Source organism: Oryza sativa, chromosome 8 (genome assembly GCF_034140825.1).
Source record: "Oryza sativa Japonica Group chromosome 8, ASM3414082v1".
Lineage (NCBI taxonomy): Eukaryota > Viridiplantae > Streptophyta > Magnoliopsida > Poales > Poaceae > Oryza > Oryza sativa.
Window position 1 is genome coordinate 25,301,880 of NC_089042.1, and position 140,691 is coordinate 25,442,570.

General features: G+C 44.5%; 12 protein-coding genes and 2 long non-coding RNA genes across 25 annotated transcripts in view; 6 read left to right on the forward strand and 8 right to left on the reverse strand.

Annotated features, from left to right (window-relative positions):
- LOC4345988 (cytochrome P450 76M5-like) overlaps positions 1-820 on the forward strand; it is a 1,910-nt gene extending 1,090 nt beyond the window's left edge. The window contains exon 1 of the mRNA XM_015792583.3: positions 1-820. This exon is cut by the window's left edge and continues 1,090 nt beyond it. Within this exon, the coding sequence (XP_015648069.1) occupies positions 1-664 (664 nt within the window). The 3' untranslated portion in view covers positions 665-820.
- A 39-nt stretch (positions 821-859) lies between these two features.
- Positions 860-3,807, reverse strand: LOC4345989 (IRK-interacting protein). Its single transcript, XM_015792582.3, has 2 exons — positions 3,403-3,807; positions 860-2,611 (listed from the first exon to the last, which is right to left on the reverse strand). Exons 1-2 carry the CDS (start codon positions 3,700-3,702, stop codon positions 1,100-1,102), a joined length of 1,812 nt encoding a protein of 603 aa, XP_015648068.1. The 5' UTR covers positions 3,703-3,807; the 3' UTR covers positions 860-1,099.
- A 12,959-nt stretch (positions 3,808-16,766) lies between these two features.
- On the reverse strand, positions 16,767-24,478 carry LOC136351605 (uncharacterized). Its single transcript, XM_066303792.1, has 7 exons — positions 24,395-24,478; positions 22,994-24,259; positions 22,400-22,732; positions 20,638-22,311; positions 20,182-20,338; positions 18,107-18,192; positions 16,767-17,582 (listed from the first exon to the last, which is right to left on the reverse strand). The coding sequence occupies exons 1-7, from the start codon at positions 24,476-24,478 to the stop codon at positions 16,767-16,769; spliced, it is 4,416 nt and encodes a 1,471-aa protein (XP_066159889.1).
- Positions 24,479-33,861: 9,383 nt separating this feature from the next.
- On the reverse strand, positions 33,862-36,126 carry LOC136351489 (uncharacterized). The gene is made up of 3 exons (XR_010734688.1): positions 36,007-36,126; positions 35,381-35,446; positions 33,862-34,109 (listed from the first exon to the last, which is right to left on the reverse strand). It is a non-coding gene; the product is annotated as an uncharacterized lncRNA (long non-coding RNA).
- Positions 36,127-41,225: 5,099 nt separating this feature from the next.
- Positions 41,226-46,694, reverse strand: LOC9269734 (lysine-specific demethylase JMJ30). 3 transcript variants are annotated; one of them, XM_015793226.3, is made up of 6 exons: positions 46,124-46,694; positions 44,150-44,359; positions 43,018-43,149; positions 42,787-42,930; positions 41,763-41,855; positions 41,226-41,507 (listed from the first exon to the last, which is right to left on the reverse strand). In XM_015793226.3, exons 1-6 carry the CDS (start codon positions 46,613-46,615, stop codon positions 41,487-41,489), a joined length of 1,092 nt encoding a protein of 363 aa, XP_015648712.1. In that variant the 5' UTR covers positions 46,616-46,694; the 3' UTR covers positions 41,226-41,486. The 3 variants fall into 3 exon arrangements, with proteins under 3 accessions (XP_015648712.1, XP_015648710.1, XP_015648711.1); XM_015793224.3 differs by having other exon boundaries at positions 41,226-41,511; XM_015793225.3 differs by lacking the exon at positions 41,763-41,855 and having other exon boundaries at positions 41,226-41,511.
- Positions 46,695-50,719: 4,025 nt separating this feature from the next.
- On the forward strand, positions 50,720-54,010 carry LOC4345991 (pre-rRNA-processing protein TSR2). Its single transcript, XM_015793050.3, has 4 exons — positions 50,720-51,021; positions 51,518-51,609; positions 52,631-52,744; positions 53,580-54,010. Exons 1-4 carry the CDS (start codon positions 50,823-50,825, stop codon positions 53,769-53,771), a joined length of 597 nt encoding a protein of 198 aa, XP_015648536.1. The 5' UTR covers positions 50,720-50,822; the 3' UTR covers positions 53,772-54,010.
- A 1,452-nt stretch (positions 54,011-55,462) lies between these two features.
- Positions 55,463-58,697, forward strand: LOC4345992 (ETHYLENE INSENSITIVE 3-like 3 protein). Of its 6 annotated transcripts, none has more exons than XR_010742884.1 (5): positions 55,468-55,541; positions 55,702-55,752; positions 56,003-57,969; positions 58,053-58,107; positions 58,336-58,697. XR_010742884.1 is itself a non-coding variant. In XM_066312882.1 (4 exons), the coding sequence occupies exon 3, from the start codon at positions 56,105-56,107 to the stop codon at positions 57,962-57,964; it is 1,860 nt and encodes a 619-aa protein (XP_066168979.1). In that variant the 5' UTR covers positions 55,468-55,541; positions 55,702-55,752; positions 56,003-56,104; the 3' UTR covers positions 57,965-57,969; positions 58,336-58,697. The 6 variants fall into 6 exon arrangements, 3 of the variants coding, with proteins under 3 accessions (NP_001390581.1, XP_066168979.1, XP_066168981.1); XR_001548028.3 differs by lacking the exon at positions 55,702-55,752 and having other exon boundaries at positions 56,003-57,647; positions 57,765-57,969; NR_175396.1 differs by lacking the exon at positions 55,702-55,752 and having other exon boundaries at positions 55,463-55,541.
- A 1,632-nt stretch (positions 58,698-60,329) lies between these two features.
- LOC4345993 (lipoxygenase 7, chloroplastic-like) lies at positions 60,330-68,351 on the reverse strand. The gene is made up of 6 exons (NM_001403650.1): positions 67,835-68,351; positions 66,845-67,140; positions 62,960-63,200; positions 62,396-62,728; positions 62,214-62,299; positions 60,330-62,105 (listed from the first exon to the last, which is right to left on the reverse strand). The coding sequence occupies exons 1-6, from the start codon at positions 68,208-68,210 to the stop codon at positions 60,663-60,665; spliced, it is 2,775 nt and encodes a 924-aa protein (NP_001390579.1). The 5' UTR covers positions 68,211-68,351; the 3' UTR covers positions 60,330-60,662.
- A 16,833-nt stretch (positions 68,352-85,184) lies between these two features.
- LOC4345994 (probable lipoxygenase 8, chloroplastic) lies at positions 85,185-94,325 on the forward strand. The gene is made up of 6 exons (NM_001403653.1): positions 85,185-85,891; positions 90,048-90,340; positions 91,524-91,764; positions 92,044-92,376; positions 92,461-92,546; positions 92,654-94,325. The coding sequence occupies exons 1-6, from the start codon at positions 85,462-85,464 to the stop codon at positions 94,094-94,096; spliced, it is 2,826 nt and encodes a 941-aa protein (NP_001390582.1). The 5' UTR covers positions 85,185-85,461; the 3' UTR covers positions 94,097-94,325.
- A 267-nt stretch (positions 94,326-94,592) lies between these two features.
- On the reverse strand, positions 94,593-98,949 carry LOC4345995 (beta-glucosidase 27-like). The gene is made up of 13 exons (NM_001403654.1): positions 98,638-98,949; positions 98,397-98,463; positions 98,237-98,295; positions 98,062-98,137; positions 97,654-97,731; positions 97,437-97,524; positions 96,670-96,925; positions 96,469-96,584; positions 95,926-96,146; positions 95,794-95,825; positions 95,567-95,669; positions 95,305-95,413; positions 94,593-95,202 (listed from the first exon to the last, which is right to left on the reverse strand). Exons 1-13 carry the CDS (start codon positions 98,764-98,766, stop codon positions 95,037-95,039), a joined length of 1,500 nt encoding a protein of 499 aa, NP_001390583.1. The 5' UTR covers positions 98,767-98,949; the 3' UTR covers positions 94,593-95,036.
- Positions 98,950-104,406: 5,457 nt separating this feature from the next.
- On the reverse strand, positions 104,407-112,644 carry LOC4345996 (beta-glucosidase 28-like). 3 transcript variants are annotated; one of them, NM_001403663.1, is made up of 12 exons: positions 112,359-112,644; positions 111,047-111,231; positions 110,862-110,922; positions 110,628-110,686; positions 110,471-110,546; positions 110,267-110,344; positions 110,053-110,140; positions 109,104-109,699; positions 107,767-107,798; positions 107,542-107,644; positions 107,094-107,202; positions 104,407-104,861 (listed from the first exon to the last, which is right to left on the reverse strand). In NM_001403663.1, the coding sequence occupies exons 1-12, from the start codon at positions 112,402-112,404 to the stop codon at positions 104,696-104,698; spliced, it is 1,599 nt and encodes a 532-aa protein (NP_001390592.1). In that variant the 5' UTR covers positions 112,405-112,644; the 3' UTR covers positions 104,407-104,695. The 3 variants fall into 3 exon arrangements, 2 of the variants coding, with proteins under 2 accessions (NP_001390592.1, NP_001390593.1); NM_001403664.1 differs by having other exon boundaries at positions 111,047-112,070; NR_175398.1 differs by lacking the exon at positions 107,767-107,798.
- Positions 112,645-114,299: 1,655 nt separating this feature from the next.
- LOC4345997 (G patch domain-containing protein 11) lies at positions 114,300-117,907 on the forward strand. Of its 2 annotated transcripts, none has more exons than XR_001548431.3 (4): positions 114,300-115,013; positions 116,829-116,894; positions 117,102-117,216; positions 117,381-117,864. XR_001548431.3 is itself a non-coding variant. In NM_001422621.1 (4 exons), the coding sequence occupies exons 1-3, from the start codon at positions 114,396-114,398 to the stop codon at positions 117,159-117,161; spliced, it is 744 nt and encodes a 247-aa protein (NP_001409550.1). In that variant the 5' UTR covers positions 114,337-114,395; the 3' UTR covers positions 117,162-117,205; positions 117,381-117,907. The 2 variants fall into 2 exon arrangements, 1 of the variants encoding a protein (NP_001409550.1); NM_001422621.1 differs by having other exon boundaries at positions 114,337-115,013; positions 117,102-117,205; positions 117,381-117,907.
- An 844-nt stretch (positions 117,908-118,751) lies between these two features.
- Positions 118,752-123,017, reverse strand: LOC4345998 (squamosa promoter-binding-like protein 14). Of its 2 annotated transcripts, none has more exons than NM_001422622.1 (3): positions 122,404-122,975; positions 119,840-119,973; positions 118,752-119,737 (listed from the first exon to the last, which is right to left on the reverse strand). In NM_001422622.1, the coding sequence occupies exons 1-3, from the start codon at positions 122,850-122,852 to the stop codon at positions 119,067-119,069; spliced, it is 1,254 nt and encodes a 417-aa protein (NP_001409551.1). In that variant the 5' UTR covers positions 122,853-122,975; the 3' UTR covers positions 118,752-119,066. The 2 variants fall into 2 exon arrangements, with proteins under 2 accessions (NP_001409551.1, XP_015650813.1); XM_015795327.3 differs by having other exon boundaries at positions 118,791-119,740; positions 122,404-123,017.
- LOC136351438 (uncharacterized) lies at positions 119,931-125,803 on the forward strand. The gene is made up of 2 exons (XR_010734541.1): positions 119,931-120,146; positions 125,107-125,803. It is a non-coding gene; the product is annotated as an uncharacterized lncRNA (long non-coding RNA).
- The last annotated feature ends 14,888 nt before the right edge of the window (positions 125,804-140,691 follow it).

Sequence of the window (140,691 nt, forward strand, 5' to 3'; positions counted from 1 at the left end):
CGACGACGTGACAACCATAATGTTCGACGTGTTCGGCGCCGGGACAGACACGATCGCCATCACGGTGCAGTGGGCGATGGCGGAGCTGCTCCGCAACCCGAGCATAATGGCCAAGGCGCGCACAGAGATGGAGGACGTCCTCGCCGGCAAGAAAACCATCGAGGAGAACGACACGGAGAAGTTGCCGTACCTCCGGGCCGTGATAAAGGAGGCAATGCGGCTTCACCCGGTGGCACCGATACTACTGCCGCACCAGGCGGCGGAGGACGGCGTGGAGATCGGCGGCTACGCCGTGCCGAAGGGGTCGACGGTGATCTTCAACGTGTGGGCGATCATGCGTGACCCGACGGCGTGGGAGAGGCCGGACGAGTTCATGCCAGAGAGATTCCTGCAAAGAGCAGAGGTAGATTTCCGAGGAAAAGACTTCGAGTTCATGCCGTTCGGGGCCGGAAGGAGGCTGTGCCCGGGGTTGCCGATGGCAGAGCGCGTCGTGCCATTCATACTGGCGTCGCTGCTGCACGCGTTCGAGTGGAGGCTCCCCGACGGCATGTCGGCTGAGGAGTTGGATGTCAGTGAGAAGTTCACCACAGCCAATGTTCTTACTGTCCCACTGAAGGCCGTCCCCATACTTGCCTCTAGTGCTAGTGAACTACAAGCAAGCTAGCAGGATAGCCTACCTCATGGCGCATTTGCGGGGCTACATTTAAAGTTTAAATATCGAATAATACTATCAAATAAAGCACAGCTTCGGTGCATATTTATCTTTTGTTTCTTTGTAATCCTACTTGTTTTTATATTAATGAAATCAGTGTTTAATATATATCATAAGTAAGATAAAAAAAGAAAAAGAAGGAATCTGTTGAGGGGTTTTTTCTTCTTCTCTCTTTTTTTTTGCATAAATCTGTCGTGCAGAACTGCAGATGGCTTGCTTACTCAGCAGATGGTACTACAGATCTATTGGCACTAGCCACTAGGCACACACGTGAACCAATATCCTGACATTCTTGTATACTTTGCAACTTAACAGACAAATGCTACTACTAAGCTAACATCAATTGGTCAAGGAAACTAAAAGATAAATCAGCATTTTGTCAAAGATCTAGCTGTACCTGCCGAGTACCCTGCATTTGAGCACCCGATCTTGGACATAAAACCCGGGAGTCACCATGATCTTTACTTGGCAAGGGTTCTGTGACCTTTGCTTGTCAAGATGGATGTCTTCCATGTACATCTGATCGAATGCCCGGTTCTCCTCGACGCGCAATATCACCAGAGGTGGGCTGAATGAGAATGCCAGCAGGTGGAGCAACCAGATGCACTTGGAAGCCACAAAGAAGCACTGCAGCAGCTGCTCTGCCCATGGCCATGACCAGTTCAGCATGGAGACAATGCAGCTCATTTTCTGATCGCAGAAGCGGCTGAAGTCCTCACAGTGGTACTTGGTGCCCTTCTTCAAGACTTCATTCCAGCTCAAGTTGCGAAGCGCAACAAATGAAGCAAAGTTCTCCTGACGATCTTCTTTTGGGTCGAGATACTTGGGTGGCCCGTTCTTCTGGAATGTGCAGTTCTCAAAATCTTGATACATTGCTTGGTTCATCAGAGCTTCGAGATGATACAGTACTACCTTCGGGTGCTTGTCGGTTAGCGTGACTTGATAAGGTTGTAGGAGTAAGTTTAGCTTATCAGATAGTCCGTTGTCAGCATCTTCAACTTGTTGGATTAATACCTTGCAGAACTGTTTGATGGAAAGGCGAGCTTCTGATACTATCTGCAAGAAACCCTCCACCATTACTTCATGACTGACGGGCATAGAATTGTCTCTACTAACAGCAAGTGATCTAGCTGATCTTTTCGAGTGAGATATCATGTTCTTGGTGCTGGTCGCTTGCTTCAAAGCCTTCTTCAGTTCCGAGCAGTACCCTTCCAAGCTCACTAGCTTGGTGGTCAGTTCTCCTAACGACGATTTCATCTCTGCAGCTTCTTGAAGAGCAGCATCCCTATTTTCATTGGCCTCAGCAAGCTCCTTTTTCAGAGATTCTAGAGAAAACACCCCCCATTCCTTAAGAAGCTGTGACATGTTCTCGCATTCGACGGTGTTTGGCGACATGTCCGACTTCACTTTCCTCTTTGACTTGGGTAAGAGCCACGAGAGAATATGTGGCCCCTTCTGCCTTGGCCTTGAGCAGATGGATGGGTGGTAATTTGACTGCGGCGGCACTCTACTGCTGAGGTTCTTGAGAGCATCGACATCGGCTTCAGGGTGCCTACTGATTGTTGCAGGCTTGCAGGTGTTGCAAGTAGTCACAGCTTTGAATTCTGCCAAATCTGTCCTCTTGCTAGCCGATTTGATGAAACTGTCGGTGGAGAGAGCAGGCTGAAGGAAGGATGGATGGTTTCTGCATCCCATTCTGTTCCGTCGATGCTCGTTCGATGAAGAAAAGTGGAGCTCACTGTTTGATGAAGAGAATGTGTTGTGATTGTCGAAATCTGAGAAAGCCACCTCATCTTCCTGACCTTCATGATCCAAGCCGATTCCGCTCCAGTTCTCAGATAGGCTCCTGTTGTCTTGGCGAATATAATTCATTCCACTAAGTGCCTCTTCATCATAAGTCTGAAGGAATCCACCAAATAAGAAACAATTTTTAGTTGTCAGATGATGAATCAGGAAGCAAACAAAACATTCAGAATATTAACATGACCCATGAAAAAGGTCAGATTCCAAGAAGAGGCAGCAGAGTCCATGATTCATGCCAAGTTAGTGCAAACATAGAGTAACAGCTTAATAAATACAGTACTACGTACTACTGAGGAATCAGCTCGTTTCACAAAAATCAGCTTGGTAGAAAGTACGCGCACGGTGCACCAACACGGCAACAAAGTTTAAGCATTGATTTACACACCAAGGTTCATCATTCATCAATAAAACCTAAAGATAAGCTCTAGTATAGGGAGCAAGTTTTAATCTCAAATGGTGCTTGAGAAGAGCAGTACCAGTAATTAGCAACCAAACCTACAATTATCTTTTCTTCTTAAAAAAAAAGAAAAAGAAAGCAACCAAACCTACACAATATAGCAACCAAACCTACAATTATTTCTTCTTTTTTAAAAAAAAAAGAGAAAGAAAGCAACCAAGCCTACACAATATAATCCTCACATAAAGATGAACGAGAAAGCAACAGTCTACACAATATAATCCTCACAGAAAGATGAACAAGCAGATCCCGATTCCCGCAACTTAGCATAGCATAGTTGCAAAAAAGTTAAGAAAAATGGGATGGCAAGCAGACTAGCAGAACAGGCAAAATCAACCACCAAAGTGACCACTTCTCACGCTCCTCGATTGGAGAAGAAGAAACGAAAGCTGAAGATATATATATATAGAGAGAGAGAGAGATTGCTCACCGGAGTGAAGACGGGGTAGTCCTCGGCGACGGCGGCGGCGGCGGCCTTGGAGAGCGCGGGCGACGCGCCAGGCGGGAGGCGGATGAGCGACGCGGCGGGGCTGCGGCTGTACGCGCTCCCGGCATTGGCCGCCGCGGCGCCCTGGCCCTGGAGGAGCGCGGCGTGGAGCGCGCGCAGCTCGGTGGCCTTGGCGATGGCCGCCTGGATTTCGTGCCGCGTGGCGGGGGCCGGGACCGCCGCGGTGGCGTGGGGCGGGTGGTGGGTGGACGAGGACGACGAGGTGGTCGCCTCGGCCGCCATGGACACCGGCGAGGGCGGCGGCGGCGACGGCGGCGCGGGGAGCGGGGTCAAGTGGTGGTGTGGGTTGAAGTGCTACAGGTCATAGCAGAGCGGAGGAAGAGAGAGGGAGGGGAGAGGAGGGGGGTCGCTGCAGTTTGTTGCTTGTCGGTCCCGTGGGATGTCTGGAAATGAAGCGAGGGAAGAAAGGAACAAGGCAACATTGTTTTTGGTAGGCCTTCAACCCTACTTCCTGGCTCCCAAAATATAAATATTTTTATTATAGTGTGATGTTAAATATTTTTAATTTTAACTACTAATAGCGAAAAAAATGAAAAAATCAATAATGTAAAATTGATGTTCATTAAAACAAATTGTCATAATATGAAAAAAAATATTTAAAATATACTACATTTATAAATATTTCTAGTCAAAGTAGCATCTCAAAGACTGTGTTGAAGTCTAAAAATACTTATATTTTGAGATGAAGGGAGTAATATTTCTCCTTCTCTTTTTTTTTATTTCTTGTAAGGTGGTCCTGATCTTTTTTGAGCTTATGGATTATTAATATCATGGACCTTAGTATGGCTTATAAACATTATTAGTTTGTGAAAATTTCCTCCCTAGCATTTTTGATATTTTTTTTCTAACATGTGAAGTGAATCTAGCTCAATTGGTTAGGTTCGTTGTGGTGGAACCAATCCACCTAGATAATTGACACGGGTGCTCACAAGCTGACCTAATCTTCCGGAGATTCTTATAGAGATAGAGTGTGTTTGTGTACACACGTTGTGAGCGTTTGTGTTTATACTATTTTTTTAAAAAAAACTTTTTAAAAACAAATTTTCTAACCTTCTAATATTTGTGCTCTCGGGTAACTTTTGTAAATTCAGTTTCATCCATTATGTTTAAAGAAATGGGCAAAGGTTAGTTTTGGAGTCATTTTGTTCATATTTTCTACTAAAAAATAAAAGTATTTTTTAACTTGCAAACTCAGCAATAATTTATGAGTTAAAAGCATGATAAATAATTCCTAATATAGTTTGGCATCTTCCTAAAATATTTTAAAATGAAATTTGATGATATCATCAAGTCGTCCACAACAACGACAGAGGATATTGGCTAACACTTTCTTACTTAAAAAATGTCTTGCACGATAAGGTTTTTGTCATGGATGTGGATCCTTCCTATATTGCGTATAGGATAGCATAGCAGTTGCTAATATGTGGATCTATGTACATATATCAGTGGCTGCTGTACACCTGCATTATAGAATCCCTGTAATTTGCACACCATTTTGGCGGGATAAGCTGATGTTGCCTCAGGCGCCATGCCAATTCAAGCGTTGCTCAAGTCATCGTAAGAGGAAATAAAACCTGAAGGGTTTTTGTCATGTATTTTCTCCGTTGTGAGCATATGAGGAGGTACCGAAGTAGTAATCATAATGGCACTCGTAGGAGTGGTAATGCAGGACCAGCATGGATTTGAAGATGTATTGAAACGGAGTGGTGGAGGACATCATCAGAATTCAGAACGATGAAGAGAGAACTTTGGCTTTACAGATGAGAGATGCTGGTATCTACCTAAAAGTAGGAAAAAGAATGTTGAAGAGAGAGCTTGTACTACAACACTAAAAAACACGAATATTAGGGAATGACCTAATATCAAATAATTAGAGGAGATGCGGCTTTGAATTCAAGTCATCTAGTCCATCATCTTGTGTAGCTAGCCGGAAGACACTGATCGTTTCTCTACTACAACACTACAACTGTGCAGTAATAACCCTACTCTTTTCTTCTGCTTACTGGTAGTATAGTTTAGCATGTGGGACATTTGATAAATTTGACAGTTTCCCCTTCAAATCTATCAGTGGTACAGGGTGCAGAATGCATTATACTGTGCCGTGTACTGTACCCTATAGTCCCTGTACTAGTGTACTGTGGACTGTGGCCGGTTGCTTCTGCTGCAATGAACCATAGGTAATTTAATCAAGCTGTTCATTCAAAAGAATTAATCATTCTGCTGAGGTTTTTCTTTTGCCTGCCTATATATTTGCAGTTGCAACTGTCATTAGGTTACAACTCAATTACTTGGGCAACTAGCTGGGCCAATCCAGTGAAGCAGGACAGGGAGGAAGCAGGCAGGAGCACGGACAGATGGCTCCCACTCCCACATAAGCAGTGGACGGATTGATGGCACTGTCCAGTGTTGCCTCTCTTGAGACTTTCTTTCTTGTGCGCGTGTTCATCCTCAATAATCATTCACTGTCACCTTCTGTTTGTTTGGTGGTCTCGTACACATGCTTGTGCTGTATTAACCTACAGTATCTGATGTGCATCACTGCTAAAATTCAGTATTTTCAGAGGACTGTATTAATGTACAGTATGTGATGATCTAGGCAGCACTGGGCACAGTATTTTCAGAGGAGACGGGTTCAGTTCCGGCACCACTTTGCTTATCATGGTTGGGACTTATAAGCAGGGTTTCAAATCTGGATGATAGCCACTTGGTATTGGTAATGGGACAGATCGACGCGGTTTGATAGGTAAAACTGCTCAATAAACAGATTAGATTAAGAAAACGTTTAAGATAAAATCTATAAAAGTTTAGTTGGCCGAATTTTATTTTTATTCAAAAGAAACTGTTTTATTATCATGATTATCAACGAAATATTGGGTGCCTCTTTTCAAGTGGTAGACTCTGTTTTTTTAGATTACACGACAGATACACATGCGTGCACACCACTACACACGCTACATCACACTTACACCCTACAAATACATTTCCTAACACATGCTTTAAGAGATAAATGAATAATCGGACCACTACACCCTAATTTGGATGTATGCAGTTCAAGTTGCTTAGAAAAATGATGTACTATCAAATTATGGATCATGAGCCAAATAATACATACCTACTGAAAAATTACATCAGATTAGAACACGCCCTAACAAACAATTATTATCCAACAAGGAAACACAAAGTTTTTTGTGGCATGTCTAAGCAATCATCGATGTTTAGCTATTGTACACACTCTGGTCCAGTGACGCACAACGGCACAAGCCGGTTGCTGTCTCTCAGCCTCCTGTACTGTACACTCGTGGTTGCACTGGCAACTGTATGGTCACAAGGTTTTTGTACGAAACTGATCACGCTTACTTGTTTAATGGGGCAGTGTTTGTCTTAGAGCTGCGTGAGGCACTGAGGCTGGCTGGTTTGGATTAAGGAACATCAACGCTGGCCAAGATGATGAATTGATGATCATCAAGTGGCAAGCAGGAGCAATCGCCAGAGTCCAAATCAAGTACTGTATATTTTTTTCTTGTGTTTTTTGGTCATGGCAGAAGCTAAGCACCAAAAGAACAGCTAGTACAAGGCAGCATGATGAAGAGATCAGGCTGTGGTGCATATTACGCTTGATGATGATCCTGTTTGCTTAAGAGCAGGTACAATAAAAGGCTATAAGCCAGCTATAAATATATTTTAAAGAGATAAATGAAGAGAGAGAAAAGCAGTGGGCTACAGATTTGTAACCAGCTGTAGCACGGACTTTAAGACATACTGTGTGTATGACAGATAGGACCAGGTATTAATAGTATAGTAAGCAACTATTGTATGAATTAGTTATTACATTGGTTATAGATGATTTGGAGCTAGTAGTTGGCTATACTATTGAACTGGCTCTAATACAAAATGTACCCCCAATGATAGCACCCACTAGATTAGCCTAGGGGGATGTGCCACAACAGTGCTCAGGGCATAACTTTTTTTGGTTTTGTGATTTTAACCTCTAAGAAAAACACATAGAAAAGAGAGTAAAAACTGATGGTGTTTCGTTTCTTCTGATACGGAACGAAAGCAAATGTAGTATTATAAAATGATCAGTGGTAGTATATAAATTCGGTGGCGCCATTACGCGAAGCAGCTCCAATGGGAGCCCATCACATAGACGATCACATTTCACGGGCGCATGTGACCCTGTTTTTTGTTTGTTGCTTTCTTCTCTCGATAAAGAGCTGCATATCAATTCTGACCAGAAATCACCGTCGCGTGGCTGCGTGCTCAGAAATCAGGAAAGCGACTATCGCCTTTCTGACCAGTCCCCCACAGGCCACACAGCCTCTGCGTATGTAATTCTGCATGTGTGTGTGCATCATTCATTCACGGCTTCCATCCATCCCCAACACCACCCGAACCCCTTCGAAAAGAAGAAAGCTACTCGCACGCCAGCACGCGGTCGGCTTCCCCTCCCGGTCTCCCGCCCCGCCCGCGGCGAGGCCGGCAGCGTGACAACCGCGTGGAACGACGAGAGGGAGGCGAGGCGGCGGGCAGTCTCAACTCTCACGGCATAGACGAGACGGGCCCGTGTGGTACTGTGGTGTGGTGTGGTGTGCTGGTAGGGGCTCCGCGGCGTAAAGGCGCGTGCGTGGGTGCGGCCTCTTTTTCGTAGGCCCCGTTCCGCCCCGCCCCGCCCCGCACGCACCCACCGGTTCACCCAAGCGAGCGAAGCAGAGAGGCAGAGGCAGTCAGGCAGAGGGAAAGGCAAGGGCGCAAGGCAGGTGATGGATGAGGCGAGCACGAGCAGATCTGCAGATGGATGCAGCATCGCCAAGGGAAGGTAGAGAGGATGGGTCCGAGGGGGAGATGCCAAAGGGGCGCCTGTGCCGATGCCCCGCCTTCCGTTCCGCACCGCAGCCTTTGTCGTCTCGTCTCCCCATCCCACAGGCGTTTCCCTGGCGGGAGTGGGCAGGCAGGAGCAGCCTCTGCTATACTGGTGTCCTCTGCTCGTGCCATGAAAAATTTCTGGGTGGCCAGTTCACACCTGACCTGATACGTGTTTTGGTCAACATTTCGCTCAACGCTTTAGACCCCCCTCCTCCCCCCCCCCCCTCTTTTTTGCAACTAGTACGGTTTGCTTTGTAATCTAATTATGACATATATTAACTTATTATAAAGGAATAAAAAATGAAGTCTCCACGTTCACTCTCACGGGATAGAAATTCTCATATTAATTGGAGAAAAAGAAAAATATAGTCCATATAGAAATACAATTTAGAAATAATTGAAATTCGGAATTAAAAAAAAGGAATATTGGAAGAGGAGACTAGAGTAGAGTCCATATAGAAATACAATTTATAAATAACTAAAATTCGGAATTAAAAAATAAATAATATTAGAAAAAGAGTATATAATCCATATAGAAATACAATTAAGAAATAATAGAAAATTGAAACTAATAAGGAATATTAAAAGTAGAATATAGAGTCCATATAGAAATATAATTAAGAAATAATAGAAATTCGGAATTAAAATAAGGAATATAAGAAGTAGAGTATAGAGTTCATATAGGAATTTAAAACTAACTAAAATTCGGAATAAACATTACAAAATAAAATTAAAAGTAGAGTTTAGAGTCCGTATAAAAATACAATTTATAAATAACTAAAATTCGAAATAAAAAAAAATAGGAAGAAGAGTAGTCAATATAGGAATACAATTTAGAAGTATCTAAAATTCAAAGTTAAAATTAAAGAATATTGAAAGAAGAGTTTAGAGTCCACATGGAATTACAATTAGAAATAATAAAAATTCAGAATTAAAAAAATAATATTGGAAGAAGAGCTTAGAGTATATATAGAAATACAATTTACATATAACAAAAATTCGGAATTAAAAAAAGAAACATTGAAAGACGAGTCTAGAGTCCATATAGGAATATAATTTACAATAACTAAAATTTGATATTAAAAACAATTAATAACTAATACATATATAAAATACAATATGAATATCACATATTAGTAGTTTCGTAAAGTTAAGTACAAAATCTAAAATTATATAATGAGAGAACATATCTTTACATATTATAAAAGTTTAAGATGTTTTTGCCAGGGATTTTTGTACGTCGTCCGAGTAATGCGATGCGCAGAGTCCGATTCCCTGTTCGATTCTCTCCCCGTGCGGTTTTTTGCGATTTTTCTTAAAAAAAACTAAAAGAATCGGACTCTAATCCAACCAAATAAAGTCAGAAGAGAGATCCACGAGAACTCAAATACACCATGAAAAATCCATGAGCAGATCAACCGATTGCTCCCAACCCCTTTGCCCAAAATCAAAGAATCACTAAATTGCAATCCCAAATAAAAATCAAGAATCCCCACAAAATCAACATCCCAAATTAAAAAAAAACCCTAACCCTAACCCTAGCCGCCTCCCGCAGCCGCCCTCCTCTTGGTCACCGCCGCCGACGTCGTCGTGCCATTGTCCGCATCACCGCCTTCCACCGCGACCAGCTCCCGAGCCCACCGCCGCTCCCGGCGCGTCGCCACACCGGGGAAGGGGCCAACACCACCAACGCCGTCAGATCCGCCGCAGGAGGGAGGTGAGAGGGGTTGGACGGAGCCGCCGCCACCGGATCCGTCCTCGGCCGCCACCACCGCGGCCGGATCCACCCGCGGTCGCCATCGCCGTCGCCGGACCCATCTCGCGAGAGGCGAGAGAGAGAGGCGAGGGGAAGGACGGTCGAGAGGAAGAGAGGGATGGAAGCGGCACCGCCGGTGGGTGGAGGGAGAGCGATGCCACCGGGGAGGGGGAGGAGGAGCGGCGGAGGAGGAGAGGCGGTACACAGAGAGAGGGGGGAGGCGGCTCGCGGTGGGGAAGGAAAGGGTGTTGAGGGTTAGGGTTAGCGGTTTTGATGTTTTCATAATCAATCCGAGCCGTCGATGAAAATGAACGGCTAAGGTTGATCCCGTGTCGGGCCGGCCTCCCTTCCCGGGCTGCAACACTGCTGGGCCGCGCGCGCGAATGCCCTAGCAGGCCGGCGGGTCTAAACTCTAAAGAGGCATTTTCTTTCTTTTTTTTAACTTTCATTATTTCTCTAGAAATATATTTTCTTAAAGGCCCATATCATGGAAAACTCAACCTAATAATATAATATTTTATATTTGGTATAATTTTAGTTTACCCGTTGCAACGCACGGGCATTTTTTCTAGTATGCTTTGCAATTGCCCCAAAATAGGGGCATTTGCAAATTTGCCACCAGTTTTTTCAATATTACAAGGATGCCACTTGAATGACAGTTATAGTAACATTTTTACAATTTTCTAGTGGCAGTTTTGCAATAACGATTTAAACCAGTGGCAAATTTGCAATTGCCCCAAAATATAATGATGCTAGCCGCGCAATCTGCGTGGACCACCACACTAGTTGTATTATATGCTAACCGGCGATAACAGGGTAGAACGAAATGCCTGTAGACATGTATATATAGCTCTAATGAGTAGTATTGATTAGGTCAAAATCAATCCATCATCACCCTAATCTGAAGGAACTTCGAAGCGCATCTCACTCGAGTCCACGAAAGGTTTGTCTACAATTCTGCAACCTTCGTTAAAAAAGGAAAAACACTGCAACTTGGATACGAGGCGACACTAAATACGAGAAATAGGCCCATTTTTTTGGGCCAAGTGGCCTTTTAGGGGTAACTTACCGGCTGTAAAGAACGCAAAAGAGGCCCAAAAGCTGCTATTCTAATTCTGTACGTAGTCCGTAAGCATGGAGGTGTATTATCATTTATCAAGATGTATATAGATGTTAAAAAAAATGTATATAGATGACCTGCTCCATGTTCCATCCGAAAGATAGTTTGTAAAGAAAACCATTTTGACTCGATAACATTGCTTTATGATTTCTCAACGTGCCATTATTTGAGAATCTCTTAAGGAGCATTTGCTCATACTCCTCTATTTCATATTATAAGACATTTTCTCCAAGTTAAACTTCTTTAAGTTTATAGAAAAAATAGCAACATTTACAACAGCACACCAAGTTAGTTTTATTACATTCAATATTGAATATATCTTGGCAGTACATTTATTTTGTTTTGAAACTACTACTGCATTTCTATTAATATGATTAAACTTACAAATGTTTAACTTAGAAAAAAATTAAAACTCTTATATTATAAAATAGAGGGAGTATTCTCAAAATGCTTAGTAAAACGACCGGAAGAGAACCTATGAGCTCTAGGAGCTGCCTCTCTATCCTGAGAAAAAGTTACTACTCCCTCCGTATCCTAATACAAGGGATTTTTGTCGACGGGTGATACTCGCAGACCGGATATAGAGGGTATTAGGGTACGTTGGTACAAGGATCTACGTAAGACGACATCAAGCAGACAAAAGACGAAGATTATACTGGTTCAGGCCCCTTGATAGGTAATAGCCCTAATCCAGTTGATGTGGGATTATATGATGGAAAATACAGGTTACAAAGGGAACAATGGAACTCGATGGATCCGGCGAGATCGCGGTCGAGTTGGTTCAACTAGATCCCCAGCGATTTGGCTCCTGCAGGCTCCGACTTCGTAGGCTGTGAGGGTTGTGTTGGCTCTGAGATTTGATGCCTTAGGTCCTCACCGGGGGGTCCCTTTTATATCGCAGGTCAAGCGGTTTTCAAGTAGAACTCGGAGATATCAGACCTTACACAATACATTGACGACCCAGTCTTGTCCGAGTAGAACTCTTTCCATCTCGTAAATTCCGTGAAGGATTTCCTTAATGTGTGCAGAGAATATCCGTATGCGCGTGGGTATGCCATACTGATATGCGACGTATATCGAAGGGTAAAGGGTATACCTAACCCGTAACCCTGACAGTAGCCCCTGACTTCTGCTTAAATGAACTCGTGTAACCATTCGCGACTTCTTGTGTCAAGACTGTTGTCGTTCTCGGTGTGAGGACCGTAGAGATGGGACGTAGTCGAGAACATCATGTGAAGCCCAACGGTCACGAGTGAATTTAAACTGAAGTCCAAAAAACCGCCGCGCGTAACGGACCCAGAAATCTCCGGCGGGCATCTCTCCCCTTTCCTTGGAATTCGCACCGTCGGTAGTGCGTCCATTTAAAGGAATTTTGAGGATCCATTTTGAAGTCCGCCCATTGTGAAGAAAATATCCCGCCTGCAAGTGTTCTTCGTCTTCTCCGCTCTCACAAGAAACCCTAGCTCGTCGACCTGAGCCCTTTATCCGGCGATCTCCGATCGACGATGGATCTTGGCAAATCCTCCTCCACCAGCGCGTCGCTGAAGAAGCTCCAGGAAGACGGCGCCCTTCCCGGCCGTGGAACCATGGAAAGGAAGCAGGAGGTACTGATCCCCAGCCCGTCTTAGGTCGCATGGTTGCGATGGAAGACTACATTCTCTGCGGTTTTCTTCCTCCGCCTTCCGAATTTCTTCTCTTGGTTTTGAACTTTTACGGTCTTTCTCTGCTCCACCTGAACCCCAATTCTATCGCCTTCCTTAGTATCTTTTCTCATCTTTGTGAGGCCTACATTGGGGTAGAGCCCTTTCTCGATCTCTTTCGCTTCTACTACGAGCTGCGTTGAATGGAATCCAACAGGGTTCCGACTTTGGGATGGCCTGAAGTCACGTTATATCCCCTTCCAGTGCCCTTCCTCTCGCAGCAAATGGCGGATGAGGTGGTTCTACCTCCAGATCGAAGATTCGGACCCTGTCTTCGTTGTTCCTGAGGAACAACCGGACAAGATTTCGTCTTGGACCGCAATGCCCCCCTTGACCCCTTCTCTTCAGTCGTTTATCGACATTGTCGACGATCTCCGAGTACGAGGCTTGTCGGGGTATGAAGTCGCTGCAGACTTTGTTGGTAGACGGATCCAGCCGCTCCAGGCTCGAGTCCATCCAGCCTTTGACTATTCCGGACCGGAGGACGCGACCCGGGTTTCTCCTCAGGGTATCTTTCTTGCATTTATCCTGACAGGCTCGTGTTCACGTTCCTCCTGATTTATCGAAATTTGGTTCTCGATTCACAGGTCTGAACAGCGAAACCGTGGGACGTCGTGTCGGCCAGGTGATGATCAGTGGCCCGACAACGGCGAGTAACATCCCCGTTCCCCTTTGTGAGAAGGGGGCGGCCGAACGTGACGCTGGCATCAATGTAAGTATACTCAATATGTATTCTGAGTTTCCCTTCCGAGATCGCGTTGTGACCTGATTAAGCGTAGGCTCTTCCTCTGACTGACATCATCGGGCCGCTCGCGGACCATCAGGTGGCGGCGTCACTGAAGGAGAAGGTCGCCAAGGAGGCGTCCGATGCTGCTGCTGCTGCCGCCACCACAAGTGGTGGCAATGTTCCGACAAAGGGGAGAAAATTCTCCTCTGTAAGCGGACATCATCGCAAGGCATCTACCCCCTCGGTAAGCTATCCTGTTGTCTGATCGTGCAGCCAGAAGAATTTCGCCTTACTTCGCATCAACCGTTTTTCAGGCCTCGGACGCGTCTCCCCCGCCTCCACGACGAGAACGACTTGTGACGGTTGGTGAGAAGTAAGTGGATGAACTTGAGTTCCCGTGACTTTGTTTGAGCGTTGTATGAACCATGGCTGTTCTCACAGGGCGGCGCGGTCGAAGGCGGTGCAAGATGAGTCCGGAGGGACTTCCGGCGCGTCTCCCGCTGTGGCCTCGACGGATGTCGTGCTTGCGCCCGGGAGCCGCGAGGCGACACCAAGCGGCCCAGCCAACGATCCCGCGGCTGGTCGCGGTCCACCGGCTACCGTCCTCACTTGGGAGGAGCTCCAGGTCGAAATGGGGCGCCTCCTCGAGGCTGGTGCTCGTAGCATTGGTCGCGAGATTGCGGAGGCGAGGTCGGCGGCGGCGTCAGCGAACGAGCGTGCTGACCGGCTGGTACACGAGTTGGCGGAGGCTCATTAAGACCTCAAGAAGATGAGGGAGTTGGTAGACGGCAACGAGCGACAACAACAGGGGCTCGAGCACCGCATGTCGGAGCTCGGGAACAATCTGTCGGAAATCCATGGCTCATTGCGGGTCACCTATACTGGTCTACACCAGCTCGCCGGGGAGTGCGGCATCAAGTCTACAATCCTGGCAAATCCCAATGAGTTCTCGCTGACGTCTTCTCTTGCGGAGCTGGCAGCGGCGATGGAGGAGATCCCCTCCAAGCATGCGGCCAAGATCGGGGAGGAGACGTCTAACGGGATCAACACCGGGGCGTGCCATGTCCTTGCGTATGTGAAGTTGGCGCATCCTGAACTCGATCTGCGCGAGATCTTGGATCAGGGGTGAAAGTGTCAATTAGGCCTAGAGGGGAGGTGAATAGGCTAATTCAAAAATCAATTAAAAGCGGAAGAAGTAATTTTCGCATATTTCCGAAATTTTCAGATATATCCGAAAATTTTCGGAGTCAGCACAAAAAGCAAAGTAAATCCTAGATCTAGTTGCCTACAACAAGAATATACTAGCACAAACAGCAACTAGACCTATAGCGGCTTGAACAAGCAAAGCTAGTGGAGAGGGAGGAAGTAAAGTCACCAAAGATGAAGCTCACGAGGTTGTTCCCGAAGTTCGAATCCTTGAGGGGATTCTACTCTCCGTTGAGGAGCTCACTAAGAGCCGGATCTTAGCTAACCCTTTCCTCAAGAGGTTGCACTAAGCACTCCTCCTTCCACTAAGGATATCTCTTCCCTTTCGGAGGTGAGATCCGACCTTCACAAACTTCTCCCGGCCAACCACAAGTAGATCGGTAGCTCGGGAGCGACACCTAGCCGCATAGGAGTCCTCAACCTCCAAGAGTAACAAATGAAGCAAAGAACTCCCGGAGATGATGCAAGTGCTCACAAATCTTCACGAAGTCAACAACAAGCACTCACACAAACTCGAATCCACAACTCTCACACACACACCAAATCCAAATCGAACACCGGTGAGAGGGGAAACAAGAAAGCAAGGCTCAAAAGTGCTAGAAAGAGAGAGCAAGCCAAGGGCACAAATGATTGGAATGGAACCAGCAGCCCTCACAAGTGAGGGGAGGGGGCTATTTATAGCCACAGCCCAGATTCTGCCCGTTATGCACAATAATTGAGATTTTCGGATATTCCGAAAGATTTTCGGACATGTCCGAAAATTCCAGCTCAGCACCAACAGTTTGGACAACAAAGGATTTTTCGGACATCGTTCTGGATGTTCTCGGAAAAGTCCGAAAATAACTTTCGGAAAAGTCCGAAAATAACTTTCGGACAAGTCCGAAAATATACAGAAGCGAAATTGACTCTACTGATGATTTTCGGAAAATCCGAAAATCAGTTTCGGACAAGTCCGAAAATATACAGAACCACTTTTGCCTTCACAATCATTTTCGGAAAGTCCGAAAATCACTTTCGGACATATCCGAAAATTTCCAGAAGCGAAAATATGGTTCTGTGTGTTTTCGGAAAGTCCGAAAATGAGTTTCGGAAAACTCCGAAAAAATTCAGAACACACCAAACTGAGGAGAAACACTTTTTTTTTAAAAATAGATTTTGAGCACTTTGATCACTCCTCGTATGTCAATGCATCATCCCTCTTAATAGTGCGGCTTTCTTATTAACTCAAGGAAACGAAAACGTACAAAATACCATTTGCTCATTTGCCACATCACATCACATCAACGTATTCGGCGGGATATGCATTACGCTAACTCATTGAGGACATAGTAACCTTCACATTTGCTTAAATAAAAATGTTAGTCCTCTCTAATCGCATTGTAATTAATCACCAAAATCGTTAGGGGCCTAGATGCACTTTCAATCTCCCCCTTTTTGGTGATTGATGACAATACGATTAGAACACAAAAGAGAATGAATATAATTTAAGGTTTTTGGTGCAAAGTTTTAGTGGAAGCTCCCCCTAAGAGTGTGCATAAAAGCAAGTGGAGAGCTCCCCCTAAATTATTGCATCCACATTGAAGCTCACAAGAGAACAAATATATCACATATGCTCATTACATCCAACACATCACATACAAAGGAATAATTACATCTCATCACAAGCACCATATAAAGAGGATAAGGCTTTGCACCACATTAAAAGAGAAAAAGATCCATTACATCACAAGCATTCATAATTAAACAATAGTCTTACAAAGCTTTAAACTTAACATAAAAAACCACAATAGTCTCATACAGATAAAAACCAACTGTGCTCGACTCTAAGGACAAGATAGATAATCTAAAGCCATGATAGATATTCTCCCCCTTTGGCATCAAGACACCAAAAAGAGAGGACGATGAGATGACGACTCAAGCGAAGGGCGCCTGAGGAGGATCCTCTGGAGGGGGTGGAGGAGGATAGCCATAGCCATGGCCATATCCAAAGAAGTCAAAATCGGAAGGCAACCCAGCAAAAGGATCCTCAATCGCTTCATCCTCTGGCTCATCGGGCTCGGCCTCGAAACCCGGAGGAGAAGGAGGGATATCAATGTGGTGGTCCTCATAATACCTTGCCTTGAGGAACTTGACATCACGAGCCGTTTTCTTCGCCGAATTCCGCAATCGGCGGTTCTTTTTGGCCTTCGCGGAGCAAAGACCAAAAAGACTCCGCAAAATGCGGAATAAGGGAGACGGCTCACGACGAGCCACAGAGGCAGGGCGCTCAGGAGCAGGAGGCGGCTGAGTGGAAGAGGAGGGTATGTCCCGAGCAGCTGAGGAGCGGGGGGCCTTAAGAAGGCGCAAGTGAAGCTGAGAATGAGTCACATCATGGCGAAACTGGAGTTGAGTCACAGTCTCGATCATCCGCATAATGTGAGGGGCATAGACCAACCCCTTCTTGTACTGAATTGAAGCCATGCGAATCTCCTCCCACACAAAGTGATAGACATGGAAGCGGTGAGGAGGGGGATCAAACCGGAGAAGCACGGTCCTAGAAAGGTGGTTAATGCTGCTAGCATCACCATCCTTAGGCACAAAAGACCGGCGAAACATCCGGTTCAAGTAGGCAAAGTATGGCTTGAGGCCGTCGACCTTGCCCAACACCACATTTGGATCATTTGGAGTGTAAAGGGGAAGAAATTCTGTGTTGGCAGGAATTTGAAGATTATGAAGGTCATCAAGGTTGAGCTAAGAACGAAGACGGAAGCCCCATATCTCAGCCAACTGCTGATAAGAGACAGAATACCAGGACCCCTGAGTCATCCAGTGCATGGCACGATAACGATCAAAGTAGACGGTGGCATAAAACTGAGCAATGACCTCGTTGCACCAATTTTGGTGCAACGTCATGAAGGAGCGGATACCCATGAGATCACAATTGGCAATCACAGAGTCAATCACCGGATCATTGTGTGCCTGCAACTCCTCCCAATTGATCCATTGCATGGGAACAGTGGGATGAGCTTTGGACTTAATCACAGACTCATAAAAGTCTTGCTGAAAGAGGGTCCAAAAACGCGGATCCGTGGCGGTGCGCCGAAGGGAGCGCGGATCCTCATCCCGACGAGGAGCAACAACCTCAGACTTGCGCCGCCAATCATACACTTGGCGAATCACCGCCAGATCCCTCTCGGGGGTATGAATGCGGAGAGGCCCAATGGGGACATTGGGTTGGTGCGGCGGCGTTTGCGGTTGACGAGAGGAGCCCTCACCATCACCACCACCACCATGAGCTTGAGTAGACCGCCGAGCCACCCGCGCAACCTGAGGAACCGCATCCTCTCCACCGGACCAATCACTGTCCGAATCATCATGAGAGGATGGAGTGGGAGAGCGATCCCTCGGGCGCTTGGACTTGTGGGAGGTTTGCTTGCGGGGAGGCATCCTTCAAACAATAGAGATACAAGGAATCAGGTATGGAGGCCAAAGAGGCAAGAAACAAGTGAGTGAGGGCAAGAATCAAGCAAATCCGAAGTGATAGGGGTTTGCCAGGAATTTTCGGATATATCCAAAAATTTTCGGACGAGTCCGAAAAAATATTCCGGCCGAACCCTATAACTCAGATGCCGCACAAATCCGCCAACAACAACTTGGGAAATTGAATCTGCAGGGCCTATGGCACTAGGGGAACATCTCCACTAAAGGAAATCACAAGATAAAACTTGAGGAATCTAGGGATTTGATTTTAGGGCAAATACCTCAAGAACACGAAGAACACGTGAAGAACGCGGTGAAGATCGACAATGTAGGGCCCAAGAAGTGCCCCAAACGTGCTCCCTCGAGGTTGGAGAGGAGGGGAGTCGCGGGAGGTCGCCAGGGGGTCACCGGTGGGGAGGGAGGAGGGAGTCAACCCGTGGGGAAAAGAAGTGGAAAGGAGAGAGAAGGGAGTCCACGGTGTGATATATAAGGACCCCGAGATTTTTGGATATTTCCGAAAATTTTCGGATATGTCCGGAAGGATACAGAAGAGTTGCGCATGGTTCTGATGTTTTTCGGATATGTCCGAAAATTTTTTCGGGAAGTCCGAAAAATCCTAGGATTGCAGCAATTGAAAGAGCGACAGGACAGAGATTTTCGGAATGTCCGAAAATTTTTCGGAAAGTCCGAAAATTCCTGGAAAACACAGTTTTGCAATGAGATTTCGCCGGGAATTTTGATGAAACTATTTTTCAAAGATTTTAAAGGAATTTTGTAAGGGACAAGCACCGGGAATTTTGACAAAAACAATTTTTACAAGGATTTTTGATAGGATTTAGGAAGGAAGGGATGGTCGAGCACTAGAGGCTCCATTTGAACTTGTGACTAGCACACAATCAATCACACAAAATAATAGCCACAAGTCAAATGGACGATCCAAGGGATCAAAAGAGAGGGAATTACTATGAGACAAGATAATTCACCCTCGAGAGAGGGAATGTGTGAATCTATTTCAAGTTGTGCTAGGACCAAAATTCATTGAAAAATGAGATCCCCATACACATAGATTCAAAATCTCCACAAAAAAAATGACTAGTGTCCATCCATTAATTGAATGACCATTTTGTCACAAAGTGGTATGCAAACCTATTCTACCAAGCAAACATGCATGCAATAGATGAAGCCACATTCCGAGAATCCAAAATATTTAGTTCACTCCTCAACTCACAAAACCTAGCTTCATCGAGAGGCTTGGTAAAGATATCCGCTAATTGTTTGTCGGTTCTCACATGTTGGATGTCTATGTCGCCTCTTGTGGAATGATCTCTCAAGAAATGGTGGCGAATATTGATATGTTTGGTTCGGGAGTGTTGAACGGGGTTGTTGGCTATCTTAATGGCACTCTCATTGTCACATAGGAGTGGGATTTTGGATACATTGAGGCCATAGTCTCTCAAGGTTTGCTTCATCCAAAGAAGTTGAGCACAACAACTCCCTGCCGAAACATATTCCACTTCGGTGGTGGATAGGGCGACGGAGTTTTGCTTCTTGGAAGATTAAGAAACAATGGACCTACCCAAGAATTGGCAAGTACCCGATGTGCTTTTCCTATCCACTTTGCACCCGGCATAATCCGCATCGGCATAGCCAATGAGATCAAACCTCGCTCCCTTAGGATACCAAAGACCAAGGTTAGGTGTGTGCACTAAATATCTAAGAATTCTCTTCACGGCCACAAGGTGACACTCCTTCGGAGCGGCTTGAAATCTTGCACACATGGACACACTAAGCATAATATCGGGCCTAGATGCACAAAGGTAAAGAAGTGAGCCAATGATGGAACGGTATACCTTTTGATCGACGTCTTTACCTTGCTTGTTGAGGTCGAGGTGGCCATTTGATGGCATGGGAGTGTGGATTGGCTTGGCGTTCTCCATCCCAAACTTCTTAAGCATGTCCTTCAAATACTTTGTTTGGCAAATGAAAGTTCCTTCCTTGAGTTGCTTGATTTGAAGGCCGAGGAAGAACTTCAATTCACCCATCATGGACATCTCAAAACGTTTGGTCATCATCCTACTAAACTCTTCACTAAAAGACTTGTTAGTAGAACCAAATATAATGTCATCGACATATATTTGGCACACAAAAATATCATTATCATGTCTTTTAGTGAAAAGGGTTGAATCGGCTTTCCCGATTTCAAAGCCGTTTTTCACAAGAAAATTGCGAAGACACTCATACCAAGCTCTAGGGGCTTGCTTAAGCCCATAGAGTGCCTTGTGGAGCTTGTACACGTGTCGAAGCCCGGTGGTTGCTCCACGTATACCAACTCGTTGATAGGCCCGTTGAGGAAGGCGCTTTTGACATCCATTTGATATAGCTTAAAATTGAGGTTAGTAGCAAAAGCAAGCAATATGCGAATCGACTCAAGTCTAGCTACCGGCGCAAAAGTTTCACCGAAATCTAATCCTTCGATTTGGGTGAACCCTTGCGCCACTAACCTCGCCTTGTTCCTTATTACGACCCCGGCCTCGTCTTGTTTGTTGCGGAAGATCCACTTTGTGCCAATCACATTTTGCCGAGGTCGCTCCACCAAAGTCCACACTTCATTCCGGGTGAAATTGTTCAACTCCTCTTGCATCGCCATCACCCAATCCGGATCATTAAGAGCTTCTTCCACCCTTAGAGGTTCAAGAGAAGACACAAACGAGTAATACTCACAAAAATTTGCAATACGAGAACGAGTGGATACTCCCTTGTTGATGTCTCCTAAGATGTTGTTGGTGGGATGATCTCTTTGGATACTTTGGTGGATTCTTGGGCGAGCTAAGTTGATCGGTGAGGGTGGCACTTGCTCGCCTTCTTCACCTTGATCCAAGCTTGAGATAGAGGGATCGTCGGCTTGGGTTGATGTAGGTGGCTCCACTTGTGTTGAGGAAGAGGCTCCTTGTTGTGGCTCCCTAGGACGTACGTCCCCAAGAGCCAATCTTTTGATTGCTTCGCTCGGATCCTCTTCTTCACCTAACACATGTGAGTCAACTTGCTCTACTTGAGAGCCATTAGTTTCGTCAAATGTCACATCACGCGCGATCTCAACAATACCGGAGGTTTTGTTGAAAACGCGGTATGCGTATTCATTTGACCCATACCCAAGCAAGAATCCCTCATCCACTTTAGGAGCGAACTTAGAGGATCTAGCCTTATTGATCTTGAGGTCGAACTCGTTTTGTGCTCTTCTTGCAAACTTCTTGAAGATAGCTTGTGTCTCACTCTTGTCATGCAAAAAGAACACCCACGTGAAGCGTGAAAAGTCATCAACAATAACAAGACCATATTTGTTACCTCCAATGCTTAGATAAGCAATTGGTCCGAAGAGGTCCATGTGGAGAAGCTCCAATAGTCTTGTAGTGGTCATCACATTCTTGACGGGGTGATGTGCTCCAATTTGTTTGCCGGCTTGACATGTGCTACACACCCTATCTTTCTCAAATTGAATATTTGTTAGTCCAAGGATGTGATCGTGCTTTAGAAGCTTGTGAAGATTCCTCATACCAACATGGGCTAGCCTCCGATGCCAAAGCCACCCCGTGTTGGACTTAGCCACAAAGCATGTCTCATGTTTGGCTTTACTTGAGGAAAAATCCACAAGGTAAAGCTTTCCCTTGAGGACACCCTTAAAGACTACCGAGGAATCATTCCTTCTATAGACGGTCACATCAACATCGGTAAAAAGACAATTGTAACCCATAGAACATAATTGAGAAACAGACAAAAGATTGTAGTTTAGAGATTTTACCAAGAGAACGTTGGCAATGGAAAGATCATTAGATATTGCAATGTTACCCAATCCCATAACCTTTCCCTTTCCGTTGTCCCCGAAAACTATGTTATCTTGTGAAGTGCCATTTGGATCAAGAGTTGAAAACATTGATTCTTCTCCAGTCATGTGATTTGTGCATCCACTATCAATCACCCAACTTCTTCCACCGGAGACATATTCCTACAAGAGATCAATTTCTAATTTTAGGTACCCATACTTGCTTGGGTCCTCTCATGTTAGTAACAAGTGCCTTAGGCACCCAAAGTACTCTCTTGATAGAAATATTCTTGCCCCTTGGGCCTACATACTTAGCAACAATACGACCACTAGCATTCTTCCTAAGAACATAAGATGCATCAAAAGAACAATGTGAAGCATAATCATTAGGAATGATACTTTTGGCCTTAACAAAATTGCTAAGACCTTGGGGCCTCTTGATCATCACACTCTTGTCCACCTTTCCTTTTGGTGGAGGAACATACCCAAGACCCTCATGGTTGAAGTTGTCCCTTTGATAGTCTAGGTACTCCTTTAGGGCCTTACTACCCATATGGCACTTAAGTAGGCCATTGTGAAGGAGTCCCATAAGCTTCTCATTTTGCTTTTGCAAAGCACTCAAGGAAATAGAGTTAGTAGCACAAGCTTCAATATCAATATCTTTGCATCTCACACATGGTTCATTGCTTGGGACAATTTTGGAACAAGATGGCTCGCTAGGGAGAGAGACACTATTTTTTAAGGTTTCGAACTTCTCTTCAAGAGTGAGGTATGCTTTGTCCAAGCCATCCACTCTCTCTTGAAGTTGAGCGTTCGCCACCTCAAGATTAGCATGAGACTCTTTGGTTTGCTTGTAAAGTCGTACCAATGCCTCATTTTTCTCTCTCTCTTTAGCAAGCTCACTCTTGAGTTCATGAGACCGCTCTTTCTTACGAATGAGCAAACTCTCTTGCCTCTCAAGAGTTCCATATTGGTCCTTAATTCTCCCAAGCAACTCACTCAAGTGTGGTAGGGATTCCTTAGTTATGGACTTGAACAATTCGTCATCCATAACCTCATCCTCCTCATCACTAACAAGATCAACATTAAATGACTTGTGAGGAGAAGGTACCTTAGGCTCCTTTGCCATGAGGCAAACGGGAGCATCCTCATCACTTGAGTAGTCGAAGAGTCTCGGTGGTGATGAAGGCTTGACGGCAAACGTGGCGACTCCTTCTTCATCACTTGAGCTTGACTCGGAGTCGGAGCCGAAGATCATCCCAAGGTGAGCTTGGCCATAATGTTCCCTCTTGCTATGCTTGTGCTTCTCCTTCTTCTCATCCTTCTTCTCACTCTTCTTCTTATCTTCCTTGATGTGGGAACCATCCTTGAGGTGGGGGCAATCCACAATGAAGTGTCCAGGCGCTTTGCACACGTAGCACACTTTTGCGGAGTGTCTTCCACTTGACTTGTTGGAGTAGTGCTTGGAAGATCCTCCCTTGAAGAAGCCGCTTCGCCTCATGAACTTGCCGAACTTCTTGACGAAGAGAGCCATCTCTTCATCATTGATCTCCGCCTTGCTCTTGCTCTTGCGGTTCTCTTCTTCTTCTTCCTTTGCCTTCAAAGCCAAGTCTTCATTCTTGATGCTTGCGGTTGAGCTTTGGTTGATGTATTGGATGACATCCTTAGACTCTTGCACGAGCATGTCATGGGTAAGGATGCATCCGAGCAAATCATGAGGTGTGAGAGTCTTGTAGTCCGGACGCTCACGAATGATGGTCACCAAGGTAGAGTTCCTTGGAGTGATTGCTCGAACCATCTTCTTGACCACAACCTCATCGGTCATGTCCTTGGAGTCAAGTCCCTTGATTTCATTGACGATCTTGCTTAACCGGTCGTACATGTCGCTTGGGCTCTCACCATCTAACATCACAAATCTCTCAAATTGCCCCTTGAGGATCTCCACCTTGGACTCACGAACACTATACGTGCCTTCATGCAAGTTCCGAAGCGTGTACCAAATCACTTTGGCACTCTCAATGCCATCCACACGGTTGAACTCACTTCCACTCAAGGCGCTAAGTATTGCATTAGCGGCTTGAGCGTTCTTGTGCTCGTTCTCGTCGTCCTCCTTGGTGGGATCTTCGGGATTCTGCAAAACATAGCCTTTTTCGACTATTCTCCAAATAGATGGGTTAATAGACTTCAAATGCATCTTCATCTTATGCTTCCAAGCGGCATAGTCCGTACCATTGAAGTACGGAGCTTTGCCGCTATAGGTACTCACATAAGATGTAGATGTGGAGGGATAGTCATAAGGGATCTTAGCTCCCTTATCACCATTGTTCCCATCCCCCGCTTGGCCCGACATGATCTCTCCAAGCGGTTAAGCCTAATTAGGAGATTAGGCTCTGATACCAATTGAAAGTGTCAATTAGGCCTAGAGGGGGGGGGGGTGAATAGGCTAATTCAAAAATCAATTAAAAGCGGAAGCAGTAATTTTCGGATATTTCCAAAATTTTCGGATATATCTGAAAATTTTCGAAGTCAGCACAAATAGCAAAGTAAATCCTAGATCTAGTTGCCTACAACAAGAATATGCTAGTACAAATAGCAACTAGACCTATAGCGGCTCGAACAAGCAAAGCTAGTGGAGAGGGAGGAAGTAAAGTCACCAAAGATGAAGCTCACGAGGTTGTTCCCGAAGTTCGAATCCTTGAGGGGATTCTACTCTCCGTTGAGGAGCTCACTAAGAGCCGGATCTTAGCTAACCCTTTCCTCAAGAGGTTGCACTAAGCACTCCTCCTTCCACTAAGGATATCTCTTCCCTTTCGGAGGTGAGATCCGACCTTCACAAACTTCTCCCGGCCAACCACAAGTAGATCGGTAGCTCGGGAGCGACACCTAGCCGCCTAGGAGTCCTCAACCTCCAAGAGTAACAAATGAAGCAAAGAACTCCCGGAGATGATGCAAGTGCTCACAAATCTTCACAAAGTCAACAACAAGCACTCACACAAACTCGAATCCACAACTCTCACACACACACACCAAATCCAAATCGAACACCGGTGAGAGGGAAAACAAGAAAGCAAGGCTCAAAAGTGCTAGAGAGAGAGAGAGCAAGCCAAGGGCACAAATGATTGGAATGGAACCAGCAGCCCTCACAAGTGAGGGGAGGGGACTATTTATAGCCACAGCCCAGATTATGCCTGTTGTGCACAATAATTGAGATTTTCGGATATTCCGAAAGATTTTCGGACATGTCCGAAAATTCCAGCTCAGCACCAACAGTTTGGACAACGAAGGATTTTTCGGACATTCCGAAAACTTTTCGGAGAAGTCCGAAAATTTCCAGTACCAACAACATCGTTCTGGATGTTCTCGGAAAAGTCCGAAAATAACTTTCGGACAAGTCCGAAAATATACAGAAGCGAAATTGACTCTACCGATGATTTTCGGAAAATCCGAAAATCAGTTTCGGACAAGTCCGAAAATATACGGAATCACTTTTGCCTTCGCAATCATTTTCGGAAAGTCCGAAAATCACTTTCGGACATATCCGAAAATTTCTAGAAGCGAAAATATGGTTCTGTGTGTTTTCGGAAAGTCCGAAAATGAGTTTCAGAAAACTCCGAAAAAATTCAGAACACACCAAACTGAGGAGAAACACTTTTTTTAAAAAATAGATTTTGAGCACTTTGATCACTCCTCGTATGTCAATGCATCATCCCTCTTAATAGTGCGGCTTTCTTATTAACTCAAGGAAACGAAAACGTACAAAATACCATTTGCTCATTTGCCACATCACATCATATCAACGTATTCGGCAGGATATGCATTACGCTAACTCATTGAGGACATAATAACCTTCACATTTGCTTAAATAAAAATGTTAGTCCTCTCTAATCGCATTGTAATTAATCACCAAAATCATTAGTGTCACGTCCCAAAACGACTCTAAAATACATCCTCTAAATTATGCCTAGAATAATTAAAATCCGTGTGAAAGCCTCCAAAAATTAAAATGTGCAAAGTTAAAAGTCAAATAAGGCTTGGAGGATTTTTGTATATTTCCTAAAAGCCTAAAATGGGTAAATAAATTTTAGTGGAATTTTCAGAGCACAAATAATAATTATTAAGAAGTAAACAAAGTTAAAATGGTTTTATAAAAAGAAAAACCCTAAAGGTCCCCTTTCCCTCCCTCCCCCTCTTGGGCCGGCTCGGCCCCTCTCCCTCCCCCTCTCTCTCCTCTCCCCGCGGCCCACTCGGCCTCTCCCCACGCGCGCGTCGCTGACGGGCGGGCCCGCCCGCCACCCTCGCTGACGGGTGTGGCCCACCCGTCATCCCCTTCCTCCCACCGCTCCCGCCGCCTCGCCCGCGCCCTAGCGCCACCGCCGCCGCCGAATCCGCCGCATCCCGTCGTCCCCGCGTGCAATCAATAGGGGGAATTATTCCCCGTGATTCCCTCTCCCTTTCCCCCCATTTTTCCCTCTCTCTCTCGCGTTCAAACGGGCGGACTTGCCCCCGCAAATCTCGCCGGCGCCATTGATGGCGGCCGACCTCCCGCACCGGTTTCCTTCCTTTCCTGGCCGCCCTCTCTCGCTCCGGCTCTATTTAAACCCTCCCCGCACCTCCTCTGTCCGTTTACGCCTCTCGCCGCCCTTCCTCCTCGCCGGAATCAAGCTCCCGCCGTCGCTCTCTCTCCGCCGTCGCCGCCGAGCTCCGGTCCGCCGCCGTCGTCGCCCCGGACCACCTCCACCTCGGCGCCGCCTCCTTCGGCTTCGCCGCATACTCGCCGACCTCGTCCACCCCTCCGTTTCGCTCGCCGACCGCCGGAACGCCGTTGACCCAGTCGACCCGAGCCGCGCCGCCGCCTTCCTCCGCTCCGGCCGCCTTTTTCGTCGTCGCCGTCGACCTAGGGTGAGCCGTGGACCGCCGCCTCTTTTCCCCCTTCCCTTCCCCTCTCTCGGCCGCCGCTCCGCCGTGCCTATGGCCGCCGCCGGCGACCATAGGGGCGCGGGCGCCGCCTCCCGCCGGCTGCGCCGGCTTGGCCGCCCTCGGGCGCGCCGAGTGGCTGCCGCGTGGGGCCCGGCCGTCAGCCGCCCGCGCCCTCGGGTGCGGCTGACGCGTGGGGCCCACGGCGCCGGCCGGTGTGAGCCCGGGTGCACCCGGTCCACCGTGGACCGTGAGGCTGCCGCATGGGCCCCACTCCCGTGGACCCGGTCCGCGCGCCCCTTGGCCATTTGAACTCGGACACAATAAACCCTTTTAAAATTAAAATTTAAATGAAGAAATTCGCAAATATTCATTTAAAGAGCATATAAACTTCAAATGGCCATAACTTGGCCATTTGAACTCGGAATTGGACCGTTCAAGTCTCTAATTTTTCCTTAAGAAGTCAAGAACCCATTTTTGTGCTTTGTTCCTGCTTGTTATATGGAGTTTATTAGAGTAAAAGCCTTTTCTTTTCCGTTGGTCGTGTAGACGCTGCAGCTTCGGAAGATCCGCTCTTCGTGGAGGTTGAAGCCGACGTTTGGGAAAGCGAGCAAGGCAAGTCACATCATCCTTGAGCATATTGAATCCCAGTTTATAAAATTATTTTGATTTAAATTATTGCATTACCGCTTTATTTAAATTCCCGCGTTATCACTGTTTTATCTAGCCATGCCTATTTACCTTTGTTATGACCTTATTATTGTTATTGTTATTATTTCCTTGTTCACCCTAGAATAAACAAAACCCCAACTAGTGGACACTCTACTCATGGTACCACTAGTATGATTTTAGGTAGATGCTTCGCTGATTAATTAGGCAACATTAGGTGGTTTTATAACTCTAGACTTTGGGAATATTCTCATCACCTGGACACTATGGAATGGTTGGATAATTGTGGAATTGGATTCGCACCTCCCCCTCTATTCAAAACCCTCAAAATGGTTTTAGGCTGGGCTCGAGGTGCATGGTTTTGATAGTAGCACCTCGGCCATATAAGGACCGGTCTTCGGGCTTCTGTTGCAAAGCACTACCGTACTTCCACATGTCTAGTGGGTAAGGCTTAGTTTGTGGCTCAGTCTGGTTATAAACAAAAGTACACGGATGGAGATGGACGAAGTCGGGGGTCGATGGACATCTCTAGGACAAATGAAGGCTACACGAGCTGCGGCCCGGTAGTCGAGATGTCATGGCACAGGGCCGGTGTCCTGCTGCTAGGGGCTCAGTCCTGCCTACCTGTCCCGGGGGTTCCGGCCGTAGGTGGGGTTGGGTCGGTACTCTTGTCTATGGCTAGGATGGGTTGGAAACTATGTCACGTCTTCCGTCCGTATACCGTGGTGGTATGTGGCACGTGGTTACACGTGAGGAAGATGTTTCTTGTGGGTAAAGATGTACACCTCTGATCAGAGTATAATCTATTCGAATAGCCGCGCCCTCGGTTATGGGCAAGCCGAGCAATGTACCCAAGTTAGTGTTTTAATTCTTAAAACCTACTTAACAACTAAAATGTGGAATGGTTGGCCTGGGTTGGCTTGGGACGAGCTGGGACCCAGGGTCTGGTTGCCAGTTCGGTCTGAATCATCGTAGGCCTTGGGTTAAGGCAGGTTCGTGTGGGTTCACGGCCTTGATTAATAATATTGTATAGCTCTAGAATCGTGTTTACAAAATAGCTTTGAGCAACTAAGTGTCTTTTAATGCTGTTTACTGCAAACCCTAACCCTTTATATTATAACCCCCTTGTACTCCCTTGCATTTATTCTGCACTTGTGGGTGTGTCTTGTTGAGTACGGTGGTTGTACTCAATCTTGCTCAATTTTTCCCAAACCCAGAAGTGGAGTTCCTGGAAGATGAAGGCTTTGGTGTCTAGCTTGTGCCTGCCGTCAAGCGCCTGTGGTCGTCGCCCTAGTCTTCCGCTGTTTCCCGTTTGTCTTTGTGTGTGCTGGGCCTTCGCCGCCCATGTAATAAATTAACTATTTACGCTTCCGCTTGATAAACTCTGAAATGTATCAACTTTTGGTGTACCTTGCCTCCTGGGACAAGGAATAATACACGCACGTAAGGAACGCCCGTTGGTTTAATTCCGGTCGTGACAATTAGGGGCCTAGATACACTTTCAAGGGGGCAGCTAGCAACACGCGTAAGGAGGTGATGGAAGAAGTCAGTGATTTGGGGGAATCTGTTCTCCCTCTTTTTGAAGAGTAGGATCTCTTGTACTCCTTAGACATGCTGTGTAAAACTGGATATCAACCGCCTTTGTGCGTGCAGTTATTATTCTAGCTCACTCTTGCATGTTGGTCTTGAAAACTTTTTGTCCCTTGTAGAGATGTTGATGACGAGGATGTCCAGCAGCGCGGGCAGCCCGAGTCACCGGCGATTATTCCGGCTCTCGAGTTTGAACCTCATGCGTCGCCCGACAACGTAGACCAGACCCTAGCTACGGGGACGGAGATGGCGATGACTTCCGTAGGTTAGTGGTCCATTCATCCCTTTTTTGCTCCTCTGACTAGATCAGCTATGTTCTTGGAAGAGGCGTGTAGCTTGACTTATTTGTTCCCACATTGAGCAGATCTCGAGAGTGCTCTTGCTGGCCAAGATCGTCGCATCCAATATTGGAAGACGAAATTTGAAGTAGCGGAACTCGAGAGAACCATGCTTGCAGTGAAAAAAGAGCAGGATGTGGAAACGCTCCGAGGTCGTGAGGTGTGGTTCAACTCGTACTTGAAGAGTTGCTGCACATCCATGGCTAAGGTTTGTAGAGAGCTCCGAGTACCCCGTGGGGATCCCGAGGAATCGGCGGCCGGATACATCTCGTGGCTGAACGGGGCCTGTGCTCAACTCGATGGCGTCGGCAAACGTATCGACGAAGCCTTGAAGCAGGAGTGTCGTCGTTCGAGCCGATATGCCGGAGGGCACGTGTTGGCTTGCCTACGAGATCATCGCCCGCGCCTAGACCTCGATTTTCTCCGTGAGGGTTTTGTTCGTTCTCGGAGGACTCCGTCGGAGATAGACCACCTGGCGAGGTCAATGGCGCCGTTGGCGGAGAAGATCTTCCAGCCTATGGACTGGCGTTGGCCTTCTTGGTAGTCTTCGTACCCTGTGATAGATATCTCAGGAAAAAGTGTAATATAGCTTTGGACTTGTGTAAAAATTGTAAGGAGTATTTTGTGAAATAGAAAATAAATCTATCTTAACAAAACTTTCTTACTCCGGATGTCGTGTGTAAGAGTGTGTTCTCAGTTCACGACTTTAGTCAGTCGTTTGAGTCGTACACTCTCCCTAGCCCCCAGCCTTGTCGTCGGAGGAATTTTCTCGGAGGATAAGGCTCTTGCACCTTTGACCTGCCTTGGTTGAATAAGCTCTGATCCTAGCCCCCAGTCGTGAAGTTGGAAAGTTAATTTCCGATTTCGCGGCTTGGTTAATACGCACGGCGAGAACTCTTACACGACCAGATCTTACATGGTCTTTCGTCTCTATAGGATCTGACAAGGCCTTATCGGCTCTGGGCGTCCCCAGCCGAAGATCCCTTAGGTTCCTCGGAGGCCTTGTCAAGACGGCGTAAAGGGCCATGAGGATAGGTTTCAACGCTAGGTGTCACCAAGGTAAGGGATCATCGGGCGGGAACACTTTGATTGTAATATGGGCCTAAGAATAGGCTTTATTGATACTGTAAGGTGTCTTACAGGTATGGATGGTATTGACTCATACATAGAATTTACGTAGTTGGTCAATGTTCCAAGAATTTGCTAACTCGCGACCATCACCATCTGCAATTTTGAATGCGCCTAGCCGCAAGACTTGTGTGATCGTGTAAGGTCCTTCCCATTTGGGTGAGAGCTTGTTTCGCCCTGCTTGGCTTTGAACCCGTCGGAGGATGTAGTCGCCGATCGAAAGTATGCGTGCTCGGATGCACTTCTCGTGGTAACGGCGGAGGGCCTGTTGATAGCTGGCTACTCGGACGGCAACTCGTTCGCGATGTTCCTCGAGTAGATTTACATCGACGTTTCGCTGCTCCTCCTGGTCCTCGTCGGAGTGCTTCTGTACTCATGTACTCTGATGTCATAACTCACTGGGGAGCATGGCCTCAGAGCCGTACACGAGGAAGAAGGGTGTTTCCTTATTAGACGTTGTCGGTGTGGTGCGTACGGCCCATAGTACTGATGGGAGTTCTTCGACCCATTTTTTGTCATGTGACATGAGCCTGTCGTAGACGCGGGTTTTGATCCCTTGTAGTACTATGCCGCTTGCCCTCTCGACTTGTCCGTTGCTTTGAGGGTGAGAGACCGAGGCGAAGCATATCTTGACTCCTAGCCCGATGCAGTAATCCTGAAAATCAGCGCTGATGAACTGGGAGCCGTTGTTGGTTATGATGCGGTGCGGTAGTCCGTATCTGCAAAATATCCCCTTGACGAATTTGATGGCGTTGTCGGCTTTGATTTCCCCCGTGGGTACTGCTTCGATCCACTTAGAGAATTTGTCGATCGCCACGAATAGGAACCTGTAGCCGCCCTGTCCTCGTGGGAATGGCCTGAGTATATCTAGCCCCCAGCACGAGAACAGCCAAGTAAGAGGGATAGTCTGGAGCGCTTGCGCGGGTAGCTTTGTGTGTTTACTGTGGAATTGACAGGCTTCACATCGCCGGACCATGTCGCATGCATCTTTGAGGGCGGTTGGCCAAAAAAACCCTTGTCGAAAAGCTTTCCCGACCAATGTCCGACCGGCGGTGTGTGACCCATAGATACCTTCATGTATATCAAGGAGGAGGTGTCTGCCGTCGTCGGACGAGACGCATTTGAGAAGTACCCCGTTTGGCGCTTTCTTGTATAGATCGTTGTCGACCATACAGTAGATTTTTGCTTTACGGGTTATTTTCTCAGCCTCTCTATCGTCCTCGGGCAACTCCTCGTTGTTGATGAATTTGATTAGTGGGTTGCGCCAGTCGTCTGTGGTCTCGATATCGGCAACGGCGCGTTCTGCCTTTGTGGCCTCCGAGCTAATGTCGGGGGCGGCCGGGCTAACTTCGCCGCTAACCTCTTTTACTGATGGCTTCATCAGGATGTCCAGAAAAGTGCCGGGCTCGAGCGGTTCTCGTCTGGACGCACGTCGTGCTAGGTCATCTGGCTCGATGTTGTCCTTGCGGTAGACTTGTCGGACCTCGATCCCATCGAACCTTTTCTCTAGCTTCCTAACTTCTGCGAGATACTTGGATAACTCGGGGTTAAAGCATTTATAATCTTTGTGCACCTGGTTTGCGACTAACTCGGAGTCCCCTTTCACGATTAGTCGCTTGACCCCAAGTGCGGCTGCAGCTCTTATCCCGGCGAGTAGTCCCTCGTATTCGGCTGTGTTATTGGTCGCCCTGAAGTTGAGGTGGATTGCGTGCTTGAATTGATCTCCGGAAGGAGACGTCAAGATAAATCCTGCCCCTGCCCCTTGGCTGTTGAGTGCACCATCGAACGCCATTGTCCACGTTTCGTTGTCGACTTGGTTGTCTGATTTGTTATCCGGCATAGTCCGATCGGCTACGAAGTCGGCGAGTACCTGGGATTTGATGGCTATTCGTGGCACAAAGTGGACATCAAACTGGCTCAGCTCGACTACCCATTTCGCAATGCGGCCGACAACATCTTTGTTTCTCACAACTTCACCGAGAGGGAAGGAGAAGACAACTGTGACTCTATGGGCTTGAAAGTAGTGGCGTAGTTTCCTTGATGTCATGATGACCGCGTAAAGCAGCTTTTGGATCTGTAGATATCTCGTCTTTGCGTCGTGGAGAGCTTCGCTGACGTAATAGACTGGTCGTTGTACTTTCTCTCTCTCGACAACAATGACGGTGCTAACGGAATATGGCGTGGCGGCAATATAGAGGAATAATTCTTTATTAGGTCGGGGAGCAACAAGTACAGTGGGGTTTGATAGGTAGCGCTTGAGTGCAACGAATGCCTCCTCGGCTTCCTATGTCCATACAAATTTGTCTTGTTTCTTCAGCAGAGCGAAGAAAGGTTGCCCTCGTTCTCCCATCCTAGCGACGAACCTGCTCAGTGCTGCCATGCATCCAGTTAGCTTTTGTACTTCCTTGAGTCTTGTGGGCGACTTCATTTCTCGATTGCCTTGATCCTCTCGGGATTTGCTTCTATTCCTCTGCCAGAGACAAGGAATCCGAGTAGTTTGCCCGACGGTACTCCGAACGTGCACTTCTCTGGGTTGAGCATGAGGCGATATCATCGGAGGTTGTCGAACGTTTCCCGCAGGTCGTCAATCAATGAGTCGCTTGTCTTGGTCTTGACGACGATGTCGTCGACGTATGCCTCGACATTATTGCCGAGTTGGTCGCTAAGTGCGCCCTGGACCGTGCGCTGGAAAGTATTCCCTGCAGTTATCAGTCCAAACGGCATCTTGACATAGCAAAATACCCCGAATGGCGTGATGAATGCTGTCTTCTCTTCGTCCTCTTTTGCTATGCTGATTTGGTGGTAGCTAGAATAAGCGTCGAGAAAGCTCAACAGCTCACAGCCGGCTGTTGAGTCCACCAGTTGATCTATTCGAGGGAGAGGGAAGTGATCCTTGGGACATGCCTTGTTGAGGTCGGTGAAGTCGACGCACATTCTCCATTTCCCGTTGGCCTTCCGCACCATGACTGGATTGGCTAGCCACTCTGGATGAAGTACTTCTCTGATGAAGCCAGCTTTGAGAAGTTTGTCGAGTTCTTCTCGTATGGCTTGTTTTCGGTCTGGTGCAAATCTCTGCAGTTGTCACGACCGGAAATAACCCAACGGGCGTTCCTTACGTGCGTGCATTATTCCTTGTCCCAGGAGGCAAGGTACACCAAAAGTTGATACAATTTAGAGTTTAACAAGCGGAAGCGTAATTAATTAATTTATTACATGGGCGGCGAAGGCCCAGCACACACAAAGACAAACGGGAAATAGCAGAAGACTAGGGCGACGACCACAGGCGCTTGACGACAGGCACGAGCTAAACACCAAAGCCTTCATCATCCAGGGGCTCCTCTTCTGGGTTTGGGAAAAATTGAGCAAGACTGAGTACAACCACCGTACTCAACAAGACACACCCACAAGTGCAGAATAAATGCAAGGGAGTACAAGGGGGTTATAATATAAAGGGTTAGGGTTTGCAGTAAACAGCATTAAAAGACACTTAGTTGCTCAAAACTATTTTGTAAATACGATCCTAGAGCTATACAAGATTATTAATAAAGGTCGTGAACCCACACGAACCTGCCTTAACCCAAGGCCTACGATGATTCAGACCGAACTGGCAACCCGACCCTGGGTCCCAGCTCGTCCCAAGCCAACCCAGGCCAACCATTTCCACATTTTAGTTGTTAAGCAGGTTTTAAGAATTAAAACACTAACTTGGGTACATTGCTCGGCTTGCCCATAACCGAGGGCGCGGCTATTCGAATAGATTATACTCTGATCAGAGGTGTACAACTTTACCCACAAGACACATCTTCCTCACGTGTAACCACGTGCCACATACCACCACGGTATACGGACGGAAGACGTGACATAGTTTCCAACCCATCCTAGCCATAGACAAGAGTACCGACCCAACCCCACCTACGGCCGGAACCCCCGGGACAGGTAGGCAGGACTGAGCCCCTAGCAGCAGGACACCGGCCCTGTGCCATGACATCTCGACTACCGGGCCGCAGCTCGTGTAGCCTTCATTTGTCCTAGAAATGTCCATCGACCCCCGACTTCGTCCATCTCCATCCGTGTACTTTTGTTTATAACCAGACTGAGCCACAAACTAAGCCTTACCCACTAGACATGTGGAAGTACGGTAGTGCTTTGCAACAGAGGCCCGAAGACCGGTCCTTATATGGCCGAGGTGCTACTATCAAAACCATGCACCCCGAGCCCAGCCTAAAACCATTTTGAGGATTTTGAATAGAGGGGGAGGTGTGAATCCAATTCCACAATAATCCAACCATTCCATAGTGTCCAGGTGATATGAATATCCCAAAGTCTAGAGTTGTAAAACCACCTAATGTTACCTAATTAAGCGGCGAAGCATCTACCAAAATTCATACTAGTGGTACCATGAGTAGAGTGTCCATTAGTTGGGGTTTTGTTTATTCTAGGGTGAACAAGGTAATAATAACAATAACAATAATAAGGTCATAACAAAGGTAAATAGGCATGGCTAGATAAAACAGTGATAACGCGGGAATTTTAGTAAAGCGATAATGCAATAATTTAAATCAAAATAATTTTATAAACTGGGATTCAATATGCTCAAGGATGATGTGACTTGCCTTGCTCGCTTTCCCAAACGTCGGCTTCAACCTCCACGAAGAGTGGATCTTCCGAAGCTGCAGCGTCTACACGACCAACGGAAAAGAAAAGGCTTTTACTCTAATAAACTCCATATAACAAGCAGGAACAAAGCACAAAAATGGGTTCTTGACTTCTTAAGGAAAAATTAGAGACTTGAACGGTCCAATTCCGAGTTCAAATGGCCAAGTTATGGCCATTTGAAGTTTATATGCTCTTTAAATGAATATTTGCGAATTTCTTCATTTAAAATTTAATTTAAAAAGGGTTTATTGCGTCAGCCGAGGGGGGAGGTGCGCGCGGACCGGGTCCACGGGAGTGGGGCCCACGCGGCAGCCTCACGGTTCACGGTGGACCGGGTGCACCCGGGCTCACACCGGCCGGCGCCGTGGGCCCACGCGTCAGCCGCACCCGAGGGCGCGGGCGGCTGACGGCCGGGCCCCACGCGGCAGCCACTCGGCGCGCACGAGGGCGGCCACGCCGGCGCGGTCGGCGGGAGGCGGCGCGCCCGCGCCCCGATGGTCGCCGGCGGCGACCACCGGCGCGGTGGAGCGGCGGCCGAGAGAGGGGAGGGAAGGGGGAAAGGAGGCGACGGTCCACGGCTCACCTCGGGGCGACGGCGGCGACGGAGGAGGCGGCCGGAGTGGAGGGAGGCGGCGGCGCGGCTCGGGTCGACGGGGTCGACGGCGTTCCGGCGGTCGGCGACCGAAACGGAGAGGTGGACGAGGTCGGCGAGGATGCGGCGCCGAGGCGGGAGACGGTCCCGGCGAGCGGAGAAAGCCGGCCGGAGGTCATCGGCGACGGAGGAGAGAGAGGGCGACGGCGCGAGCTCGATTCCGGCGAGGAGGAAGGGCGGCGAGAGGCGGAAACGGACGGAGGAGGTGCGGGGAGGGTTTAAATAGGGTTGGAAGGGGAAGAGAGCGGCCGGAGGGGAAGGAAACCGGCGCAGCGTTCTCGGGCTCCATCAATGGCGCCGGCGGGATTAGGGGAGGGTTTCCAAACGAATCCAAGGGAGAGAGAGAGAGGGAAAATTGGGGGGAAAGGGAGAGGGAATCACAGGGAATAATTCCCCCCTATTGATTGCACGCGGGGACAACGGGATGCGGCGGATTCGGCGGCGGCGGCAGCGCTAGGCGCGGGGGAGGCGGCGGGAGCAGCGGGAGGAAGGGGATGACGGGTGGGCCCCACCCGTCAGCGAGGGTGGCGGGCGGGCCCGCCCATCAGCAGCGCGCGCGCGGGGAGGGAGGCCGAATGGGCCGCGGGGGAGAGGAGAGAGAGAGGGGGGAGAGATGGGCCGGGCCGGCCCAAGGGAGGGAAGAGGGACTTTTAGGGTTTTTCTTTTTATAAAACTTTTTTTCAACTTTGTTTATTTCTTAATAATTATTATTTGTGCTCTGAGAATTCCACTAAAATTTATTTACACATTTTAGACTTTTAGGAAATATACAAAAATCCTCTAAGCCTTGTTTGACTTTTACTTTGCACATTTTAATTTTTGGAGGCTTTCACAAGGATTTTAATTATTCTAGGCATAATTTAAAGGATATATTTTAGAGTCGTTTTGGGACGTGACAGCAGTCTTTGCTTTACTGGCTTGGCATAGGGTCGCACCATGAGTTTGTGCTCAATCACCTCCCTGGGGACCCCCGGCATGTCGGACAGCTACCAAGCGAACACGTCAGCATTGTCGCGGAGGAAGGTGATGAGCGCGAGTTCCTATTTCTCGCTTAGTGCCGCCCCGATCTTGATGGTCTTGTCGGGGTTGGCACTGGAGAGTGGAACGATCTTGATTGCGCCGTCCGGTTTCGGTGTCTTGTTTGTCTTGCTCACTCTCTTGGGTGGCTCAGTCGTGGCGGGTGGGCTGAGCGTTTGCTCGACCATGTCGAGGCTCCGTTTGTCGCATTGCACCGCCAGCTTTGCGTTCCCTTGAATAGTGATTGTTCCCTTCGGTCCCGGCATCTTGAGCACTTGATACGCGTAGTGAGATGCGGCCATAAACTTCGCAAGTGCAGTTCTCCCGATGATGGTGTTGTAAGCTGTATCGAATTCAGCGACATCAAAGGTGATTTGCTCCGTTCGGAAGTTATTAGCTTGGCCGAAAGTCACAGGCAACGTAATCTTGCCCAATGGTCTGGACGAGGATTGGGGAGTGATTCCATGAAAGGGTTGATCGGTTGGTGTCAACTCGCTTTGCGGAATTCCCATCGCGTCCAAAGTGCTGGCGAAAAGAAGGTTGATTGAGCTGCCACCATCGATGAGAACCCGCGTGACCTTGATGTTCTGAATAGTGGGTTCGACCACGATCGGATATCGTCCTGGGATGATGGCGGTCTTGGGGTGGTCTTCTTCCGAGAACTCTATCTTCTGTTCAGACCACTTCATCTTGGGTGCAGCCCCCTACCATGTCGAACAGACTTCGCGTTCCACTTTCTTGTACTCTCGCTTCGAGGAGTACGTTGTGGAACCTCTGAAGATGTGTGAAACGTGGAGGTCAAAGTCTGGATATGCTGAATCCGATTCCTGGGGAGCCGCCTCCGCATCCTTTTCGACCACGCATACTCGCTTGCCCTTTTCAAATGCAATGTGCTTCTCGAGTTATTTTTTGAAAACAAGGCAATCTTCCAAAGAATGTCTGTCCATCTTATGTATGGGGCACCATGCTTTCTTTGTGTCGCTACTCTGTGGGTCTGGGCGCTTGGGAGGGTTCGCGTATTCTGCTGCGAGGTCTTCCGCTTGAGCTTTCCTTTTCCTATTTTTGCGATTTTTCTTCTTGCTTGACTCAGGTGCGTCCGTGGCTGGTTTCTTCTCTCCCCCGGTCTTCGGCTTATCATTCTTGCGTCTTAGCGCATCATCTGCGTGGGCGCATCGCTCAACAATTTCGAACAATCTCTGAGTAGTTGTGATGCGTCTTGTCGCCAATTCCTGAGTAGTATAGCGATCTCTGACACCGGATTTGAAGGCGCAAATTACAGAAGCGTCGGTGATTTCGGGGATTGTATTTCTGCACTCGTTGAAGCGCCGAACATACTCCCTCAAGGATTCACCCGAGTTCTGTGTCAACGCGTGTAGGTCGTCTTCGATCGCGTGGCGCTTGTAGTTTCCTTGGAAGTTGGCGACGAACTGCTACCATAGGTCTGCCCACGAAGAGATTCAGTAGGGCGGGAGATGCATCAGCCATGAACGTGCAGAGCCTTTTAACGTAGTTGGCAAATAATTCGCCAATGCGTTATCGTCTGCTCCGGCAGCGTAGAGTACTGTGGAGTAGACTTGAAGGAACTCTTCTGGGTCGGTGCTCCCATCGTACTTTTCTATTGCTCCAAGTCGGAATCTCTCAGGCCATCGGACATCACGCAGGGAACGACTGAAAGCTCTACACCTAGCGCTGGGGACGGTGGGTTGTCGGCGATCGTGTGTCCTTCGTGGATGTCTGTCTGATGATGAAGAAGACGAGGATGATGACGATGATGATGGGTCGCTCGGTTCCGGCGTACGGTTACGAGGATGTCGGCCTGGATCTCGAGAGTCCTGTCGTTGTCTCCCGCTGTTGTCTCGGCGACGGTCTCCATCATCGTCGTCATTATGGCGACGTCCTCGACTAGTATCACCTGGCACCCGCCGTTCGCGATCATTGTGATCGTGGCGGTGGTGGCGGTTATCATAGTCTCGGTCTTCGTTTGAGCGGTCTCCTCGATCTTCGTTATCATGGCGCCGTGAAGAGACATGACGCCGGGAACGATTCTCGTTGTCTCGTGTGCGTCGTGCCTCTCGGCGGCCGTTGAGGTGATCTCGGAGATCGCCAGTGCCGCCAGGTGGAGGGGTAGCTCGATGAGGCGATTCCCTCCGTTCAGGGTCTTCACCATTGGCATCGCCAGTTGGTGGCTGCTCCGGGTGCGCTGCGGCAGCGGCCTCTCCGAACGCGTTGCTGAGGTTGGTCACTGATTCCCGTAGTCGTTCTGTCCAACGTGCGAGATCATCGTTCAGAACAGGATCGTAGGGGGTTTTCCTCAGTATAGCGTTGACGGCTCTGATGTGCTGGGCTGGAGTGGCCAATTGATTCTCCGCTTCTGCATTGGTGCGCGCTGACGTGCCGACATCATCGATAGCCAATACCTCCCGCGGCGCGCTCGTTCTCGATGATCCATAGTCTACGAGAAGGTGCAAGACTGATGGTTCGTGGGGATCGATATCGATTACCCCAACAAATCGATCTGAGGTTGGCATCGCTCCTTGTTCCTTGTCTTTATCCCTGATGGGGATGTGTGACTGTTGGACTTTAGGAGATGGCGCTTTCATGGCGCTGAGAAAGACCTTGCAGCTGGAGAGGTCGTGATTCTTTGTCTTGTGAATAGGATAATAGACATCACGAGTTGGAGAAATACGCTGAATTCCACGCTCTTTGCAGGCGCGAATTTCAGCGCGGACGTTGAGAAAAACCCAGCAGGCTTGCAAAGTGTGTTTCCTGGTTTTGTGGATAGGACACCAGGACTTTGTCGCTTCGGAAGTCATCTTCATCGGCTCACGGTTCATGTCGGGACAACAAGGTTTGGCCGCATTAGAATCCTTCTCGAGCTCGGATGTCGTCGATGTTCCGTTCTCTGCCTCGGCGGGAGGATCTTTCGACAAGGAGTCGTCTTGGTCTGTAGCCACTGCGTTCTTGTTTCCAGTCATTGATGGACCGGCTGAGATCGGTATTGTGGTGTAAACCGGGAAGACGATTTCGTCGACTTGAGTCCACACCAGCATTGTTGAAGCAGGGAATACTTGGTTGAGGTTGGTGTTGACGCTGTTGTCGACGAAGCTGGATGACATAGTAGTAGAACCTTGAGCACCAAGTGCCCCTACCTGGCGCGCCACTGTCGACGGGTGATACCCGTAGACCGGATATAGAGGATATTGGGGTACGTTGGTACAGGATCTACGTAAGACGACATCAAGCAGACAAAAGACGAAGATTATACTGGTTCAGGCCCCTTGATAGGTAATAGCCCTAATCCAGTTGATGTGGGATTATATGATGGAAAACACAGGTTACAAAGGGAACAATGGAACTCGATGGATCCGGCGAGATCGTGGTTGAGTTGGTTCGACTAGATTCCCGGCGATTTGGCTCATGTAGGCTCCGATTTCGTAGGCTGTGAGGGTTGTGTTGGCTCTGAGATTCGATGCCTTAGGTCCTCCCTGGGGGGTCCCTTTTATATCGCAGATCAAGCAGTTTCCAAGTAGAACTTGGAGACATCAGACCTTACACGATACATTGACGACCCAGCCTTGTCCGAGTAGAACTCTTTCCATCCGTAAATTCCGTGAAGGATTTCCTTAATGTGTGCAGAGAATATCCGTATGCGCGTGGGTATGCCATACCGATATGCGACGTATATCGAAGGGTAAAGGGTATACCTAACTCGTAACCCTGACAATTTTAACATTTTGTTTGCACTGTTTAACCATTCGTCTTATTCAAAAAAATTTGAAATTATTATTGTTTTTGGACTTACTTTATTATCCAAAGTATTTTAAGCATAACTTTTTGTTTTTTTATATTTGCACAATTTTTTTTAAATAAGATGAGTGGTCAAACAGTACAAGTAAAATGTCAAAATCCCTTATATTATGGGACGGAGGGAGTACATTACAGCATAATCAGTTTTCACTTCTTTAAAAGCCAGAGATGTCTAATTTTGGCACTGTTTTTGTGAATTGTGTGCCTCTGTGGCTTTACCCCTAGGACTATCCCGGTTGTTTCTGGTCATACAGAAGTACTAGAAGATTGTAACACACGCTAGTATGATATACACGGACCGTAACAAGGCCGTACCCACAAAATAGTGGATCATAAAACATGGGTTCAATTAAGTTTTTCTTGGGTTTCTAACATCTGATGATAGAAACGCAAACGTCATGGATGATCAAAACAATAACATTACGAGCCCTGAGGAGGAGGAATTGACGTTCGCCACCAGAAGCTAACAGAGAAACTAGTAGAGAGAGATCTAACGTAATGCCACCATTTTGGTGGAATGTAAAGCAGGTCACCTTCCTCCAATATGCCGTCCATGAATTCAACGTCTCCTGTCCTCGGGAACTCATTTACGTTAATGTTGTCAAGATCTACCTGCCCAGACATTGATTCAGAGAATTGAGTTCCGTGATGATCAATTTTACTTGCAACTAGTAAGCTTAGTTTCATAAATATATGACAGCAAAGGCTCAGGATGAGAGGAACATGGATAACTTGTTGGACAAAAAGAAGCAAATGATGACCAGGCGAACCAGAAGAAAATCTGGTCTCATTGTTTGTCATATTGTGTTTAAAACACAACTGAACTCAAATTTTTTGTTCCAGATTATTAAGAGACTACGCACCTGACTAATATTGCTTAGCATAGTTTCTCTGTGAGGGTAAAGGTCATTGGAGATGGAAGCAGAATAGAGTCTAAAATATTTCCTGCCCAAGACCTGTGAAGAACAGCAAATATTGAGAAAACTAAACGAAGTCCTCACCGCACCAAATAAAATTCAGTAATGGATAACCTCAATTGTTACAGCAGCCAACAGAAGCTACAAACTTACATGTAGCCATTTTGGATATGGCCACAACCTTTTATCGGAATATGAGCTTTGGTGCAGTGCAAACATTCCAGTGATCTCAAAACAGAGTGGGTGATCTACGCGTTGGATGAATACCAGTATCTGAGGGTTTCCCTTTTTGGAGAAAAACAGACAAGTATAGTCCAAGAAAGGAAGATTTACTCGTGGGCATTTGAATACAAACAAAATAGTTCGACAAATACTTCTACTATAGGAAGGAATAATACTACTAGAGAACATGTTTTGGTGGCAATAACAACTGTGCACTCCATTTGTCTTATGCTACTTCTCAATATTGAACTCAAGAACTAATCAATTGCAAGAACTAATCAATTGAACTTCTTCAGGATGTTCATGGGCCAAGGAAAACGATACATGTTACAATAATATTATGGGTTGATGTGTGTCTCAACTAAGATAGATGGTTACTGCCACTGTTGACGATTAACAACCCTCTATAAACCTGAGAGACATTAGTTCTGCACATTCCAAAGCTCCTAGTCTCCGCAAATTACAAAATTAAAAGTGTATATAAACTAGGTAGAGAATAAATATAGATAATACAACTAAAAATCTAAAATGTCATGAAACCCGAATTATCATACAATGAAAATGGAGTAGTATCACATTACGAAGTAACAAAAGAAAAGTAGCTGCATTATAAATTAAATTAGCTCTTGAAAAAATTCATGGAAAGCAGTTGTAAGAAAGAAGAATAACTTTGTTTGCATTGAAGCAGAAGTAATCTGAAATTAAACACCAAAGGATCGAGAATAACATATTCATGAGATTGAGATACCTGAGCAAAAAGGTTATGATACAGGTCATGATGCAATGGTGTAACCGTCCCTTCAGGGCCAAACCAGGCATTGAGCTTTTGGAGTTCCCCACCACCAGCGTTACAATATTCAGGAACCATTATGTCTTCACGGAGCTCTTTTATCTGTTAAATGTTGAGTACCATCAACTATTAGATGGCAACTGCTAATTCCTTATGTGTATAAACTCAAGCATATGGAGAATTGATCACCTGGTCAAACAGTGGATGCTGCGCTAGATATGTCAAGTTTGCAGAACAATCAGATGACCACATCATCTCAAGAAACTGAGAAAATGTGATAAGCTCCTGTTTCCACTCACTAGACAAATATTTTTTTCCAACCTGAGACACCACTATTTATATCAGTGCACTGGGAACATCTATAAGAAAAGGGAAAATGATCAGTTCGAACACCATTCAACAAAGAAAGAAGTCCCAATTTATTTGAAGCAGAACTACACTAAGGACATAAAAATGTTTTTAAAAAAGATATGCTAAAGGACGTACGGAACACTTGAATAGACATGCATTTTGGTAGATCACATGAACAGATGCAAGAAGATAGTATGGAAGATAACCAGTTTTTAAAGGAGGATTTTTCAGGTCATGTTTTACATACTACAATACTAGATGGCACAAAAATGGTAAAACAGAAACTTGGCAAATTTCAAACCCTGCGAAAAAAGCAACAGAATTAAACCGATGATATACAATAGTAATCTATATTGTAAAACAAAGAAAATAAGCTTAGGAGATTATGCCAATTTCCAAATATAAAACATGTGAATCGATCTGTTTAGAAGATCCAGCTGTTGAGGATGCAGCTCCACACATATATGTAAGTTCATTCATTATCGGATTGTCCTATCCATCCAAAGTATGCCTTGACATTTTTGCAAGGACATGGTATGATTTGGATTTTGAAAGTTTGCATCAACTTTGAAGCACACTGGATGGATAGGATTTATAAGGCAGAATATGCTAGTTTCAACATGCAATTCAATTCCTCTATGCAGCACATCTCAAATTAACATCATATATAGGAATATAAGGTATCATAATGCAAGGATAAATATGAACAGAAAAGCTCTTACAATAATAAATACTTGTGAGACCTGTTGAATTGAGGTCAAGAGGGAGTACACAAACCACTTACTGGAAAGTCACCATTTTATCGATGAATAAGATTAAAAACAGTCCTTCAGTATCACCTTATTTATTTATGAACAGCATAACTACTAATTCATTTTTTCCCCAAAAAATGCAAATTGTTCTTTCATAATTGAGGAGTGGAATAACAACACTTTATAACGGTAAATTGATGCATAAAACATAAGTATACCTCAACAGGAACAGTCCGATCTCCTGCAATCCTCTCTAGGTATCTTATGTCCTTCCACTTTGTCCGTGCAGGCCAGTGATCGATGTAGCCACTGAGTATAACAGGGGACTCACATAAAAAGTAATCACGTATAAATGCCTCCAAAGAAATGCATGATCGCCTCTCGATTTGCTTACAAGATAAGGACTTCACTGGCAGAACTTTGAGCACCTGAAATAAATCAATATTAACTGGCTGACAGCAGCACAATAACAAAGTAAGAAACGGAGCATAATCACTCAAATTGGAGTATCAACGAATCCAGAGAAATGGGCAACAATGTACTCAGTGATGCTGTTGGTAACTTGGTATTCCAAACAAAATGATCACATTTGGCTTGACATAGGTCACCCACAACTAACAAAATCGATCCACTGGAGCCAAGTTCCAATTAGGAAATCACATGGCTGAACATCAGTGACTGATATGCTCTATATGTCAAGCAACATGACTACCAGTAAAGGAAAGGCACCAAACATCGCATTAATATTCCTAACTTAAAAAGATATACTCCCTCTATTTCATAGTATAAGGTATGATCAAACTCGGTACGGTCTACAAAACTAATTTTTGACTTATAATTTCTCATATACCATAAAGTTTGTAGCAGTGAAAGGGCATGTAGCCTAGTGGTTGCAGTGACCTGAGTAGCACCCAAGGCCCTGAGTTCAAATCTCCATAGGAGCGAATTTCAGATTGGGTTATTTGAGGGCTAAGTTCTCTATTTGATAGGCTAAGTTCCTAAGTTAAAATGGCTGTATATATCCGGTTGGATATAGAGGCTGAGTAAAAAAATACCCTTCTCTAAAAAAATAAAAAAAATAAAGTTTGTAGCAACAAAATTATAACCATATGAAAGTATATTAAAATATCAATCCAATGATATTATTTTCAGCAAATAAAATTCAATTTATATTATACTAATCGTTAGTCGAATGTTTTTAAAGTTGAATCTTGAAATGCGTGCGCACCTTACATTACGAATGGAGGGAGTAATTCATAACTTTTTTTTTCAACCATTAGTTGAGTGCACCCAGATGTCTGGAACCTGTGCATCACTCATGCCACTTAAAATGGCAAATCCTTAAAAATTCGGTACCTCCTCAATTTGCTGGGTGACAAAACATTGCATGTGCGTGTCCTTAAACTCTGTATCTCCTCTATCTGGTAGCTGTACTCCTATCTCATGGAAATTAATACAACTTTCAAAATAAATCCAGGTCTTAGGCCCTGTTTAGATCCCCTGGCAAAAATTTTCACCCTGTCACATCGAATGTTTGGACACATGTATGGAGTATTAAATATAAACGAAAAAAATAACTAATTACACAGATTGCGTGTAAATTGCGAGATGAATCTTTTAAACCTAATTGCTACATGGTTTAACAATGTGGTGCTACAGTAAACATTTGCTAATGACGGATTAATTAGGCTTAATAAATTTGTCTAAGTTTACAGGCGGAATCTGTAATTTGTTTTGTTATTAGTCCACGTTTAATACTTCAAATGTGTGTCCGTAATTCCGTATATCCGATGTGACATGCCAAAACTTTTTACCCTGGATCTAAACACAGCCTTAATAATGGGAAAAATTGTGAAAATTATGAACCGGACAATTGCACGAGGCCACGAGCTTATGAGAACTGCGGTAGTGGGAATGTGGGATGCAATGTGCACCGAGATAGTGCCACATTCGAGGGTTCTCACTTCTCAGGTAGTATGGCGGTGGATGTTACAGAAAAATATCTTGTGCGAACCAATTCAGTGAGTAATTCACCAGGACTACTGCTGTACATGGTACGAAATTGCGACACGTTTTGGCTCTATCTAATTTTATCACTGCATTTTCCAATGCACCTAAACTACAAAACTCAGGATTCATCACAGCAAGCAGAGGACGAAACCAAGATGCGATAGGTTTGAGGAAATACTCACATCGGCGAGGTCTCGTTTCCTGGTTAGGCCTTCCATCCATTTCTCAACATCAGCTCCGTTCTCTCCGGCGCCGTCGCCACCACCGCCACCGCAGCCGCGGCTACGGTCGGCGACCACCCGCGCGATGGCTTCCTCCAGCTCGGCGCGGAGGAGGTCGCCACCCATGATGAGGCCCATGTCGAGCGCCCGGAGCGCGGCGCGTCGGCCGTCGCCGCCGCCGCCGGCAACGCGGAGCGCGGCCACGTGGAGGCACGCGAGCGCGTAGGCGTCCCTCCACGCGCGCCCGACCTCGCTCCGCGGGCACGCGTGCAGCTGCTCCCACGCCATCTCCCGCGCCGCCTCCGCCGCGCGGAGGTCCCCGTCGGCCGCCGCCTTCTCCGCCGACGCCACGAACGCGAACCCGCCTTCCTCCGTGATCTCCCTCAGCAGCGCCGCCCGCTTCTCCCCGCCCTCCGCCGCCGCCGCCGCCCGCGGCTCGCCGCCGGTGGCCATCGGAGCGGGTAGAAAAAGCGCAAAAGAGGAGGAGATATTTTCGGGGGTGATGAGGTGGTCGGTTGCGTAGGCGAGGCTCGAGCTCGAGTCGAGGGTGGTGAGATATTTATGGTGCGAGATATTTTCTCGCGGAAGATCATTCTGGAATGTTCCGGAAAAGAGTGAGAGTGTGCTCCTGGATGGAGGAGCTTGGGTGGTGGTCGGTGTCGGCGTGGAGCCATTTTCTCCATTCGAATTGGTGTGAACAATTTGACAAGAAAGCATCAGCTTCTTACATTATTATTGTTATTATTATTGATGGAGATATTGGCTACTGATATTTTGATATCTTACAAGTTGGTCCTATGAGCTTTGCTGCACAAATATCACACCATGTCAATTTCTGCTGATGAAGTTGGAGCTGCTCGCTGATGGGGTGCGGCGATGCTTGGCAACGATGATATGTTGCAGTCTCTTCCAAGGAGTTGGTGCTGGCCGTGTGAAGGAAGTGGCTCTTTAGTGGCTTGGCTGATGTCCATTTTTGGATGTCGGAGCTGAATTTTGCTCTGGCGACTTTCGCGGCTTCAGTATCGCTGCGGTTGTAAAGTCGACGCTGCTGGGTCGCTTGGGCGGCTAGCTCGGCAGCAATAACACCTCTTCTGCAATGTTATGTTGGAGCTATTTAGGCCGCTTTTGTGTTTTAGCTTGGCAATGATGTCCTACGTTTGGGCTCCACCGTTGTTGCTAGTTGTGTAGCTAGGTCCCTTATTTTTTTTTCATGTGTGGTGGGTTTTAGCCGGTTTCCCGTAATTAAACGTACAGTTGTATGGTTTTTGGGCCCAGTTTTCCTTATAAACTGGGTCAATTCTCTTCTTCTAAATATAAAAGTGGAACAAAGTTTCGCCTTAGGTTTAAAAAAATGTTATTGAGAGTCCCATTGGTTGCCTACTAAATCAAAGTCAAAGATAAATTTTGAATTTTTCAAATTTAGTTTTGATATTGATCATGAGATATTTTTAACGTAGTTTCTTTTTCAATATTGGCTTTTATAAATCATTAAGGGCATATATATAAAAGTTTTATCTATGAATTAATTTTATTCCATAATAATAAAAATAGCTTGTTAAGAAATATAGGAAATCGATGAGACTCGGTCAAATTATGACTTGATCGGTTGCATTATACAGCGATGCATGGCAGTTAACTGTTGCATAGCGCTACCATTCACCCCCTATATTGCCAAGTTAGTTTAGCCACCTATTATCATATTTGGCGCATTCTAAACTCCGTTTCAGTTTAGCTCTTTCTTGATTTTCGTTTGTATATTTTTAACCGTTAGACTGTGCGCTTTTTTATGAAAAAAAATTATATAGAAGTTGCTTTAGTTGCAGCCACATCTATCTCTTCCGAAAGTTTCTTAGTTACCTAATTGTTTCTCTCTTTTTCCTTCTTGCTTGTCTTCCCTTTCCCTTTGGAATTCAGCCTCTTCACCTTATTCTATTGGCATTTGCTCAACTCGATTCTTGCCCTCCTCCTTCCTGCACTCTCTATGTATCTCCTTATGAGTGGCTACCTATCTTATTAGTCTTTATCACCTCTTCATTCATTCCATTATATCGCAATTGTCATTTGCCCTCCTAGCTATCTCTTATGTAGCTTGGTCAGAAATATGTGCAAGCCTACTGTTGCAGCTGCAGAAAATCAGCGTGCATTAGGCTAGTTGGCTGCAGCTGCGCTGCTACAGCCAGCAATACCGATTAGCCTCTATATTAATATATTATATATTATTTGTATTATTGAGGCATATGTTGTCGTACCTCTCATAACCAACATGTTGATCAAATAAAACAAACAAACAACATGTTGTTGAATTTTTTTTTTAATTTTTAGCTCTATTTGGATCGAAGATACAATAGAACAAACTTGCTTTGACATCATAGCTTTGTATCCTTCATAAGATTTTATTTTGACTAGAGATTGACAGGAATTACTGGATTAAATCTTTCATTTTCCTTGGCATGTTTGCATACATAAATATAATTATTTTCCCCCGCTCAGTACAATTTGATTGGGCAATCAGCTCCCAATAGTTAAAGAGCAACTATTTTCTTCAATATGTTAATTGTAGCATTTAGATTTATGTACTCCTACACATTCTATACTAATATCTTTCTTTTAGATACATAGTACTTAAGTCAAGAGCTATTTGAGCTCTACAGGGCACTATCACACTACTAGCAACTTAACCACAATGTGATATCAACCATTTGATTTACCTGAACAGCAATGAGGGTGTATGACGGCTCATGCAGCCATTCTATGCACCTTTGCAAAATTATTTTCTAACTTGTGTAAAATTGTGGGCAGTTGACCCTTGTTGTTTTTTTCGAACGCGTAAAAGGTTTGCACGTCAATATATTAGAAGGAACTAACCCCTATTGTTTTCGAGAACACTCTCGCTCATGCACCTGATGGCTAACCAAATTCGTACACCATTCTCAACCATCCATTCTGCATCCTTATCCACTCCTGTGACCATCCCTCTTATCCATGTTCCTTATTTCTTCCTCTCTGACTCCTCCACCAAGAATGCGGACATGACACCTGCTTGTGTTCCATGGCATGGTTAGATCGTGGCTTCCATTGGCAATGAGAGGCGTCCTCCCCGTGTGGCTCTCTGGAAAGGCCGTGCGGACACCAGCACAATGTAAGGTTGGGAGCTGAAGAAAGATGGTCGAGGTGACCCAATTTCAGTTTGGCTGAGCGACAAGTATAACATAGAGATACATGCAACCAAGTGGCAAGGGCCAGGAGAGTGGCGGTTGCCTGTCTTAGTGGAGAAGGGTCTCATAAGCACCATCCCAACATGGATCTGTAGTGAAAACCATAGAGTAGACGCCCACCACATAGAAGAAAGAAGTTGGTATACAATGGTACATTATGTAATTTTTTTCATCCAATGTATCTTGATGTTTCTTGGTGTTGGATTAAAATATTGCACATGTATTTTGATAATGTTTTATATTTATGTCTTTGATTTCTTACAGATTTGATGATGTTACAATAGTTGAAGCTTGTTTTCTCATGTACGAAAGAGGATGTTTCAATCATGAATGACTATATTTCACCATTTTAAGATACTAAATTTTTTTCACTGTGTGGTGAAATATTTTCCTACAATTGACAAAACAAATAAACTGATTTTTAGGTGCCTTGTTTGTAGATGTGTGCCTACCGTTTGAGAGTCCCATCAGTTAACCTAACAAGTCAAAGCAAAAGTCAAATTTTAAATTTTTGAACTTGATTTTAAAGTTGATTTCAAGATATTTTCAACGTAATATGTTTTTAGCGTTGGATTTAAATCGCTATGAACAACCATATAAAATTTTTACCTATAAATTAATTTTTATTCTCTAATAAGCTGTTTTAGGCCCTGTTTGATTCAACTTAGGATTATTATAATCTAGATTATTAATTAGAAGTAAGCTAAAACAAACAAATAGATTATTATAATCTATAAGTCAAATTAGTATAATCTAATAATCTTCTCTAGAGAAGCTTTTTCAGATTATTGGGTGGCTAAAGACCCACTACCCCTAAATGTCACCAATAATCCAGAAAAAACAAACAACTCATAGCTTAGGCTCTCTTTGTTTAGGCTTAGGCTTATTGGCATAGACTTTTAAGTCAGCTTATTGGCTTATATGATTTATAAGCCAGTGGATTTAATGTCCTAAGTTTAGTGGTGGAGTCATACATCTATCTCATATAAGCCAAAAAAGCTTCTCCAACCTAGCTTTTGGCTTAATAGTGTTAGAGTGGCTTATGGCTTCAAAAAAGCCAAATGAAAAAGCTGCTTGTTTGTTTTGGCTTAGACTTTTCGACTTATAAGTTGGCTTATAAGCCTAAACAAAAAGAGCCTTATTATAATCCAGCTTATAGTAATCTAATTTAATAATCTAACTTACAATGATCTTAATCTGAAATAAACAGCCCCTAGCTTATATTAGGAAATATGGGCAAGCGATGAGGCTCTAACAGAAGGCTACAAAATTCCCTTTCTCAGATTTTTCTGAAAACCAAGGGCTTTCATGCATAAAACAGCCTTTCCCTACCCAAAGTCCCAAACCCTTGTTCCGCTCGGTCTCCCTCTCGCGCATCCCCGCCGCCGGCTAAAAACCCCAAGCCCTCTTCCTCCCCTCCCAAGCGCTCTCTCTCTCCCCACGCCATGGCTGGATCCACTAGCGGCGGCGGCGGGGCGCTCTCGGCCCAGGCGGCGGCTGCCCTCGGCGAGGGGATCGGGCTGGTGTTCGGGCGCTGGACGGCGCTGCAGATGGCGGTGGAGAACCAGTGGGGCGGCCGCGACTCCCGCGCCAAGGCCGACCAGCTCGCCGAATCCATCCTCTCGTGGTTCGCCAACTCCAAGGGTATACTTGTGTTCTTCCTTTCCCCTCCCTGTAACATCATCATCATCTGTTATTACTTTTTAGTACTGTTTTTTGGGTGCGATCTAATCCAGGTAAACTGTTAGCGTGCCCCTTTGATCTATCTTAGTTTATCGCAGCGAGATTTTCGTTTCGGTTTAGGATACATGGGATTTATGCGTTGAATTGAACTCAATGGTAGAAAGATGGCACTTCTTCTAACGAAGATTTCAGTTTTTGACTCGAGATTCTAAGTTTTGATGCGGCTACTGAAAAGAAAGCTATGCTATCTATGAGCAGATAGTTTCGGTTTCTCTGACATTTCAACAGGGGATGCAGGGGAAGATAGGATTATGTTATTCCTTAATTGGAGGACGCCATTTGATTGCTATGATTTGGCATGACTTATATGAATTTGCTGTGTGCTTTAGGTTTCAATTTTTTCTTGCTTCACTTTTATACATGTCTGCTTTTGAAATTAACAAGGTTTCTTGTCCAGGTAAACATTATTATGAAGATTTGGTGGATATGATGTATGACACAGTGTCCAAATCCTTCAATGCGGACTTTGAGGATGGTAGTGTTGAAGAGGTGATTGTTTCCTCTCCATCCATATTTAGCAAATGCCATTAACTTTTAATCTCATAAATTGTACTTCCTCCGTTTCAGGTTATAAGACTTTCTAGCATTGCTCACATTCATATAGATGTTAATGAATCTAGGCACACATATATGTCTAGATTCATTAATATATATATGAATGTGGGCAATGCTAGAAAGTCTTATAACCTGAAACGGAGGTGGTATCCCCAAGTATGCTTCATGGTTGTTCCTTTTGTATTTTCATTCTGGAATTGTACCTTTTTCTAGCATTAAATCTTTAAAAAGGTTTGCAGATGTCGCTTTCACTTCTTCTAAGATGATTCAATAGTTCATAGTACCTTTAATTTTCACAAGAAGTCAATCCGGCGCTAGGCTTTTTGGTAGAGAGATTGTTGGAGAACGCTTGCCCTCTGAGGCTCTGACACCGCAACTCACAACACACACATGCAACTGTGTGCACCATGTGTGTGCATGCTGAACATAGAGATGGCAATTGTTGAGGCCTGGATTTACATCATAGTCCATAGATTCGCATCCCACTGGAAATGCAAACTTTTGCTGCCCTTATAGGTGAGAAGCTTGTTAATGATATTATGACTGAACCCAGGTCAGTGAGGTGCCACACACCCGATTATTCAGATGGCTCTCAGTTCTTTCTTATTCATTTCTAGTTCTGCATATGAAGACCTTAACCTTGTTAGCCTAACAAGACCAAAGTCAGGATAATGCTCTTCCCAGTTGTTCATGTAAAAGATGATTAACCACTTAATAGGTCAGTGAGGTGCAGTGCTAGGTGTTGCCTAGGCGCTTGGTGTTAGCAGCTAATAATTTTTAGATCAAGCTCAAGGAATAGGAAATCATTCTCCACTTCTGTAGTAGAAATCTAAGACTCGACACCATGATCATGGCGAAATGTGTTGTTTCCGTCGAGTGTGTAAATGTTGTGTTTGTTTTACTTGCTTGAAACATGATATGTGCACGTTAATTTGAACTATTTTGGTGCAGACAGGTCGCTGAACAATTGTTGATTATGCATGAAGAATGCCTGCAAAGCAACTATTCTTCAGTTGAGAAGCTTAGGAACTCACGTGCTCAAGGGAATGCTGTTTCCCAGAGTAGAAAGGTACTGCAGTTTTAACAAATGATCAAGTGTTCCTTCTATACTTGCTTTATACACCTAATTTATTTTTTGTAAATCTGTATTCACTTGCCTCTGAGTATGGATTTAACAATTTGATATATGACTCCTTGAATATGTGGTCTTTCTGATACGACCTCACATTTTTTCCCCTGATTATTGTAGAAGCTAGTTTCAGTATTTTTATGTTTAAGGAGGATTTAAGGTCAAAGTGATCAAGTAGTGAACTTACATATGGTTGTAGAATAAGGGAAATATACATCACATAGCTTGATGCGAGTTAATAGTAAACTATCTTACATACTCGATTGTATGTAGATGATTTACCAAAAGGCACTTCATTAGCATTTCCAACTTGCTGCATAGACAACGAACGCACCTTGATCTACAACATCTAGCAGCTAAAATTAGCATTCTAGGTGGCGTTTGAATCTGCTGAAGATGAAGATTAAGTGTTTCACGCAAAACGAGGTGGTAATAACATGTGATTAATTGGGTTTTAATTATTATAAACTTGAAAAATGGATTAATCTGATATTTTAGAGCAACTTTCATATAGAAAGTTTTCGCATGAAATACACCGTTTAGCAGTTTGAGAAGCGTGCCACGAGTATCTAAAATTTCATCCCATTTCAGTTGGAGAAACGAACGCTGCCTTATTTTGCCAATTTTAGCATTGGTTCTGTTCCTGAATAATCCTTGGAGCATAGTTCAAAAGCTCTTTATAACGATTGCATCATTGGCAAGTCTGCTGGAAGCCTGAAATATAACTATACCGGAAACACAACACCCTGATAATTGTTTTCCTTCTCATGAGCAGATGGTGGTTGATGGAGACGATGATAGCTCAGATGACGAGGACGACGATGACGATGGTGAGCCTTCGATGATGGATAATGAAGCAGGCAGCGCGGAGAAGATGGCGGTGGACGAGCCAAAACCTTCCAAGCCTGTTCCTGACGCTGATGGTTGGACTACAGTGCCACCTAGGCGTGGTCGGGGCAAGAATTGAAAGTACAGAAGCAAAAACCTTGGCAAAGACTTTGCACTTGCAAAGACAGTTTGCCAGGAGGTTCTCAGTGTCAAGTTTTGTTCTAGTTTTTTTTCGAGGGATGATTATGTTGTAGTATCCTTTACTTGAACTGAGCTGTAATCGTGTGACTGATCTATAATTCTACATTCAGGAAACTGTCTTATCTGTGTAATGTCAAGTGCCAGAAGACGAGCAAAAGAATATATCAGTTCCCAGTACTCCATCTGTCAAAAAAAAAACACGAATCAGATTCATTGTAGGATTTGATTTTTTTTTTAAGACCGGAGGAAGTATGTGGCTATCGTACCTTAAGAGCATGTCCGACATATACCTAAAAATCTCTCTCAAATTCTGTTTTTGGAATTCCTAATTTGATTTTAAGGTGTAAATAAATTTTTATTTCCAACATATATAATTCCTAATAATAAAAAGTGGACTTACCCCTAACTACCAACTGATACAGCGGGATCGTACGGAAATATGGAGCGAGAGTGTCTCCTGACTAGGAGGAGAAGGGGATCGTACGGAAATATGAGCGAGTGTCTCCCGACTTGTGGATAGGAGGAGAAGAGGAATCCAATTTTTTGGATACATCTCTAGGAGAACTATTGGAGCAAGTTTTTCATTCACTCTAAAATAAACTTCAATTCTAGAATTGGGTTCTATTTAGGGATACTGTTGGTCAAATATAAACTATTGTGGTAATCGTCTATATGGGCCTCTGGTTTGTTGTTGAGGAGTGGACCTGTGGGCCGTAACCTCACGCCATCGGACACTAAACCTTTGTATGGGCCCTGTCTTGTGGACAACTGGAGCCATGGCTGTGTACCACTGAGGAGGATACATCGAACCTAGACGCTTCCTCGCCTGCTTATGTGTTCTGGAGCGACCAGGTTCAATGAACCTTCTCTAAATCCACTATATATAGAAACTTGGATGGAATCAAGTTTATCGGATTGGTCATATATCCTAATAAATGTAATCTTATCTTTTTCACAATAAAAAGCTAAAAACAAGGATTACCTATTTTGTTGTCATGTAAGAGGCGACAAAAACATTCTCAACCTTTTTTTCATTTAGTTAGTACAAAGAAAAAAAAGAAATCAATACCTCAATAAATTAACTTAACAGAAATACAATACATGTACGCCATACAACTCTACACTCATCCTAAGCGTTTCGTACACATATCGAAAGAAGTCAAGTATCGTGCTCATTTAATTGCTAAGATACACGTTTGCTAGTGCATCACTCGTGAAGTCGACAACAAAAACAAGAGGTCGATATCTCTTACTTTTAAATGACAATGATGCAGTGCTAATTCAACAGACAATTTCACCACTCTCCGGCATAAAAACATATTAATTTCTAACCTTCAGAATTTGTTAAAAATATAACACTCCACCTATTATCTCGTATCAACAAAATCATAACATCTTTTATTTGTTCTGAGTTCTACTAACACACTACGCAGGGCTGCAAGTGTTAGATAGCAAGACAAACAAACACAAGGAGTGCACAGCATCTGTAAAAAAAAAAGGAAAAAAAAAAAGGCAAAACACTCGAAACAAAAACAAAAGCACAAAAAAAAAAACCAGCCTCTTGCGTGACGTCATCCCACCGCGGCTGCTTTCCATTTCCGCCACAGCGACTCTCTCCATTTCTTCCTCTTTTTGCCTTGCAAACCCAGACATTCTCATCTGATTACTCCGCGGCGGCGGCGGCGGCGGGAGCGGCATCTCCGACGAGGTATGTGTGTTTCAATGCCGCCGCCAATCCATTTCGGCTGTTCTGAGGGTGGGGGTTTGTGGTCGAGGGATAGGTGGCGCCGTTTTTTTTCCTCGCTGCGCATGATTTTTTAGGGTTTGATTGGTTCGAGATCAGTCTCCGTTACCTGTATCCCCCGCAGGGTTGCGGCCTTTTGCAAGCGAGGTTGTGCGGAAACGTGTCGTCGTGAGAGGTGCAGTTTTGATTCAAGGGGCATATCATTTTCTGTTTGGGAATTTAGGTCGTGAGTTGTGATGGATGATGATATGTGTGGATTGATCTGGCGTCTGTTCTTGATGGTTTAGATGATACAGAGTTAGCAGATTAAAGCCAGGGAAATTTTTAGATGGGTTTTTGACATTTCCATGTATGATTTTGCAATTCTAATCTATTACTCTTATTTTTGTTAGTATTGCGTCTGACCACATGCATAAATTGGGCAGATTCCTCTCTTGATGGTATCGTTGAACAAGCCAACTAAGCACAAGGAGTTGTCTCGGGTGATGAGATAATTTGGTTAAGGAAGGTAGGAAGCAGTAAATTCAATGGGCAATCCTTCTATTCTCACGGAGGATTTAGGCGATACGTCTGACTTTGAGGTTGATGGCGTCGAGAACCTCACGGAGAATGATGTCAGTGATGAGGAGATTGATGCCGAGGAGCTGGCCCGACGGATGTGGAAAGACAAGATCAAGCTGAAGAGGATCAAGGAGAGGCAGCAGAAGCTTGCTCTGCAGCAGGCAGCACTAGAGGAGTCCAAAACAAAGAAGATGTCTGAGCAGGCTCTCCGCAAGAAGACGGCGAGAGTCCAGGATGGGATCTTGAGGTACATGCTCAAGCTGATGGAGGTGTGCAATGCTCGTGGGTTTGTTTATGGGATCATTCCTCATAAAGGGAAGCCTGTCAGTGGTGCATCGGATAACATTAGAGCTTGGTGGAAGGAGAAGGTTCGGTTCGATGTGAATGGGCCGGTTGCCATTGCAAAGTATGAGGTTAAGAACTCAATGCTGGTTGATGCTAAGCGCAGAGGGGTCTTGAACCAGCATAGCTTGATGGATCTCCAGGATGCTACCCTGGGATCATTGCTCTCATCGTTGATGCAGCATTGCAGCCCGCAGCAGCGCAAGTACCCACTGGATAAGGGTGTCCCTCCCCCATGGTGGCCATCAGGAAATGAGGATTGGTGGATTTCTTTAGGCCTTCCAATGGGAATATCACCACCATACAGAAAACCGCATGATCTTAAGAAGGTTTGGAAGGTTGGCGTGCTGACGGGTGTGATCAAACACATGGCCCCAAACTTTGATAAGATCAGGAATTGTGTAAGGAAATCGAAGTGCTTGCAAGACAAAATGACTGCTAAAGAGAGCTTGATTTGGCTGGGAGTTCTTCGAAGAGAGGAAATATATTTTCGCAGTTCTGACAATGTTGGATCACAGATTACACACCGTAGTTCTCGTGAGGGAAAAAGTGATGATATATATAGCAGCAGTGATGAGTATGATGTCGACCATTTGGAGGAACCTCCTCGCTCTTCATCATCCAAAGATAATGTGGGGCGTCGTCAGCCAACTGCGCAGATCAGAGAGGAGCATACCTCTAGTCGACACAACAGAGGACGCCATGATCAGCAACCCAATCAAGTACTTCCTAGCAATGAAGGGACCAATGAATCAAGGAAGAGAAAGAGACCTAGTGGTCATTTACTTACTGCTGAATCTGAGGTTGAGGTAACACAAAAAGATGACAATCAACTAGCCATTGTGAGCAATGCATTGCCCAATATGAGCAGAATAAACCAAACGGAGATGATGGGCATGGCTAACCAGATGACAAGCCTCAGCCATGTCAATACAACTGAAACTCTACAGCATCAATATGTTCAAGGGAACTTCGTATCTTCTCCTGCTGCTGTGGTTAATAACTATAACAGCAACCAGATTACAAATGTTAATCCTTCAAGGATTTATATGGGATATCAGCCTTTAGCATGCCAAAATAATGGTCACACAAATCCATGGTCTGAAGACACTTTTCAGGTTGATGTTGGTCCACCACCTATTGGTTTTACTACTAATTCTTCGTCAGGTGGTAATCATTCTTTTCCCATGAAACAATCACTACCAAAATCTATAGATGATCATGTGCCTATTACGGAGACAGGGGTGTTGGCTGATAGCAGTTCATATGGTTATCATATCACAGCCACAGGTAGTAGGAATTCAACCTCTGTTGCTGGCCATGGAAATCAGCTCATGGGAGATCCTTTCGACAGTGGTACTGCTGATAAGTTCAATGGGAATTCGTTTGATGGATTGCCTTTTGACTTCATTGGTAGTAGTCCAATCCCTGACATCGGTGTATTGCTAGATGATGATGATATAATGCCATATCTGGGAACATAACCTAGGTAATTCCTGTACTTGTCTAGTTATTTTATTTCTCGGTTCTTTGGTTACATATATTTACTTTTTCTTGGTACTTGCATGATAGGCAACTCTTTTGCAATTGTAAGAACTGCGACATCCAGAAATGTAAATGGTGGCAGGTAATTTAAATTTTCCAGTAGGAAATCTTTCTGAAAATGATGATTTGGAAAGAAACACATGAGTCTTTTTGTGTCACACTATAAGTAATGGAAACCATGGCACATAGTGTTGTATATATATATATGTAGAAGTGAAAGAAAGGAAAAGGAAATGAAAAGTAACCTACCTTTGAACACTCACTGAATTTCTTGTTCTGAATTCTGAATTCTCAATCTGTCGTCCTGCAGAAGTTCCTGTATCGTTCATTAGCTAATCGCTGAGAACTTGAGAAGGGCGCGCTCATCATGGCATGCTGGTGTTCCGCTTAACCTGCTGCAACCAGTGAAGGATGCGTCGTGCCAATGATCTGTAATTTGTACCTATCGCTTTTAATTAGCCTGTTCTGGATTATTTAGCCTGGCTGTAAAAAAGCTCATAGAAACTCGCTTAGCTGGAGAATTTCCTGCAATGCTGGATGGTTGTATACATTTTTACCTGTGCTACCATGTTAATTTTGCTCAGTTACTCATAGATAAATCTTGATGTATATGAGACATGTTCATTGCAGCTAGCTCAGACATAATAATACCTGAATTCTTGCATGCTGGAACCTTAATTGTTCCGTGCTGGAGGTGGCAAAAACTTGATGTGCTTTATGTAGCCAAATCTTTAGACTGAATTGGTTCTGCCTGTTTATACTTGCATCGAAGCCGCCATGCACGTGAGAGATGAAACGTGAAGAGGAGAGGGGCAAAGGGATATAGTGATCGAGCAGGTTGCCGGCAAAGGACAGCAAGGTATATGGTAGGAATTTTACAAGAAAGTACCTCGAGGTATCTAAATTTTACACTAAAATTTTTAATATCTTGAGATACTCAGTACCTAGAGCTACTAAATTTTACACTGAAAAATAGAATACTTTTATATACATTTTTAAGGATGATACGATTACCCAACGGTATATATGTTGGCACGGCCTGTTAGGCCCAACAGGAGATATGCCTTTTGTCCCTTGTCCTTTGGGTATTCTACCGATCCCTCCTCTTTTATTTTCTCTCCTATATAACTATGTGGAAGACTATGTGGAAGACGTATACGCACATACATCATTATATATATATACCATAATCTCGTACTTGCAAATGTAACTCTTAATATATGCTAAAAAGGTGAAGACCAGGGGTTAGACACTAGTGGTTAAAGAGCGACTGAATCTAGTCACTAATGCGCAACCACGTATATGATTTGAGAGCACCGGAGAAGTTGTTTGAACCTTGATGGATAGAGTTATACATCCACGGTTTTGCCATCACACTTTTTTTTTGTGTTTCCTCTTATCCCGATCTCCCAGATTATGTTGAGCTCATGTTTCAAAGTCATAGCTAGTTTTAAATGGTAGATCTCAGTATTGTGATTCATTTAGGATTTTATTTGTCACTTCTGTTACTCGGCTTTGGTTTTAGAAAAGCTAATAGTACAATAGAAAAGTCTTAGTGAATTATTTTGCATTTAGTTAGGTATCTTTGACTTAGCAGTTAACACACCTTTCGACTCAGCGGCTAGGTTTTTTTTTTAACGACTCGCACGAGACAGTGCGAAATTCTATTAATAGAGTAGGAAAAAAATTACAAGATTACAACCCTGTAAGGTCGTAACTAGGAAAAATAAAAAAAATATACCACTACCCACTCACCGACAGCGCCAACACACAGGTTCCGAAGAAGGCTAGCATTGAACCGGCTGCCGCTAAGCGCGACCCATCGCTGCTAGGCCAACAAAGGAACACATACAAAATCGTCCAAAAAAGCCCTTACAACCAACACAAAGCCCAACTCTATTCTAGAGCGTGCTTGCACCAATCGTTCGAGTGGTTTCAGCAAGGGAATGCCTAAACGACGTCTCCAAGGAGGAAAGCGACGAAAAACCGCCGCCGTCGTCCGTCAAAATCTCAAAAGAGTCAAGACTGGGCTTTCGTCCGGCAACCACCCTTGAGGGATAAGATGGCACAACAACGCCCTCAGGAGGGGAAATGAATCATCGTTGTCAGTCCGGCCAAGGCCGGGCTAGATTTTCACCCGCTGCTCACCACCTGCGAGTCCACGGCTGACGCACCGATACTGCACCACCGCCCAACCTCTGCCGACATGTGGGACCGCTCAGCGGCTAGGTTGAGTTAGTCTATTGCGCGTAAAGCGAGTTGGATTATTAGCGTGTGATTAATTAAATATTAACTACTAGTACAAATTAAAAATAGATTTATTAATTTGTTTTTTTAAAAGATCTTCATATAGAAAGTACTAGCTCTGTTAAAAGGCAGATAAGAATGGTGCCAACAGAGGAAAAAAATTACAGTCGCTAAGAAAATATCTTGAGGTAACAAAATTTATTTACATTAAACATTGTGATACCTTGAGATACATAATATCTAAATTTTAGACTATAAAAATGGTATGATACCTCTCGATTATCTTTTCAAACATGATAAAAATCAATAAAGATTTGGGAGTGACATATTGGTTAAAACAGTAGATGATGAATGATCAATTTGCAAGTAGTTTTGGAGCGTTTTGTCTCATCAGATGGATGTGCTGTTGGGGATGCCCATGCCGGTGACGCCGGAGTCGGAGAAGGGCTTCATCAGCTGGTACGGCAGGATGCCGGCGCCGCACCTGTTCTTGAGCTTTCTATCCTTGTTCCGGCCATCGATGACGCCCTCGATCTCCTTGAGCCGGGCTGCGAACCCGTCGTACGCCGCCTGCACCGCCGCGTCGCTGTTCCACGGCCTCGTCTGCTCGCCGCCGAGGTACTCCTCGTCGGTGGAGTGGCTGGACAGCACGTCGAGCACCGCCATCACCACCGTCGCCTGCACCTGTGACGGGAAGCACTCGCGGAGCGCCTGGTCCGGGTTGTCCAGGAACCTCTCCATGGCGGCGCCGTCCACGGGCTCCTCCACCGGCATGACCGTGCGCGCGATGGACGGCCGGTTGGGGAAGTAGCCGCCGAAGTCGTACTGCCCGAAGTTGACGGCGGCGTGGTGCGCCGCCGCCACCCAGACGATGGTGGTCAGCGTGTGGGCGAGGCTCTCCGGCGAGTCCAACTTCGGCCACCACGGGGCGTCCTTCTTGTCGCCGTGCCCCTTGGTGCGCACCTCGGTCCAGAACGCCTGGAGCTCCTCGTCGCCGGCGACGCTGTCGGCGTCGGGGTAGAACCGCGCGACGTACGCCTGGACCCAGGTCTTGATGGCGTCCCAGATGAGGAGGCCGTCGTTGGCGAACGGGTAGTCCTCGATGGCGAGCTTGAGGCCGTGCTCCGCCGTGGGGTCCTCCTCGGCCATGCCGCGGCGGACGAGGTCGGCGGGGAGCGCCTCCGTGTCGAAGCGCCAGAGCTTGTCGTAGGCGACGGAGCTGAGCTCCATGGAGTACTTCTGCGGCGAGAAGGATCGCTCGATGATGCCGCCGGCGCTGATCAGCGCCGAGCGGGCGCGCGCGTTGATCCGCATCGTGTAGCGGAAGTGCGGGCGCAGCAGCTGGTAGATGGGGTGCATCTCGCTGAGCTGCCGGTTCGCCGCGATGATGTATGGCTCCACCGCGCAGTGCGTGCGCAGCCAGTGGGTGATGAGCTCGTGGTGGCCGGCGTCGTGGGCGCGGACGTGGGCCTTGGCCATCCGCCACAGCCACGACATGGTGGCGTCCGTGGACGGCGTGAACACCTGCCGCCACTGCGGCTGCGACGGCGAGGCCGGCCGGGTGAGCTCGATGGCGAGCAGCTGCAGCGTGCCGTCGTCGGTGAGGAAGAAGACGGTGCGCGAGCCGTACATGGTGGTGTGATCCAGCGACCGGATCTTGTGCACGTACGGCAAGAAGAGGTCATGGAAGTCGAGCATGAACAGCCTCTTCTGGCTGATCGCCTCCTCCACCGTCATCACGCGCCTCATCTGCTCCTCCAGCAAATCGGCGGTGATCGCCGACTCCGCCGGACCGTACACCGCCGGGTCGAGCTTGCTCTTCAGCGGAAATTCCTGCACTCACAGAGCAAAAATCAAACCAAAATCAAAACCTGCACAACATTGACAAACTTTCTCTAAAATCCGAATCGAAATATCTGAATTCTTGACATGAAGACTCACCCTGACGAGCTCGATGGCGTACGGGTTGATGCCAGCGAGCGTTTCCCTCGCGAACTCCTCGTCTCTGAGCCATGCGAACTTGTCCTCTGCAGTTAAGACACAGCAAACACCATTAGACACTTGGAATGCTGCAGAATCAATGGCGATCGAGGTGAAGCTGTTCGGTTTAATTCGATGCCTACTTTGGATGTTGGCCGGAGTTTCGAAGCGGAGGATCTTCTCGGCGGGGGTGTCGCGGAGGTGTTCGAGCAGGCGGGGCACGACGCTCTCGAGGAAGTTGAGCTTGTCGACGCCGGGAAGCTCGACGCCGTCCTCGAACAGCTTGTCGATGACGAAGAAGGACGGGAACGGAAGGTTCCATTTCAGCTTGTCGAGGAGCAGCGACTGCGCCGCCGGCACGGCGGCCTGGAGCACCGACCCCACCGTCTTGCGGAGGAAGTAGTCCTCCTTCTCCGGTGAGAACTCCTCGTCCCTCGGCACGTACACGTTGCCCTTCCTCGTCTCCGACTTAGGGTCTGCAACATTGTCCAAAACTCGATCAGTCGCCACCGGAGACGACAACGACTATACGTAATCCGTTATACGGGTAATTTTACCATTCTTGAGAAGATGGTACCAGAAGTACCACATTAGTGTAAAATTTGATATATGTAGTTACTAAGTACCCTGAGTTATCGAAAATTTTACTGTGAAATTTAGGTACCTTGAGATACTTTTTCAAGAACAGTAAAATTTCTCTCACGAACCTTTTTTGGAGGGGGGGCGGCCGGTGCGGCAGCGGCGAGGGTAGGGGAACTGCTTGTTGCCGCCAAGGACGGGGCGGGCGAGATCGCCGTTGCTGTCCGGGTTACCGAGGTCGTTGTAAACGTCGTAGTCGTAGACACGGTCGTCGGCCTCCCTCTCGCCAGTGCCGTCACCGCGCTTCTGCTGGAGGTCATTCTTCCGGTAGCTCCGGAGCCCCGCCGGCGTCTGTCCCGGCAAGTAAGTCTGCAAAATGGCAACGATTTTGCTAGATATTTGTCATCAAATTTCTCCCCCTAATATTTGTCAGATATAATTACAGTACAATCGTAGTGTAATTACACTGTAACTTACATGTAATTACACTGTAACTATAATGTACCTTGTATGTAACTTTCAAGAATTTCTCGGCAACATGTTATTCAGTAAAATATAGGTCCTGGGAATAAATCCTTTCACATATGTGTGTGCTGTGATTTTTTTCTTCCTCACCAGAACAAATCTTGTAATAGATCTAACGATTCAAAATTACGTGAAACTTATATACAAGTTACACTGTAGTTACATGCAAGTTACAGTGTAATTACATACAAGTTACAGTGTAATTACACTATGATTGTACTATAATTACATCTGTTAAATTTTTAGTAGAAAATTTGTCGACAAATGTATAGGTGGTCCCGGCAACGATTTTGCTAGGTTGGGCCCACCTGTTTACGGGACGGCCCATGGGCCAGCCCAACTCGGTGGCAATTTTTGATTTGTAAGCCCAATACAATTGACGTTTTATGCTGCGTGTGAATTTGTGAAAATTTCGGGGGAATTTAAGCAACCGAGGGACTATATAAGTGCACTAAGAGCAAGCGCACAATCGCGGTCGCTCGTCATCCACGCTAACTCCAACTAATGAATATATATATATATATATATATATATATATATATATATATATATATATATATATATATATATATATATATATATATATATATATATATATATATATATATATATATATATATATATATATATATATATATATATATATATATATATATATATATATATATATATATATATATATATATACTAGCAAAAATGTCCGTGCGTTGCAACGGGTAAAAAAAATAATCCAATGACAATAGACATTTTTCAAGCGTACCCATATCAATGATAATGTTTCTATGGATCGTTGTAGCTAACACAATTAGAAAATTAGAGCATCTTTATGTAATGACCCAAACTCGATGATGGCAATCTTTTTACCAATGCTTGCTTTAACTAAAATAATTGGATTATTCATATAACAATATACATATAATAAAAAAATATTCTTTCAATATTATTCTTGCAACCAATAATAGGTTAATCAAATCCTACACTCAGGATCAAGTCTACACAAAATAGTCACCGTGCACTCTTCTCTAAATAACAATTAAAAATATGTTTATTTTTAATACTATTTTTATATAATATGTTATTAAAAAAAGTCTGATAATGATAATTGCATACAAAAAGTGCAGGGATTAGATGAGGAAACAAATGATGTGTAGGAAATGATGTGTAGGAGATGGAAAAATATCGATGGATCTTATCCGACCCAAGCGCCCATCAATTTTATCTCGCTTTGAGTCGGACGGTTTCTCGGAGCGGTTCTTTTTATAAACGGCGGTTTTTTTCTCGCATTGAGTTGGATGGTTTCCTCTAATTTTTTTTTCGAAATGATGGTTTTTTTCTCGCATTAAGTCGGACGGTTTTCTCGAACCTTATTTTGAAACATCGGTTTTTTTCGCGTGTTGAGTCCGTTTGTTTTTTTTGGATCTGTTATTTTATAAACAGTGTTTCATCGGTTAGTTTTTTCAGAGCGGCTTTTTTTTATAAACAGTTTTTTTTTCTTGTGTGGTTTTTTGAAACCATTTTTTTAGAAATGGTGTATTTCTTTCTGATAGTTTTTAATAGCATTTTTTTTGTTTTTTTCAGACGAAGGAAACCGTATTTTTCCCGCGCATTTTTTTGGAAATTATTTTTTTCTTGCGCATTTTTTTCCTTTTTAACGGATGATGGAAACTTCTCTTTGTTAGATTAGATTGATAGATTAGATTAGAGTTAAAGAGATATATACGGATAACAAGGGGCGACTTTAAGTTTGGTCGGGTCGTTTTTTCCTCCTTTTCTTTTTACGGAGTTTGAGTTAGATGTTTTTTTTCTTTTTTTTTATTACGGACGAGAAAACCTCTTTTTCACGAGTCGGACTTTTTTTTTCTCTACGGGAGTCGGTCCTTTTTTTCCTTTTTTTACGACAGAAGGTTTTTTAGAGATAGATATTTATTTTTAATTAGGTATTTATTCACGCGTGTTTCCCTTCGGATAGAAACTTTTTTTTTCGCACTATTCTTTCCTTTTGTAGGAAGATGGAAACTCTTTTGTCGCTCGGAATTTTTTTTATTTGGAATCGGACAGAAACTATTTTTGTGGGTAATTTTTTTATAATTAAAAACGGAAATTTCTTTACCGGTTTTTTTTGGATCGGACAAACTGGTTTTTTTCGCCCGGTTTTTTTTCACCCGGTTTTTTTGACGGACGATGGAAGCACCTCTTATTTTTTAAGTAGTAGTAGATATATATATATATATATATATATATATATATATATATATATATATATATATATATATATATATATATATATATATATATATATATATATATATATATATATATATATATATATATATATATATATATATATATATATATATATATATATATATATATATATATATATATATATATATATATATAGGTAAATTAACTGGTGCTACATGGAGTATGGGCTCCAAGATTCAAATTGAGTATATACCCAATTTGAATGAGTATGAATTTTTTTTAAATGTTTAGATATGAACAAGTTCAAACAAGTTTGAACTGAGTTTGAATTTTTTTTTTGTTAGATTTTGGTTATAGTTATATAACATCCAAACATATAATTCGTTAGGTATGTAATAATGAATTGTGAAATAAAGTTGAGTTTGAGTTGTTTTGTTGTTAGGTATTTGTATGAATCAAATTCATATAGCTAGATATCTACTTACAATTTGTAAATTTTTAAAAATTTGAGAGAATTTATGTGTTTTATACATTGGAATCTGGGCACCATAGAGTCCCATATGGGTATCCTATATATATATATATATATATATATATATATATATATATATATATATATATATATATATATATATATATATATATATATATATATATATATATATATATATATATATATACACATACATACATATATATACATACATACATATATATATATATATATACATATATATATATATATATATATATATATATATATATTACTCTCCAATTCAGATTTTGTTATATATATATATATATATATATATATATATATATATATATATACACATACATACATATATATACATACATACATATATATATATATATATATATATACATATATATATATATATATATATATATTACTCTCCAATTCAGATTTTGTGAGAAAATTTGAGATGATATTTCACCTTTTTTAATATAAATTTAGATGTATTAATAATTTAATAGTGTGTTTTAATTAATTAATGAAGTATTCCCTCCGTTTCATATTGTAAGTAGTTTTAACTTTTTTTTTTCTTAGTTACACTTTGTTGAGTTTGACCAGGTTTATGGAACAAATTAAAAACATTTAAAATAATAAATTAGTTTCATTAAATCTAATATTAAATATATTTTGATTATAAGTTTATTGCGTTAAAAAGCTACTATTTTTTTTTATAAACTTAACCAAACTTAAACAAATTTGACTAGAACAAGTTAAAATTACTTATAATATAAAACGGAGGAAGTACCTTGTTGGCGAAGAAGATGCGTTTGCTAGGCGTGCCCTCATCGCCGACGGACTTGGGTTGGACCCAGGAGTTGCAGCGGATGGGGAGGACAGTGGAGTTGCCGGCGCCATCGCTGGCGGTGAGGTTGATGTCCTCGAGGAACATCTCCTGCCGGAGTTCGTTGGTGACGATGATGGCGCCGATGGGGCCGAATCCACTCGGCACGTCGAAGTCGGCCTCGTAGGTGACGACGCTATGATCGTCGTCGTCCACATTGTGCGCGTAGCTCCGCACAGTTGCTTTCTCCTTCCCGGTCTCTGCGTAATTAATTGTGGTGATTAATTAATCCGCAAGGCTCAATAGAGAGCATTTAGGATAGTGGATCACTATTATTTGATAGCTATTCAGAAGAGTGGATTGTAATCTCTTGATGGGACATCCTCTTGTTATTTGCATGTTATTCAAATGGTTATTTGAAAAATGAAAAAATTAACCAAGATGGATTAATATATGATAGATAACTCCACAAATATACTAAGTTAAAATTTAACTTCTAAATGTTGCAATAAAAATAAATTAAACTATGACTAGTCAACATATATTCACAACTATCTTTTTAGAACTTGTAGAAGTTAAATTTGACCTCACATGTTTATAGAGTGATTTATCACATATTAATATATCTTATTAAAATTTTTCATAACCATTTAGATAGCATGTAGAATGTCCCTGTAGAGTTTAGAATAGTTTTCCGCTACTTAGGTCATGAGATCTAAGAACCAAAGTATGCATAAAAACTATGCAAATCAAGTACTCCCTCCATCCCATGAGGCTTGTTCAGATTCATTATTTTAGGGTGTGTCATATCGCTTTAAAAATCTCTTATATTATGGGACGGAGGGAGAGTATTATCAGTGCATGCATACGATGCTTGCATGCATGCAGGAATATGCATCATCAATCCATCTAATCATTAATTAACAGAAAAAACAATTAATTAGCTTAGCTTACTCGCGTCAAGCTCGGAGCTGACGAGCTCGAGGGAGAGCGACCTGCCGATGAGATCCCTGATGTCGATCGACCTGTTGATCAACTCGCCGACGGTGACCTTGATCGTCGCCACCGCCTTCACCCGCACCGCCGCCGCCGCCGCCATGTCCGAAGAACTATCTCCCCTGCTCGCCGTCGCCGACGACGACGCGCACACAACAACAACCCGACTGCTACCTTGCCCCCGCGTCCGGCGTGCGGCGGCGACCACCGACGACGACGACGACGACGGCCGGCGAAGGCTAGCGATGCACGACGAGGATGCGAACAGCTGCGTGCTGCTGCTGCTGCTCGTCGTCGTCGTGTGGCTAGATGGATTGAGCTGAGGACGCAACATGGTATGGGTATTATATATGCAGAGGCGTCGATCGAGAGAGAGAGAGATATCGGAGGAGACTACGTATCTACACGTCGTCTAGCTCTGCACTCGTGAGCTTGGCTTGGGTTGGCTTTGGATTGCTTGCAGATCGAGCTAATTAAGGTCGTCTATGGTTGGGGCCATGGCCAAGCTATTTATAATAGTAGAAGGAAATATTAGAAGAAGAAAAAGAAGAGTAACTAATCGAGAATATTATTCGTGGTTTTAATTTTCTTCTGTTCGATTGGGCAATTCGTCCTCCTTTCCTCTCTCGATCGGCGATGGTCGCGTCGTCGTAGATTTATTCATTCATGCATGCATGCCATCGTGCCATTTCTTTGAACTGAGTTCTGCCATGTACTGCAACTCTGCAAGTCTGCAAGCACACGCTTCGACGACTAGTTGTTGGCACGTAGTAGGAGAAATATGGATATAGATTATAGAGAGAGCAGGGAAGAAAAAGAAAAAAAAATTCAGACAGCTGCGCTTGCTTCCAAACCATGTGTGAATTCGTACTATTCTGGATGCTCTGGTCCACCAGCAAGTAGTAGCACTGTAGTTGACAGCAGCAACTAGCTAGTATAGCTACCAAAATCGATGGAGATAAACGAAAAGGTAGTACGAAACCGTTCGGCCTTCTCGGCGAGTTGTAATATATGATCCGATGCAAAGTACCAGTCAGCCAGTCATCCTCGTGTCGTTATTGCATACGAATATACAATGATACTACTCTATCCCATAATATAAAAAATCATTTTGAGTAATATGACACAATCTAATCAATGAATTTGGTCATGATTCATTATACTAGATGTGTCACATTTAACCAAAATCTCTTATATTATGATAAGGAGAGTATATTGGTCATATATAGCCAGTACTTTAATCAGCTAACTATAATTTTTTTTTAAAAAAAATGCTACTACAAGCTAATTAAACTGTTAGAAAAAAAGTGCATATAAATTTATAGAATATATACGTACATTTAAAATCCATTTAATCATCAACTTTTTGATATTTGGTTTGTCCATTCGTAAGTACTAAATAGTTATGTCATATAGATCCGGAAGAATATACCACCGTACCCATATACTCCCTCCGTCTAAAAAAAGACAAACTTATAGGTTTCCGTGTCCAACGTTTGACCGTCCGTCTTATTTGAAAAAAATTAAAAAGATAAGTCGCGCATAAAGTATTAATCATGTTTTATCATTTAACAACTATGAAAATACTGATTATAAAAAAATTTATATAAGATGGATAGTCAAACGTTAGACACAAAAACCCAGGGTTTGTTTTTTTAGACGGAGAAAGTATGTCCTCACCTTGCAACAGGGCATAATATCCAGCCGCCCAACTTGTACAGGAATCCAACAATATATCGACTGCACGTTTATTACTCGATCGGTGCAGAGAAAAATCGACCGGTGAGACCAAGTAGCTACAGATAGCTACTTGTTGAATTGGCCGCCGCGTACGTCGCGCTCGCGTTTTGTGCACACGTATATCCATACGACGCGGATCGATGTGGTAGCTAGAGGGTTGGTTCATCCGAACTTTCGTTGGGTGCGGCAACGTTGCGATCGATCGGACCAATAGATGTACATACGTACGACATGGCGTGGCCGTCGCTCTCGCGGTAGAAACTAAAATATTACTCCATCCGCATCCGTCTTTAAATATTTAATACCGTTAACTTTTTTAAATATATCTGACCGTTTGTTTATTTAAAAAGTTTTATGAATATTTTTAAAAACTTGAGTAGTAGTATATTTAACAATAAATCAAATAATAGAAAAAAATAATCATTACTTAAACTTTTTAAATAAGATAAACGGTTAAATATGTTTAAAAAAATCAACGGCGTTAAATAGTTAGAGACGGAGAGAGTAGGTCGTTAGGATAACGCCGATTCAGCGGTCAAATTAATTAACCACGGGGATCAGTAAGTACGTGTTACACTTACACATTATAACGCGTATTGGCGTGCGATGCGAGTTGGTTACTATCTGCCAATATTTGACAGATTTTCGGTAGCAATATCTACTCCCTCTATACTCATATAGAAAGTCGTTTTGGACAGCGACACGGTCTTTAAAACACAAGTTTGACTTCTTATTTCTATAAAAGTATTTATTAAAAAGTGATATTGTATATTTTTATGAAAGTATTTTTTAAGACGAATCTATTCATATAATTTTTATATTTTTAAACTCAACAACTTGAGAGTTATTTATGATTTATATTCTCAAGATTTGACTCAAACATTATCATAAACGACTTTCTTTTACTATACGGATGAGAGTATCTGTCAATTTTTTTTTACTGTTGGATGCACATTGGGATTTGAGATTCATGCATGAATGCCGGCTGTCGTTTGGGACTTGGGAGAGACCCTTTTATCGAATGATAGATAGGCAGTCAAAACAGTCGTCCCTACATTAATGACAACATACGATCACTACTAATTAAAAAAAATTACTTCCTCCTCCGTTTCATATTATAAGTTTTTATCATTACTAATATTATAGATGTTAATAAATCTAGACATATATGTGTATAGATTTATTAACATCTATATGAATGTGGGCAATGCTAGAAAGTGTTATAGTATGAAACGGAGAGAGTAATCTAATGTATATGTGTTTTCTTTATCTATATATAAAATATGTGTACAACGTGAAAGGATGTGACCGCACAGCTAGTGGTAGCTGGTTTGTCTAAATCAGCTACCACTCCATCCATGAGAGACCCTATCCACCTATACTTCAAATAAAATTTTCTCTTAAACTACTCATCCAATCTACGATCCAATTACAACGTTGTGTTCGTAGCAATTAAATCTTTATAACAAGATTTCACATGATTATATTTTGATGAAAAATTATAAAGTACTTTTATAATATATCTAAATTACTTTTAGATTTCACTAAATTACTTCTTCAACATATAAAAGTAAATTAAATAAAGCTTAAAAAGTAATTTACATATATTATAGAAGTAACTTATAACAAAAAGAAAGTAACTTTAATGCATGCCTTTTGTTCATTGGACGTGACTACACAACTAGTGGTAGCTGGTTTGTACTCCATCTAGTGTTTCCTTTCAACTTGAAAAATACAATAGTATGTTTCCGTTTTGTTTTAAGATACTTTTATAATATTTGTAAATTACTTTTAGACTTTATTGAATTTACTTTTATATGTCTAAGAAGTAACTTAGTCAAATCTAAAAGTAACATATATATATATATATGATAAAAATAACTTATATATATAATAAAAGTAATTTACAAATATAAATAGTTTTTCATCGTAATATAATCATGTAAGATTTTGTTGTGAAGATTTAATTGTAACGAACACAATGGTGTAATTGGATTGTAAATCGGATAAGTAATTTGAGAGAAAACTTTATAAGAAGGAAGAAAAATGCATGCATGTCTAATAGGAAAAACAAGCATGCACGTCAGCACGTGTAGCAGTCCTTCTCACAAATTGGTTCGTCGCTGGTTAACGCTAAACCGAGAGGCTTCTCGGTTTAGATTTTGCCAACGTGAAAGGGTTAAATAGTAAAAGTTCAAGCCCGACCAAATTAAACGTGAGATCGTCCATGCACACTTTCCCTTTATTTGGTATCACACGATTTCTTTTTCTCGATAATGATTCGCCTCGGGCGACCGGCACGGGTGGAGCTGGATCGGGCGCTCCCCCCGCCCACGCCCTCCCCCATGTTATTACCTGGTGGGCCCACCCACTTCTCCCTCTCATTTTTCCACAAAAGATGTTTCACCTAATGTATTTGCAATGTTTCACTATGTATAGATCTAATGTTACAGTGAATTAAAATATTCTTTTACAACAAAAAACCCACATATTTTAGAAACTCTCTATTAAGGGAATTTAGTTTATCTTTTGTTCCATAAAAAATGTTTCATCTAGTGTATTTACAATGTTTCATTATGTATAGATTTAATGTTGCAATGAACGAAACATTAAAAAATCCACAAATTTTGGAAACCCCTTATTAAGGGAATTTGGTTTATTTTTTGTTCCACCGAAAAATATTTCAACTACTGTACTCACAATGTTTCACTATGTATAGATCTAATGTTGCAGTGAACTGAAACATTCTTTCGCTATTTGCTGAAAAATTGTTTTTATATAAGGTGAAACAACACCCGATTTAAACGAGTGAAACATTTTCGATCTACTTAGTGAAACAATTTCGATATATCTAGTGGAACATCGTGCAACATTTAAAAATAATTCAATAATAAGCTAATTTTTTTCGTCGGAATATATCCATATGTGGTCTTGTTTTGAAGATTTAATTGCAACGAATTTAATGGTGCAATCGGATCATAATTTGGATAAATAATTTAAGAGAAAAATCAGTTTAAAGTAGTTTTTGCACGTAAATCGGGCGCTGAGTCAGCGCTGAATTTCCTCAAATTCGATCGGGCGACCGATCCGAAGGAGCCTCCTCTTTTTCTTGTAATTTTATACACCAAAAGGTGATAGGTCTGATTTCAATTCGGATTGAAATAATGTTATATAGAATATTTCTATATTAAAATTTTGTACAAATATATATATAATTTAATTTGATTGACGCTTTTAGTAGACAATGTGAAATAGTTCTAGAAAGATGAGGTTCTCTTATTTAGTTTAGGACTCTATTACAACTAACGGGTATTTAGCTAGTTTATATAAACATGCGTGCAAGTACTCCTATGCAACAGTGATGAATACATCTAACGATCCGTACATAAGTACGCTAAAAGAAAGAAAATGAGGATATATATGGGTACGTGGATGGTGCAGGTAGTTTGATGCGTCCAGTGTCCAGCACGAATTTCCACGGCTGAAGAACTGGATGACGTGGACTGTTCTTTGCCTCTTGATGATTACGTCAATGACTTGCAGTGCCGCAGTTGTCACATGGTGAATTGGTGTGATTAATTAAGTATACGTCTAATGTGTTCCACCATATACAACAGTAGCATGGACGCAACATCATTTGACTCCACCGTGTAGCCAACCATCGCCATAGGTCTGAAAAAGAACTTCATGACACCGGCCTCCTCCATGCGGCGGAATGGTTGCCTTGTCACCTTCTCGCCGACCACGAAAAGAGATGGGATGGAAGAGGCCACGCCAGATCAGGTCGGAGAGGGAGGGGGAGGTTGTTGTTGTCGCTGCCTCGCTCCTCACCTCACCGGCCATATTGGGGAGCCACCTCACCGAGCCACCGGAGTTTGAACCCTGGAAGGCTGGAATCTACCCCCGTCTTCGTGTTGAGCCATTGTCGCAAATGAACCACTCCAAAATCCAAGCAGGAGCAGCTGAAAGAAGATGGCCAAATCCAGCCGCTGATGGTAGCTAGTCGCTCCAGTTTGGTCGCTGGATTAGCGATCAATGGTGCTGTTGAGGGCTATGGCATCGCTGTGTCCTTCTAGATCGTGGTTTGCTACCCCCTCGTCCACTCTTGCCGTCACACTAGCTTGTTTCATCGCCGGTGCTGATGAGGGAGGTGGAGAGGGCCGCACACTGGAGTAGATCTGGTGCCACTGACCTCTTACAGCGATGCTCCCATCACCTGAGCTCGATGGTTCTTTCCGAATCCGGCTGCCATCGCCTTGGTTCCCATCCCCAGATCCCTACCAAAGAAAAAACATGGAATATGCTAGTTATTTTCAGATCCATAAAAAAAAGTAGTGATATATATATATATATATATATATATATATATATATATATATATATATATATATATATATATATATATATATATATATATATATATATATTAGGTAGGGTAAGATTAGATGGTAAAAAAATATCGATAGGAATACTTGGTGGGAGCCTGGAGGTGCAGAGGATCTATTCGAGGAGTGCTAATAAGTTAAACAACACATAGTGTATTGTATATTAGTTATCTCAACATCAACTCTAAAACCAAGTTTAAAAATTTTAATTTTAACATTGGTTTATATATATACTCCCTTCTTTCCTAAATGTTTGACGTCATTAATTATTTTAAACATGTTTAACCATTCGTCTTACTAAAAAAACTTTTATGAAATATGTAAAACTATAGGTATACATAAAAGTATATTTAACAATAAATTAAATGATAGAAAAAGAATTAATAATTACTTAAATTTTTTAAATAAGACGAACGGTCAAACATTTTTAAAAAAGTCAACGGTGTTAAATATTTAGGGATCGAGGGAGTAACTCATAAGGTAAATGATGTGACACTCTGTATAGAAAGTCAACGGTGTCAAATATTTAGTGCTGGTCACTGAACGTAGTACCAACTATGTGCACCATCCACGTGTGTATGTTTATATTCGTCCTCTTTTTTTTTCTTTAGCGTAACGGATTGTTAATTAGCTGTGTTCACTGTTGCTTTTACTTGCGTGCATGCTTGATAGATCACCGTCGTCTCGTAGCAGTTAGAGCAAGTATAGTGACATGCTACAAGCCAACTATAACCATATATCGAAAAGAAAGAAAAGAGAGAAAAAAACGGGATACATATTTGTAACCAGCTATGTGGAGATTATGGGTACTGTGGAGATTATGGGTACCCCATACCCACACGGCATGGTTATCCGACTAGTTATATGGGGTAACTTATATCTATAAAATATATAACGGATCATGACTTGGGTATTACGTTTCCTTGCATATTACAGAACGGCCTAAAGTCCTGGTTTGATAATGTTGTAAAGTAGATTTAGGAAACCGATACCGTATTGGTTAAGGTTTCTATCTTGTAATCCTGCCCCCATCCTATGTAAGGTGGGCAGGAGGCCCTCTAGAGGGCATGAGACACAACCTGATCGTCAGATCTATAATACACCCGGTGAATTCAAATCCTCAAACAGGAGTAGGGTATTACCTCTCATCGATAGGGCCTAAACCTGTATAAATCCTTGTCTTTGCATCCATCCACTTTTAGGTCTAGTGCGCTACCCCTTTTATATTGCTGAAATATTGTTTCGACAAGCTACATCACGAACTCCAAGACGACATACAAAGAATGCATCACACCACGCCCTTTTCTTCTTTGGAAAAATTCCATAGATATATACTACTCCCTCCATTTCAGGTTATAAGACGTTTTGACTTTAGTTAAAGTCAAACTGCTTTAAATTTGATCAAGATTGTAGAAAAAGTAGTACTCCCTCCGTCCCAGAATATAAGTGTCACGTCCCGAACTAGTCCCGACCGGAACTAGCCCGTGACGCTCCAAATTAACCTGTTAATCGATACCAGTCTCAGGAAACTGTGCTGGTATCACAGGAAGACAAAATATCACAGCAACAGAGGTCTCTTTATTATAGAGTAGAGGTACAGTCATGTTGGGCTGCGGACAGATCCCAAGCTCACAACTGCATAACAAAAGGGAAGCGGAAGCCAAGACTTGGACCAAACAACACAGGCGCGACTTGGGAACTAGGCCGAAACCCTAAAACTCATCGTAGCCGGCTTGCTCCTGGAAGAACTCCTCATCAGCAGGATCCGCTTCATCTTCTTCAGCAACTTGGGGGGGATTATTTATATAGAGCAAGGGTGAGTACGGGAGTACTCAGCAAGCCATGGGAATTAAGTGTTTAATGCAGGCTTCAAGGAAAGGCTGTTGTTTTTGCAATTGATTTTATTTGAACTCTTTTCTGTAAACAACTAAGTGAGTGCTTCTCAAACGACACAGATGAGACAGTGCGTCTCGTCTGGTCGGAGTATGTGCAATGTATCAGTCTTTAGAATTATTCAAGATTGGCACCCGGCCAATCACTTTCAAACGGCCACCCGGGCCAACAACTTTCAAACGGCCACCCGGGCCTAGCTGATCCCATCAGCTGCAGATTTTTCAAACATCGAACCCCTTTCCACAACAGCAATATCACAAAGCAGTAGTCAAACAAAACTACGCTAGGAATCACCTCACATCCGCCCATGACCGTGGGCACGGCTGTTCGAACAGTTTGTTAACCTCTGCAGAGGGGGTACACTTTACCCACATGACATTACTAACCCGGATCACCCAGCCCGTGGGGATCAGCCACGTCGGGAGACCTCCAAGCTTTCATGACAAGGCATTTCCAAAGCCGACACAGGTTTACCATATGCCGACGAGAGGGGTCCCAGACCAACAACAGGTTAGGTCCCAGACCATACTGTGCCAGGAAGCCCAGGGGTCCTCCCCGACACCACCCCGGCGAATCCACATGTCTCTCGGCATCAAGGCTCCCCTGATAAGCTAGTTACTCAGCCAGGGGTGTCCCATTCCACCCATGTGGTCGTACTTGTCTTATGTTTGGATGAAATTCCAAGGAAACGGTCCTTAAGTACAAGAGCGGAAAACCGTACACCCAGTACGTTCCCCGGTCCGCGGTTTTGGAAATCCATTTAGTTCGCAAGCACCGACCCAGGTGTCGGGTTTTCCAAGTCTTTTGTAAAACCCAAGTTTTACCCAAGAAGTTACTCAGATTTTAAGTTTGAAGGCGACCGTCGATACTCGCACAGAGTGCACGAATATCGAGGCGCAACTAGATGGTTACAAGGGAACATGGTATAACAATTCACAAAGGAAGGATCAAATGCAACAAATTAGGTAGATCTGCCAATCTGCCTTGCAGACGGGACAAACAGATTAAGTGTGATCCTATCAATGCATAATATTTTTCAAGCAACATAATTAAATTCAAATATAGGCTCAAGATGTTCAAAGGTGGCTTGCCTTGCTCGAGATCTGGAGCTTGATCCTCGAAATCCTCGCACTGCGGGTCTTCGGGCTCCGAGACTACGCGCAAAATGGGACAACTCAACAAACGGCGAAAATAAAGCCCTATTAATGACCTCTAAGCGTGCCATTAGATAGATCTCGAGATTTGAGGATTTTTGGAAGTTGAACGGAGTCAAACGGATTTACGGTTGGGAAGATATTGAATTTCTAAGATTATTGGCTTTTTGGTCTAAAGGAAAAAGGATTTAATTAAATCCTTTTTGAAAAAGAAAAGAAAAGAAAAGAAAAGAGGGAGGGAAATTAGACTTTCCTCGGGCGGCTTGGGCGCGGCCCGAGAGAAATGGGGCGGCTCGGCCGAGCTAAATGGGCCGGCCGGCCCAGGCGACCCAAGGCACGCGCGCGCGGGAGGGGAGGAGAGAGAGAGCCGGTGGACCGGGCTCACCACGTGTGGTCCCGGGTGGGACCCACTTGTCGGTGACACGGTTCACCGTGCGGAGCGAGCACGCGGCGCACGCGCGCGGGTGGGGGAGGGACGCGGTGCACGCGCGCGGTTCGCGGTGGAACGGATGCGGCGGGCCCACGCGCAGCCTCACGGCTCGTGGTGGAACGCGCGCACGGGGAGGGGCTGACCGGGGTCGGCTCGACCCGGTCTTGGCCAAGTTGGCGCCGACGTGGCACCTACGTGGCTGCCACGCGGGCCGGCGGGAGGTAGACGACGACGCCGGCCGGAACGGACGGCGGACGACAGCGGCGAGCGGCGGAGCGAACCACGGCGATACAGGCGAAAGCGAGCACACCGGGTGGTTGCACAGGACAAGGGGAGACGAGCCAATGGCTCGGATTCGCCGGGGGATGCTCGACGGCGGCGGATTGCGGCGGCGGCAACCGACGGCGGGAGAAGGGGGAAACGGCGATGGCGCGACGGGTAACCGATTCGGGCGGGCTAGAGCATCTACGCGACTCCGGGTGTCCGTTGCTAGCGTCGGATTGGGCGGAGCTACGCCGAGCGAGGCCGGCGACGAGCGGGTGCTACGGAGCACGGGCGGCGACGGCGGCGAGCACAAGGCGAGCGGCGGCAACGGTCGGGGCGGCGCCGGCTAGCTACGGGGAGGCTACACATGCTACTACCGAAAACTAAGGGGGAGAGATGGAGCGAGGAGGAAGAACGGAGGGAGGCACTACCGTGCGGGCGGGCGCAGTGACGAGAGGCCGACGGCGCGGGAGTAATCTCTCCGGCCTCGGGCCGGGGAAGAGGAAGGAGAGGGCACGCCCGGAGTCCCCTTCCGCGTCCACGAACGCACCGGCTCTCCCGGTGCTTGGCGATGAACGGCGGAGGCGAGACAGAGCACGGAAGGCGGCGGCAATGGCGCGGTGGCGGCGAGTGAAACGGGAGGGGGAAATCGATGGGAGGGCGCCTTGTTTATAGGACGACGATGTCGGTTTGGAAACCGACCTTGGGCGGTCAAGGCGCGAGCTGGCGCTCGGCGCTTGCGGCCAAAACGATGACAGAGGCGGATGACGCCGGCGGGGAGGGGAAAAGGAAAAGAGGGGGAGAAAAGGGGGCTTGCCCCCTTGCCTCTTCGGGAAAAGGAGGAGGGAGCGGGGGCGACGCGGCAGAGGGAGGAGGAGCTCTGCCTCCGCTCCCTTGGAGGCTAGCGCGGGAGTGGCGGGGCCGAGGCGATGACAACGGCGATGACGGCGGGGCGGTGTGGAGCGGAGCGGCGACACGGGCGATAGGCGCGGGCAGGCGCGGCAGAGGGTGACGGCGGCGGCGACCAGGCGGTCGGCCACCACGGCACGTGCGCGCGGGAAGCAACGGGCGGCGCGGTGGTTTGAGCGGCGCGGCTCGGGCACGCGCGCCGGCTCGTGGGGCCGAGCGGCTGCGCGGCTGCAGGCGCGGCAGGGCAGCGGGACCGGGCGGCGCAGGCGGGGCAGGCGCGGCACGGGCGGCGGCCACGCGGCTCTCGCGCACGCGCGGGCAGAGCGAGGGAGGGGCGCTCGGCGCGGCGCGGCTCACGCGCACGCGCGCGGCGCGCGGCAGAGCGGGGGGGGGGAAAGAGAGAAAGAGAGGGAGAGAGAGCCGGGGAGGGAGGGGGAGATGGGCCGAGAGAGATTCGGCCCATCGAACCCGGGGGAGGCAAAATATTTGCGGAGGAATTGATTTGGGAAGGATTTGGATTCGGAATTGAACTCGACGATAGATCGGGGATTTGAGATCTGAGATGGCACGGACACTAGACAACAAGCAAGGAAACAAATTTCGCAATTAGGGTTTTTAGGAGATAGTTTTCCCGCTAGGCGCCACGACGGAACGGGCGCTACAATAAGAAATTTTAGGGTTGGACACGATTATTAAGAAAATAGGTAGAAGTGAGTGGTAGAGGATTATTATTGGATGAGTAGTGGAGATAGATGAAAAAAGTGTATGTGGAGGGTTGTGATTGGTTGAAAAGAGAATATTGGTGGAGAAGTTGTTATATCTTAATACAAATCCTAAGAGCTAAAAATAATTATATTTTGAGATTGAGGGAGTAACATTTTTAACCCAAAATAAATTTATTACGAAAATATATTTAATTATTGATTTGATGAAACTAATTTAGTATTATAAATATTATTATATTTATCTATAAACTTAATTAAACTTAAAAACAATTTTACTTTAACCAAAGTTAAAACATTTATAACCTGAAACAGAGTGACCGAGTGAGTAATTAATATATTCCGGAACATTGTGGACGTATACACAAATGTGGATCTCTTTGCTGAAACTGGAAATAAATAAGTACACCCATTCACACGCCCGTGCGCCACAGTGACACAAGTGATTAATGTAAATTAAGAGGCAAAGAATAGGCCACGTCATCAGTTCTTCAGGCGTTTAAGTTCGTGCTGGGCACTGGAGATGCCAAACATCCACGTGTATGTGTATGGGATCCTGCTCTCCATGCCCATATTTATGCACTCACTCCCATAATTTTTTTAGCGAACAGATTGTCACATGCGTACACTGTTACTACTATATTCTAAAAATAAACGAAGATATTGACTTTAATTATTTTGAAGTGTTATTTTTTTTCTTCAAATAATCTCTAAATTACTTTCATATTTAAAACTCATTACCACTAAATCAATCAAAATTTGAGATTAATGATCTCTAAATTACTTAAAAAATAATAGGCTTACAAAATTCACAAAGCAACTCATTTTTATCATTAATATATATGTGACCTTGTTTATCAAATAAATAACTATTGCACCATCGCTCGTAGCTTAGCTACTCCGTCGTGCACTGATCGATGATTGGGAGAACATATCTTCGGAACGTTCATCTTAAACGTCCTGCATCAGGAAGAATGCGCTAATAAGATTTTTGGAAGTGATCAGCGAAACGGCTTGCTGGTCCTTCACAACGGCTTGTCTTTGTATAAGTTCAGACTCTGCGCATCGATGTCAACCCTGTATCGTACAACCGGTACCATGTGTTGTATGCGTGATGTGTGTACGTTGCACCTCTTCCACAACAGAACCAGAACCGTCAATATATATGTCACAAGCAAATTTCGTCGTATATTTGGTTTGTTCATGTGTAATTGTCTCGTATACAAATATCTAGATCAAATAGAGGGTAGTTTCGTTAATCTATCCTTTCATATTGAACACGTGTGTACATGTCTTTAAAATTAGTTTTTGAGATACAAATAGATTGGTGGACCTATCCAGTATTCGGAAAAAGATGAAAAAGGAGAAATTAAGTCCAAGATGGATAAACGTACGCAGCGTCTCGACCAATAAGAATCGAAACACGTACGCAGAGACGACTGAGCTAGCTCGCTCAAAATTCAAATTCCACAGCCGATTTCAACCCAACGCACGCGCTTGTACGTACGCGTGTACACGACGCGTACATGTGCTAATTAACTCCCCGTGATTAATTTGACCGCTGAATCGGCGCGCTACGTTTAAATTAAATTATTTCTACCGCGAGACGGCGACGACGACGTACGTACGTACGTACGCGTGTACTGGTGTACATCTATTCATTCGCCCGATCGATCGATCGCAACTTTGCCGCTTCCAACGAAAGTTCGGAACTAACGTAGCCAATTCAACGAGCTGGAGTATACTAACGATCCAAGAGACTTGGTCACCGGTCGTTCTTTTCTTACTAACCTCGTTTTCCACTGCACCGAGTAAATTAACCAGTCGATGGCCGGATGCATGTGTGCTTGCTGCACAAGTTGGGCGCGCGGCTGGATTACCTGGATATAGATCATCAAATGCCTGGATCTAGAAGCTTATACTCCCTCCGTCCCTAAATACTTAACACCGTTGACTTTTTTAAACATGTTTAACCGTTCGTCTTATTTAAAAAAATTGAGTAATTATTAAAAAAAATTTCTATCATTTGATTTATTGTTAAATATACTTGTATATGTATACGAATAGTTTTACATATTTCACAAAAGTTTTTTGAATAAGACGAACGGTTAAACATGTTTAGAAAGTCAACGACGTCAAATATTTAGGGAAGGAGCGAGTATTATCTAAGTGAGGGCAGATATATATGGATGATACTAGTACTAGATTATTAAGACTCTATGACAAATATTTTAGTGGCTTAAACAAATAAATTAAATATTGAAAAGTTAAGAATTAAATGGAATTGAAAGAGTATTTCAATAATCGTTAATGAAAAATATAAAAAATATATTGTTTACTGATTTGAAAAGAGTGTTCACAATAATCCATAAATATAAGATTAATTCAGTGTTTAAGATTTATTCACAAATATAAGCGTTCAAAAGTACTATTTTCTCATCAATAATCTGTTATTTGAATTTCTTTTCGTTCCACCCAAACTATCCTCTCGGTCTCACCTCCATACGTCTCTTATTTATTGAGAGGCATTAAAATCTTTATTTTTCTTAAATTTGAATTCCTGTTAAACAATCTAGTAATGCGATTGCATATTTGTGGCCAGAGACCAGCTTGACCTCATATATCGATCTCTTATTTGTCTTATCCACATAATAAAGATATTGTATACGAACTATTAACCGACGGTAGATCGACATCCAATTAAGCCAACGGTAATTAAGTCTAACCGTCGCCTACGTATTGAATGTGACATATTCTAATACTATGAATTTAGACATATCTATATTCAAATTTATTGTATTAGCATTCGTTTTTTGATGACGGAGGGATCAGTAGTACATATCTGTATTCTGTATCGTGTGTCACCATGTGGGGTGCATATACATATCATCGTATGCGACGATGAGACGAAGGATGACTGGGTTGGCAGTTTGCATATAGAATATTACAACTCACCGAGAAGGTCAGTTGCGTACTAGTTTTTCGTGTATCTCCATCAATCGGCAGTTGCACTTGCTGTCGACCAGAGAAGAGTTCAGAACTCTGCGAATTCACACACGCACGTTCTCCCCTCAAAGCAACAGTAGTAGTACTATACGGAGATGGACTTTTCTTGGCGGGAATTTTTTCTTTTTTTCACATATCATCTAAATAGTTATTTTTTAAAAAATATTAAAATAAATTAATAATGGGTATATTGTTTCACAAATATGCAAACTCAAATACGATTTCTACAAGTTATAATAAAAAAATACCCCCCTAACTATCGCGGTCGACCGAATTACATACTTAAACTCAAAAACCAAATATTTTATACCCTCAACTATTAAAATCGGACAAATAAGACCCCTGAACACTGTTTTGAGTGGTTTTGACTTGACCTTGCACACGTGGCGCCAACGTGGCAATCTAACCAGCAAAAAAAAATTAAAAAAAACATGGCCCACCTGTCATACCTATCCTCAAACCAATCTGGCAATCTCTCAACCATTCCATCTCTCTCACACACGCGCTCGGGCAAGGCAGCGGGCGACCGGCGACGGAGGTGGAGCTCCCCGGGCGGCCGGTGTCTGAGGCAGAGCGGGCGACCGGCGACAGAGACGGAGCTCCCCGAGCAGCGGGCGGCGGAGGCAGAGCTCCCCGGGCGGCGGGCGGTGGGCAGCTAAGGTGGAAGCAGAGCGGGCGGCCGACAGCGGAGGCAGAGGTCCCAGTGCGGCGGGCGTCGTGCCGCTGAGGCTGAGGCGGAGGCGGAGCGGGCGGCCGGCGGCGGAAGCGGAGCTTCCCGGGCCGCGCCGCTGCGGGCGGCGGGCGGCTGAGGCGGAGGCGGAGACGTGGAGTGAGCGACCGACGACGCCGTGGTGGAGGGCGGCAGCGGCGGCGGCGATGCGGGAGCAGGCGTGTGTGGCGCGCGGGGGATGGCGGCGCGCAGGGCCGGGCGGTTGGCGGCGGCGGAGGGGGAGCTGGAGCCGACGATGGCTCGGCGGGCAGCGGGCTACGGCGTCGCCGAGAGGCAGCGGTTCTCTGCCTCTCTCTCTCTCTCGGTGAGTAGAGGAGGCAGCTGTGGCGCGGGGGCGGAGGCAGCTGCGGGCGGCGGGCGAGGAGCCGAGGACGGCGGCCGGAGGCGGCGAGGGAGATGGCGTGGGAGCAGCTGCACGACGACCGACGAGCCGCCCTCCGTGCGCTCGGCATGGGCCTCATCATGGGTGGCGACCTCCTCTGCGCCGAGTTGGAGTAAGCCATCGCGTGGGTAGTGTCCGACCGTAGCCGCGGTGGCGGTGGCGGTGGCGACGGCGCGGGAGAGACCGTCACCTCTGTGCCGCCCGCCTGCTGCCGCGCGCAAGAGAGAGAGAGGAAGAGTTAGAGAGAGAGGAAGAGGATAGAGAGGAGGTGAGAGAGATTCGGCGGCCTGTGCGACGAGATCCACGCCGGCGGCCGCTCTCCATGGCCTCTAGCCTTGAGCTCCGCCGCCCATTCCCCTTCTGCCCTCTCTCACTCTCTCGTATAATCAGAATAGGTGCCTGACAGGTAGGGCCCACCATTTTTATTATTGTTATTTCCATGTTGGACTGCCACATCAATCAAACCAGTGTCATGTGTGCGCCACGTCAAACCAAAACCACCCCAGATTGACTTAGGGAGGTAATTTGGCCGGTTTGAAAAATTTGGGGTATAAAATAACTGGTTTTAGAGTCTAAGGGGGTAATTCGAACGACCCAAATAGTTGGGTGGGGGACGTACTTTTTCCTAAAAAATACCATATGATTCTTAATATACGCAAACGATCAGTGTTTAATTTTTTTTTTACAATTTGCAGAGGTCGTATTTGAAATTGTATGTTTGTGGAATGATATGTCATATATTAATTTATCTTACAATCTTTTTTATAAATATTTAGATGATATACAAGAAACGATGGGACATTCAATTCACTCGAGAGTTTAAAAATCATCTCTTGTTAAGTTTTTTTCCCTTGTGAGGATGTCCCCTTGTTTTGTGTATGTCGTGTAAAATGTCAAAAAATAAATAAATAAATAAATGGTAAGATAGATATATCATTCTTCAAATATGCAGGTTTAAATTCAACATAATAAAAATTTGACTTCAGATAGGAGGTTTCCACCTGTATAAATTGAATTCGAACTTACTTTTTTTTTGAGTGATATATAATAGCATATTAGTTTACATTTAAAAAGATGATAACTTTTTACGTGATATGGAAAATGAGGGATTCTCCTTGAAAGACGAATAGACTTTCCCGTACTACTGCTACTCCTGCACAGTCGGGGAAAAGCTTTGGCAATCTCTACCATACCAATGTCCGCACATGTACCAAAGATATATGGGATTAATTAATTTATATAGATCCAATTTAGGCAATTTATGCATGGTTCCAGTGGGAAGCAAGCAGCTGTGTCTGAACTTTTTCCTTCCTGCTCTCTCTATATAATCCATATCCATATTATTTCCTCCTACGTGCATGCCAACTAGTCGTCGAAGCGTGTCTTCGCAGTACTATACATGGCCGCCAATTCAACGTACAATTCAAACAAATTAAGGGCTCGAAGTCGTACACGATACCATATTGCCATGCAAGAATCTACGACGACCAGCGCCGACGATTGAGAGAGAGGAAAGGAGGACGAAAGCCCAGTTGAAAAGAGGAAGATTAAAACCACCAGTTTAACTAATTAGTTACTACATTTCTATAAACACAGTACAAACGCAGACGTCCACAACGTATGCAAACCCCAACCTATAAGCACCTCCGGACTCCCCACCCTATAAACACACCTTCAGACTGGAAGAATAATTAGCCGTAAACACGAGCACCCATGTTAAATCTAGGATTTAAATTCAGGTAGTTGAGCTACCCTCGCTTTTGCAATTAGTTACTTCTTTTATGCTTGACTATTATATATTTATAGCTTTGGCCTGTTGGCCATGGCTGCCTCACCTTACCTCGATCTGCAAGCAAGCCAAGCCAAGCATAGGTAGACGACGTGTAGATACGTAGTCCTCCTCCTCTCTCTCGATTCTGCACGCCTCGTCGAGCAGCTAGCTAGCATATATACCCCCATACCTGCATACCATGCTGCGTCCCCAGCTCAATCCATCGTCCAGCCACCACCATACGACGACGACGAGCAGCAGCAGCAGCACGCAGCTGTACTTCGCCTCCTCGTCGTGCATCGCTAGCCTTCGCCGGCCGTCGCCGCCGTCGCTGATCGCCGGTGCCGGCTGCCGGACGACGCGGCGGAGACAGCAGGGTAGGCAGCGAGTTGTTGTGAGGTGCGCGTCCTCGTCGGCGGCATCATCGGCGTCGGAGGCGGCGAGAAGAGGGACCGGTAGTTCGGACATGGCGCCGGCGGCGGTGGTGAAGGTGAAGGCGGTGGCGACGATCAAGGTCACCGTCGAAGGGCTTCTCAACAGCCTGAGGCCGTCGAAGGCGATCGACAACATCAGGGATCTCATCGGAAGGTCGCTCTTCCTCGAGCTCGTCAGCTCCGAGCTTGAAGCGAGTAAGCTAATTAATTGTTTTTTTTCTGTTTATTAATTGGATGGATTTATGCATATTCCTGCATGCATGCAAGTTTATCATCCATGCATATACTATTCCTACATGATTTGCATAGTTTTTTATGCTTATTTTGGTTCGAAGATCTCATGTGTGGGCTAGATATAATAGGATTGTTGAGCATGTTAATTAGGCATATGCATGGTAGAGACTAAATAATTAGGAAGTTTTGATGACATATCCAAGGAGTACTTAGGTAGGTCATAGTACTGCTCATTGGAGGTCGTCGCTCTCCTTAATTACATTGGTCATACTCGTGATTAGTTAAAGCAGCCTTATGGGAATTAAGGCGTTGACGACTATATCTTGATTAATTACTCCAAACAAACAAGTTAATAATGTGAAAATCAATTAATCTAGAAACTATGGAGAAGATGCCTCCTCCTCCCTTTGATTTCTTCACTCATTAATGTCCTAGTATGGATACAAATTTCTAATTATTACTCCCTCCGTTTCAAAATGTTTGACACCGTTGACTTTTTAGCACATGTTTGACCGTTCGTCTTATTAAAAAAATTTATGAAATATGTAAAACTATATGTGTACATGAAAGTATATTTAACAATGAATCAAATGATATGAAAAAAAATTAATAATTACTTAAATTTTTTGAATAAGACGAATGGTCAAACACGTACTAAAAAGTCAACGGTATCAAATATTTTGAAACGGAGGGATTATTATTATTATTTCAGCAGGACCTCTGCTAGCTATGCATTAAAGGTATTAAGCAAAGAAATGGTGATGGAAAAAAAGGTTATAAGGCTTGACAACTGATCTAAGCTGATGACTACACACAGCAACTACTTTTTTTTGGATAAATTAATACAGCAACTACTATTTGGAAGTAAAAATTACAAAGAAAGAAAACCAAATGGCATGTACTCTAGCTATTCCAGTGATTAATTGATTGACAGATCCTCCTTGATGCAGTAACTTATTTGATCATTAACTTCTAAAAAAAAGTAGTAGAGCGACCAAGTTGGTAACAACCCTTTTTAACTACTATAGTTCATTATCTACTAGTAGCACATAGCTAGCTAGCTAGCACTAGCAGCAGTAACAAACCCTCGGTTCACCAACTGATCGATCGATCATCCTCAAAAGTTAGAATTGTTTTGCTTGCAGGCCTCACACAGTTGACAATATTGATTTCTTTTTTCATGAGCTAGCACGATTTAATTACCTATAATCTTGTACAGATATATCGGCAGAAAGCACTTGGGTGGTGTACATTATCCCCTATGCGTACGTGACATCGACAGTTAATTAGGCCCTATCACTGTCATACCATGAGGTTCAGAGGATATATCACCTTAACACCTGATGTGCACAGTCACTAGCTAAATATATAATTAGCTATTTAGCTTTACTCACACCCCAAGTGCAATTAATTCAACCAATGGTGTCATATATAGCAGAGAGCTACATAAGATATGAGCAAGGCTTGAAGCAAAATCAACCTATTAATCCCCTCTCCTATTCTCTTCCACTCTCTCCGGTTTTATAATTTTTAACATTTTAAAACAAAGTTGAGGTCAAATTATTAATTAAAACTTTGACTATCAATAACTATAAAAATATTTAGTTTAAAAACACTAAACCAACAGATATAGATTTATCTTACAAAGTATTATAATAAAAGTAAAAATATTTATCTATTGTATATATCATAATAGAAAAACATAGTCAATGATATATTTTGAAGACCGTGTCATTATCCAAAATGTCAAGATTTATGAAACCAGAGAGAGTATTGTTCTACACAAAGGCCAATATATTTAATTAAAATAGATTGGTCGACCAAATTAAACACGACATGTAAATGTTTTCAACCACAAGCTATATAGCTATCTGATCAATATGTTTACCACCCGTCGAAAAATAAGCTAGCGACGACATTTGCATCTCTTTCCGTGTTGATCTGTAGCAATTTGCATATATAACTGTCCTTGCTAATTTGTCACACACTAGCGGTAGTATTCATTCCGTGCTAGCAAGCTAATAGGTCGACCGATAGACATCACACACGTTTTTTTGTACTTAACTGTTGGAGAAAAAAGATGCCCAAATTTTGTTTTGGCTATCTAGCTAGGCACGTGATTTCGACCGATCAAGATTTGACTTTGTTCTGATCGTACAGAGCAGTCTAAATTGACAAAATTTACACGTACTGAGTATATAAGTCATAGAAAAAAATGGTTTGGACAAGGTACCCTATAAAATTACTGATAATCAATTCAAGATTTGTTGAAGGCTATGTCAAAAAATATATTATGTGGCATTTGGATCTCATCAAGTACTTATTTTTCAAGCTCGCAATTTTTACGGTGGCCCCTCTAGTGGTATTATAATTCTATACGTCCTGTTTTTTTTCTCGACCAATATATCTATTTATATACTACCACTTATTAACTAATCGGAAAAGAATTATTGTTTCTACTGATAGTAAAACTAATAAATTAATGGTTGTGTATTGTTTCTACACTAATAAATTAGCTATAGTACCATATATTACCGTAGAGATCACTTGACTATAGCTTTTCTAAAGTCAAATCCGGAATAAATTCCATTGTCTTGAAAAACTAGTAGAGACTACCGATGTGTTTCTTTCTGGTCTCCTCAATATTCATTTGCATAAGTTTTTTTTTATATGTTAGGTGCATATCTATCGATGCACGACTATTAATTCATGACAATAATTAATCGACGGCAGTTTGGCACGATGCATCTGTAGTCATATCCATGTGCTTCAAATTTGATCTTAAATTTGGCTTGGGTAACTACTCGGTATATTGTTCATGGTGGCCAGACAGTGCCGGTCAGCCGTTGCATCTCGCGTATATAGTACATGTGATAGCGATTCTTTTGGCCAAATATTACGCGAAGGATCTAAGAAGATCACATCTGAATAGATATGTACGATAATTATTGCTAGTGACATGTATACGATTCAGAACCGCACATGCATGTTCATACTTCAATTTGTATATACTCCTAATTAGCATTTGTGTACCTTAGGATGCCTGGGAGAATACGCTGTTAATTTCAGGCAATAATATATAATACTCCTATATACTAGTAATATGCATGGAATTCTGGTTGCGTTCCAAACTTCCAATTCTAAGTATACTATTCCTAGTTGAACAAATTTTTATTCAAGTAGAAAGGAGCCGTGTGCTATAGCTAGCTAATTCACTCAGTAGACTAACTGAAGATTAAAAAGTTCTAATCTGCGAGAATCTGTCCAGGAGTTACATATCCTAATATCCTAGTGGACATTCCAATCTAATTAGAAGAGAGACCAGCACGTCCTAATCACCTATGGTCAAGAAAAAGTCTCACATCTGACTTCATTGTCGTTGAAAACACTTCTTTAGAAATCTAGTACAAAGCTAAAGCTATTGTACATGACGTTTTAGCTAAGGCATTGACGTAGTCTTCGATGCATGCACACCTTTAGTATTTTTTTTCTTTCTGATTATACTCACTATGTTTCTAAATATTTCACACAGTTGACTTTTTAAGTATATGTTTGATCGTTCGTCTTATTCATAAACTTTTGTGAAATATATAAAACTATATATGTATACATATAAGTATATTTAACAATGAATAGGAAAATAATTACTAATTATTTAAATTTTTTGAATAAAACGAACGATCAAATATATTTAAAAAAAGTCAACGGTGTCAAATATTTAGAAAAGGATGGAGTCATTACTAGTGGTGTCTCTATTGGGGGAAATTAATTACTAGCTTTATGCCACTTTTTAAAGTTACTAACTGGTTAATACTATTCCCTCTGTCAAAAATATTATTTACGCGATAAAAGAACATAATAATACTTTTGAACATGCATGGATCTAGTTGTAGTAACGCCGATTATAATTTGTCATAAAGTAATTAGCTATTGGTCTCATCCTAATAAAACAAAATGCATATCACGTTTTTCAACAGATAACGTGATTTTCAGTATAGTAAGACAAATAATTAATCGCATGCACAAACATGATAGAACATGACGTGCCTGATCTGACGCAATCTGTTGCGCCTTGCGAACTATAACTAATTAATCAATAAATAAATTAATTATGCAGAGACAGGGAAGAAGAAGGCAACGGTGCATAGCTACGCGCACAAGGTGGACGACGACGACCATGGCGTCGTCACCTACGAGGCCGACTTCGACGTGCCGACCGGCTTCGGCCCCATCGGCGCCGTCGTGGTCACCAACGAGCTCGGGCAGGAGATGTTCCTCGAGGACCTCAACCTCACCGCCGGCGATGGCGCCGGCAACTCCACCGTCCTCCCCATCCGCTGCAACTCCTGGGTCCAGCCCAAGTCCAGCATCGACGAGGGCACGCCTGGCAAGCGCATCTTCTTCGCCAAGGTATATAGTTAAAATATCTTTTTTAAAAAAATTGTCTTCTTCTACAAAAGAATATGTAGTCTAGCCAGCTAGTGGTTGCAGTGACCTAAGTAGCACCCTAAGAGTTCAAATCTTCATAGGAGTAAATTTTAGATTGGGTTGTTTGCTGGGCTAAGTTCACAATTTAAATGGCTACATATATCTGGTTGGATGTAGAGACCAGATAAAAAAAACTCTTCTGAAAAAAAATATAGTTAAAATGATTAGAACGTATTATTAACTTATTATCAATACACCTAGATTTATAGTTGCATGTCGTAATCTTGAGGCAACGGTTATGCAACTGTTTACTAATTTTGGATGGAGATTCACAAACAGAATTCAATAATTGTGTACTCCTTATCTTGGGTTGGTAGGTGTCTTCTTTTTTTATGTGAGAAACTTTTTATTTTGTGTGCTATTCTGTAATAATTGGCTGTAGCTCGTTGAGCAAAGGCTGGGATATTCTATTCTATTATAAAAAAAATACCTAGATTTATAGTATAAAAGAAGAAGTGAAATGTCGTACTCCCTCCATCCCTAAATGTTTGACACCATTGACTTTTTTAAACATGTTTGACCGTTCGTCTTATTCAAAAAATTTAAGTAATTATTATTTATTTTTCTATCATTTGATTTATTATTAAATATTCTTTTATGTATACATATAGTTTTATATATTTCATAAAAGTTTTCGAATAAGACGAACGATCAAACATGTTTAAAAAAGTCAAAGGCGTCAAACATTTAGGAAATAAGGGAGCATATAATTTGTTTTCATAAAATCTGAACTGAAACAGATGCAACCTTGGAGTACACTCCTAGCTATATATATCTCACTTAAATGTCCCGATATAACTTAATTTATTCATTAATTGAAGTTAGCGTGGCTGATGAGCGACCGCGGATTGCGCTTGCTCTCAGTGCATTTATAATCACGCGGTTGCTTAAATTTCTCGGATTTTGTATAAATTCACACGCAGCCTAAAAACACCAATTCGAGAAAAATCAATCACCATCGCAGTCAAACTCAAAAAAAAAAAACAATTGACCGCCAAATTTACTGGGATTGCCACCCAGGTGGGCCGGCCCATGGGCCGTGGCCCAGACAGATGGGCCCAACTAACTCGAGTTCTGAATTTGATGGGATGTCGCGGTGGTGCAGGCTTATCTGCCGGGCCAAACTCCGGCGGGTCTCCGGAGCTACCGGGAGGAGGACCTCAAGCAGAAGCGCGGCAATGGCGCTGGCCAGAGGGAGGCCGACGACCGCGTCTACGACTACGACGTGTACAACGACCTCGGCAACCCCGACAGCAACGGTGACCTCGCCCGCCCCGTCCTCGGCGGCAGCAAGCAGTTCCCTTACCCTCGCCGCTGCCGCACTGGTCGCCCCCCTTCCAAGAAAGGTTCGTTAAAAAAAAAAACCAAAAACTATCGGAGAGCAGAAAATTTTGAGTCTAAAATTCTAAAGTTCGTTTTTTGGATTCTACGACTACAATTTATCAGAATCTATATAAAAAACTAACTATTTGAGGAGCTTCTGATTCTAAAAAAGCTGCAGCTTCGTGAAACTCTTCAAACATGATCAAACACATCATCCTTGTCATCTCCGATGACCGATCACGGTCGTCGTTCTCATCTCCGGCGAGACTGATCACGGTGGGGTTTTGTGATGGATCATGCAGACCCGAAGTCGGAGACGAGGAAGGGGAACGTGTACGTGCCGAGGGACGAGGAGTTCTCGGAGGTGAAGAACGCGCAGTTCTTGCTCAAGACGCTGCAGTCGGTGCTCCACGCCGCCGTGCCGGCGGCGCAGTCGGCGCTCATCGACAATCTGAGCCTGAACCTGCCGTTCCCGTCCTTCTTCGTCATCGACAAGCTGTTCGAGGACGGCGTCGAGCTTCCCGGCGTCGAGAAGCTCGGCTTCCTCCACAGCATCGTGCCCCGCCTGCTCGAGCTCCTCCGCGACAGCCCCGGCGACAAGATCCTCCTCTTCGACACTCCGGCCAACGTCCAAAGTACGCATCGATCTATCGAACAGCTTCACCTCCATCGCCATTGATTCCAAGTTTCTAATGGTTCTTGCTTTGTCTTACCTGCAGAGGACAAGTTCGCATGGCTCAGAGATGAGGAGTTCGCGAGGGAGACGCTCGCTGGCATCAACCCGTACGCCATCGAGCTCGTCAGGGTGAGTCCTCATGTCAACAATTCAGAGATTTTGATTCGGATTTTAGATAAAGTTTGTCAATGTTGTGCTGGTTTTGATTTGGTTTGATTTTTGCTCTGTGAGTGCAGGAATTTCCGCTAAAGAGCAAGCTCGACCCGGCGGTGTACGGTCCGGCGGAGTCGGCGATCACCGCCGATTTGCTGGAGGAGCAGATGAGGCGCGTGATGACGGTGGAGGAGGCGATCAGCCAGAAGAGGCTGTTCATGCTCGACTTCCATGACCTCTTCTTGCCGTACGTGCACAAGATCCGGTCGCTGAAGCACACCACCATGTACGGCTCGCGCACCATCTTCTTCCTCACCGACGACGGCACGCTGCGGCTGCTCGCCATCGAGCTCACCCGGCCGGCCTCGCCGTCGCAGCCGCAGTGGCGGCAGGTGTTCACCCCGTCCACGGACACCACCAAGTCGTGGCTGTGGCGGATGGCCAAGGCCCACGTCCGCGCCCACGACGCCGGCCACCACGAGCTCATCACCCACTGGCTTCGCACGCACTGCGCGGTGGAGCCGTACATCATCGCGGCGAACCGGCAGCTCAGCGAGATGCACCCCATCTACCAGCTGCTGCACCCGCACTTCCGGTACACGATGCGGATCAACGCGCTCGCGCGCTCCAGGCTGATCAGCGCCGCCGGCATCATCGAGCTCTCGTTTTCGCCGCAGAAGTACTCCATGGAGCTCAGCTCCGTCGCCTACGACAAGCTCTGGCGCTTCGACATGGAGGCGCTCCCCGCCGACCTCGTCCGCCGCGGCATGGCCGAGGAGGACCCCACGGCGGAGCACGGCCTCAGGCTCGCCATCGAGGACTACCCGTTCGCCAACGACGGCCTCCTCATCTGGGACGCCATCAAGACCTGGGTCCAGGCGTACGTCGCGCGGTTCTACCCCGACGCCGACAGCGTCGCCGGCGACGAGGAGCTCCAGGCGTTCTGGACCGAGGTGCGCACCAAGGGGCACGGCGACAAGAAGGACGCCCCGTGGTGGCCGAAGTTGGACTCGCCGGAGAGCCTCGCCCACACGCTGACCACCATCGTCTGGGTCGCGGCGGCGCACCACGCCGCCGTCAACTTCGGGCAGTACGACTTCGGCGGCTACTTCCCCAACCGGCCGTCCATCGCGCGCACGGTCATGCCGGTGGAGGAGCCCGTGGACGGCGCCGCCATGGAGAGGTTCCTGGACAACCCGGACCAGGCGCTCCGCGAGTGCTTCCCGTCGCAGGTGCAGGCAACGGTGGTGATGGCGGTGCTCGACGTGCTGTCCACCCACTCCACCGACGAGGAGTACCTCGGCGGCGAGCAGACGAGGCCGTGGAACAGCGACGCGGCGGTGCAGGCGGCGTACGCTGGGTTCACAGCTCGGCTCAAGGAGATCGAGGGCGTCATCGACGGCCGGAACAAGGACAGGAAGCTCAAGAATCGGTGCGGCGCCGGCATCCTGCCGTATCAGCTGATGAAGCCCTTCTCCGACGCCGGCGTCACCGGCATGGGCATCCCCAACAGCACATCCATCTGATGGGAGGACATCTACTTGCAATTGATCGTTCATGTCATCATGTGTGTGAAGCTCTGAATTATTTGTGTCAGTAGTAGCATTGTTACATAATTTTTAATCTGCATATATTTGTCTGTAAAAATAAGAAGTGGTTGTTGTTGATGTTATTTATTGAAAATCTTATGAATAATGTATTCTTTTATTTGATTTATTTGCAGAAACAATTGATAGCATTTACATTGAATGGTGCATTTTTACATATTCTCTCAGTGCAAACACAACGGCCACATTCAGTCAATCATTCGAGCCAAAAGATTAATTATTCAGAAAGTTGTTCGGCAGAGGCTCGTAACATTCTGTCAATCGTTCAGGCCAAAAGATTATTCAGAAGTTTAGGGTGTATTTTCCACGCCAAAATTGGAAGTTTGACTAAAATTGGAAGTTTGAAGAAAAAAGATGAAAGTTTATGTGTGTAGATGTGTGTAGGAAAGTTTTGATGTGATGGAAAAGTTGGAAGTTTGAAGAAAAAGTTGGGAACTAAACAAGGGCTTATTCTTGTGTCTGAGACGACAAAAGCCCCATTTCTCCTTACAATTGATCATTCATGTCTCTGAAACTCTGAATTACTGAGTTTGTGTACAAGCAAACTCTGAATTACATGTCTCTAAACTACTGCTGAAATACTGCTTACAATTGATCATTCATGTCTCTGAAACTCTGAATTACTGCTTATATTCCCCAGTATTTGTCAGCAGTAGTAGTACACAAGTTAAATTGCTTATATTCGTCGAGAGTCAAGACTGCACTTTTATTTCTCAGAGCTAACAAGTACAATGGCCACATGCAGCCAGTCGAATCATTGAGGCCAAAAGATTATTCAGGAACTTTTTTATTCAGGAGATCATTTTATTCAGGAGATCAGGCTAGTGAAGTGAGCTAGTTGATTTCTTCTTCTTTTTCATCATCGCTTGAGGAAGTCAGCGAACCAGTAGCTGGACTTCTTGCGATACCTCTTGAGAGTTTCGCGGTCGACGTAGATGAGGCCGAAGCGGCCGGTGTAGCCGTCGCCCCACTCGAAGTCGTCCATGAACGTCCACGTGAAGTAGCCTTTCACCTTCACCCCTTCCCTGCAAATTTCGTCCAAATTTCAATTCACACTCACATTGCAGCCAACCTACCTATATCCAGAAGAAACAGAACTGAATTTGATTGGATTTTGATGTGGCTACTTGATTGCGAGCTGAGTGAAGCGGAGATGCTGGTAGTGGAAGGATATTCGGTTGTCATCCTTGAGCGCCTCGGCGATAGGGATCGTGCTGTTGTTCGCCTCGTCGGTGCCTGAATTAATCAAGAACAGAGGTAACTGAAATGGGTCGAAACTGGATAATTTCATGCAAGAAATTAATTAAACAAGTCGCAAAGATGAACTGAAATATTTGACAGACAGATTGACAGTATGATGTGGTTGTATATATGCATGTAATTAGTTACCGTTCTCTGCAATGTAGATGTCAGGGTCATTGTACTTCCTCTTGGTATACAGAAGCAGCTCACGCAGACCCGGCGCGTAGGTGAAGAAGATCTTGGTAAAAGCCTATGAGTCAGAGTGAAATGCAAATCAATTAACACCACACAATCGATGCACATGATGACATGATCAAATGATCAAACAATTTCATCAAAATGAAACGATCAAACAAGTTGTTGTAGCTGCGTACCGGCGGACCGATCGGGACGCCGTTGCGGTAAGCTGTTGATCAGAATGCAATTCAATTTTTATTTTACTGCCAATTGTACTTTGATTGGTTCAAAACATGTGAGAATTTGGGAGAATGTGTTCATATGAGTACCTGTTTGATTTACCCAGTTGTCAGTAGCGTAGGCGGGTTTGAGCTTGCTCGGGCGTCGTAGAACGCTCTTAGCGTAGTTGGTGGTGTAGTAGTTGAGGCCGATGAAGTCGTAGGATCCCTTCACCAACTCCGACTGCTCGGCTGTGAATTTGGGCAGCCGGTCACCGACCAACTTCCTCATGGTGCCCGGGTAGTCGCCGAACACGATCGGGTCCATGAACCTAAAGGCCAAAAAGAGTTACGTTTTGACACACCCTCAATTATTCACCGGATTTTACCAACCAAATATTCAAAATTTTAGTAATTTTAAATTCTTGACCAGTTTCAAAGGAAGAAAAAAACTATATTTACAATCTCATCGTTTGCTCTTCAGCTTATAAGACGCAGTCAAAATTTAAATTTTCGAGTTGATAACTATTTTATTTTTAAATTAGTTTATTTTTTAGCATTCGCTTGTAAGTCACCTAGGACATATATAAAAATTTTGTTTATAATTTATTTTTTTAATGATTAATGAACGTTACGGCTTGTAGAGGAACATACCATCCGTACATGAAGTCGAGGCTGCGCCTGACGGCGTGCTTGTCGGCGGCGGCGTCGCTGTAGGGCACGAACCAGTGCGACACCTGCGTGATGCCGATCTGCCCCTTCTGCGTCGCCTGCATCACCATGGATGGATGGATTGGAGGTCGCCGATTCGCCATGAACGCTTCCATGTTCAGAATTCAGATGGATGATATCTACCTGGTACTTTTGGCGGTAGAGGCGGACGGCCTCGGCGTGGGCGAGCAGCAGGTTGTGGCCGGCGACGTACGGCTCGTTGCCGGAGTCGCCGGGGGCGCATTTCTTGGAGACGTACGGCGAGCAGCGGCCGGGGGCCTTGGTGCCGGAGCCGTAGCCGCCGGCGCAGAAGATCATCGGCTCGTTGAACGTGTTCCATGACTTCACCCGGTCGCCGAACTCACGGAAGCACACGTCCGCATAGTCCACGAAATCCTTCCTAAATTGGTACACACAGGCTAGGATCACCAATTCATTATGTTTCCCTTTTGTTTTCCTTTTTTTTATTCTGAAGCTAGTAGAACAGTAAGTAAAGTAAATTTCGCATAACCCCAGCACTATGATTATAGGATTTTGGTGTATGATACATAATTCTAGATATTGTAGTTTTAGTATTTCATAAAAATCATTGTTAACCATTTAATATTTGACTACTGTACTTATAAGTTCTAAAATCAAACATAGAATTTATTATTCTTTCATCATCGTATATAAGTCTTAACCACCTAAGTTAAGCATTTTTTTAAAAAAAATTATGATAGAAACAACTCAAATTAGTTAACGGTGTGGTTTTGTAATAAGACTAAAACCATAATACTTGATATTATGTGCCACATGTCAAAACGCGTATATTTTGTATAATTTAGACTCTACTAATATCTAGGGTATTATAAAATTTAATTATTTTTAAACATTTTTTCTTGGCAATTTGTAGCGGGCAATTAACTTACACAATGTTTTCACTGAGGAAGCTCCGGTATTTGTCCTCCAGAGCCTGTGGGGTGTCGAAATGGAAGATGGTGACAAATGGCTTCAACCCTTCAACAACCATGGACATCAACATCAGCCAGGAGTCCGATATTCAGAACAAAAATATATGGTCCAAGAAAAGATTTTCTCAACAACAAGAACCTCTCCCAAAAAAGAAAGAAGAAACATTATCTTCACCTCTAGATATGACCTCGTTAATCAGGCTGTTGTAGAAAGCAATCCCCTCTTTGTTGATTCCTCCACTGATGGTTCCATCTGCAGGGAGGAAGCAAATCATTAGTGACCGATGATGATATTTATTTTTTAAAAAATAAAGCAGGTTTCTGTCATGTGGTCCACATTAGTGTGCATTTATTTATGGACATGTGGTTAAGCATCGATATATATATATATATATATATATATATATATATATATGGTTTGACGCCGATGGTTTTTCGACGATTCATTTTACTCAGAAAATTTGTGTATATGTTGAACAATATAAGTTGTGCTTAAAATATCTCTAATGATAAAAATGAATCATACTAAAATAAATGATAATTACTAGCATCAACAACCGGAGGGAGTAGAGTATGTCCTTACTTGGCAGGATCCTGCTCCAAGCAATGGAGAAACGGAAGGCGTCCATGTTCATGTCGGTCACGAAGTTCAGATCCTCCTGCAGCTCAATTTTGGTCAGGAAAGGAAGAACCTTAAAAGCTCTAAATTCAACAATGGCAATTCAGTCCAAAGAAAGAAAGAAAGAAAGATCCGCCACCTTGTAGCGATGGTAAAAGTCCACTGCTACATCCCCGTTGCTACCATCTTCAACTTTGCCTGAAACAAAAGAGGAATGTTTCAGAGTTTCAGTTCAGTACAGAAATGAACCTGCTACTGACAGCTCCTTCAGTTAACAACATATAGGAGTACACAGTGACCTGGAATGTGAGCGTACGTGTCCCAGATGCTCGGCCCTCTGCCGCCTTCGTTCACAGCGCCTTCGTACTGCAACAGAATGAAAATTCAGAAAATGCAGAAAGCACCAAAGATTTTGCTCTGTTTTTTTGTCTTTTTTTACTCTGAACATGGACACCAGTAGCAAGAAAGGCTAGTTGGCTGCACATATCCACTCGTGAATATAGAGGCCGAATTTCAGCCAGAGAGGCCATAACATGAAACCTGATAAGCCGCGGAGCCGGTGCCGAAGATGAAGTCCTCCGGGAAGCTGAACCTGTTGAAGGCGCCATGGACGGCGGCGCCGTTGCTCACCAGAGCAACCAAGAACAGGGCAAGGAGAAGCCAACGCATCCCAGCTGGTCGAACTCTGATCCTATCTTATCTAGTACTGAAAATTTGGCACAATTTTGCAAGCAATCAAATTGGCTGCAAATGAAGAAGTGTCTCTACTTGTTTAAGTAGCTCGAGAGGTCATCTCATTAGTACGCACGGGAATATCAGGTGAAGAAATGAAGAAAGCAACGCTACCAAAAAGAAAGCTACACTCTCCGTTTAATAAGGTTATAAGATGTTTTGATCAAAGTCAAGCTGCTTTAAGTTTGACCAAGTTTATAGAAATAAATAGTAAAATTTTTGACTCAAGATAAATTTATTATAAAAATATATTTAATTATTAATTTAATAAAACTAATTTGGTAATGTAAATATTACTATATTTGTTTATAAACTTAGTCAAACTTGAAGCAGTTTGACTTTAAACAAAGTCAAAATATCTTATAACCTGAAACAGAGGGAGTATACAGAAACCTCGATCCGATAGGGCGTGTGGATCACTTGAAAGGCATGTGAAAGCCATGGGCAGCAATAGCGACTGAGACAGCACATGTATCACGATTCTTGATCACATATTAGGTTGCTACGAGCATCTTTCCCATCCTTAAATAGTTATTATGAGGTACGAGGTACTGATCTAATCTAACCGTTGGTTTAGAAAGGGTATGATCGGGCTAAAGAAATTACCACTATCTGCCACCATCGCATCGAGGCTGCCGTCGCATCGAGGGCCGCCGCCGCGCCCACCGTCGCATCGAGACCGTCGCGCCCACCGCATCCCACCATCGCATACAGCCCGCAGCGGCGTACGAGCGCTCGAAGGAGCCGATCCGCGTTTAGGTCGCTGGAAGTATTGATGCAAAATTACAATGATACCCTTCTACCTCAAAAACTGACCGATACATGTTCTCACGGGAAACGCAGTACCGAGGCTTTCCAGCCATTAGATCACGCGAAATCAACGGCTTGAAATCTCAAGGACTGTAACAAACCTCCACTAGCATACATGAACCCTAGGGCTATAACTCAATATTGTAAACCTATAAATAGACCCTAGGGATTACGTAATAGGGGATCCAATTTCTGAGAGATTAATATAGTTTCTATTTACATTTTCCACTTAGTTGAGTGAAGTCTACTTTTCGATAAAAGTGTTTATCAATTGATAATATTTATCATAGTTTATTTCATAGCATTTGCTTTTAGATTACTAAGAACACATATATATGACTTTTACTCACATTTCCTTGATAATACGGTAAACCCCAGACGATTAGACTCTAACATACTCCTAATACAAGTATATTTTTCACACGGGCATCTCTATCGGGGAGGTAGTCCATCTCTATCAAGCTGGGGAAGGAGGCTGCGGTCGACTGAGACAGGGAGCATCAAACTGCCAGCTAGCTCATTTACTTTAGCACAGTCAGGGCTACTGCGCGTCTATGCAGTGGCTCCACTCGAACTTGGATGTGCATGGGATTCTGCGGCTAGAGATTTAATTACATGAGCACCTATGTCTCCTGCTCTCCCCGTTGGGCCCGTTCTAAAATAAATGAGTACCTCTCCGTCATGTATGAAACACATAAGTGTTTTTTAGGTTCATAGCTAATCGGATTTATCTTTTTAGAATAGAGTAGTATCTTCTATATCTCAATACGAGATTTGCTTTAAGATTTACTTCATCTGTCTTAAAATAAATCAATTTAATTTTATACTCAAATATATACATAAGGTATGTTTATATTCATGTAAAAAAGTATATCCTTTTTTTAGGATGGATATATGTGTATGACATCGATTTGGATAACATAAGGTACACTTTCTTTTTCTAAAACAAGGCTTTAATCAATAATTGCTATATCATGATACCATTTATGTGATACAAAGGTACTACAATCATAGTACTTTTAAATACGAATCTAGTAATAACAATTTTGTGTTAAAAAGCTATATATGGAAAAAAAATTGTATTACCCTGGCCTAAACTTTTACAGTAGTTGCTTTACCCTCTTAAACTATCGAAGTAGACATTTTAACACCTTTAACTTTTGAAACCAAAAAGATAACCCGTGAGCACTGTTTTCTGTTTGGGACACTGGCTGACACGGTATTCCAATGTGACAAAAAAAATAAATAATAGTATGTCCACATGTAAGTAACAATTGTCAATGGGGAGAGGTTAAACAGAGTAGGCATGTGGGGATCTACCACAGGCCACTGCGAGATGGAAGAGGTCATCTGTTGCGCGCTTTCGAGGGCAGCACCTCCATCGCCACCTTCCCACCTGCTCTGGAGGGTACCTCCTTTCTTTGCCTATTCGTGGAGGCCATTATCAGTTGGGGACAAAGAGAGAGGGGGTGGAAGAAAGGAGAACGGTATGAGCATGACACGTGGAACCACCCAATTTATAATATTTATTTTATTGAAATGTTTGTTGAGTGGATTGCCACTTGAATAATACATTACCATCACAAAAGTTTTAGGGGTAATTCAATCTTATTTTTTAAAATCGATCTATCTATCTTAAAAAAAGACACCATATTCACTATATACTAAGAATAAAACTTTTTACATCAATCGAGAAAAGAGAGAGATTTTGACTGTCAAGCCATAGCAGGTCCAAACTAGAACGGTGTAAATTGACCAATATAGTTGTATACAAAACATAATTGTATACATAAAAGCATAACATAAGAATCGAATATCAAATATTATTATCTTTTTAGAATATATTGCATACAAATTACGACTGTATACATGAAAACTAAAGTAAGTTGTATATAAAATCCAATTATTTGTAAAGAAACACTAGTTAAGAGTTGCATGTCAAATACAATCTATTCTCTTTCAGCTCCATACAAAATTGTGTAAGAAAATCCACTATTTACATTCTATTAGAGTAAACACTGGTGAAGAAAAGGGCTTTACCCCTGGTTCGTAACCCCCCCTGTAGTCCCGGTTTTCAAACCGGGACAACCAATCTGGGACTAAAGATCACATATATGTGAAAAAACCGGGAGTACAAATCTATTTTTAGTCCCGGTTGGTAAATAGATCCTTTTTAGTCCCCGTTGGTAATACCAACCGGACTAAAGATAGAGCTAGGCTAGCTAGATCCGGTTGCTCTATTATTTTTTTTCTTTTCTTCATTGTTTTTAATATATTGATTTCACCCCATCCCCATCCCAAAATCCCAAATAAATTATCCCCAAATCCTCAAATCCCCAACTCCCCAAATCGATTATATCCAAATACATCACAAAATCTTAAAATAAATTACATCACAACTTTTACAAAATTCATCACATTCACATCACACACAAATCAAATACACAGATCCGAATCACAAATTCTAAAAAGAAGAAAAAAAAGCATGTTGCCACTGCCGTTGCCACGCCGCCGCACCGCCCAGCCACCGCGCCGCCCTCGAGGCCGCCCTGGCCACGCGCCGCCCGCGAGGCTGCGAGGCCGCCCGGGCCTCCGCGCCGCCGCAAGGCCGCCGGCCACCAGGCCCTCCACCTGCCGGCGCTTGGAAGTTAGTGGAGAAAGAGGAAAAGGAGGAGAGGAGTTAGAGGAGAGAAGTTAAAGGAGAGGAGGAGGAAGAGGAAGAGATATGGGAGGAGGAAGAGATAAGGCCAGGGAGGAGATAGAATATATTAACTGCTCCTCCTCCTCCTCCTTGATCTGGCCTTGTACTCTTCGCCGCCCATGTTGCACATGCCGACCGGGACTATAAATAGATCTTTGGTTCCGGTTGGTATTACCAACTGGGACTAAAGATAAAAAAAAAAAGCTCTAACCTTTTGAACCGGGACTAAAAATATCTTTAGTCCTGATTTTTATTGTAACCGGGACTATTGTGGATTTTGGCCGACCGACCAAAGATAGTTTCTTCATCAGTGAACTGTTGGCTCAAACCTTATCATAATGGAATAAAATAGCCTTTATATTTTTGAATGAAGGTAACCTTACATACAACTATCTCTATTCATTACACATATGTCACATAAAAAAACAAACCTAGTATGAAATATGACACATTATAATCCAACAAAGAATATGAATATAAGTATATCTATATTTGTTGAACTAGGGTATTTTACATCCCGTATTAGGTTTATTTTTTACCGGGTGGAGATAGTAAGTTCCAGTTGCTCTAAGGCCAGTCACAGTACAGCATTTGTTCTGCAGCTTTTTAGAAATCCTCTCTTCACCCTAGAGAACCAGTACACTAGTGCACATTTGTACAGCTTTCTAGTAGCTAGGTGGGTTGTGGGGGATGATGAACTAGGACTCCGGATCCGGATGCCATCGCTCGGTGGAGCTAGGAAGCGGCAGCATCAAACAGGTTGGGTCCTACTTAGGGATGGCAATTGTGCCCGTTTGCCCATTTACCTGCGGGTAAAAACCCTATTAGGGTTGGGTTTGTTCTCCATTTTATACCCATGGGTATCTTATTGGGTCAAAAGCTATGCCCGATGGGTAAATGGGCATGGGTATGGGTAATCACTACCCATGCCCGCTTTGCCCGTTTACCCGCAAAATCTAACTTACATATAGGTTAGGAGCAAAATCCACTAGAATACATAAGCCACGTTCTTTGTTTTCTATGGTTTCCCTTTTATTTCCCTTATTATTTCTCTCCTCTTACTCTATCGCCGCCAGATGAGAGACACGACACCGAGGCGGAGAATATTTGATGTTTTAAGTTCGATTCGAACTTAGTAGCTTGTAGACTTTTTGTTCCACTGCTTTTGTTGTGGCGGGTAAACGGGCACGCCCGCGGGCATAAGTTGCCCACGGGCAATGGGCATGGACAACCATCCTTACCCGTCATGTAGTAATGGGTATACCCACGGGCACAAATAATCTCACGGGCATGGGTATGGGTAGTCACTACCCGTACCCGTCGCGCCCGATTGCCATCCCTAGTCCTACTCCGACGAGACGGGACGACTCCCTCGTTTAATCCTTTGTGTCACGCGGCGAACTGCCAAAGCGCTCGCTCCGTAGCAGCAGCGCGGGACTGTACGCGACGCCATACCGGTTGTTGTTTTTTTTTCTGAAACACCATCATGCCAGTTGGTTGGGTCTCTTTATAACGAGCTTAATTATAAAATGATCCTGGAATGGTTAAGGCTATGTTCGTAGTAAGTCCTAGTACCCAACTCCCTCCGTCCCATTTTCCGCACGTACGCTTCTCAAACTGCTAAACGCCTCGTTTTTGAAAAGTTTCTATACGGAAGTTGCTTAAAGAATTATATTGATCTATTTTAAAAAAAATTAGCTAATACTTAATTAATCACGTGCTAATAGACCGCTCCGTTTTCCGTGCGCGAGAGATGGGTTCCCAACCCATTCTAGTGAACGCAGCCTTAAAAGGTGGTGATCCACAAGTAGTATAACACAGACACGTACCGCCTCATCGTACGGCATATTTGTAGACGAAAAATAAATTAAAAAAAACTTTTATATACGTGTTTTTAACGATCTAATAGCAAAGGTTGAAAAATAAACTTCGATGAAAAAGAACTCCAAAATCAATTCTAAATTTAAGGTTGAAAATTTAAATTTAGTTGATAAGTATAAGCATGAACGAAAAGAAAAGCCTAGTAATGTGTATTCACTCCTATAAACGTATCCTCTACGACTCTATGAGTATTTCTGAACAATCATAGACATCTCGCTGTACCAGTAATCAAATCAATATCCATGAGAAAACACAATCATTTTCCATGCACATGGCAATTATTTGGGCAGCACACTGCACACATCAGGTTTGGTAATTCTATCAGCTGCCTGCCTAGCCTTGCCTCTCTCTCTTATTTTAAAAGAAAAAAGAAAAAAAAAGGCAGCTGCCTGAAGCTAGCTTCATCGAGTACACTGGAGATATAGATCGGATCGAATCACTGTCGATCAGGAGCTTGAAGCATTTGAATCATCATCATCGACGGAGGAAATCCGCGAACCAGTAGCTGGACTTCTTGCGAAACCTCGCGAGCGTGGCGCGGTCGACATAGATGAGGCCGAACCGGTCCTTGAACCCATCGCCGAACTCGAAGCAGTCCATGAACGTCCATGTAAAGTAACCCTTCACCTTCACACCCTCCCTGTGACAAGTGAAAATAACTCGTCACACTCATTGATCAAGTAATTGAAATTACTATTTCCTTCGCTCCAAAATAAACAAACTTCATATAGAACTACGAATATGGAGGATACGTTAATTAAAGTTGGTTTATTTTGGGATGTATCTATATTCGAATGTCGCCATGTTTGAACTAATCTATCTATTATATACTAAAAGTCCATTAAACTTCCTACAAACGCTCCTAAACCACCACGTGTCATCCTATAAACACTCTCTAGTCGCCACGTGGCACTCTAATAAAATATAGAAAATCATGAAAAATCTAATAAATATCTAGCCATTGATTTTCCGTTAAATCGGTGGACCCATATATTTTAACCATTGATTTTCCGTTAAATCGGTGGACCAGTATATTTTAACCATATTAGATCTCTTAGCAAACAAAAAATACGGTACTCATCCCCATCGTGCATGCGGCAAGCGCAGGTACGTACTCCCTCCCTCCAGCCTCTCTCTTCCTCTCCTATTTTCTAGGTAACTACTCCTATTTTTTTAGTTAACACCTATATCTATCTTAAGATTTTCTAATTATGTTTATCTGTGAAAGATTTGCACGTACAAAAAGTTCCACATATGTGCACGTACATACTTACTCTCTTTTTCCCCCTTTTTCCCTTCTTGGTTAGATGAGATAGAAAACCAAATTAATAATTCAATACACATATTAACTATTAATATTTTTTCTAAAATGCACTTTAATAGATTAGAAAAAATTCTAGAAAATCTGAGAAAAAAAAAAGAAAAACATCTAGTCATCGATTTTTCATTTAAATTAGTGGATTGGATCATTAAATTAAATCTATTAATAACCTCACACCTAATCTCTCTCAGCGCACGAGAGAAAGGTACTTACATACGGCTCATAAAAAAAGCCAAAAAGTACGTATACAACTGTACCATACGAATAAAAACAAAAAAAAATATGTTACATATATCATTAAAAATTACATCCGCTTCCATCTCCTCCCCTCTTTTCTCCATACATGTATAGATGAGATCGTAACTATAATTAGTGATATTAAATTTTAAAGAATTATAACTTTATAAACATAAATTATATATATCATAATTAATATATATGTAAATAAATTAGATCCATAATATTTGGAAATAAAATTTATAGGATTATATTATTTTACCCATTATATTAACAATATAATATAATTTTATTTAGAACCATTATTTTAAAAACACACGGTTTAAAATAAAGGTTACACAACTATATTTTATACCATTAGTTACCAATTTATGATCTATAATAACTAATTCATACTTAAATTAGTGGACCCACTGTTTTATACTTTTTTTAATAAAAATATTTTCCCATCAATTTTCACTTAAACTGATGGACCTATTAATCAGTTAGGCAGTCATATATATCTTTCATAAAAAATGAAAGAAAAACTTCTAAAGACCTCTCTTCAATCCTCTACACAACACACGTGTTCTTATTTGCCTTCTGCACATATGACAAAGCATCGTACCCGAGATAGCTAAAAGTAATTGCCAAAGTGATCATGACTGTCGATAAACCGCATACTAATAAAATTTATATAATTTCTCTGTTATTTCAAACAAATATTATTTCAAAGAAAACAATTTAACATGTGAAAAACAAAAAAAAGCTTCAAATAATTGCTGATATTTTTGCACTACTAAACCAAGCAATTGTGTAGATGATTTGTGTTCCAACATAAAAAGCCTTCAATTCTTTAAATGTGTGGAAAAATATGAACATTTTGAACTTCTACAAAGGAAACAACAATCCAACCGTTAATCTACCCTTAATTTGGTTGTTACTAAATCGCATCCTCATAAGGCGATTCAATCACAATAACTTTAAATTTCTTACCATTACAGTTTGTGTTTATAGCAATAGTGTACAGTATGTATTCAGATAGTATACATAATATTTACTTACTTATCCACAAGTCGAACTCATATGACCTTGATTTATTATCATATAAGTCGATGAATGATATTTAGATATGCCCAGCCTATAGTTTACCCTTATGAGATATAATTTCCAAATAATCTATAATATCATGTTTTAACAATACGAATGCCCACGCGTCGCGTGGGCCACTATTCTAGTTTTATTTAATAAGTGGTTATAACTTTAGCTGAAATAAATGCCGGATTATTATCTAAAAATATTGAAAAAAAAATGGGTTGAGTAATGCGCTCGTACTGGATGGCCTTGTGCACGAACTGGAGGTGCTTGTAGTGGAAGCCGATCCGCGTCTCGTCCTTGAGCGCCTCGGATATGGGGATCGTGCTGTTATTCGCCTCGTCAGTGCCTGCACGTACGCAACAAATTCATACTTCTACCGTCCTACAATAAGATTATTTTTAATCTTAATGTTTGTTAAAAATAGGTTTGTTTTTAAGTAATCATAACATTGAAGTTTATAAAAAACAGTGGATAAATACATTAAGAAATAATTACATTTGAATTTAATAAAATAGAGGTGTCCTAGTCTTTTTATTTAGTATTGATACCTTTGGGATATGTGAAAAATTAATTTATCTTTAGACGAATGGAGTACTCATTCTGCTGGAGAACTGTTGATTGTTACTGTTGAGATTTATTACCATTCTCCCTGCTTTTCCTGAATAAAAAAACAGACATAAGTTACCGTTCTCGGTGATGTAGATGGTGGGATTGTTGTATCTCCTCTTGACGTACAGCAGCAGCTCGCGTAGCCCCGGCGGATAGTTAAAGAAGATCGGCGTGTAAGCCTGATCATTCAGAGATACGGCGAAAGTTCAGTTAAACAGACTCGATACAGTACAACTGTACAAGCCACTCTACTATTTGTCGTCGTAAATCATTCATTCATTCATTCATTTGAGCAACCTACCGGTGGACCAATCGGGATGCTATTGCGGTAACCTGCGAATTGAATCGAACAACGAGTTTTTGTTAAACTTTTCACGCACAAATCTTAATTAACTGCAACGATTTCAACCAAGGCCGAGTTTAGTTCTAAAATTTTTCTTCAAACTTCTAATTTTTCCATCACATTAAAACTTTCCTACACACGTAAACTTCTAACTTTTCCATCACATCGTTCCAATTTTAACCAAACTTTTAATTTTAGCGTGAACTAAACACACCCCAAGTTAATGTGTACTATTGTACTTCCTATGTTTCATTAAAAAACAAATGTAGTACAGAATATTACACATTTTTATCTAGATTTGCCTTGGTTGATCCAACTTTTAAAAGATTCTATTAGTGACGGTTATGGGTCTACCACCAACCATCACCACTATTCTATATGCACGGGAATATAGTAGGACTCTTAAGGGTGTGTTTAGTTCACGCAAAAAATGGAAGTTTGGTTGAAATTAGAACGATTTGACGAAAAAGTTAGAAGTTTATGTGTGTAGGAAAGTTTTGATGTGATGGAAAAGTTGAAAGTTTAAAGAAAAATTTTAGAACTAAACTCGGCCTAAATAATGATATGAGTGGATGAACTTCTGACCAATCCTCAAGCAACCAAAAAGTGCCCAACAAGAAAAACAATTACTATCTTTGTTGTTTCCTTTATTCTCATGATCATTAACTTATTATTCATACAAAATTGTGTTTGGATCTTTACTTATAATCTTACTAATATAAACACGAATAAGTTGGTTTTCTGATTATATACAAATTAGCACAATAACATCATTTTAGATTCAATTTAAACAATTCTGGTTGTTTTTCTACCGCCATATTAAAGCATGGACATTGAACTATAGATGATTTTATCATCCTTAAGACGGTATCACAATATACCACATCTTTTAATGTATATTACTTCATCCGTTTCATATTATAAGACTTTTTACCATTGTTCATATTCATATAGATGTTAATAAATCTAGACATATATGTGTATAGATTCATTAGCATATATATATATATATATATATATATATGAATATGAAACGGAGAGGGAGTATAAAATTTAGATTTACTATTCGTAAAATTTTCTCTTGAAGTATATATGGTGGTCTTAAAAGACAAGATATTTAACTATTTGCCACTTTTATAAGTAGCAATTAAGAATTTGCCTATGAACTCATATATCATAGACATATAAAAATACACATGTTATAGGCTATGAGTGGTAAATTCTTAATTATCACATCATAAATAGTGAAAAAAAAGTTAAATGCCCTTAAAAAACAGATGGGGTTGTATGCATGCCTGTCGCGTTGACCCAATTGTCAGTCAGGTAGGAAGGGTGGAGCTTGTTGGGCGGTGGCGCGGCCACGGCGTAGTTGGAGGTGTAGTAGTTGAGGCCGATGAAGTCGAACGAACCCCTGAGCATCTCCGACTGCTCGGCGGTGAACGCCGGCAGCCGGCCGCCGACGAGCCTCCTCATCGCCGGCGGGTACTCGCCGTGCGCCACGGGGTGCATGAACCACCCGAGCATGAAGTCGAGGGCGCGCCGCCGCGCGCGCCGGTCGGCGGCGGAGCCGGCGTCGTACGGCTCGAACCAGTGCGACACCTGCGTGATGCCGACCTCGCCGCCGTGCGCCGCCCGGTACCTGGCCCTGTACAGGCGGACGGCCTCGGCGTGGGCGACGAGGAGGTGGTGCCCCGCCACGTACGGCTCCCTGCCGGAGTCGCCGCCGGCGGCGCACGACGCCGACGCGTACGGCGAGCACCGCCCCGGCGCCATGATGCCGGTGGCGTAGCCGTTCATGCAGAAGATCGTCGGCTCGTTGAACGTGTTCCATAGCTTCACGCGGTCGCCGAACAGGCTGAAGCAAAGGTCCGCATAATCCACGTAGTCCTTCCTGTTCATTTTTAAAAAAATTTTTAGGAAAGGTTTTCTTTACCTGGTCTCTACATTTAACGGAATATATATAGCCTTTTAAATCGAAAACTTAACCCCTTAAATAATTTAATCTGAAATTCGCTCCTATAGATATTTGAACTCAAAACCTTAATATGAATGTTCATGAGTTCTCCATCGAGCTCAAGGTTAATTAATTACTATCTTCGTTTTAATTCCTTTTGTGTTTTTAAAAATGTATCTAGACATTCCTTCGTCTGTACACGTTTTGAAAAATGGATAGAAATATTTATATATTAGAATAGATGAAATAATTAGCAGCGAATAGTGATAGTGATTTATGGAGTAAATTACACGATGTTTTCGCTCAAGAAGCCGCCATATTTATCCTCCAAAGCCTGTGGAGTGTCAAAGTGGAAAATTGTGACAAAAGGCTTCAGTCCTGCAGGCATGAACATTTGTCAGGGTAAAATGAGTTCCTTTTAAATTTCTTTAAGAAATGAGATATCAAGGAAATATGTTATATTTTTATACATGTAAAGAAAGAGATAAGAATGGACTTGCATGCCTTTAGCTATGACCTCGTTGATGAGGCTGTTGTAGAATTCGACCCCTTCTTTGTTTATTCCTCCACTAATGGTTCCATCTGAAATAATTAAGCAGCTGACCAGTTAAAAAATTTCAAAACCAGCTTAATGATAAGGTTGAGCTATAATCAAGATGGTAATGGCTAATGATAAATCGAATTCTTTGGGTTTGTATGCTCACTGACTTGGTAAAATCCTGCTCCATGCAATGGAGAACCGGAAGGAATCCATGTTCATCGCGGTGATGAGGTTCAAATCCTCCTGCACAGTTTCAGAATTTACCATGGACTCAACTAAACGGACACAAAATTACAAATTCCTCATAAGCAGAAAAGGAATCACCTTGTACCGATGATAGAAGTCATTCGCTATATCTGCATTGCTACCATCTGCGATTTTACCTGCAAGAGAAAAAAAAGCATGCTCTTTTTACAATCAAATCCAATAATTCCTGGTTGATTAATTAGCATCTCGACCGCAAATGCTGCTGCTAAGTTCAAGATAACGCGCTTAGCTGCAAACAATTTAGCTGCAAATAATCTCTGAAACATATCGAGGCAAAGCACCAAAGATGACCTGGAATGCGGCTGAAGGTGTCCCAGATGTTCTGACCTCGCTTGTCGACAGCACCCTCGTACTGCACATCATACTATGTCAGAGAAAATCGTTCAAGAAGAACAATGGCGAGTGAGCTGAGCAAGAACCTGAAAAGATTCGATGCTGCGGTGTAGGAATCAAAGATGGAGCGGTGGTGAATTAACCTGATACGCGGAGGTGCCGGTGCCGAAGAGGAACCCCTCGGGGAAGCTGTGCCTGTTGAGTGCGCCATGGACGCGGTTGGAGCTGCAAGCCAGAGCGATGAACAGTAGAGCAGAGAGAAGGAGCCGACGATCCATGGCAAGATTAGCCTGGCTGCCGACGATCGAGCTGTCACTGCCTCCTCTAACTGTACTTTTTATACAGAAAACACTGGGAATGATCTTATACTTCTTTTATTAGAAAAAAGAAAAAACCTTTTTAAAGAAGACAGAGCATGATACTGTACTCTGACACTAACAGCAGACAGAAACAGCGCAACAACTTCAGCTTCAGCTTCCTCTCAATCATTAATTCATAGCACCACTAGTACTTAGTATCAGCGTCATTTCACTTTTTTCTCATTTTAAAGCCAGTAAGTCATTGATAAATCGAAGGGAAGTAAGTTAGAGAATCTGTCTCTTATCCTTTGCATGATTAAGCGATGGTTGTAACACTAAGAGCATCTCCAATAGATGCCACACTTAGCAGTGCACTCACGTGAACCATATGGACTAAGACTACTCATGAGATACACTTCTTCCGACGAATGATACTTTCTAAATCAAAAGCAACAAGGTGAACAGGACACAACCTTCGTCATCCAACGCATAGCCACAAAACCGTGGCTTGGCAAAAAGCAATCGAGAATGTTAAAGCCGCGCGTACCTTGCCTAGGCGTCGTGTCTCTCTGCAGGGACACAGTTCTAGTTCGGAAAGAAACGGTAGCTAAACACCGTGAGCAGAGCTCCGATCCAGAGGTACGGGAAAAAAAATCTATGCGGCGGTGCCGCACAATGCTTCTCGTGCAACACCACGTGAGCTAGTGCCATGTGTCCCATCTCCTGCTATAACTCGAGTCTGTTTTCGAGCCGAGCCGACGCCGCAGGCCCTGGAGTTAGTTCTACTGCCGCGGCGCCGCCCAAAAATCCTTTCTGCCGCCTCATCCCCGCGCCTAGCTGCAGCACTCCTGTAGTCCTGTCGTGCTATCTGTCATGGACAAACCATTAGAATCTCCACTCTCCAGCTTCTCCATTGACACTGCTAGCTTTCATTTTTTTTTTCATGCTAAGATAGCAAATGTCTAGTAAGTCACCGTCCACAGTAATATTCAGTGAATTACTACTATAATTTTCAAAGAGCTTTAGTGACACATCAAATAAAATTCAGAAAGAACACTAATTCCACATCCTATTCCAACAAGATAAATTGCAAAGAGAAGCCATGAATCAGCTTTGAATATCACAGGAATCAGCCTTCAGTATAGCTTCAACAAACCTGACAGTAGCTCCTTGCCGTTGTGGTCTGCTGCCCAGAAACACATCACCACGGTCAGCTGGTCTGTCTCAACGCCGACGGCACCACTGCTCCGAGGAGGGCAGCAGGGCCCCTTACAGCGTGTCGTATGGCTGGGTGGTGGGTGGGGCGCTGTCCGGATGGGTAGAGGGCGGAGCCCTGAAAGCCGCCGCCGCCGCCACAGTAGGAGTAGATTTGGGGTGGTGAAGAGGAGTGCTGCAGGCGTGGGAGGAGGCGACGAAGAGGATTTTGGGCGCGACGGTAGAACTCGACTCCTGGGCATCGGCTCGGCTCAAAGAACAGAGTCAGTCTGCAGCAAGAGACGGGACACGCGTCGCCAGTCCACGCGGTGTTTCACGAGAGGCGTCGTGCGGCACTGCCGCAGAGAATTTTCTTCCCAGAGGTACGTATTGAAGATGGCCTAAAGTTTGCGAGAGTTTCTGAATATATAATATTATACTTGTTCATGAGTCCACGATTTCCACACTATTGCCCTCTTTTATTCATATTATGCTGATATGCACAATCTTCTTGGATATATGAGCGAATTTCTACCAGTAAGAAAATTCTCATATTGTGATTGATGTGCTGTTGTGAAAACTACAACTTATAATCCTTATAATTTGTTCTACACATCATGGTGTGATTGAATAAATAGGAGAGCTAGAACATTTTTTTTAGATAATGGGACAACTAGAACATGGAATGTAGTCCGGACAACATTGATGAATCTAATCCTCCACCTCCCACCTCCGAACGTCATAGCTTCCTACGCAGGAAGTGAGCGACACAGGCACACAACGGTAACTCTCCTAACCCCTATCTTCGCCATCCACAACAATAAGAAGGAAGGAGGAAGGCATCCAAGAGAGGAGATACTAGCGGCAGGTGGCTCCTGATCGGACAGACGGAGATGGCATGCCTAGGTACCAAGCTTGATACCTATGGGTATCAACCGTGATGCTAGCGATGTACTTACAAACAACACCAACGAGCAGCACAATAGGTTGGCAAGAAGCACGATGGCTTCCAACGTTGTTGGTGCGACAACCTTGAGGCCCACATGAAGAACCCTGACGACCCCCCCGTCCACTTTGTTAGCATCGAGATCACCCTCCACACCGAGACAACCCGCTCCACCTTCGTCTTGTTGTTGGTTCCCTGGACCTTGTTCTCCTCGGTCTCGCTCCCTCCATTTCATTTCATCTCCCACACACGACAATGCCAACCTCACTGCCACAATTGGTTCCTTCCTTGCCGATCTCACTAATTCTGTTGACCCCACCAACCTCTACTCTCTCTAACGCCCTCCGATCCGGTGTAGGAAGGAAGAAAGAGGATAGGGGATAGCCTTTGACATTGGGAACAATGGTCGATGAGTCGAGGGAGGGAGGAGGATAATGATTGGTCCTCCCATTGGGGCGAAGGAGTTGACGGAGGGCGGAGGAGGGCAAAGCTACTGCTAGCTCGGTAGGGAAGACGAAAGGAATATGTTCAGTGGAAACGATCTAGAGGAAACAGATCTAAAAATAATGTTCACCCCTTAATTTATCATATGCCTCTAATAGGATCATGTCTTAGTTTTTTTCTGTTAAATAAAATATGTTATCCAACTTTTCTCTCTGATGCATATAATCCCGTGGCAACATATACATTATATGAAAAACTGTTTACCAACCGGCAAAATATCTAAAAGTTGTCGCAGGAAAACAGAGATATTATTTTTTAAGAAAGAAATTAGGTGAGTGATGATTAGAATCCACTACTGCAATGCCACAAGAAGCCTAAAAGGCAGGAATCATTTATTTGAAGAAAGAAATTAGGTGAGTAATGAATAGAAGACCCGATATAAAACAAAGCCCAAGAGGCAATGCGCCCAACTAGGCCCATTAGGAGTCCAAACCGAGTGGTCTCTAACCCAACCCAAAAAAGTCTATAGAAGACACGACACAGCTCTCTCGGCCCATCTCCTTCCACACCGGGACGCCGGCCGCCGCCGCTGCCGCCGCCCCGCGCGCCATGGAGCCGGACGCCGCCGACGACGACTACATGGGGGACCTGTCCCACTTCCTCCCGCCGCCGACCCCTTCCTCCCCGTCGAGGAGCCTCGGGCGGAGGAGGCAACCGCCGGCGCAGCAGGCGCAGGGGCAAGGGAAGCGCGCGAAGGGGGTGGTGCCATGGCAGGAGCGGCGGCGGCGGGATCGGGAGCGGAAGCAGCGGGAGGAGGACGAGCGGACGATGGCCGGGCTCGCGGAGGCCATACCGGAGACCAACGTGGGTTTCAGGCTGCTGAAGCGGATGGGGTACGACCCCGCGGCCGGTGGCGGCGCGGGCGCCGAGCCGGTGGGAATCGAGATCCGCCGCTCCCGTGCGGGGCTTGGGGCGGAGCCTGCTGTATCGGTGGCGCCGCCGCAGCCGTCGGCGGAGGTGGCGGAGGGGGAGAGGAGGCGGGTGGAGGAGATGGCGGTGGAGTTGAGGGCGAGGCAAAGCACGCAGTGGAGGAACCGGAGGGTGGTGTGGGATTACCGGAAGGCTGAAGCCGCGCTCGCGCAGCTGGAGAATCGGGAGGCTGCGCCGCCACCGCCGGAGGGGGAGGAGAAGGCTGAAGAGGAGGAAGAGGAGGTGATCACTGAAGAGGTAATTGTTCGTTGTTACTTCCAATTCTCACCAATTTTTTTTATCTGTTACTCAAATTCAATCATTCTGTTCCTGAATTACGCTTTGTTGAAACATTTCAAACAAACATGGCGCATATTATAGTCATCTTAATTAGAAAATTGGAACCTGGGTGAAGGTTTCGAAGGTTGTTGCGCGATGCCATTTGCCAACTAAACTGTCAATTGATTTTGGCGCTGAAGCATAGAAACTACCGCAGGCATGATTTATTGGATGAAATGTGGAATATGATTTACGGAATAGACCACTATACTGATCTTATCATCTTAAGCTTCAATATGGGTCAGTCACAAGCACACAACTTCAATACTAGTAGTTACTACTTACTACCCCGTGCTTTGCTGCGGGCATTGGGGATTTCAAAATAGCCAAATTGAAGATAGTCACAGTAATAATATGTTGCAAATCATTTTATAGCCTGCTAAGAAATAGCTTGCAAACAACACAATGATAAGTCACTTCTTTGCTGGCCAAATGGTAAGGATGCTTGACTATGTCAAATACTCCTAGAATACACTGAAAGAGAGCCAGTAACAAAACACTGATATGATTCCAGTGAATAAAATTTAATTCTAAGAAATTATAATTATCCTAACAGAACTGATGGGAACTGAAAGGGAACCATTTATCTATTCTTGAGTGAAATATGAATTACTAATAAATAGCAGTGTAAAACCTTTTGTGTTCAATAACGGCAAAAAACATCATCGTCCTAACGTAATTTGCAATTAGATATATAATAAAATAATATATGTTTTTAGTTCATTACATGCTATATGAAACATGTGAAAATAATGATTAACCACTTGGAAGTCATGCACAGAAGAAGAATATTCCTGCAAAGATACTTGATAACATATTTTCAGATATATAGCAGTGCACCGTCTTTACGTAGTTCTAAATCTGCAACGAGCAAGCAAGTGTGGTTGGCATCTTTCTAGGTGAAAATTGACGACAGTATCATAACATCACTCTGGCTTTCGTCAAACAAATTTTAAGCATAGTTAGTGAATGATTCCAGGACCATACCCACAACACCAATAACTGAACTAGCACCTATCTTAGGTTCTGATTGTACAGAACAATTAAAGGATAATTAATATATGACAAAGTACTGTACCAATAGAAAAGTTTCAATGGTACAGACTGAACACATACACATGAGGATGCGAGGGATGATGACCAGGAAGCGTTGCTGCTTGGTTGGAACCTGTGCAATATGATTGCAGAGCAGATGTAACAACTGGGACGTGACCAAGTTTGGGCCTTGTTATTTCTTTCTGTAGGCAAGCTAATGGTCCAATGTATGTAGGCCTGTCAAAGATAATGGGGATCCAACAATTTATCAACACGGAACGATTGATCCAATGGTTCAAATGTGCTGCTGACATGAGTAAATGTGGAGCAGCTTTTTAGAAATAAATGCTGCTAGTGGGTTGTAACTATATAGAAATAAAGGATATATTGCATAGGACCTTAGGCATTTCATCACAATTTTCCATTGTGACGAGCATGATAACTGGTATTAGTAACGCAATTGCCTCCGTGCCTATTTGGTTCCTATGAAGGGCTAACCGTAAATGCTTACCAGCTATTGGTTACACATATTATGTTGTGACAATGGAAATAGCTCGAACTTTGAATTATGAATATACTTATGTTTGCACATTCTTTCCTTCATATTCTTGTCTAGACTTCCTTTTTTATCTGAGAAATCTTATGCAAGACTGCAAATTTTGCTGAAAGGACGAGATTGACCTGTGTTTATTCTTGCAGGATTTGCAAAATATATTGGCTAAGCTGCGCGATGAACACTACTATTGCCTTTATTGCGGTTGCAAGGTCAGCTTCATTCTGGAAATAAGCTTCAGCTCTACATAGTACTAGTGTTTATGTGCATGCCCCTACTGCCTACTGGACGGCATTACTGTTGGGAATCTGTGATTACCATATCATGTTGGATCTTTGGTTTTCTCTGCATTTTAAATAGGGTGATCTTTTATAGCATCTTCCATGCTTTTAAAATTGGACGCATTGTCCCCTTTTCAGTATGAATCAGCAGAAGCATTGGCAAATGAATGTCCTGGGCCAAATGAAGATGACCATTAATTCGCTGTGTCTGGGGCAACAAAGAATGGTCCTTGTTACAACAGGTGATGATTCTGTAAGTGCAGGAATCTTGTTCAGTAATGATTTGCATACTGCGTTGGATTCCTGATGCACTGGAGCTTCAGAATCTTGTCCTTATCATACATGTTCAGTTAAGGGGTATTTGTAGACTGTAGTACTAATGGTCTAATATTTTGATGAATTAACTGTATCATGCAGGATTTGCAAGTTGCTGTAAACGATATTTTGGGACCTATACTGCGAATCACCTTTCACATTTCAGTATCACATCTCAATGTTAGAAATGATAATTCTCTTGCGGCAGCTTAAAGCTACAAGGGTGGAACTGGAAAGCTTCAGGAAGAGTTTACAGTTCTGCATATGGTATGCTCTGCTCCTCCATGTAGAAGGCTTCAAAGGAGCCCTTGCTACAGCTCTTGAAAAGTCCAAATCAAGGTGCCTCTCCTCACAGTGAAAAAGAGTCGTGTCAATGGAACAAGTGATCTGCGACATATGATAATGATAAGCAGATGGCGCCAAAGCAATTATACATTTCTGTTTTCCAATCACGGTGATAACTGTTCAAGTTGGTAGTACTGTGTTTAGGATGGCACTGATATTTTTGATTCATTCTAGCAATACATCATACACCTGTTGCTGGGATCTATCTTCAATGCAATGATGGTTTTACAACTGTGTCAAATCTTGCATGTGACATTAAGATCCATAATCACTGTTTGCTGATCACAGGCTAGCTAACATATGGTTACACCACTGTTTAGCATGATGTCAATTATGTTGCAATGACTGCATCAGTGCCACTGTATGTGTCCTCTTTGGCCATTTATGTGGGCTCTCTCCCTCTGTCGTGACATGGATGAGGTGCATTGCCTGCTGACAGCAAAAGTTTCAGTGCTCAGTGCTCTCAAGTCACAACCAAAGGTGACCAATCAATTGGGACGAAATTGAAGCAACAACCCAGCAAACAGTGGCTGGAAAACAAGAGATGCTTGATGCAAAATTCCATGGAGTATCTATCATCACAGAAAAGCAAGGTGGTAATGTTTTATTGTAGAATATATCACTGCTCTCCACTTGTCTGCAAATCTGAACATTTCTTCTCTTTTATTTTTCAGAGTGAAGAAGCTGCCAACATGGATCATCCTCCTCTCACCTCAGCCAGCCCATCAAAGGCATCAACAGAACACCACTGGTGCAGAGAGCATGCTGCAAATCCACGCTGTGCATGTGGTCTCACTTTACATGAACACACGCCCTTCGAACTGATTCTTTCCTACAATACTCAGCAGCAGAGCAGGTACATATATAAATTGTACAAAATCTTAAGTACACTTGTAAAGTACACAATGCATCAAACCCTGAAAGCATGTTTTCTCTTCAGTATGGCCCTTCACCTGGAAGGCTGGAAACATACAGGCTTAAAAGTAGTATAACAGCGTCAGAAGGGGAAGATCAAATACAGGCCGAGAAGTGAAAAGGTTGGAGCTTTTGTCACAACCAGGGAAGGTGTTTACTCTCGCCAACCGAAACTGAATCTTCTGTGGTAAGGACAACCCGGCACCAGAATAATAAGCAGAAAAAGATTCATGATGAACAACATAAGAGAAATAACATATCGAGCAGAAGTCCTCGACAATACAGCATTAACACTGATACTTAAAAATTCATGGAGAGTTACATAGATGGATGCGGCACAGCAATTAATTGAGTTCAAGGGCGCGCATTATTATTCATCACAGGGAGATTAATCGCCAGTCACCTTAGAATTTCCTTTCCATACTGGAAAGGAAAATTTGAACACAAAATAAGGGCAGGCAGCATGAGGTTCTTCAGTTCCATGACTCGCCTTGCGGGACGACAGATCGATGGCAGCTGGAACAGCCTCTACAGAGACCAATCCATCGTGTTGCTGGTTTGGTCGAAGGTGCTGCCGGACCCAGGATCGATGCGTGGTGCTGGGGCTGGACCGTTCCCCTGCAGAGCAAGCTCAAGCTCACCGGAGAAGTGGGCATGATGGCTAGGACCAGGGTGCACCTCATCAAGTGAGACTTCATGTGGTAGCTGGTGCGCCACGCTCCGACCACCACCCTCATGGCCCCGAGAACCTGTCCAGGGGCTTGGTGCCATGTAGCTACCCGCCATGGCGGAGGGTGCCACAGGATTGCCATCAAAGCTGGTGGTAGTGGACATGGCTGCAGCCTGGTTGTGGCTGGCAGCGGCACTGTGGGTAGTAGTATCCCATGGCTGGGTTGACAGAAGAGAGAGAGCACAGCTCGAGTCGGTGGCGGCACCGACCCCTGCGAGACATCCACCTGGAGGGAGATTTGGGCCAGCGAACACCGGTGGCCCTGAAGAAGAGCTACCTTGGCCGCTGTATGTGTTGGCACCATATCCCGCCACTGCACTAGAGTGACCATGAGGAGCTACGTTCCTGTGCCACTGGATACCACCGGAGATCCGATCGCCTGGTTGAATTGCTGGCCATGCATTCCTTACGCTGCTTGGAACCCTTGGGTAGGAGAAATCCAACGTAAAGCTTCTGAACCTGCGATGCTCTTCTGGATCAAGAATCGCAACAAACAACACATCAGCGAATGCAACCAGTAGTTACCAACAAACACACAAGATGCAAAGAAAACAAGAGCCTCTGATGATACCACCAACAGATGCAGCTAGTCGACCGTAGCGTGATGCCAAAGGGGTTTGCGGCCTCCTCCGGCGCTCATTATGACCTGCAAGGCGTCTGCGGCAGCTGCGTTTTCCTTGGTCAAATTCAGGCAGCAGGTGGAACCTGTCATATTATGTGAACAGAGAATCATGGATAGATTGATTCTGAATCCTATCCACTGCTGCTGTGCAGTGACTGAGTTTTTGAAGCAACAGAAGGTACATCATCTAAATTTGGCTGTTGACTCAGAAAGCAAAACGAGGCATGGCGAGCAAATTACTCCTACATGAATCAAGGTAAAACAAGCAATGCACAATGCAAGCAACTTTTATATGCTTATTATCCTAATAGATCTGCATGATGCAAGCCAAACATAGCAAACCGTAGCTCAGGTCAAAAGGCAGCCCATGCTAACTCAGAACAAGATTTCTTGTCATCCTAAAGATGGTATTACTACAAATCCCATCAAGATAAAGCAGCAACTCTCCTAGTGCCTTTCATAATTACACCCATAAATAAAAAATGCTATTCCTAACACAACAAAAGGACACCATGTGAAAGGAAGACTGTAATCATTCATGGAGTTGTGAGATGTCGGGCTTAAAATAACAGTACACAAACACTAGATGGTTATCCATCTAATTGGACGGCAGGTGTCCTACACATAAAAGCTAATGGTCCATCTGGCTTTTATAATGATGCATTATGGCATCAGATAGTGACACACTTAGCACTGGCACAGCTCAATTATAAAATCTTGACATTTTTATGAATACTCATTGTTAGTAATTTGACCATAAAGGAAATGATAGTAGCTTCAACGTAACCAAAAGTCTGAACCAAGTCTCTAACAACAATTACTACCTCCGTCCTAAATAAAGCTACAACAATCATAAAATCTTGACATTTTTATGAATTCTCATTTGTAGTAATTTGGCCCGTAAAGGAAATGATAGTAGCCTCAACATAACCAAAAGTCTGAACCAAGTCTCTAACAACAGTTATTACTTCCGTCCTAAATAAAGCTATTTCTAGCTATGAATTTGGACAGGTACATTTTGGAACAGATATATTAGTACGAAGACACTAGATATATAAGGCAACAGAAATTGTTGGTTTGCTCTGAAAAGGGGGGAACTGGTATGAAGTAAGTACAAGGCAAAGATATTTGTGGGCTAGTGCTACAAATATGGAATGTAGAAATACTACTACATATTCTCTAGTATGTTTCTCTTACTTCCCTTCATCCTTAAGGGCCCCTTTGAAACGCAGGATAGGAAAAACATAGGAATAGGAAAAACGTAGGAATTGAAGTTGTATGTTTTTCCAATCCTACAGGAATTGAAAACACATGAAATGGAGAGAAGAGCCCTTTGATTATACCACAAGATACACTCAACAAAGGAAAGTTTCACAAGAGGTCTAACCTCTTGCTTATTTTCCTATGGAATTGATCATAGGAATGCAATCCTACGGAAGTTTTCCTATCCTCTTTCTATGAATCAAAGGGCTCTATAGGAAAAAATCCTTAGGAAAATGAATCCTCCAAAATTCCTTTGCTAATCCTCCATTTCAAAGGGGCCCTAAGTGTTGCTAGTAAAAAATTAAAGCATCAAACAGTCCAAGCTATCCATAGACTATTACAAGAGGGGCAGATATCAAAACAGGCATATGCTTGTCAGCTAATGAGACAAACTATTAAATAAAAGTAACAAATGCACAGAAGTGGTAGTATAGATTATGAACAACTGGCGAGGCGTTGGAACTTGGACTATGCTACCATATGCTACCATACAGAAGTGGTAGTATGCTCAGTAGTAGTAAGGATCTATAGATAACTGAAAACCTTGAGCTCAAGTCACAGCATAGTAGGAGTTGCATATCTTGCAACACAAAGACACATATATAGTACAAACTACAAAGCAACAGCTTTAGCCAACTTCTCTCTCCCATTCTTACCGTGGCCATTGCTAAGCTTGCAACATCAACGGAATTTTATAGCTAATGGCTAATTAACTAAGTAGAGTAAGCACCAGTACAAATAAACAGTGGCTCTTACTAACACAGAGGAATCTTATGCAAAGCGGCAGGCAGGCAGGCAGACAGGCAAGTCACATCACTCAACCATATAAAGGAGTATTTTCCTCATCAACCTACCAACTTAAAAATCTCATAAGCACCAGTCAAAATATTAACACTACTAGTGTAGTACTCCCAACACAATCAAAGATAAAAATAGATGAAATGCAGGAAGTTTCAGAGAGTTGAAATCAGCTTGTTTTAGCAGGAAAGGTCCCACACACACCACTTGACAGTGCATCTAATGTGGTGGCCGTGCTCATAAACCTTAAAAACCTATAGTAAAACGAGTAGTAACAACAACACAATAACCCAAAAGACAAAACGGCACAACAATAACAACACATGTACTAGCACTAAACAAGAACAAGAAGCAAATAAACAAGAGAGATAGGTGAAAGAGGAGGGAGAGCAAGCAAAGCAAAGCAAAAGCAGTGGTGACATCAGCAATGGCGAGGTGAGTGAGAGAGTGACCTGCTGCACTGCTGGCAGAAGCGCTGCTCGAGGCCGGCGACGACGACGCGGGGAGCCTTGGAATGCATGAAGCACACCTTGTGGCGGCAGTAGTAGTTCTTGATCCCGCTCAGATCCGCGCCGCACCCCTCCACCTGGCACCGCGGCGGCGGCGGCGGCGGCGGTGGCGCCGCCGCGGCCACGCCCTTCCCCTTGTTCTTGCCCCCTCCGCCGCGTCCACCACCCGCCGCCTTGGAAGACGAGGACGGCGGCGCGGCGCTCGCGCTGCCACTGCCACTGCCAGTGCCGCCGCCGCCTGCTGCCGCGGCGGCGTCCTCGAAGTAGATCTTCTTGCCGAACTTGAGACCGTGCAGCTGGCGGTGCTCGTCCCCTCCACCACCACCGCCGCCGCTGCCGCCTACTCCGCCGCCGGCGGCGGCGGCGGCGCCTCCTCCACTGGCCATCTCCATTGCTCGCGGTCGCGGGTGGGAAGGAGACTGTAGCGCGCGTGGCTCTTGGCGCGGCCCCCCCTCCTCTTCTCCTCTCTCTCCTCCAGGAGAGGGGGAGAGAGAAGAGAGAGGAAAGAGACGGAAAGGTGGCGAAGCCCAGCGAGCGACACACACACAAGTAGAAGTAGTGCGGTGCCCTCTCTCTCTCTCTCTCTCCGCCCTTAAAAACCACTTAAAATAAAAATTATCCTCACACCCTCACACGCGCGCCGAGAAAATCGAGTGGAGATGTCATTGGTTATCTTCTTATAGCAGGGTACAAGGGCAGTAGCAATGCGTCCTAGCAAATTGTTATACCACAGCTGCAACATAGGTGGTTTGGGAACTCTAAATGACACTGCACCCACAGTATAAGTGTGGTTTAGAAAATTTATAATGGGACCCATAGATAATATAAAAAATCTCACCCTTCCCCCACCCTCCACCTAATTCTCTCGTGTCTTCTCCAGGGCGGCCATGGCAGCGTGCTCCGGCAGGCGCGGCGGAGCTCGGCAGCACCGGCGAACGGCGCGGCAGAGCTCGGCGGTGGGGCAGCCCAAGCGCGGCGCCGCCTCTCCTCCTCCAACCGGGTGGAGCGGCCCACGCGGCGACGAGCAGCAGATCTGGCGGCGTCCAGCGGCGCGGCGGAAGACGGCGGCAGCGCCAAGCGGCGCTGTCGTCGACGGTGGAGGCGCAGCACCGGAGCTGCGTAGCCACACGCGGGCCCCGCCAACGCCACCGGCGCGCGAGGAGGGCGAGCTTCGAGAGCTCTGCCCGGAAGACGGCGGCGCCGCTGAGCGGCGGATCTCGGGAGGCTCCCCGAGCGCCCCTACTCCGGCGAGCCCCACGCAGTGGCGGCCCCTACTCCAGCGAGCCTCCGCCGAGCCCCATACCCCGAGCGCCCCTACTCCGACGAGCCTCCTTTCTCTCCCTCTCTCGCTTTCTTGTTTCTCGCGGAGGTTCTTTTCTTTCTGACAAAAGTTGCTGAGGTTCGTTTGGCCCGTGTGGCCAAACTTGGTCACACGAAGCTGGGTTGGGAACGGTCCCCACTCCCCTCTCTCCTCCACGCAAGCGACTTGCCTACGTGGCTCTACATTGCCACACGCCACGTCCTTGCACTTTAAATGGCCTAAGCCAGCTATAAACATATTTTAAAAAAGAGTAAATTTCACAAAACTACAGGTATTTTTGTACAATTTATCACAAAACTACAGATTTAGTGTCTTCGTTTTATCACAAAACTACAGGTACTTTGTACAATCTATGACAAAACTACATATTTAAGAACTTGTTTCACAAAAATATAGATTTAGTGTATTCGTTTATAACAATGCTACACATTTAGTGTCTTCATTTATCACAAAACTACAGATTCAGTGTCTCCATTCTCATAAAACTATACGTTTTAATAATAGTTTTAGCATTATTAAAACGTGTAGTTTTATGAGAATGGAGACACTGAATCTGTAGTTTTGTGATAAATGAAGATATTAAATTTGTAGTTTTGTGAAAAATGAAGATACTAAACCTGTAGTTTTGTGAAACAAGTTCTTAAATCTGTAGTTTTGTGATATAGTGTTCAAAGTACATGTAGTTTTGTGATAAACGAACACATTAAATCTGTAGTTTTGTGAAACTAGTTCTAAAATCTGTAGTTTTGTGATAGATCATGCAAAGTATCTGTAGTTTTATGAAATTTACTCTTTAAAAAAATAAAGGAAGAGAGAAGAGCAGCGGGTTACAAATCTGTAGCCAGCTGCAGCACAGACTCCAAGACCTAACGTGTGTGTGATTGGTGGGACCAGGTATTAATAGTATAGTAAGCAACTATTGTATGAATTGGCTATTATATTGGCTATAGATGATTTGGAGCTTACTATTATAGCTAGCCAATCTAATAGTTTATTCATACAATAGTTACTTATAAACATATACTACACCATTAATATATGGTCCCGCCTCTCGTACACATATAACGTTTTGGAGTCTGTGCTGCAGCTGGCTACAAATTTGTAGCCTGCTTTGCTTCTCTCTCCTCTTTTTTCTCTTCCACATGTGCTTATAGCTGACTTGTAGCCTGCTATTGTACCTGCTCTAAACGAGATTCAATAAAATGTTACTATTAAATAATGGGCACTTATTAAATCTTTACGTAGACCTCTACTCGATCTCGTAGGAGAAATAAAAGAGAAATTATATTGTGAATCTTTGCTGAGACTTTTACTCGATCTTGTAGGGGAAGTAGAAGAGGAAAGGATGTTGAGATGAACATTGGGATAAGGGTGGTGAGGCTTAGATCGGAGGCGGTGATGGAGCTTCGACCATGTGGCGACACTATTGAAAAGTATTGGACAAGGGTGTTTGCGTTGGCGTGGCCATGGAGGTCCAGACAACGGATGCTTCACATCTTGGTGTGGTTGCGAGTGGCGGCGATGGACAGGGCAGGCACAACTGCCTCAAGAACCTCCAGTTCGTGTCCCTCTTTGTCCTTGCACGAAGTGTGAGGGAGGTAGTGGAGACCAAGGCCGGCGATCTTCGTTCGCTCTTGTGCGAGGGTTGTACCACTGGTAAAGGCATCAGGTTCATCTTGGAGGACCTCCCCGCCACGTTGAAGAGTAGAAGACGCCTGTTGCGGCTATCGACGAGCGCGCGGGCATGATATCTTTGATTTACGACCTCTTCCCTAGCCATGGTGGTGCTACTACTTCGTCGAGCTCTCATCAATGAGACAAAAAAAGGGATCAAGAGGAAGAAGGGCATTTGGTTAGCTTTGCCAAAGCAAACATGAAAAATCATTAAATTAAGAAGGAAAGAAATGTCATTGCGGCGTGTTGATCCTATTTGAGAGTACCATTTTATTGAATCCTAAATGTGTTATGATATTTTAGCGAAATCCCTTTCCGACGATGGCATAACATCAATTTTCTCCGGCGTGCACGGCTTTGGCTTCTCTCCATGGTACACATTCACTATTGCTTTGGTAGAAGTTACCTCTACCCAATGATATCATGGCTACCGTGGTCAGCGAGAAAAAATGGTATGATTTGAAAACTAAGATGGTTACGGCACGAGGTTAATACGGTAAAAAATAACTAAAATGGTTACCGTATGAGCTTACTGTGTTAACCATGGGGTACTCGCGCATGTATGGCCACACCATGTGGTAGCTTAGAGTATATCCGACAGCATCTCAAAATATCCATTTGACAAGCTTAAAAAAAAGTCAAATTTGACTTTCACTCCAACAACATCTTCACTGTACAATCCAATCGGATAGTGGGTCCCGTGTGTCAGTCTCTCTTTACTTTTTCTTTCTCCCTCCTTCGTCTTTCTCCTCCCACCCACCCTACCGTCCTTGCCCTCTCATAACTATTCTCAGGCGCTATGATGGTAGAGAGTAGAGACAGTGGTGGGCTCCGAACGAAGGGTGAATAGTTATCTAGGGGGCGTGGCGGCGGAGAGGATGGAGGGGAAGGGGTGGGTTTTGGCGATGACGTCGACCAGAGCTTTATGGCTGATCCAAGACCTCAGCATAGGAGTCAAGACTTCACCTCGAGAAGGCCACCCTCCGCGCGCGCCGCTGTACGAATTGGCCCACTCTCTAATTCGTGGACTCCGACAACCTAGCACCGTTTGCCTCTCACGCAACCCAGTGTCGCTTTGCCATCTCCCACCGCCCAACCCCCCCTCCCAACACCGCCAGTGCCAAGGGGTAGGCTCCGGCACAACCGCCTCCTCACGTCCAGCACTGCACCGTCCTAGCTTAACCCAACGGTCACCGTCGACGCCTCTTATCCATCAGCACAACAGAGAGAAGAGGGGAGGAATAGCACGTGAGGCACACCGTTGACAAGTGATTTTTGGCTGGCCAAGTTTGACCATCGAGGGGAGGGATTTGGCCAGCTAGATGGCATGGCCATCCAGTTGGAGAGTCTACTAGATTTTTCTTTGCTATAATTGTTACTAAAATTTTGGCGTAGAGTAGTATGTGGCAGGGTAGAGTAGTATGTGGCAGGGTTTCCCTTACCGCCGGTAACCGCGTGGTTACCGGGCTTACCGCGGGGGTACGGTAATATAAATACCGCGGTAACCTCCTTAAATTTAAATAAATTTTAAAAATAATTTAAATTTTTGATAAATTTTGCATGGTTTTTTACAATTACCGCGGTTACCACGTGGGAACCGTGCTTACCGCCGGGGCGTAGTAACCCTGATCCCGACGGTTTGAAAAATCCTGGTATGTGGATAGGCTACTAGAGATGCTAGTAGGAATAGTGTGCTGCTACCGATGGAGGAGCAGCGGCAAGGCCAGTCATCTTTGGAGCACAGTGCTTGCGGGGAGGGAGAGGGCGTCAGCGTCACTGCAGTGCAGGCAGCGAGCCACAGCTGCAACAGCAAGGGCAACAGGACCTGCCTCCAGTTATCAAATCACGCAGAAGCTATGGCTAGGTGGCTACTCAGCTTATAGCTAGTGTGAAAAAGGGGCTGAAATGTGCAGCGAGAGAGGAGAGGAGACGGGCTGGGTTGGGAGCTGTACGCCTGTACATCGCGGTGCAGCGAGAGAGAGAGAGAGAGATGGGGGGGACGCAGCGCAGGAGACGCAACGCAACAGGCCACCATGAGTGAACAGCACGGCTGCCGTGTGGCAGTGCCCACAGTGTGTGTTTCCTCTTGGGGCCCCAACCACCCTATCTACCCCCTTTGGGGGCTCTCTGAAGAAATTTTTACTATGTCCGTTACAAAGTATAAAAAATTTTAGAGTTGTACATAATCATTAAGAAAATAGATAGAAATAGAAGTGAGTGGTGAAGAATTATGATTAAGTAGGTAGAAGTGAGTGGTGGAAAGTTATGATTGAATTAGTAGTAGAGGTATGTAAGAAAAGTGAATGGTGGAGGGTTGTAACTGGTTGGGAAAAGAATGTTGGTGGAGAAGTTGTTATATTTTGGAACAAATTCTAAGGGCTAAAAATTGTTATGTTTTGGGATGGAGGGAGTATAACATAACCCCTTGTTACAAAATATTAGAATCTTTTAGATTCAAAATCTGTATCATGATATAAGTATTTTCCAGGCATTTGATTCCAACGTAAGGAGATTTATACATTTTCAGCTGATGAGATATTTCGAGAATACTCCTATATATAATCTAAGCAATTTAAAATTTGATCACAAGTGACTAAAATATTTTTTTTACTCTACCTTAGTTGTAGCTAAAGAATGTAAAAATACATATATTTTGAAATGGAGGAGGTAATATATTCCATACCCCCACATATCCTATCATTAAGAATTTTAGTAAATTTCTATTGTAGATTCCTAACTTTAGTCATGATATAAATCCACAACTGTAAGGGCCACTTTGAATTTGAATCAAATGATTTATGTAGAAATTTTATAGGATTCAAATCCTATAGAAATTTTTCTATTTGGCCCTTCGATTCAAAGGATTGAAGTTCTCCAAATCCTATGAAATTCCTGTGGAATGACATATTGCATGTAGATTTTGAAGAAAATTTAGCAAGAACTCGAACCTTTTGGAAAATTTCCTAATTTCCTTTGAGTCTATCTCTCTCATCCGATTCCTGCGTTTGTCGTGCTCTCCAATCAAACGGCCATTAATGTGTTTTTCGTGTGTTTTGCAACCCTCTGTTTTACGCTTCAATTCTTGTCAAAATCCTTTGTTTTTCCTTTTCCTCCATATTTTTCAACCCTGTGATTCAAAGAGGCCCTAAACCCTCGTATGCAATATTTTTTTAAATAAGTTTACTCTAGAGAGAAACACGGAGAAAACTGTGCATAATAAATAAGATTTTAAATCTTTGGATATAGCTACCGCTATCTTTGAAAATAGTTGATTGAAGAGGATCTAGCTACTCGTATTTATGTATAATTTAACCAAAATTAGCCTCGTTAACCTCATTTAACCTGGGCCCTGTTTGGAAGATTAGTCTAGGGTTAATTTTAAGAGCTAATGTTTGTCTTGAATTGGTAGACTAAATATTATCCTAAGGTAACATGTTTAGATCCATGGGCTAATTAGTCCTACAAAAAATTAGTCCCATTAGCATCTCTTAGAAGGGCTAATTTTTGTTGGGGGGCTAATTCACTTTAGCCCTAAATTAGCTCACATGTTTGGATTCTTAGGTGCTAATTTATGGATGAAAGGTGGGGGACCGATCATCAAATGTTTTAACCGGCTGTTTAAAACATAGGTTTAAGTTTGTGTTCCCCTAATGGTGCACCAACGCTACAGTAGTGTGGGCACTGTTGGCTCGCTGGCCAGCTGGTTGGGGATCAAATCCAAGATGGATTGGCACATGTGGCAGGAGCAAATTTTTTGGGCACCGTGTTGGTCGCAGACTCGCAGTAGTGTGGATGAGAATTGATCATCGTTGTTGTTTAGCTGGACTTGCAACGCCGCATGTGAACTGAAAGCACAAAATTCTACTGTTTCTTACTGTAGTAAAGCTTTTACTGTTCGTGCAAGGAGTTACCTCCCGGTTAAAACTGGGGTGCAGTACTATCAAGAACTGGCAGTTGGTCTCTGGGACCCGGAGTTCTGCCCCCTCTCTCTGTTTTTTTTTTCTAGTCAGCTGGCAACATGCCGAGGATGTAGGCAGTGTTTAGAGCCTGCCTAGCAGCTCATATAAATTCGGAACTCCAGGGGTGTTTAGATCATATACGTAAAATTTAGCGTATCACATCAGATATATCGACACATATTTGAAGTATTAAACATAGTCTAATAACAAAGCAAATTACATAATCCGTCTGTAAACTACGAGACGAATTTATTAAGCCTAATTAATCCATCATTAGCAAATGTTTACTGTAGCACCACATTGTCATATCATGGTGCAATTAGGATTAAAAGATTTGTCTTGTAATTTACACGCAATGTGTAATTGGTTTTTTTTCCACATTTAATACTCTATACATGTGTACAAACGTTCGATGTGATTGGGTGAAAAATTTTAGGGTGGGATTTAAACAGAGCCTCCATATCTCAGTTTGGATGGCCATCAAAAAGATTCTTTCTCCATATTTATTCCTACTCCAACAGATCATCCATATTACATCCTCCATATCACCTTTCATATATTTTAATAATATCTTTTAACCAACTTTGCTATGTATTTGTTTTTTAAGCCTGGATTAGTTAAAAATAATAATGTTATTCGCTAAACATGCTTCACATTATAGTTACAAATTAATCTCTCACGTATATTGTGGTTGATTAATAAAAAAGAGTCTACCACATTTACTGTGAAAGCAAAGAAAAAAAAAGAACGGATAAACATCGTTCCCCAGCACGGGCGGAGCGATGCGGCCAGGCGGGCGGAGCGGAAGCGGCATGGCACGAAGGAGGCAAGCAGCGGGCGCGGAGGTAGAGGCGACGGCCGGCTGGCGCGGGCACGGAGGCGGCGGTGGCAGCCGGCGGTGGGTGTGGAGGAGCAACGGAGGGGCGATGTGGCGGCACGGCAAAGCTTGGTGCATGTGGAGGAGCGATGGAGGGGACGCGCGTGTGGAGGAGCGATGGAGGGGACGATGCTGCTCGGGTGGCTTGACGCGAGGGGCTGAGCTTCACCCCTAAATCCGGTACACCCCTTCCTCTCCACTTCACTTCTCCATGGCTACGTACACCGGTCTTCGGCGGCTGGCGACAATGGCAATGGTTGACGACGAGAGAGCTTGGTGGTTCCGGATGTTGTTGGGAGCTAGGTTGAGGGGACGTAGTTGCGTTTTGGCGTGAGGAGAGAGAAACACCAACGTCCTGGATAGCGTACTGTCACGCCCAGAAATTCCTGAATAGAATTCCAAGCAGAATGTGCATTAAAACTCCCGTCCAGAACCGACCGGGGTACACACACGACAAAGTTGACATACAGCACGTCTTACAAACATTATAAAAGTCTTACATAAATGCAGCGGAAAAACAAAAGATAACTGGGGCTAAGCCTGGACTTGAACTGTAGCGGGAACACCACTCCACAGGCACCCTCGACGGCACGGACGAAGCCTACTCCTCGGAGAACCCGCCATCGGACACATACTCGTACTCTGGGGTTGGGGAAAATAGAGCAAGACTGAGTACTATCCACTGTACTCAGCAAGTCATACAGGAATGGGGGGTATGATGCAGGGATTTAACAAGGGATAGCTAAACAGGTTCATTTGCATAAATTCTGGCATTTATAAACAGGAGTTGAAAGCGAAAACAGTTGTAATAATTAAGCAATATTAATCATCCACTGTCCAACGTTACACCACGTTGTAACAGGCCCAACCATCCACCTGTACTATCCAATTCCATTAAACTAAACTAGGGTGAGTCTAATCACGGTGAATCTGGTTGATCGCCCATAACCGCGGGCACGGCTATTCGAATAGTTTTACTCTGATCAGAGGTGTACAACTGTACCCACAAGACACAGCCCCACGACACGTTTCCGTGCGCCGACATGCCACCACGACATACCGGAAAGAGGCCGTGACAGGACCCTTCGCATAACCCCCTCTAGCCAAGCACACCACACCTCAGGTTTCACCCCCGTCCCCAACGGGCGACGGGCAGTCCCCTCTCGTGCCTAGGTGAATCCGGAAGCCGCATAGGCTGTCGCAGGGCCCATCCAAACTCCATCACGCCCACCCTTGCCTGGATGCGTCGGCTAGAGAAAAGCTACACTACAAGAGCCCAGCCGTTGCCCACGCTGGCTTGTGGTAAGCATGATAAATTCTTCCAGGGTTTCCCGCGAACCGGTCCTTAATTGCTATGGGTGCGACAAGCAAAACCATGCACCCACAGCCCACCATGTGATTCATTTTAATTAACCAACACCAAAGCGGTGGTACTAAACCAACATTATCATAAGAACCTACAGTCCATATTTTAAATGAGATTTCCCCATTGTGTGCTAGTTGAACTAAGCATGGCTAAGCAACTCCTAGTCCAACGTCTATTCATGTTGCAACGCCCGCGCATGCGCCGCACCTCCCGCGCCCACTCCCCTCTCTCTCCCGCCCGCGCCCGCGCCCGAGATGGCTGGGATTCGATTTTCGAATCCCGACTCTCTCTCTCCTCTCCCACTCCCCCACGTTGGCCGGTGGAATCTCGCCCCTACCGGCCACGTCCGGGACTCCCCTCCCCTATTTAAGCTCCGCCGTCGCCCCCTCTCTCTTTTTCCCCATTTCGCCGAACTCCCTCGTGCTCCCCATCGCTCCCGCGCCGTGCACCCACCCGCCGCCGCCTTTCCCGCCGCTCCGGCCGCCGCTAGCCGCCGCTAGGCTCGCTGCCGCACCGCGCCGTCGCCGCCGTCGGGTTCGCAAGGACGAACTCCACCCCGTCCGCCCTTCCTCCGTCAGGATTCGTCGCCGGAATTCGCATCCCCTCGCGCTCCGGGCACCCCGAAGCCCGTCCGCCGATTGCCGTCGTCCTCCCGTGGCTTGCCGTCGCCGTTCGCCGTCGTCTTCCTCCGCGCCGGCCACCCTCGGTGAGGCGTCCTCTCCCCTCTACTCCCCTCCCTCTCCTTCCTAGCCGCCGCTTAGCGCCGCCGTCTTCGCGTCGCCTTTGCGCCGCCGCCTCCGCCGCCGGTTGCTGTCGCCGTGGCCGGTCGGCCGGCCTTGAGCCGAGCCGAGCCGGGTCGCCGCCGCCCGTCCGATCAGCCCCAGGGGCAATCTGGGCCGTCGGTCCCGTGGACCGGCGGTGGACCACCCGCGTGGTCCCGGTCCACGGTGGACCGCCCCCCCTTGAGCCGCTGTCGAGTGGGGCCCGCGTGCCGGCGCCCCTTCTCCCTCTCTCCCGAGCCACTGACCGGTGGGCCCCACATGTCGGCGCCGCGCCCCCCCTTGATGACGTCAGCCCTGGGAATTATTGCACAATAAATTATTTAAGGACTTTTTGTTATAGTAATAAACACAGTGAATCTTCTAAAATTCATAACTAATTCATCCGAGCTCCGTTTAAGCCCATTCAAGTCTCAGTAAATCAAGAAAAATGCGTAGAATCCATTAAAAATGGTTTTGTTCTCTGTTTCAGTAGTCTTATAGCCTGTTTTTATTGTTTGCTTTGTATGTCGCCTAGATTCCGGTTCTTCCGACGCTCCGGTGTACTTCGAGAAAGTCGCCGAGGTTCCTCCAGCTGCAGAGCAAGGCAAGTCATGCTTGTCACTTGAACATGTTGATCCTATATTGCAAATGCTCTATTGTTTTTCTTCAAATATTGCATTGTTTTATAATGTTACTATGGGGTGTTTACCTATTGTTACAGCCATGCCATTTTTGATACCATGCTCCTTTGTTAGCTTGGGTTATAACATGAATAGATTTTGGACTAGGAATTGCTTAGCCATGCTTAGTTCCACTAGCACACAATGGGGAAAGCTCACTAAAATATAGACTTTAGGTTCAATTGGTAAGGTTGGTTTAGTACCACCGTTTTGGTGTTGGTTAATTAAAATGAATCACATGGTGGGCTGTGAGTGCATGGTTTTGCTAGTCGCACCCATGGCAGTTAAGGACCGGTTCGCGGGATGCCCTGGAAGAACTTATCGTACTTACCACAAGCCAGCGTGGGCAACGGCTGGGCTTGTAGTGTAACTTTCCTCTAGCTGACGCATCCAGGCAAGGGTGGGCGTGATGGAGCGGGGCGGGCCCTGCGACGGCCTCTGTCGCTTCCGGATTCACCTAGGCATGAGAGGAGACTGCCCGCTGCCTTGCGAGGAGTGGGGGTGAAACCTGAGGTGTGGTGTGCTTGGTTAGAGGGGGTTATGCGAAGGGTCCTGTCACGGCCTCTTTCCGGTATGTCGTGGTGGCATGTCTTCACACGGAAACGTGTCGTGGGGCTGTGTCTTGTGGGTACAGTTGTACACCTCTAATCAGAGTAAAACTATTCGAATAGCCGTGCCCGCGGTTATGGGCGGTCAACCAGATTCACCGTGATTAGTCTCACCCTAGTTTAGTCTTTTGAAATTGGATAGTATAGGTGGATGGTTGGGCCTGTCGCAACGTGGTATAGCGTTGGACAGTGGATGATTAATATTGATTAAATATTACGACTGTTTTCTTCTTTAAACTTCTGTTTATAAATGCTCGCTTTATGCAAATGAACCACTCTAGCTCTCCTTTGATAATTCCTTGCATCATACCCCTATTCCGGTATGACTTGCTGAGTACAGTGGGTAGTACTCAGTCTTGCTCTATTTTCCCCCAACCCCAGAGTGCGAGTATGTGTACGATGGTGGGTTCTCCGAAGAGTAGGCTTCGTCCGTGCCGTCGAGGGTGCCTGTGGAGTGGTGTTCCCGCTGCAGTTCAAGTCCAAGCTTAGCCCCAGTTATCTTTTGTTTTTCCGCTGCATTTATGTAAGACTTTTATGATGTTTGTAAGACGTGGATCTGAATGTCAACATTGTCGTTTGTGTACCCCGGCCGGTCCTGGACGGGGATTTTAATGCACATTCTGCTTTGAATTCTATTCGGGAATTTCTAGGCGTGACAGCAACCTTGGTGAGTCGATCCACGACTACCCAGATTGAATCGTGACCTGATGATGTCCGGGGCAGTCCTGTTATAAAATCCATTCTAATATCCTCCCATTTCCATTCCGGGATTTGAAGAGGTTGGAGTAAACCTGCTGGCCTTTGATGCTCTGCCTTCACTCGCTGGCAAACATCGCAGAGTGCGACGAATTCAGCTATTTCTCTCCTCATGCTGACCCACCAAAACTTTTCTTTGAGGTCTTGGTACATCTTGGTGCTGCCTGGGTGAATGGAATACTGTGTCTGATGAGCCTCGGTGAGTATCAGATCCTTCAGTTCCTTGTCGTCAGGTACACACAATCTTTCCCCCATCCAGATTGTGCCATGTTCATCCTCAAGGAAATCCCGAGCCTTTCCGACTCTCATGTTCTTTTTCAGCTCTGCTATTTCAGGATCATTCACTTGAGCGGCTCTAACTTGATCGACGAGCGTAGGCCGTGCTTCCAGAGCGGCTACGAACCCATGCTCAACAATTCCCACGTTGAGACGCTTAAACTCCTGCTGCAATTCCTCACACATGCCCTCGATGCATAGGGCAGTGCAGTAACTTTTCCTGCTTAATGCGTCTGCCACCACATTGGCTTTCCCCGGGTGGTAGTGAATGCTCATGTCATAATCTTTGATTAGTTCCAACCATCTTCGTTGTCGGAGATTTAGGTCCGGTTGGGTGAAGATATATTTCAGACTTTTGTGGTCTGTATATACTTCACAGCGGTTGCCAATCAGATAGTGCCTCCAGATCTTCAAAGCATGAACCACTGCTGCCAATTCCAGATCATGGGTTGGGTAATTCCCTTCGTGTGGACGCAACTGTCGCGAGGCATACGCAACCACTCTGCCCTCCTGCATTAGAACACACCTAAGCCCGTGGCGGGATGCGTCGCAATAGACTTGGAAGTCTTTCATCTGGTCGGGCAGAATCAAAACTGGTGCGGATACTAATTTCTTCTTGAGCTCCTCAAAGCTCTTATCGCACTCAGCTGTCCATTTAAACTTCTCATCTTTCTTAAGCAACTGAGTCATGGGTCGGGCGATCCTGGAGAAGTTCTCGATGAACCGGCAGTAATAACCTGCAAGTCCAAGAAAACTTCGAATCTGCGACACGGTCTTCGGTGGGGTCCATTTGGTAACTGACTCCACGTTTGATGGGTCGACTGCCACACCCTGAGCTGTAATAACATGGCCCAGAAATTTGACTTCCGTCAACCAAAAATCACACTTGCTGAACTTGGCGTATAACTGGTGCTCCTTCAACTTCTCGAGCACCAGACGGAGATGCTGCTCATGTTCTTTTTCAGACTTTGAATAGATAAGTATGTCATCGATGAAGACCACAACGAACTTATCGAGAAATTCCATGAACACTTTGTTCATCAGATTCATGAAGAATGCGGGTGCGTTGGTAAGTCCGAAAGACATAACCGTGCACTCGTACAGCCCGTACCAAGTGGTGAAAGCTATCTTTGGAATATGCTCTTCCCGGATTCTTAATTGATGATAGCCTGATCGCAGGTCTATCTTAGAGAACACCTTAGCTCCCTTCAGTTGATCAAACAAATCATCGATCCGCGGTAAAGGATATTTATTCTTGATTGTGACCTCATTGAGTGCGCGATAATCAACGCACATCCTCTTCGTCTTATCCTTTTTCTCCACAAAAATGACCGGAGCACCCCAAGGTGAAGTACTTGATCGAATGTACCCTTTCTGCAGCTGCTCATCAACCTGCTTCTTGACCTCTGCTAGTTCGTTGGCCGCCATCCTGTATGGTCTCTTGTAAATTGGCACGGTTCCTGGTGCCAAATCAATCTGGAATTCAATCTCTCGCTTGGGTGGCATGGTAGTGAGGTCTTCGGGAAAGACTTCTGGGTACTCGCAAACTATAGGAATCTCTTCCAATTTCCTCGGATTCTTCTCCTCGGTGACCACTGGGATTTCCGCCTCAATCTGATTCAAGGAGACCCCTTGCTTTGGTGAGACTAGTGATTCGTACACTACGGTTTCTCCCTTCTCGTTGGTCAAGGTGACTGTGCGATTCGCACAATCAATGACTCCCTTGAACTTGGTCAGCTAATCCATCCCAAGAATGACATCTAGGTCTTTGGATTCAAGAAGAATGAGGTTGGCTAGAAATGGTGATCTTTGGATTTCTTTTAGCACTGAAGGGCTAAAACTGACCAAGGTTGAACTATTTCCCGGGGTATGAACCCTCATTGGTGTATTAAGCTCTTCTTTCCTTAACCCATGCATCCCCACAAATTTCTTTGAAATGAAAGAATGTGTTGCACCAGAATCAAAAAGTACTGTTGCAGGGATTGAGTTAACAGGAAATGTACCCAGTACGACCTCTGGTGCTGCTTGCGCCTCTTATGTAGACGCGTGGTTGACACGAGCCTGGACAAACCTTGGCCCGGCACGCCTGGGATTCGGGCATTTGTCAGCGAAGTGGCCAAGCTCGCCACAGTTGAAGCAGGACCCTGGTTTTGTTCCAGTCTCCTTCTTGGCTTGCGCGGACGAGCCTAACACGTAGAAACTCTGGCAACTTGGACTGAGGGGGAGGGCGACCAAACTGCTGGTGCTGCTGTTCGGCGTGCTGCAGCATCCTCTGGTGCATCTGCTGGTGTTGCTGCTGCATCTGCTGCATCATGGCTGCCATCATCTGAGTCTGATGTGCCATCACTTGGGCTAGCGTCGGATTCTCGGGAAGTGGTGGCGGACCATTGCCGGAATCACTGTTGGGATGCACACCATCAGCGCGTTCTTCGCCGTTGCTGCCCTCACCTGTCGTGCGGGTGCCAGTCCTGGTGTAGACCATCTGGAGGAAGAGTAGACGGGGAAACGGAGAAAAACAGATACTCAGGAACTAAGCTTTATTATATAGGAATTTAAACTGCAATTGTTCTGATCTGAATTAAAACACTTAAACAGAAAGCAAAATCCTTATTAAGACAGCCATATCATAGGCACATGATATCGACCGTCGACTGACCCCAAGCAAGCAACCTAAAAAACACAAACTAACAAGCAGAAGCTAGACAGTCGATAAGCTAATGGAAAACGAGCCTAATGCTCGGAACGGCTCCTGCGGTCGGTGGAGTCGAAGGCGTCCTCCTGCTCATCACCAGGTCCCTCTGAGCGACTCCTGGAGCCTGGCAGATAAGTCTCGCCGCTGCCCAGCTCTGAGCTACTTAAGCTGCTACTGCTGAGGTCGCGACTGCCACTGGGAGTAGCTGACAACCAACCTCCATTGCCACTGGCGGGGACCCTGACGGCTGATGCAGGCGCGAAGGAGAGAGCGGATGCAGGAGCTGACACGGGAACGGGAGCTGGAGCTGGTGCTGGAGCTGCAGGAACTGCTGGAGCTGCGGGCGAAACTAGAGGTGCTGCGGGAGCTGCTGATGGAGGTGGGTTCCTGGGCGCAAGCTGGATGCGCACGGGTGCCGTTGTCGACTTGCGGGGCGTAGTGCGGATCCGGACTCCTCCTGGCGCGGGAAGACCCTTTAACTGAGCATTCTCCCTCTTCAGGCGCGCTATCTCGTCCTTCAGAGCGACGATCCTCATGAGCTTCCCATCATTCAAGGCCTTGGACGCCTTGTGCAGATCCGAGTGCATCCTATCCAATTCCCTCATCACAGCACACATGTGACCAAAGGTGGTGTCGTTCTCGCCGGCTGTCGGACGAAAAGTACTGACATCATCACCGCTGGCTCGACGAGGGTGAAATCGGTACGCCGTGTCGTGGAAGATGTAGTTGTGGCGCTCCCGTAGTCTGGCCATCATCAGGTATGCTGCCTCCTGACAGGCGTGATCTGCTGTGCCTCCGGACGCCTCAATCACCATGTTAGCGAGGCAGGTGCCCACATAGCCATGGACCTCTAGGCGGACACGTTGAGGAAGCTCGCCACTAAGCGGTGGAACAGTCGTGTACTCTGGTGCGTTGGGGTAGCCCACCACCAGCGTCATACGTGCTAACTCTGCCACAAAGTCAATCATGCCTTCTCTGTGGTGGTTGGGTGGGTGGCCGGCCATCTAGAGAAGACAAAGGAGTAGGATCAATGCATGCTCAAATCCAAATTTAAATAAAGCAATAAAGGACTCAAATAAGAGAATCGAATAAGAGCGAAATTTTATGCATAGATCATTTTGCATGAGGGCGAATAAATAATAACAATAAAAGCAGAAGTACCTTGCAACCCATATTCATGAGCTAGGACCTAATGCATTTCACCTATCAAATCCCAACTGACTGACGAGTAAAACTCAAATAATTTTACTAAAACTCTAGACTGACTTGTTTTTGACAAATCTCACTTAAACGAGCGACCAAGATATTTCCCTGCAACCACAAGAACAGATCCCAATTTTCCTAGAACAAATCCAATTGCAAAGAACATATGCAATGAAAAGGATTCATAGGGCTCTTAGGTTTTTCCATTTGGCTTGTCCTACGGTCAAGGTCGGCTCTCATACCAACTTGTCATGCCCAGAAATTCCTGAATAGAATTCCAAGCAGAATGTGCATTAAAACCCCTATCCAGGACCGGCCGGGGTACACACACGACAAAGTTGACATACAGCACGTCTTACAAACATTATAAAAGTCTTACATAAATGCAGCGGAAAAACAAAAGATAACTGGGGCTAAGCCTGGACTTGAACTGCAGCGGGAACACCACTCCACAGGCACCCTCGACGGCACGGACGAAGCCTACTCCTCGGAGAACCCGCCATCGGACACATACTCGTACTCTGGGGTTGGGGAAAATAGAGCAAGACTGAGTACTATCCACTGTACTCAGCAAGTCATACCGGAATGGGGGGGTATGATGCAGGGATTTAACAAGGGATAGCTAAACAGGTTCATTTGCATAAATTCTGGCATTTATAAACAGGAGTTGAAAGCGAAAACAGTTGTAATAATTAAGCAATATTAATCATCCATTGTCCAACGTTACACCACGTTGTAACAGGCCCAACCATCCACCTGTACTATCCAATTCCATTAAACTAAACTAGGGTGAGTCTAATCACGGTGAATCTGGTTGATCGCCCATAACCGCGGGCACGGCTATTCGAATAGTTTTACTCTGATCAGAGGTGTACAACTGTACCCACAAGACACAGCCCCACGACACGTTTCCGTGCGCCGACATGCCACCACGACATACCGGAAAGAGGCCGTGACAGGACCCTTCACATAACCCCCTTTAGCCAAGCACACCACACCTCAGGTTTCACCCCCGTCCCCAGCGGGCGACGGGCAGTCCCCTCTCGTGCCTAGGTGAATCTAGAAGCCGCATAAGCCATCGCAGGGCCCATCCAAACTCCATCACGCCCACCCTTGCCTGGATGCCTCAGCTAGAGAAAAGCTACACTATAAGCCCAGCCGTTGCCCACGCTGGCTTGTGGTAAGCACGATAAATTCTTCCAGGGTTTCCCGCGAACCGGTCCTTAATTGCTATGGGTGCGACAAGCAAAACCATGCACCCACAGCCCACCATGTGATTCATTTTAATTAACCAACACCAAAGCGGTGGTACTAAACCAACATTATCATAAGAACCTACAGTCCATATTTTAAATGAGATTTCCCCATTGTGTGCTAGTTGAACTAAGCATAGCTAAGCAACTCCTAGTCCAACGTCTATTCATGTTATAACCCGAGCTAACAAAGGAACAGGGTACCAAAATAGCATGGCTGTAACAATAGGTAAACATCCCATAGTGATATTGCAAAACAAATGCAGTATTTGAAAGAAAACATTAGAACATTTGCAATATAGGATCAACATGATGAAGTGACAAGCATGACTTGCCTTGCTCTGCTGCTGGAGGAACCTCGGCGACTATTTCGAAGTACACCGGAGCGTCGGAAGAACCGGAATCTAGCAACATACAAGGCAAACATTGCAAACAGGCTATAAGACTACTAAAACAGAGAACAAAACTATTTGTAATGGATTCTACAAATTTTTCTTAATTTACTGAGACTTGAATGGGCTTAAACGGAGCTCGGATGAATTAGTTATGAATTTTAGAAGATTCACTGTGTTTTTTACTATAACAAAAAGTCCTTAAATAACTTATTGCGCATTAATTCCCAGGGCTGACGTCATCAAGGGGTGGCGGCACCGACAGGCAGGTCCCACTGGTCAGCGGCTCAAAGGAGGGCCGGTGCACCGTGGACCGGGACCACGCGGGTGGTCCACCGCCGGTCCACGGGACCGACGGCCCAGATCGGCCCCGAGCCGATCGGGCGGTGGCGATAGAGGCGGCCGCCGGGCTC

Coding starts and splice junctions, on each gene's coding strand:
- LOC4345989 (XM_015792582.3), bottom strand. CDS start 3,702: ATGGCGGCCGAGGCGACCACCTCGTCGTCCTCGTCCACCCACCACCCG. Junction 2,612..3,402: donor ACTACCCCGTCTTCACTCCG/GTGAGCAATCTC, acceptor GGATTCCTTCAG/ACTTATGATGAAGAGGCACT.
- LOC136351605 (XM_066303792.1), bottom strand. CDS start 24,478: ATGTCGGGCCAAGCGGGGGATGGGAACAATGGTGATAAGGGAGCTAAG. Junction 22,733..22,993: donor GAGAGAAAAATGAGGCATTG/GTACGACTTTAC, acceptor GCTTTGCAAAAG/CAAAATGAGAAGCTTATGGG. Junction 20,339..20,637: donor ACGGGCCTATCAACGAGTTG/GTATACGTGGAG, acceptor GGTGAATTGAAG/TTCTTCCTCGGCCTTCAAAT.
- LOC9269734 (XM_015793224.3), bottom strand. CDS start 46,615: ATGGCCACCGGCGGCGAGCCGCGGGCGGCGGCGGCGGCGGAGGGCGGG. Junction 42,931..43,017: donor AGCATCCACTGTTTGACCAG/GTGATCAATTCT, acceptor AACATTTAACAG/ATAAAAGAGCTCCGTGAAGA. Junction 41,512..41,762: donor TGCTAAGCAATATTAGTCAG/GTGCGTAGTCTC, acceptor ATGTCTGGGCAG/GTAGATCTTGACAACATTAA.
- LOC4345991 (XM_015793050.3), top strand. CDS start 50,823: ATGGCTGGATCCACTAGCGGCGGCGGCGGGGCGCTCTCGGCCCAGGCG. Junction 51,022..51,517: donor GTGGTTCGCCAACTCCAAGG/GTATACTTGTGT, acceptor TTTCTTGTCCAG/GTAAACATTATTATGAAGAT. Junction 51,610..52,630: donor AGGATGGTAGTGTTGAAGAG/GTGATTGTTTCC, acceptor TGGTGCAGACAG/GTCGCTGAACAATTGTTGAT.
- LOC4345992 (NM_001403652.1), top strand. CDS start 56,105: ATGGGCAATCCTTCTATTCTCACGGAGGATTTAGGCGATACGTCTGAC.
- LOC4345993 (NM_001403650.1), bottom strand. CDS start 68,210: ATGTTGCGTCCTCAGCTCAATCCATCTAGCCACACGACGACGACGAGC. Junction 62,729..62,959: donor CCGCCCCCCCTCCAAAAAAG/GTTCGTGAGAGA, acceptor ACAATGTTGCAG/ACCCTAAGTCGGAGACGAGG. Junction 62,106..62,213: donor ACGCCATCGAGCTCGTCAGG/GTGAGTCTTCAT, acceptor CTGTGAGTGCAG/GAATTTCCGCTGAAGAGCAA.
- LOC4345994 (NM_001403653.1), top strand. CDS start 85,462: ATGCTGCGTCCCCAGCTCAATCCATCGTCCAGCCACCACCATACGACG. Junction 92,377..92,460: donor CACTCCGGCCAACGTCCAAA/GTACGCATCGAT, acceptor TCTTACCTGCAG/AGGACAAGTTCGCATGGCTC. Junction 92,547..92,653: donor ACGCCATCGAGCTCGTCAGG/GTGAGTCCTCAT, acceptor CTGTGAGTGCAG/GAATTTCCGCTAAAGAGCAA.
- LOC4345995 (NM_001403654.1), bottom strand. CDS start 98,766: ATGCGTTGGCTTCTCCTTGCCCTGTTCTTGGTTGCTCTGGTGAGCAAC. Junction 98,464..98,637: donor CCGGCTCCGCGGCTTATCAG/GTTTCATGTTAT, acceptor ATTCTGTTGCAG/TACGAAGGCGCTGTGAACGA. Junction 97,732..98,061: donor TTGGAGCAGGATCCTGCCAA/GTAAGGACATAC, acceptor TCCTCCCTGCAG/ATGGAACCATCAGTGGAGGA.
- LOC4345996 (NM_001403663.1), bottom strand. CDS start 112,404: ATGTGTTTCTGGGCAGCAGACCACAACGGCAAGGAGCTACTGTCAG. Junction 109,700..110,052: donor TTCTTGAGCGAAAACATCGT/GTAATTTACTCC, acceptor AAAAATGAACAG/GAAGGACTACGTGGATTATG. Junction 104,862..107,093: donor TTCGTGCACAAGGCCATCCA/GTACGAGCGCAT, acceptor CACTTGTCACAG/GGAGGGTGTGAAGGTGAAGG.
- LOC4345997 (NM_001422621.1), top strand. CDS start 114,396: ATGGAGCCGGACGCCGCCGACGACGACTACATGGGGGACCTGTCCCAC. Junction 115,014..116,828: donor AGGAGGTGATCACTGAAGAG/GTAATTGTTCGT, acceptor TTATTCTTGCAG/GATTTGCAAAATATATTGGC. Junction 116,895..117,101: donor GCCTTTATTGCGGTTGCAAG/GTCAGCTTCATT, acceptor TCCCCTTTTCAG/TATGAATCAGCAGAAGCATT.
- LOC4345998 (XM_015795327.3), bottom strand. CDS start 122,852: ATGGAGATGGCCAGTGGAGGAGGCGCCGCCGCCGCCGCCGGCGGCGGA. Junction 119,974..122,403: donor TTCTGCCAGCAGTGCAGCAG/GTCACTCTCTCA, acceptor ATAATATGACAG/GTTCCACCTGCTGCCTGAAT. Junction 119,741..119,839: donor ACTAGCTGCATCTGTTGGTG/GTATCATCAGAG, acceptor TTCTTGATCCAG/AAGAGCATCGCAGGTTCAGA.